The sequence below is a fragment of the Dama dama genome, chromosome 32 (genome assembly GCF_033118175.1).
Source record: "Dama dama isolate Ldn47 chromosome 32, ASM3311817v1, whole genome shotgun sequence".
NCBI lineage: Eukaryota > Metazoa > Chordata > Mammalia > Artiodactyla > Cervidae > Dama > Dama dama.
The window spans coordinates 18,800,657-18,944,835 of NC_083712.1; positions in this window are offsets into that span (position 1 = coordinate 18,800,657).

Here is a 144,179-nt window from a genome sequence, read left to right on the forward strand (position 1 = left end):
AAGCTTGGACTGATAATAGTCTGGGGTAAATCTGTAGCAATTAGAAGGGAAAGTAAAATACAAATATGAAAGATGTTTTATTATATTTATAGGTCACAGATACACATTCAGAGAGTTCCAATATTAAAATATTAGGTAGTTAAAAGGGAAATTGTTCTCCAGGATTTTATTATCTAAATATGCCAGTGAAATACATGCAAAATGCCTTTCCTTCTGCCTTTGTTTTAATATACACATCAGGATGAATTGGAGGTTATAAAATATTTATTTGCCATCAGAGTTATAGGAAAACCTTTATAAATTAGATGACCTAAAGAGCAGAATTTCAGAAATATTCAGATTATGTTACCACCTTATATTTTAGGTCACCAGAGTTAGAAAATTCAATTTGGTTTTTCATATGCCGCATCTTTTATATAATTATTTAAAAGCAATTATTTTACTTTGTCATACTGTGCCTCAAATGAGAGGCATATTTCTTATTTCCATTTTGTAGATATAAGATAGGTAAATGGACCCTTAAAAATCCTAAGCTTCATATTCTGGGCAAAATCTCCTAGATTTTCTATCTGCCTTTCTTATCTATGTATCAGATGACTACTGACTAAATCTTCAACAAGTTTAACTCATGAGTTTTTTTTTTTCCCTGAAGTTACTTTATGGACTTTTACTGCAGTGAGTTCAAAAACAAAGAAGTTAATTTTAAAAGCTCATTTTATTGAGTTAACAGTGAATTAAAAAACCAATGAAATTAATTTTAGAGCCATTTAATTTAGTTCAGAAAAGAGCGAGACTCTTTTTATTAACTTAATTATTTTGGAATTCACTGTTTAAAAGTCCAATAAGTGTTATGTATTTTATTTCCAATTAACTTCATCGTGCTACGAGTTGTATTTGCTTTCTCCATGCGGCGAAATCTCACCTCTCATTTTGCACAAAGGCTGATCCAAATGGGCTGGTGTCAGTATGTAGACCTGAGTCAATATAAGTAGGTGGCATCTTGAAAAATTTGGTATCTGTTTGTTGACTATTAATTCCAGAACTGACCTACTCCTTTGTAATATAAGGATAGCATATCAGCAAATTTTTTAACTGTGCCTCTTGCCAACAATGTTAACTGTTGTATGATCATTGTCTGTGATATCCTACGTGCCATATTCACCAATTCATAAAAATTTAAAGAGCTGGGTTGTACAAAGAGAACAACATGTCAGTAATTCAGTTTTTTCATCATATTTTGAGAAATATAAATCTGAAAAAGGTAAACATTGTATGTAAAAAAAAAGCATTTTACTTAAAATTGTATAGAATCCAGAGGGGAGTTTCTACCTTGACTTTTGGAGAATTCTGGAGTAGGTTATATGAAACTGCTAAGTGCATCAGAATCTGCAAATTTTAATTTTTACATTTCCCCCTCTCTATTTCTTAATTCATTATATGAAGGATGGAAAAATAAAATTATACTATGTCCAGTGAGAAAATTCATCCGTTAGCTGACATTTATTCAATAAGAACCTCAGAACCTCATTTTATGCGTTCATTCATTCATTTCATTTGGGGTGGGGTCATGGATTATGTTGTTTTTTTGAGTGAGCAGTTTTCAGAAAAAGTTCAGCATCTTTTACCTGCTGATTTTACTTCCGGGTGAAGTGGGGAAAAAAAATGGAATTAATAGAAAATCTTACCTCCCTGGTTGAGTTTGAAAATGGAGCTGTCAGACAGGAAAACCAGTTAGGGCAGAAGCCATGTAAAACTTCTTCACTAATTGGCTGACATTCAGAGCTGGAGGATCAGCAGCTGTGAAAGCAAATTCAGTCTGGATACAAGGCAGATTTTTCATTTATTTCAATTAATTATCACACACATCAAAAATTGCTGCTAAGAAAATTCTCCAATGAATACCTGTAAGGAAGAAAGAGTGCTTAGGTGTGCATAGACTTCTGCCTCTTTCCCAGCTTTCAATATACAGTCAACTGATTGTTATTTGTAAGGGAACTTGCTTGAGCTTTTGTAGAGTTATGGAAATAACATATGTACATTGAAAACAATCTCAGGTACATTCCATGGAGAAGTTGCTAATGGTAGAATACATATGGTGTAAAGCATATTGAGTATGTGGGTGATTATATGTATTTAGTATACATGTCTCTGCATGTGGAAATAATGCTACTATAAAACAATTGAAAATTGTCATTGCTGCTTGCTTATAATAGCTATAAAGTATACAGCAGCATATTGCAATATCTGTGCACTTTACCAAAAGTTCTTTATCTGGAAATAGTGTAATTCTGTATGATGCAGTACTCTAATTAGAAAAGGACTTTATTGGACAGAAAAGTAAATAGGCCACTCCAACCTACATAGTGTAATTGGTTACTATAGAATGTGTAATGTGTATAACACATTTTTAAAATGTATACGCTTGCTATTTTTACTGTAATTTTTCTTCATATATACGAATTGAGGGTAGTTGTTCATTTTCTGCCTAACAACTGCTTTAAAAGAATAGGAGAGGGACTCATTCACACAGTAAAATATCACATGTATACATTTTAGCTTTAAGAAGAAAGCATAAGTACATTGTTATTGCAATTAGGTCATTATTTATTATTACAGTTTCTGAAATCAAAATGTTTGTCATGTTTTAGTCCAGGCCACCCTTGTGAATTAAATACTTATGGATTTTTATTATGAAGGTATAAAGAAAATAGACTCCTTAATATATGTGTATATATAAAACTCCCATGCTAAGTATGTGTGTTCCCACTTATTTAGAACAGAGAAATAGAAAAATGAAACACTTATCATTTACCCATATAATCTAGCAAATCTTTGTTCTTTCTTTGAATTCCAGAAAAAGCAAAGTAACTGCAGTGAGAGAACAAATTAGAAAATAGATGATTAACTCTCTAGTACTGTCCGTCTGTAAAACTGTGGAAAAAGATAATTAAAATATTTTTAAAATTTTAATATAGTCATGCAGGGTTTTAGACATTCAGGAAAAAAAAATAGGATACAGTGATATATGTATATACCCACCACTCCACTTAAAACTAAAGCTTTGTCAATAATTAGACTCTCTTTTGAAACTTTTTGAGTCACTTCTCCTATCCTCCACCACTGAATTGGATTAGGTATTATAAAAATATATGTTTTAAGTGACTAACTGTAATTTTCTTTGAAAACAATCAGACAGTTAAATTCATTAATAAAATGGCTAAACACAGCCTAAGTATCTTCAAATACACTGAAGTCAAACCATCTTCATTTAGAATGCTTTGCTTATGTACCTACCACTCAATAGAGATCAAACAAAACTAAGCCTCTGGCAATTATTTCTCTCTTTATTTTGAGGCGGGTTGGGAGCCATATACGTATATAGACCCCAGGGATTGCCTGAACTACCTGGGAATGTGCTTTCAGATTATCCCTCCCTTTAGTCTTCACAGGGGTATTCTTGCCAGTGAAGCTCTTTGAAACAATGTTTAGCTAATGACTCAAGAGGACTACTCAGAACCATTGAAAAGAACCTCAGAAACAGATGCTAAATGGACTTCTGTCAGGTTCTGCTAGTTGAGCCATCAGTAGCACACCAAGTTGGAATAAATTGAATTGAAATCAACAAAGGCACATGCTGTTTATAGCATTACATCAACTGTCCCTTCCCTTTAGAATTCAGAGACAGTTTATCATAGGATAAACTGTGTCTCTGTCTCCTGGAAGTCCAGTGCATTCTCCAAGCCCAAAGGAGGATGTAAGAATTATGTGATTCAGATCTTAGTTCTTTTAAAATGTTATTGCATGAATATAACACATTATTGTGTTATTTTGGCTGATTAATCATTATCATGATGTCCCACTTCACATTGTCTGTATCAGTAATCCATATTATATTAAATAAATCTATGCAGAGAAATGTTTTTATTGGGGGATGCAGTGAGGAAATATGAGCATCTGGCAACCACACCTTGATTCATTTTAGCCCCTAGAGTCATTGTATGGTGCATTAATTTCTCAGTTTGTAATTTGCCAGCTGCATTTAATGGAACCAATTTTCATTACATCTGTTCTATGGTTCAAAGAGCTCTTTTAGTTGCCAAAGGGGGCCAGCTTCACACAGATTCTGAGAGGAGCTAACACACTGTTTCTTAAAGTATTCAATAACCAAGGATGATTCCTAGTTTTACAGCAAACACATTATTTTTACAGAGGCAAGTTTTATATTCATGACTTACCACTGGTAGACTTCAAATTAAAAATATAGCATGCCCTTTTCCCAGGCATTACATATTGATTTTCATGTCTTTCTTCATAATACCCACTGATCACTTGTCTTTGCAATCGGTGGTAGATTTATTGTTTACTAGTTAAAGGAAACATAATTATGCTTAAGCAGATCCTCTTTGTAAATTGCAGGTGGTTAGATGAATATTTCTTAGCCGATTATGGAATTTATGAATGGTTTTTAAATTTATTATAGTAAGCATTATTTATGGACAAGAGCAGGTTATAGCTCTTCATACTGTGTAGTGGGAGCATTTTTAATAGTAGAAATGGTTTTGCTTGGGCAACTTTACATTCTTGGTGTGTAATTTTAATCTCCATAAAAATATGTCGCTGTTGTGTAATACCAAATGTAGGATTCCAGTTGAAAGCAACTTTCAATGCAAAGGGTTTTCTCATGGGCAGAAGAGAAATTTAAAATGTTCTACAGTGCTTTGAAGTTTTAAAGCTTCAGCTGGGAGAATTATAAAGCATTAAACCTGAAAAGTTTCTACCTGATGGTCATGAAATAGCATGGCTATATGAAAACTGACTCTGCCTCACTTCCTCAGGCAATTTTTTTCCTTTTCAAGATTTTCAAAAATATCATGCATCATGTTATATTGAGAAGATCATCTTAGACTTTATTCTTCTGAAATCATTAAAGTGTATAGTATAATTGTATTTATATATGAAGGTTCAATGGAATAATAATCTGTACTGAAGAAGTCATGTTTGTACCCAAATTAGAGGTGATTTTGTATTTTGTACCTAGTTTCAAATGATCATTTTTGTACTTGCCTAGGAGTAGAAAAATTAGCAGTTTACTTTTAATTAGTTTCCAAATGTATCATTCTATTTTTACATTCACTTTCCTAATAGTTTCTTCACAAACAAGTGACATCACAACCTTTGGCCCAGGTCCCAGAGTGAGAAAGGAACAAAAATTAAACTCAATGCATATGACTCCAGATACCAAACATCTTCTGTCTAAATTACCCTATTTTTATCATATTATTAGGTCTTAATAATAGGTTTCTATTTCTAGTATTGGAAACATAGATAAGGAGATAAGAGTAACTTTGAAACATAGTGAATAACTTGACATTACAAGACTGTTTTCCTTCCATCAGGCTCAAAATATAATTTCAACAACTAGTATCCTTAAAAAAGGGTTTCCCTGGTGGTGCTAGTGGTCAAGAATCTGCCTGCCAGTTCAGGGGACGCGGGCTCAATCCCTGAGTCAGGAAGATTCCCTAGAGAAGGTAATGCAGTCCACTCCAGTATTCTTGCCTGGGAAATCCTGTTGACAGAGAAGCTTGGTGGTGTACAATCCATGGGGTAGCAGTGAGTCAGACACAACTGAGTGACTGAGCACCAATATCATTAAAAACTATTTACTGACCCCCTAAAAAACCCAGCAGGCATCGATAGGAGGGCTGTAAAACACAACAAGACAAAGCCTCTGCTCCCTAGGAAACCAGGTAAAACAAGAAAGCATCTGGAATTACTCAGTGCCATTATTCTAAATGCATGTTTCTCAAATTTTAGCATTTTTGGAATTTGAATTCATCTTCTAAATGATGGCATCTTAGTAACGCGTCTAACTTAGTTAACATTTTTCTCTTTTCCAGTGATACATAAAATAATGAATTTTATTATCAACAATAATTTAGATGTGATAAAATACAGAATATAATTTTTAAAATGCCCCAAGTTACTTACATGGTGTATATATTTACAATTTTAATTAACTTTTTAAAATTCCACATATAATATTAAAATACTCATCACTGGTAAATCAATGCTCTTGCCATTTTGCTAACTGCTTTAGAGATGCCATTTTACTCAATCTTTGAAAACTTCCTACAAAGCGTATTTTATTCGTGTTGCTTTATAGATGAATGAGCTGGGGGTAGGGAGCTTCAGTAGCTTGTCCAAGATTATAGTGGAGTCAGAATTCAGACTTGGATATGTCTAACTCATTTTTTTTTTCTATTTAAAATAGTGTTAAACAATCAACCATAATGAAGTAGTTAACTTAATAATTATTTGTTTTCCTTCTTAACATTTAAAATTTTTTAGAAAGAAAGTGAAGTTGCTCAGTCGGATCCAACTCTTTGCAACCCCATGGACTGTAGCCTACCACGCTCCTCCATCCTTGGAATTTTCCAGGCAAGAGTACCTGGAGTGAGTTGCCATTTCCTTCTCCAAGGGATCTTCCCAACCCAGGGATCGAACCCGGGTCTTCTGCATTGCAGACAGACACTTTACCATCTAAGCCACCAGGTAATTTTTTAGAGATGGCTTAAATGATGTGGGTCTCTTCACAAGGGTTTTTAAGTGAGTATGAAATGATACCCTCTCTTCCTTTTTCTCGATGAATTTCCTCTAGTAGTCTGGAGCAGTCAAAGTCATTTCACTGACTTTTTAAAAATTAATTTTTATTGGCATATAGATGCTTTAAAACATTGTGTTTTTTCCTGCTGTACAGGAAAATGAATCAACCATACATATACACACATGCCCTCCCTTTTGGATTTTCTTCCCACTCAACTCATCTCAGTGCATTGAACTCCCTGTGCTGTGGAGTAGGTTCTCACTGGTTATCTGTTTTATACATAGTATCAGTAGTGTATGTGTGTTTTCTGAATTCATAAACTTGGGTTGTATTAGAGCTGAAAGGCCCTGACACAGAATCCACTCAAGCGTCATTAACAGCTATTGCTCAGTGAGCTTCTGCCGGGGTGGATGGTCAGTTCCAGGCGAGGCCAGGACCCTGGAGGAGCTCTGGGTCTAGGTGTTACTCCATTTCTGTCTCTCCTTGGTCTCCATCTCAATGGATTGTTTGAACTGTCTTTCATGACAGATGTGCTCAGCCAGGACTTGTCATCAGCGATGAAAACCGTGTTGTTTCTCTTTGTCGTAGAAAATTACATTTACAGCTCTATACTGCCCCAGCATTTCTTTCATCTTTTCCCTTTCTCCTTAGTTCCTTCAAACCAGCAAAGCGGTCGAAGTCGCCTTCGTAAAAAATCACAGTAGGGAACAAGAATAGCTTTTGATTCTCCTTCATTTTGTCTGTCCGCAGCTGTGGTCTTATCAGTCACGATCCTCAGTCTGGCTTCCTATCCCAGAGGTTTGAGCATCTCCCAGTGGAATTTCTACACATGAGATGTTAAATCCTGTGACCCTCCTGGGAACCTAATTCTAAAACATCTCCCCTCCATCCCTCATTTTTTTCCCCCCTAACATATTCTTTAAAAAGGGAAATAATTTAGAACTGTTTTTCTCTACATCAGAATTGGCTCCCTCATCTATCCTTCTGTCCAATAGGCAAGATTCTTGTTCTGCAAAATCCAACAATGCAGAGACCCCAGAACACCGCATCTCAAGTTGCACTTGAGACTTCATTGATATGTAGGGAGTACTTCACTCATCATTGAAAAGTCAGAAGCATCATAAAGTCATTAGCACTCACAGTTGAACAGAAATGGGAAGAAATGCCCATGATGCAAAGACTATGCTGAGGGCACATGCTATTGCCTTTTTGATATAGAAGTTGCTTAAGGAATCAGGAGAATAAAATACATCATAGAAAATGAAAAGATGCTGACCTTTCCTTGGATGGATAGACAGAGTGAGCAGTCAAAGAGCAAGAGAGGAATCTGGGAAGTCCCTGCATGTCTTACACTGGCCAACATTCAGGGTGCCTTTTTCTTTTATTTTCTCATTTCCTCTAAGTTTTGTCTGGTTTCTCTGAGTATCAGACCTGTGATCTTTTACTAATTTGCTTTGCTAAAGTAAAGCTACGTATATGATTGGAGCCAGAACAGAAGGCCAGATGCTAGCTCACTGTTCGCACCTGTCTCCAGTCAGCCTCACACATTTATCTGTAAAGATGACATAGAAGTGTGTGCTCACCTGGACTCTGACCATATGTTTAAATCTGCACAAAGGGCTACAAAACATTTCTTCTCTTTTGTAAGAAGCTTCCTCAGGATTTGCTGAAGGACGAAAGAACACACATGTTGAGCTCTCTACTTCCATCTTCAAAAGACATATTTATTGTCCATAGTATTTAACATAAATCAGTGAGGACATTTTTCACTTGCTGGAAAATGATGCTGCAGCGCATATTTCTTTGCCACCTGTAAAGCAACAACAAAAACAACTTTCCCAGCCTAGTCTCCAGACACTTAGATTTGCCTCCTAAACAAAAACAAGCATGATTATTCATCTTACTCCTTTTCAGGTTCAAAGGCAGCATAGAACATTGCCATAAGTAATTGTGCAAATACTAATGTGGATAAGTTCTACTTATGCATTTCCAGTCCTATACTTAAAGTAGCCTGAGATGTTTTTCTTCCAATATGAGCTAAGATCAATCACAAGGTTGCAGGTTAGACTCCCTCTGGCTTTTAGATTGGATCACTTTATTTGGAATGAATCGGGATCCATATTGTCAGCTTTGGATGCTAAGAATACAGGTCTTTCTCTTAAAGGGGGGAGGGGGCGGGGAATCCAATCCTCTGAGACTTCTAATCTCTTGCCTTTTTCATTACACGGAATCAAAAGAAGAAAGGAAGCCCTAGCAGTTTCTGAACATTCTGGCAAACAGCAGGACAGTTGTGGGAGTAGATTGTTTTCAGGATTTTTTCTTTTGTATTATTTTATATAGTAAGTTAATGATCACCTTTACATTCTTTCGAATAAAAATGCATCTTGTTATGGGGGTGACAACGATTGTGGTAGGAACTGGAGGAGTGAATGTTCAACATTTGTACTCATAAGATAATGTCACAATAATTTCTACACCAATTAACAGGAGAAAAATCCTCCTAATTTATACTCTGGTGGTAATTTTAAACAAAATACACTAAAACAAACAGAAGCAAAGCCTCCAGACGAGTATTCAGACTTGATAATTCCCTGTGTTTTAGTGTCAGGCTCAGAAACACAAACCAGGGCATTGTAGGTTTTTCAGTTGGTTTTGAATGTAAAAGTGTCATTAGAGGAGCAACCTAAAAGTGTCATAAAAGGAGCAAATAGAAATAGCATAATAAACAACAAACTGTGGGAATCTGAAACAAAGAAAAAGTATCAGTTTCATGGTTAGTTGGGGAAAAGATGTTGCTATTCCCCAAAACAATGGAATCCTAGAACCTCGCTTTTGAGAGTTAACCCCATTATCTTGCTTAAAAAACTTTTCTTCTTAACATTTCATTTGCCTCAATGTGATATTCATTTCCAAGACAGTTTCTAAATTCTTTTTTTTTTTTTGAACTTTTTATTTTATATTGGAGTATAGACATTTAACAATGTTGTGATTGTTTCAGGTGGACAACAAAGGGACTTAGCCATGCGTATCCATGTATCCATTCTCCCCTAGACACTCGCCTCCATCCAGGTTACTATATAACATTGAGCACAGTTCTCTCTGCTGTAGAGTAGGTCCTTGCTGGTTATCCAATTTAAATATAGCAGAGTGTACATATCACGTATCTAAATTCTGATTCCCAGTTTCTTATAATAGTTAAATATTTGCTTATCTTTGGGTTTCCCTGGTGGCTTAATCTGTAAAGAATCTGCCTGCAATGCAGGAGACATAGATTTGATCCCTGGGTTGGGAAGATCCCCTGGAGAAGAGAATGGCAACTCACTCCAGGATTCTTGCCTGGAGAATTCCATGGACAGAGGTGCGTGGTGGGCATAGTCCATGTGGTTGCAAAAAGTCACATATGTCTGGGCAACTAGCATACTTATTGATATTTATACTTACTAATGTCCAATCTTGAGGTATACTGAATAAATGTTTGTATAAAAATTGGAGAATTTTTGCTACTATTCTAGATTAGTGGAGAAAATAAATTAGAATCTTCAGGATATAACTTAAGAGAATTTTGCCCCTGATGTCACTTTGCAATATGGAGTTGTTTTAGTTTATTCACCTTACTTCAATTAAACCTATCATAGTCAATATACATGATTCATAAGAATTGTAAAACCTGGTCCTTGCTGTCAAGTAATGTGTGATCTAGTCAGAAGAGAAAAATGATACATGTAGGAAAACTTTAATATCAACATAGTAAATCTTAGACTGCCTTTTATAAGAATTTAAAATAATAGGGATGGGAAGATAGAAATCGCAAGTTATAGCTGTACTGTCAATTCTGTTGTTGTTGTTCAGTCCTTAGGTTCTGTCCAACTCTTTGTGACCCTATGGACTGCAGCACAACAAGTTTCCCTGTCCTTCACCATCTCCCGGAGCTTGCTCAAACTCATGTCCATTGGGTGGGTGAGGCCATCGAACCATCTCATCCTCTGTCATCTCCTTCTCCTCCTGCTTGCAATCTTTCCCAACATCAGGGTCTTTTCAAATGATTCAGGCTCTTCACATCAGGTGGCCAAAGTATTGGAGCTTCTGATTCAGCATCAGTCCTTCTAATGAATATTCAGGATAGATTTCCTTTAGGATTTCATGGTTTGGTCTCCTTGTAGTCCAAGGGACTCTCAAGAGTTTTCTCCAACACTACAGTTCAAAAGCATCAATACTTCTGTGTTCAGACTTCTTTATAGTCCAACTCTTACATCCATACATGACTACTGGAAAAACCACAGCTTTGATTAGACAGACCTTTGTTGGCAAAGTAATGTCTCTGTTTTATAATTCACTGTCTAGGTTGGTCATAGCTTACCTTCCAAGGAGTAAGCATCTTTTAATTTCATGGCTGCTGTCACCATCTGCAGTGATTTTGGAGCCCAAGAAAATAAAGTCTGACACTGTTTCCACTGTCTCCCCATCTATCTCCCATGAGGTGATGGGACCAGATGCCATGATCTTAGTTTTCTGAATGTTGAGTTTCAAGCCAGCTTTTTCACTCTCCTCTTTCATCTTCATCAAGAGGTTCTTTGGTTCCTCTTTGCCTTCTGCCATAAGGGTGGTGTTATCTGCATATCTTAGGTTATTGATATTTCTCCTGGCAATCTTGATTCCAGCTTGTGCTTCATCCAGCCCAGCATTTCTCATGATGTACCCTGCATATAAGTTAAATAAGCAGGGGACAATATGCAGCCTTGCCGTATTCCTTTCCAAATTTGGAACGAGTCCATTGTTCCATGTCTGGTTCTAAGTGTTACTTCTTGACCTGCATACAGGTTTCACAGGAGGCAGGTGATGTACTCTGGTATTGCATCTCTTTAAGAATTTTCCACACTTTCTTGTGATCCACACAATGGATCTTGCAAAGATGAGGATATTTCAGGTGTGGGGATGGTCTTTAATATAGTTCTATCTGATTTTTCATATTTGTATGAATTTTTCATGAGTATTTTCATATTTTATTTATTAACTCTTGTATTCTATCAATTATCAATAACTAAAAAACTATGACTATGATCAATTTGAACATTTTCCTATCATTTTCCAAATTAAATTGTGAATTGAAAAAATCTTTTCCTTTGTTTTACCATTTATGGAGAACACTTAAATGTTTTGAGTCCTTTTATGTCCTCCTTTAGTTACCATCTTTTTGAACTTTGGCTCTCAATACTATTGTTCTGTAAAAATTTTGCTTTATGTTTTTATTAAGCATTCAGATTTATGCATTAAATGTATCTATCCATTCTTCCCCTTCATCTGGTGAGCTTAATATTCTTTGTTTTGGAATATTATGTTTAATTTAATTTTTATTTGGTGACCTGTATATCTATAAAATTATCCTGCTATATGCTATCAAAATTTTCAAAAACTTGTCTCCAAATTTTTTGCTTCTATTTTCTGGAGAAGTAATCCATTTTAATAACAATATATTTATTGAAAAGATGTCTAGATATTAAATACAGATGTCTGAAAAGCTCAATTTAAAGTGTCTAAATATTTAACAATGGACTCATTGCATGTAGGGGAAATTATCAAAAAGAGACAGTACAGTGATAAATGTGATAAAATTACAATCCCATTTTTTAGTAAAAGAGAGTCTAGTGTTGCATTTCTGCTTCTTCCCTTCAGGGTATGTAATTTGCTAGAAAACTTTAAAAGCAAATTTTCTAATATTCTATAAGGACAGTATATATGCTATATAAATAGCCATTTGATATATTTCAGTGATTCCTTCTGACAAGGTAGCATACCTAAGAGGAATCAATAGATCGTATCTTGTTCACAGTCATCTCATATTTGCTTTGTAAAATGAAAACTATAATCCTTGGAACAAATTTTTTTCTTTATCACTAAAATTTTAGAAAAATATAACATATCTTGAAGATAAATAGTTTCCCCTCACCTTCTTTTTCATTATAAATATCAAGCAGTATCTGTTTAGGGCAATAATCAGCATAAAGAAAACATTAGTCAAAAGAGGATGATACAAATGCCTAATATGTTTTCTTGGTTGAAAATAACAATACAGTAGAAAATACACTGAACCATATGTAGCTTGTATATTTCAACATCTTGCAAAATCAGCTACTCTTTCCATGCACAAATGTGCTCAAGCTGATTTTACAAAATAGGCAACAATGTTTGTCCAAGTACCTGATTCAGCAGCTGGCCCACATTTTTTATTATGAAAAATGAGGATTAATTGATGAGAAGGTTGACCTTCCCTCTGAAGAATCACACTTGAAATTTAGCATTTTTATTTGGGTTGGCAAATGAGTATTGTTAGACCTACATGTTGTATTTTTAATCTAAAGATACATGAATTTAAACAACAACAACCAAAAAAAAAAAAAAAAAACCAGTAAATGATGTAGTCAATTTTTTACTAGGTTTTGGAGCTGCTGTTCACTGCTCTAGTTTCAGTTACGAATTGCTAAATAAATTTGTCTAACTACAATGCTTGCTTTGAAAGTTTTTCATTTCTCTTCACTGATGCAAACTAGATACTTTGCATGTAAAATGATTTGAAATGCAGATGAAATTATTCTACAAGCAAACTATTGATGTACTGTAAACCCAATGGATGTATTCTGGGCACTGAACGGTGACAGAAATTACTTAGACATAAATCTCGTTTTCAAGGAAATACTGGTCATCTGGAGAAAAGGACATGTATTTAAGTTACTGTTGTTTCTGCAAATATTGATAACTTGCCTTGTTGCTTTAGGCAAGTCAGTTCAGTTTTGTGGGCCTCAATTTCTCTTCCCCAGAAGTTCAGATGGTAAAGAATCTGCCTGTAGTGCAGGAGACCAGGGTTCAATCCCTGGATCAGGAAGATCCCATGGAAAAGAGAATGGCAACCCAGTCCAGTATTCTTGCCTGGAGAATGGAGTATCCTGCCAGTTTGCAAATTCTATGATTATATTACTTTTTAACCTCAGAAATGAAAATAGATGTAAGAAATATTTTTTTAGATTTAAAATACAAGTCCAATAAGTTTTACTTCGGCCTATGTGATTTTTTTTTTTTACTTTTAAATATGCAGAAAATTAGAGGGGATATGTTAATAAATACCAATTACCTCATAAACTAGATTTAATCCTGATTGTTTCTTTTTCTGAAACATTTTAGTGTAGATTATAGACATCATGACATTTCGCTCTGAAATGCTTCATTATGTAACAGCATCACAAATCCCTTATGGTATCTCATGAAATTAACAAAAATTCCTTTGTATCAGCTGATCATGACTTCCTGATTGTCCCTGAATATCCCTTATGGAGGATCTAATCAGTGTCTATGCAATGAGCTATGGCGTCATCTCTCTTTTGGTCTAGACTTGTCCTTCTGCTTCTCACATCTTTCCTTGTCATGCTTTTTTTGGCCATGACATTGACATGTTTAAGGCACTCATCCATTGTTGTCCTGAAGAATGATTCACATCTGTGTTTGCCTTATGGTTTTTCCTTGGTGTGTTCTACTTCTCTAGGCTGTTCTAGTCCATAAATTTGAAGTTAGACTCACAAGCCTGATTAGATACAATTTAGACATTTTGAGTACTTCCTCAGTGAGGCTGTCTATTTCATATTGCCCCACAGAATCTGTTTTGCTATCAGTGATGATAGGATTGATTGATCACTAAGTTGAGTGGTAACTTGGATTTTCCACTGTAAAATCTCCCTTTGCATGTGTTCTTGCAGATGATAAAATACTTTTTTTTTTTTTTTTTAAGTTGATGTCTATGCTGGTTGATAGTTGTCTGAAAAGTCTAAGTAAATGTGTTCTCTCAGCAACCCTATTGTAACATTGAAGTAATATGTCTATAATCAGCACATTTACTCTCTGATAATATCTTATCTTTAAGGGGCAAATTCAGGAAGATAATAGGATAATCTTGTAATCTGAAATACCTTTTCTCCTTAGAGTCAAAATCTTTATTTCACTTTATTTCCTAGAGAATGTCATCCTCAGATCATTGTCATCATTGTTTTACAGAACCAACCTTTGGATATTTGCCAGGAAATAGTCTTTAACAAAATTTTAAAACTACATGAGGAAATACAATTATAGTTTATAATTAGCAATGGAGTACAGTTTTAACATTGATGTTCATAGGCTTTTACAAATAAATATTGGTTTATATAGTTGTTTAAATGTAAGATATATTTGAATCCCCTGATGGGCATACACTAAAATACTTCATATGTAACTATGATGACTCCAGTGGTAAATGATTGAAATTTGCACAGCCTCCTGTTTTAACTAACAGTGTTAGGATTTTACTGGTATCTTCAAGTGTATGGAGTCACAGCACTATGAAGCCAGTCTTCTTGGGTAGAGTCATCATCCATGTTACATTTCTACCCACTTCCACCACCTCCACATTGTAGCAGACCTTGTTGGTGCCTGGTCCCATCCCTTTGATCTGTCAGGACATCTTGCAAAGTTTTGAAGCATTTCCCAGGCCTCTGCCCCCCTTGCCTTATGATTAAGCTGTCATTATTCATTGTATCTGATTTAACAGAGCCTGTTTATTGTCCAGATTCATTCACATCCATGTGTCATAACCCCACATCTTTACCAGAATTCTCACTATTTCCCAAGTAAACTGTTTAGACTCAGATCTTTGTTTCAAGGTTTGCTTCTGGAAAAACCCAAGCCAGGACAGCCATTCTTGTTCCTAACATACTGAACTGTTGACCAAATTTCAAAGAATAGATCTATTTTATCTCCATATTTGTTTCTACAAGGAACACCAACCTTCCCTCCTCCTCTCTCTGGATAACAGGTATACATCTTCGTTTTCAACACTTAGGTTTATGTCTAATACATATATAGAAGAAAATGGTTCTATAAAGTCTGTTATTTTTAAAGACATATATTTTGGCTTTTTTCCTTTCTTTTTATTGTATTTAACGTGTTTCTCTAGTTCTCTACCTTTTCAATATTTCATTTCCTAAGGGCAAGTAACCATTTTCAACTTTTGCCCTGGATTCTTGTGGAATTTGCCTCCTAATCATACGGTAATGTTGTTTCTTGATTATTAGATTTTTGTCATTGACTCTGCATTTCCAAAATGGAAAAGAATGATTTCACTTTCTTCACTGTCACAGTACCACATAGATTCACAAACATTTCTGTCTCCCAATTCTCCTAATATACATGGTAATCTTGGTTAAATAAATATTCATTGTTTGCATTAGTTAGACTATATAAACATCATTGACAGAACTGTGCTATTATGATTTTTCTTTTTCATACAAATTTAGTTTCCTTTGCAAATTAATAATTATCCTAAATTTTGAAAATTCTGGTTAACTTAATTAGAATCTTCTGCTCGGTGAAAAAAAATTAAGAGAATAAAAAGACAAGCTTGAACTTGGACAGGGTTAAATATTTGCAAAATACATTATCTAATAGAAGAATGACCTCAAAAATATACCAAAAAATAATAATAAAAGCTCTTAAAACATCAGTGAAACAAACAAACAACTCAACTTAAATATGGGTAAAAGATGCCCAACTCGTATGTCATTAAGGAATTATAATTATACAGAGTGAAGTAAGCCAGAAAGATAAAGACCAATACAGTATACTAATGCATATATATGGAATTTAGAAAGATGGTAATGATAACCCTATATGCAAAACAGAAAAAGAGACACAGATGTACAGAACGGAATTTTGGACTCTGTGGGAGAAGGCGAGGGTGGGATGTTTCGAGAGAACAGCATCGAAACATGTATATTATCTAGGGTGAAACAGATCACCAGCCCAGGCTGGATGCATGAGACAAGTGCTCAGGCCTGGTGCACTGGGAAGACCCAGAGGGAGCGGGTAGAGAGGGAGGTGGGAGGGGGGATCGGGATGGGGAACACATGTAACTCCATGGCTGATTCATGTCAATGTATGACAAAAACCACTACAATATTGTAAAGTAATTAGCCTCCAACTAATACAAATAAATGAAAAAAAAAAAGGAATTATAAGTTGAAATAATGAGATACCATGGCACTCCTATTAGAATGGACAAAATCCATAACATTGATAATACCAAAGGCTGAGAAGAACATGGATCAATAGGAACACTCATTTGTTACTGGTGGGGATACAGAATGCTCCAGCCACTTTAGAAGAGAGTTTAGCAGTTGTTTTCAAAACTAAACATACTCTTAACATACAAAATTTTGGTTGATTTTCTATTTAGCATCATTAATTCAACCTCAAACTGTCTCTTTACACTTAAATATTTAGATATCCTGTCAGTTTCTTCATCTTGAAGAAGTTTATCTCTTCATATTCTTAGAGGCATGATTGATAGTTTGGTTAGGTGTACAATCTAGGTTATAAATAATTTTTTCATTAAAATTTTAAGACATGATTTCTCTCTCTTCCTCCTCTCTCTCTCTCTTTCTCCCTCCCCTGAAAGTTTATAGCATGATCTTATTTGCTACTGGTTTTCTGAAATTCTTGAAATTTCATAATAATAAGTATGATTATTGTGAATCTATGAGTACTTATAAAGTAATTTCAATGTATAAAAATCATATCCTGTGTTTTAGGGAAAATTGACCGACTTTGTTCTTTGAAAACCCATCGCACTCAACTTGTTCAGTTCTTCCTCCATGAATTTTGTATTACTTAAATGATGAAATTCCTAGACATATTCTCTAATTTTTTTTTGTCTGCATTTTCCATCTCTTTAGTTTTTGTTAATTTTCTCATAACATTCTGTTTTCCAAATCTCCTACCTCTATATACTGTTAGTTTCAAAAGATTTTATATCTGTATTTTTCCTCTTATAACATACTATTCATTTTATACTGGAAATAACTCCTCTCACATCTCTGAAGATGCTAATGATAATTGATGAGTCTTGTTTTTCTCTTTTCCTTGCATGATTCCCACTTCTCCCAATATGCATGCTTTCTTATTTCAATCTTTGTATTTCATGTCATATATTCTCTTCAAAATCTGGAAACCCTTTGCTAGGAACTTATATCTAAAAATACAAAAAAAAAAAAAAAAGAGAACTGTATGAAAAGCTTGGGCACTTTGCTGAGTTGGCTGTAGTTCCTACCATAGACTGACCTGTCTGGACAGTTTCATTGCAGAGCCCCCAAGGTCATTAATTCACCCCCCCCCCCCCCCCCAGAATTAGTCAGATCCCCTGGAGAAGGGTTTTTTAATGAAGTTTTATGTCTGACTTGGAGCATTCTTCAAGTCAGTATATGACATCTATCTTCCGTCATTCTCTTATCCCCAGTCTGTAATCCCTCTGTTTTACCATCTCTGGAGATTAAACATATATTCTGTGTGGGTGGAGGGGGTGGTTATGAAGCATAGTTCTCTGGTTATGGGAGAGAAACTGCAGATCTAATTGCTTCATTCAAACAACTTTCAAACAACTTTCAAACAACTCTGCAAGTACCAGTTACAGGGGTACTTGCACAGCCAATGCCTGTTGCTTTTGGTGATTCTCTGCTACAAATTAGGTGACATCACAGCTTCCTCTACTCCTGGCATAAGACCAAGTCTTTCAGGTCTCCTGAATCAATTACCAATTATCCATGTTTATATGAGTTTATGAAGAAAACACGGAAACAAAACATCAACTTTTGAGTTAGTTCAGTGCAAATACCCGTGGTTAGCTCTCCATCTTAAGCCAGAATTGATTTCAATTAACCTGTAAGAAGACTTAACTTCCAAAGTTTTCACTTGGGAGACCTCTCCTGCCATCACCTACCTTCACATCATCCTCCTCTGTGCTGCAGAGAATCCTGAGTATTCTGGAGTCTAAGGCAGCGCTTTCAGACTGCATGTCAACTATGGCCCAATCTGTCTTTATCCTCAGTCTATACAAAAACCTTGAGATGAAAGCCTGTTTTTTATCCCCGTGTCTTTTTGCTTAGTCAGTGTCCAGCTCATGGTAGGCTTTCTTTATTTTTATTGAACACATAGATGATTGAATGAAGTGTTAAGGAATCAAGAAAAAGCTAAGATAAGGGGAAGTGGAATTCAGCCATATTATAGCTCTTAACAAGTAATTAATAAAATCTGCTTTGCTGTCACATTTACGGGCAGTGTCACTGAAGGTGGATGAAAACAGGGTGAAAAGAAGAATAAAGAAATTAGGTGCTTGTTACCTGTTTATGGTAGTAAAAGTTCAACATGGGTCCTGAGCAGTTTCTGGGTTGTTTTGTGAGACTTTAGTTTTTGTATCAACATACCATTTTGCCAATTGTATTTTCTATTTTTTTTTTTTCTGTTCCCCTCTCATCTGAACAACAACAACAACAAAGTCCTGAACAAGTAGTTGCAAAACTATTATATATATTTGATAGTTCACTATGCCTCACCAAAAGTCCTATTTATTTGTTTTAACTAATGTTCCAAGGAAAATGTGCAGACCCTCTAACATATTGCTTGAAGGTTAAAGAGTGTGTTCATTTCATAACCCTAAATTAATGTTCTGTGTTCTGCATTCATTCTGACAGAGCCGTATCTATCTCCTGAACATCTATGAAAGGAAACTCCCCTAGGAAAAATAATTCATAAATATCTGTCCAGTCTCAACTGGATCTTTGATGTTACAACTTCACAGGGAACTGCTTTTGGTTATGGAGGTTTCAGAAAATTTGTACTCCAGGTTCTTAGATCATTCATTTCAGGTTTATTACTTCACCACTTTCGGGTCTTCATGTAACTGAAACATTCCACTTTGAGTATTGTCAACTGAAAGAAAAAATAAATGCACAACCTGAGAGTTAAGAATTATTTATTTATTTTATTTATTATTTTTTTTCCTTGCCTTTGCTGAGGACTGTAGCCCAGGCAGGCAGCCTCTCAGACAGTTCTGAGGCACTGTTCCAAAGAAATAAAGGAGGGGCCAGGATTTGTAGGAGTTTTTTTGCTGGGTGAAAAAAGTGTAACCTCAAAAATCACTGCTAACCACACACATACACACACACAACAGACATCTTAAGTTAATGAGTTTAGTGCTTTTCTATGTATGGGAAGAGGCAAGTGTCCGGGCTTCTTGAAATCATTTCTTTGACGTGCACATTAACTCTTGAAGGCCAGTATATTCTGTTCTCCAGTCTGAATTCACCTGGGGCTGCTACAATGGCAGATAGCTTTATGGCTTCTCATGGGGCTAAGCGGGTACAGAATCTGCCTGCCAGTGCAGGAGACCCAAGAGATACGTGTTCGATACCTGGGTCAGGAAGATAGATCCCCTGGAAGAGGAAACGGCAACCCACTCCAGTATCCTTGCCTGGGAAATCCCATAGACACAGAAGCCTGGCAGGCTACTATCCATGGGTTGCAAAATGTCGGGCATGACTGAGCACAAACACAGCTCAAACTTATGGCTGTAACATCCTATGTTTACTGAAATGGCAGGTGACATTCATTGTCCATAGTATTGAATCTGGGATGCAACCTTACCTGCTAAGCAGAGATGAGAAAAAAAATAGAGTCTTCCTCATGAGGACACCATTTTTCTACTTCATCCTATTCTGAAGCCTGGAGTCAGATGCCATTGGTGGAACACAGCCCAGGTAGCTCTGCCTGGGAGGTGAATTTGGCATCAACTATAGTGTTGGAGGGTAGTGACAGAGAATCAAGACCATGCTCTCTGTACCATACCTGAAAGGTCCTCTTGGTCTGAGGACTCCGGAAATAAACAAATTATCATGGAACAACCAACTGGATTGGGATAAATTAATATAAATTGGATAAAGATTTGCTTTACCATAAAGTGGCGTAGTAAATAATCTGCCTGCTAATGCAGGAGACATGAGTTCTGACCCTGGGGTGGAAAGATCCCCTAGAGAAGGGCATAGCAACCCACTGCAGTATTCTTGCCTGGAAAATCCCATGGCTAGAGGAGCCTGGTGGGCTACAGCCCATGGGGTCGCGAAAGATTCGGACATGACTTAGAGACTAAACAGCAACGACAGAATGATGTCTCAGCTAGTGCTCATCAAGAGGGCCTTGGTGTCTTTGTCCCCCAGGAGCACCTCAGGTCTTGGTTTTATATCTATACGTCTTGGTTTTCCCCTCTTTTAATATTTTCTTTCCTAGTTCCCTGATGCTTTGCATCTACTCAGAGTCTGATGGGATTTTAAGGGTAAAAAAAGTGCTGTGAAGTTGTTTGCTGCTCTCCTGTCCATTCTCCGGCCAGTGATCTCTGTAACTCCCCTTTCCTTTTCCAAAATCTGCCGGGTGGAACACTTCTGATACTGCACTGGGTCCCTACCCACACTGTGTTCTTATTCCATTGTTCATGCTATCATTTATTTGATTTTTAACAGACTTTTAAAAACTTCTAATTACAATGCAGATTTTCTGTAGGATGAATGATAACACCAATTAGCATTGAAAGATCTGCCAGACTCTGTGAAAGCACTTTACAAACATAATCTGAAATCACTTTCAAATAATCCTTTTGTCTGCAAAGGCTGTTGTTCCTCACTTTATACATGAGGAAGAAAGATGAGATTCAGCAAGCTTTGGTGTTTTTCCCGTAGGCACACAATTAGAAAGTTCTAGAGGTGGAACTTGAACCTAAGTCTACCTCGATCTTTATCATGGGAGATAGATCTCTGTCAAAAGGGAAAAGGCACTCATAATTCTATTATCTAAAAGAGAACTTTGTGATATTCTTTCTTGTTATTTTGCTTATGATAGCACATGCATAAATTTGTGTATGCACATACAAATTCATACATGACCACAAATATATTTGCATGAGTTTTAAATTACATATTTATTTAATGGAATAATTTTGTGTATATTTTTATTTATAACTATTCTGAAGCTTTTTTTGTGTTATTTTGTATACTTTATGAAAACAAAATAGTTTTGTGAAAATAATATCCACTACTTTAAATAATCTTATTTTAGCCACTCCTTTACTGGTGTTTATGTGGATCTTTTTATTTTTTATTTTCCTAATCTTTCATTATGAAAGAGGTGGTGGTGTTCAGGGTTTACAGTCCACCTTTTAAGGACACACCTCAGCCTAACTCTAAGGGGCCTCCTTTGCTGTATACATTCTCTCATCAACCACCCTCACTGTTCTAGCCAAAATGGCCAGTCTTCCAGCCTGTTGCTTTCATGGATCAGCTCCCAAGATAGTATATTCCACCTGTTCTAAATCTAATCAATCTTCATAAATGCGTGCAGAGAAAAAGGCTAGCTTCACAGCAGAGTGATGTTAGAAAGACTATTTCCCTAGAAATCAAACCCCAACCCCCTTTCCCTCCCCTGACCCCCTCCCCCTCCCTGCCCCCATTTATTTCCACATCCTCATTGCAGCTGGGCTGGCCAGGACTTGTCCAGCATTAATCAGGTCATCACTAACTAATGTGTACAATGGACCTGAGCAGTCCAGTCCTCAACTACGTGGCCCCTGAAATGACTTGCTTCCTTGTTTCCAGCTGCTTCCTGAAATACCACGTCTTAGGAGCAGATGCTACCTGCATACTTTTATGTAAATTTGGATTCTAACATTAAATCCAAAAAATATTCTTAAGTGTTGAAAGATTTGTCATGTCCAACCAGGATACCTGTAAACACTTTGCTGTCTTTAAGCTGTAGTCTTAGTTCAAAGAGTGGATTTTGTCACTTCTTAAAATTACCTATAAAAAAATAAAACAGACCTTTGTTTTGCTAACTAAGACTTACAGGGGGAAAAAACAAATTCTCCAGATCTGCACTTAACTCCTTATTTCTCATTTTTATGGCATTTAGGTCACTTACAAAACTTCAGAAGTTTGAACATGCCCACGCTTTTGTAAGCAGCCTGACTGCAGTTTTTCAAACAGAATTGTGTAGTGTTTTCTGTCTCCCAGAGCACCTGAGGAATCTTGTGGGTTCGAAGAACCTTTCTAAATTCTCTGCATATCACATATAACTGCTTTTTTCCTTATTTAGAATATTTGCATCAATATCATGAGCAGTGATGGAAAGATAATACTTGTACTCCAACACACAGAAGCTTTTTATTCCTTCTGTCTCTCTCTGTTTCACACACACACACACACACACACACACACACACACACACAAGAGAGAGAGAGTGAGAGAGAGAAATAAGTGAGGTGACATATGTTAATTAACTAGATGGGAGAAAATTTTTCACAATGCACATATATATGAAGTCACCACACTATATACTTTAAATATCTTGCTTGTAAATTTTAGCACAATAAAGCTTAAAAATATTCTTGTATTCATTTCCTGTTCAAATACATTTAAATAATGACAGTATCCCTACTAGTAGGCTCCCCTTCAGCTAGTTTATAACTCTATTAATTTATTTTTAGCCTTTGATCCTTATCAACCTCTTGCCTGATAAAAATGGAATCACCGTGTACAGCTCTTTTGAATGAAATGCCATTTGTCAATATAATAATGATACTAGTTGTGATTTGCTGATCACCACGTGCTGCTCAGAACACTTAACATACTCATTTAGGCCCCCTAACAGCTTTGCAGAAGTGATGTTATGACTTGATTTTGCAAATCAGAAAAAAGAGTCAGGGAAGTTGAATAAACTGTTCAGTGTCACCTGGTTAGTAAGAGACAAAACTATGATTTGAACCCTGAACTCTAAGAGTTTGTGCTCTTTCCACAGCCCTCCTCAGACTGTCTTAAATCATTACCTGATGGCTTAAATGCAGTATTAACCCAATGCATTTATCAACAACTCATCGTGGATTTCAGTGAAGTTCAAGTGCTATTGCACAGTTCAGATTGATTCATTGCACATATTACTACGTGAGCGTCAACTAAGAATCAGGCAAAGTGCTGGTTACTAAAAATGTCATGGGGAGAACAAAAAGGCATGGCCTCTAGCCTCATGATGGTAGCTATCTGGTGTATGGGTAACATTGCTCTTCCTGCATGGTTTCTTTCACCTGGGGCTTTATAACCTGAGATCATGTAAATAAAGAGAGTGTACTAATCAAAATCTGCTGTGGCCGCGTCGCCCCCACCAATTCCCGTAGTCTTGGCTTCAGCTAAGTCCTCCCATCGACCTTCTCTCCCAGTCATTCTCATTCCTGAATAATAAATAAATAAAATCTGACCTAACTGTAAATATCCTTAAAAATACTCACACTAAGCCCTGACCCATTTCTCTTCCCTACTCCATCTAGCTCATACTTAATTTTCCTGAAGTGAGACCCAGTCTTCAGTATTGTAAGAATACACCCGCTGATTCCCATGGGCAGCAGTGGTCAGGGTACTTTAGTTAACTACTATATCACTTAAAGCTTTGCATCATGAATCCATAAAGATTCTGTGGCTGCAACAGAAATCTGGCTCAGGGTCAAAGCTCTGTCCACTGCAGTGGCCCATTTCTAGTGCCTAGATTTTTCTCTGAGTTCCTGAGCCATTGTTGACATTTCCTTTTCTGAGTTTGGTGAATTGAGTTCTACTCTCAGGCTCTACCTAGACTGCTGGTCATTTCAGAGACTGGATGCCTTCTGTGTATTTGCATAGTCTAGGGAGGGGGTCTCCTGAAAAACAGAAAGGAGAATTAAGGGTATAAGGAAGTAGCAGAAACCTGTGACAATGACAGTTGCTGTTGGCTTCTTGCCTGGCACTAACCACTCAGTATAATACATGCACAATCAGTTGTGTGTGAACATTATCATGAGTATTCAATATTTAGGCACTCTTTAGTTCAGTTCAGTTCACTCGCTCAGTCGTGTCCAACTCTTTACGACCCCATAAATCGCAGCACACCAAGCCTCCCTGTCCATCACCAACTCCTGGAGTCCACTCAAACCCATGTCCATCGAGTCGGTGATGCCATCTAACCATCTCATCCTCTGTCGTCTCCTTCTCCTCCTGCCCCCAATCCCTCCCAGCATCAGGGTCTTTTCCAATGAGTCAACTCTTCGCATAGGTGGCCAAAGTACTGGAGTTTCAGCTTCAGCATCAGTCCTTCCAATGAACACCCAGGACTGATCTCCTTCAGGATGGACTGGTTGGATCTCCTTGCAGTCCAAGGGATTCTCAAGAGTCTTCTCCAACACCATAGTTCAAAAGAATCAATTTTTCGGCGCTCAGCTATCTTCACAGTCCAACTCTCATATCCATACATGACTACTGGAAAAACCATAGCCTTGACCAGATGGACCTTTGTTGGCAAAGTAATGTCTCTGCTTTTTAATATGCTATCTAGGTTGGTCATAACTTTCCTTCCAAGGAGTAAGCGTCTTTTAATTTCATGGCTGCAATCACCATCTGCAGTGATTTTGGAGCCCAAAACAATAAAGTCTGACACTGTTTCCACTGTCTCCCCATCTATTTGCCATGAAGTGATGGGACCAGATGCCATGATCTTAGTTTTCTGAATGTTGAGCTTTAAGCCAACTTTTTCACTCTCTTCTTTCACTGTCATCAAGAGGCCTTTTAGTTCCTCTTCACTCTCTGCCATAAGGGTGGTGTCATCTGCATATTTGAGGTTATTGATATTTCTCCCAGTAATCTTGATTCCAGCTTGTGCTTCTTCCAGCCCAGCGTTTCTCATGATGTACTCTGCATAGAAGTTAAATAAGCAGGGTGACAATATACAGCCTTGACGTACTCCTTTTCCTATTTGGAACCAGTCTGTTGTTCCATACCCAGTTTTAACTGTTCCTTCCTGACCTGCATACACGTTTTTCAAATGGCAGGTCAGGTGGTCTGGTATTCCCATCTCTTTCAGAATTTTCCACAGTTTATTGAGATCCACACAGTCGAAGGCTATGGCGTAGTCAATAAAGCAGAAATAGATGTTTTTCTGGAACTCTCTTGCTTTTTTGATGATCCAGCAGATGTTGGCAATTTCATCTCTGGTTCCTCTGCCTTTTCTAAAATAAGCTTGAACATCTGGAAGTTCACAGTTCAGGTATTGCTGAAGGCTGGCTTGGAGAATTTTGAGCATTACTTTACTAGCATGTGAGATGAGTGCAATTGTGCAGTAGTTTGAACATTCTTTGGGATTGCCTTTCTTAGGGATTGGAATGAAAACTGACCTTTTCCAGTCCTGTGGTCACTGCTGAGGATAAAGTTACAAGGCAATCCAATGGCAAATAAACTTATAATCAGGGAGACAATTTAAATGATGATAAATGATAATGAAAAATAAAACCATCATGTCATAGTTGTTAAATAAATATTTAACAAGTGTTAGAATTTTAAATGAGGGAAAGAGTTCTATAGAGTAATACTGTGCTTAGTAACTCAGTCGTGTCCAACTCTTTTGCAACTCCGTGGGCTATAGCCTACCAGGCTCTTCTGTCCATGGAAGTCTCCAGGCAAGAATACTGGAGTGGGTAGCCATGCCCTCCTCCAGGGGATCGTCCCAACCAAAGAATCAAACTCAGGTCTCCTGCATTGTAGGTGGATTCTTTATTGACTGAACCACCAGGTCAGCTCTATAGGCTAGTAATGTCTTGCTTAATGAAAGGGGGAGATGATGTATGTCTTGAAGGATGACTAGGATTATTAAGGTGATGAGAGCAAGAAAAATAATTCTAGTAGAAGAACTTCCTGTGAGCAAATAAGTGGAATGGATAAATCCAGCTCATGTAACGCTAAATAGAGGTGTTATATGGCACTAGTGGTAAAGAACCTGCCTGCTGATGCAGGAGACTTAAGAGACTTGAGTTCAGTCCCTAGGTCAGGAAGATTCCCTGGAGGAGGGCATGACAATTCATTGCAGTATTGTTGCCTGGAGAATTCATGGGCAGAGGAGCCTGGCAGCCTACAGTCCATAAAGTTGCAAAGGGTCAGGCACGACAAAAGCAACTTAGTATGCACAAACTGGGAAACATAGGGAAGATACAGAAAAGATGAAAGATAAAGCCCATTTCGTTTATATGATCTTCTCAAGAGGTTGGGTTTATATTGAAGAGAAGAGTGTTTGAAGCCCTTAGGGCAAGGAAGTAATGAGCAAGCATTGCTTTAAGAAATTCAGTCTTCCTTTGTTAACATTTAAATTAATTGGGGATAGATGAGAACTCAGAGATATGAATAATTTTTTAATAAAATGGATAAAAATAAATGTGAAGGACACTGTATACTAGCTAGGCTAAGGGAATCCAGAAAGAAAAAGGAGGCCATAAAATATTGGATGTCTCAGAAAAATGATGCTGTCATCAACAGAGCTAAATCCAAAGGAGGAGGCATTTGACAAGATCAGATGTGAGAATATGTATTTTAAAAGTCTTACTTATGGCCTGAGGATCTATGAAGGGCAAATCCGTGATGAAATACCTGTTATCACGTGAAACTAAACCATTTTAGAGAGTGACATATGAAACTGACATGAAAAAACCTGAAGGAAATCATCACAAAATTGTGTAGTGTGCAGAAAGTGGCAGATGAATGATATTATGGTCAGATAGGATAATGCATTCAGGTGAAAGAGATAAAAACTATAATTTTAGCATGATGAGCTCTCTTATAAAGCTGTCACTTCTGCAATATAAATTTGTAGTTTCAATATTCAAGGGGTTAATTGTACCAAGTCACTGTCACCACCTAAGCAAAGGTTGTAGGAATTATTGCAACCACTTCCTTAAGCCTACCTTAAGCCAGCATGACATTGAGTACCATAACCAAACAAATATTAAATGTTCTTAGGGAAAGTTTAAAGAGCTACATAATATAACATAGACATATAAAGTTGTGATAGCTGTAGAAGGTTTAAGTTACTTCTGGAAAAACATGCAAGTGATATGATAAAGATCTTTAAAAGAAATAATAATTCTTCTGCTGGAATAAAAATGAACAAATCAAAGCCTCAATCAGTGAGGAAATGACTGTTTTGTGAACAGAGAAAAAGTTTGGACAATTAAATTACTGTAAGCCATGATACAAAATATATCAGAGGGATGAAAAGATTGTTCTGATAGCACAGGGAGATAAGAAGGAGAGATAAGAAAGCCTTCCTCAGAGATCAATGCAAAGAAATAGAGGAAAACAATAGAATGGGAAAGACTGGAGATCTCTTCAAGAAAATTAGAGATACCAAGGGAACATTTCATGCAAAGATGGGCTCAATAAAGGACAGAAATGGTATGGACCTAACAGAAACAGAAGATATTAAGAAGAGGTGACAAGAATACACAGAAGAACTGCACAAAAAAAGATCTTCATGCCCCAGATAATCACAGTGGTGTGATCACTCACTAGAGCCAGGCATCCTGGAATGTGAAGTCAAGCGGGCCTTGGGAAGCATCACTACCAACAAAGCTAGTGGAGGTGATGGAATTCCAGTTAACTATTTCAAATCCTGAAAGATGATGCTGTGAAAGTGCTACACTCAATGTATCAGCAAATTTGGAAAACTCAGCAGTAGCCACAGGACTGGAAAAGTTCAGTTTTCATTCCAATCCCAAAGAAAGGCAATGCCAAAGAATGCTCAAACTATAGCACAATTGCACTCATCTCACACACTAGCAAAGTGATGCTCAAAATTCTCCAAGCCAGGCCTCAGCAATACATGAACCGTGAACTTCCAGATGTTCAAGCTGGTTTTAGAAAAGGCAGAGGAACCAGAGATCAAATTGCCAACATCCGCTGGATCATTGGAAAAGCAAGAGAGTTCCAGAAAAATATCTACTTTTGCTTTCTTGACTATGCCAAAGCCTTTGTGTGTGTGTGAATCATTACATACTGTGGAAAATTCTTAAAGAGATGGGAATACCAGACCACCAGATATGTCTCCCGAGAAATCTGTATGTAGGTTCAAGAAGCAACAGTTAGAACTAGACATGGAACAACAGACTGGTTCCAAATAGGAAAAGGAGTATGTCAAGGCTGTATATTGTCACCCTGCTTATTTAACTTCTATGCAGAGTACATCATGAGAAATGCTGGGCTGGATGAAGCACAAGCTGGAATCAAGATTGCCAGGAGAAATATCAGTAACCTCAGATATGCAGCTGACACCACCCTTATGGCAGAACGTGAAGAAGAATTAAAGAGCCTCTTGATGAAAGTGAAAGAAGAGAGTGAAAAGTTGGCTTAAAGCTCAACATTCAGAAAACTAAGATCATGGCATCTGGTCCCATCATTTCATGCGAATCGATGGGGAAACAATGGAAACAGTGTCAGACTTTATTGTTTTGGGCTCCAAAATCACTGCAGATGGTGACTGCAGCCATGAAATTAAAAGACCCTTGCTCCTTAGAAGAAAAGCTCTGACCAACCTAAAGAGCATATTAAAAAGCAGAGGCATTACTTTGCCAACAAAGTTCTGTCTAGTCAAAGCTATGGTTTTTCCAGTAGTCATGCGTGAATGTGAGAATTGGACTATAAAGAAAGCTGAGTGCCAAAGAATTGATGCTTTTGAACTGTGGTGTTGGAGAAGACTCTTGAGAGTCCCTTAGACAGCAAGGAGATCCAACCAGTCCATTCTAAAGGAAATCAGTCTTGAATATTCACTGGAAGGACTGATGCTGAAACTGAAACTCCAGTACTTTGGCCACCTGATGGGAAGAACTGATTCATTGGAAAAGACCCTGATGATGGGAAAGATTGAAGGTGGGAGAAGGGGCAACAGAGGATGAGATGGTTAGGAGGCATCACTGACATGATGGACATGATTTTGAGTAGGCTCTGGGCATTGATGATGGACAGGGAAGCCTGGAGTGCTGCAGTCCATTGGATCACAAAGAGTTAGATATGACTGAGTGATTGAACTGAACTAATATTGATTCCTGCATAAACTTTGTTGCAAATACTAGCCTAATCTTACAGGTAACCAGTGGAGGTTATCTATGGATGATAGCAGTGGACTTCTTAGATAGTAAACCATCTGGCCAGCGGAATAGAGATCAACTCAAATCAGTGATTCTCAGATTCAGCATTCATCAGAATCATGGGGAGAGCTTGTTAAAAACACAGACTGCTGGCCCTCACACCCAGAATTTCACACTCAGTAGGCCTGGAGGTGGGGTTTGGGCCTTGTCTTTCTGTCAAGTGTGATGTTCATACCTCATTTTTGGGAGTCACAGTCTGAGAACCATTGAACTGGCAGAATCAGATGTTGAAGTTACTGTGAAAATATGGGAAGATGACAGATAAAATGAAAGCAAGAGCAAAGTAACAAGAGAAGCAATAGTAGACCCAAGAGACATTTTTTTGTGGTTGCATTATGAGAATTTCATAATATTGGATGTTAGGGGTTAGAGAAGGTTTGAAAGTGACAATAGAATATCTTCTTTGTATGGATAACTGCCCCATTAACCACAATGGAGTCTACAGAGGATGGATCAGGGTTAGGCATGGATGGAGGAAGTTTTAAGGGAAGAGAAGGAATTTAGTTTATGACATTGCATCTCTCAAGTCCCTGAAAGTATGCAAATTTGATATGTCCAGTCAACAACTAAAATTCAGCTCTGGATCTTAGAAGAATGCTAATACCTGAAGATAGTGACTGAGAATTGGCAGAGTACTGATGGAATGGAAGCCGATGGATAAAGTGATCATCCAGGAAGTGTATTTTGTATGAAAAAGGCAAAGAAACAAAAGCAGAATCCTGAAATGCCCTAATAATTAGATACATGAAGAGGATGTTGAGAAGCCAGAATAGGACAATAAAAATGATTAAAGAGCAGAAGAACTAGTAGAAATCTGTGTCAGGAAATAAAAAAGGAGACAGATTTAAAAACCAGGGACTAATCAATGGTGTCAAATACTTTAAAGAGATCAAACATGACCAGAGCTTAACACAGGCCTGTAATAATTAAGTGAACCCATAACTTTATTTGGGGCTTCCCCTGATAGCTCAGTTGGTAAAGAATCCACCTGCAGTGCAGGAGACCCCAGTTCAATTTTGGGTCAGGAAGATCCGCTGGAGAAGGGATGGGCTACCCACTCCAGTATCTTGGGCTTCCCTTGTGGCTCAGCTGGTAAAGAATCTGTCTGCAATGTGGGAGACCTGGGTTCAATCCCTGGTTTGGGAAGATCCCCTGGAGAAGGGAATGGCAACCCACTCCAGTATTCTGGCCTGGAGAATTCCATGGACTGTATAGTCCATGCAGTCGCAAAGAGTCAGACCCAACTGAGTAACTTTCACTTCACTTCATCACTTTATTTAGCCAGGCCCTAAAACACCTGTTGAATACATTGTCGGCACAAGTCTTTTATCCTCATCCTTAAATTAATCATGGGAATCTTCTTAGCCACCAGGTTTATTTTTTAAAGCTGAAGTCACTCTTGAGGACTTGGCAAAGGGAGGGCTAGTGAAAAATGGGATGAGTCTAAAGCTTTACTTGACAGTACCTGAAAGATGGCTAGAAACTGGAACTGAATCATGCTGCCCTGAGATCCAGAGTTGCTTGTGTACAAAGGGTCATTGCACAGGCCACCCTCTGGCTCAAGTTTTAGAAATTCTTCCCAGCCACATGATAAAACATCTATATCCCTACTTCTATTCTTAGGCCTAATATGAACCCTAAATTCTAAGTTGAATCTGTGACTTTTGTTCAAATGTATATATGAATCTATGTGTGTGTGTGTGTGTGTATATATATGACTCTACATTCCCAGATGTGTTTATCTCCACTGGGACTACCACCTAGCCCAACCAGTCAACATGGTTTTTCAAGTCAGACTTCAGAGAATTGCTAAGGTCATCTCAGGTCATCTGCAAATTACATCTGACCTGCACTTTTCTTTTTCCAGATGATCCTATCTAAACCTAACCCCTTTCTGTTCCTTGCTCTCAGCAAATGATGCCCCTGTCTTGCCCAGGCAGTTGAAGCTACAAAGTATAGATGCTATGAGCACATAGTTTCATTAGTGAAAGAAGCCAAACAGATTTAAGCAGATGAAGCTAAGCCTTCATGACCATGAATGAGAGATGATGTGTCTTTTTTGCTTTTTTTTTTTTTTGAAAGGATCCATTTGGGAAATTTCTTTCACTTCATTATAATTAAAAGACAAAACTATTTTCCCTTGGGCCATTATCAACAAATTGTGATTTGAGTTATATGCATGTTTTCTTGATTTAAAAAAAAAGAAAAGGAAAAACAAATGATAAATAAATGAGAAGGTATAGACTGGTTTTTAGAAATCATCATAGTTTTTTATCATTTTCAATCAAAACTATGTAAATGTAACAGAAGCGCTCCCCAAATAGTCACTGATTACAAAAGAACAAATAAAGCATACATGATGCTAGGTTTAAGAAACTTGATCCAGTTATTGTAAAGAACCTAAACTGTGTATATCTTTATTTTCTCACATCCACAATGAAGAGAAATTCATGTCTGAGTAGTTCATGTCATTCTTCAGTTATATATTAATTTATAAATGTTCAGTAGTCATTTTATGGAAGTGTAGATGAAAAAAAAAATTCTGAACTTGATCTCTATTTTATCCTTGTCTCTGATATTAGAGACTGAATGTGAGCAACACCTGCTCCATAAATAACTCCCTGATTCATCTGAACAACAACAAAAAAAGTTCAGCAAAATAGTTGACTCCTTCTGGATACAGATGGCATCTGTCATTTAAATAAGTTATTTAAATTGAGTAGCAAAAATATCTGACAAATCTTTTTCAGACAAATATAGCAAAGAAATCTGGAATAACATCTAAGACATCAGAAGTTGTTTTTAAGCCTTCAAGATTTTCTTTTATTTAGGGGTAAACTATTGTGTCTGTCCCTCTCTCTCTCTCTTTTTTTTTTTCTTTCTCTCATGAATCCCATCTGCTTGTAAGTGTCATTGCTGGAGCTGCAAGGAAACACTTTTGATTAGCACTGAAAAGGTCTAATGTTTGAGACCCTGAATGCAAAACTTCTGATAAAAATAAACTTCAAGGTCTCCAAATACTCTGATCAGATCAACTGTATGATCCCAGAGTAGGTTGCTTAAATCTTCTTGGCTAAGCTTGAGAGTGCAAAGCTTAATACCCACAGGCTTGCAATCTTTTTGAATGTGATTATAATTCAGCACCAGCTTTGCATCCTGGATAAAGGTTCCCCTTGAACACAAAGTATGTCACATGCCTGTGTGCTAGTGATCAAAATACTCAGAGGATTATGGCACTTGCTGTTCTTAAAGCTCCAAAATGGTGTTAAAATGCTCCATCCAATCAGCTAAGCTGTAAATTAAATTTTTGTAGATTGAAGACATAATTTTATTTCATATGCCAGAAACTCATTTCAACCCTAGCATTTCTGTTAGCACGTTGCATCCAGCAGCATAACTCAAGAGGTTTAATGAAAGTTTAAAAACAATCTGTTGCAGATTTTGTGCCTAATTTATTTTTAATTGCAAATTGTACAACACATTATTGCCTGTGAAAATAGAAATTTAATTTTCTTCCTGTTTTTTTTTCTTTCTTTTTTTTTATAACTCTCATGCAACCTCAGATAGAAAACGAGTTTTAACATGCTGTTTTCTGGGTTTTATTTTTTTGTTTTTAGATCCTTGATGTGACGTCTTTGGAAAATATAGCTCAAGTCACTATCATTATCCTTCAAACACACTTCCATGGTTTCAGAATGCGCTATTTGAAATTTCTCTAAAAGTCTGCATTGACACAGTGATTGCAAGTGTTTAACATGCACTGTGGTTACAATGTCTCTCTTTTCCACATGAAAATCTGGTAGTTTATTCCTGCTAACAGTGTTCATCTTCATATGTAGAATTAATTTAGATCATGAAGCTTTATTTGTGATGGGGTAAAAGCACACACAAAATAGCTTTCATTGTAAGAATAGCTGGAGAGTTTGTGAAAATTAGATGTGCTATCGTAGTTTCTAATAGGAGTAGAAATACCCTATTACTGTGCAGCTTGCTTCTTCCCTATGACCTTTAATTTTTGTAATCAGTCTTCTTGGGAATGCAGCGAATGAAAAATCAACACAAGCGCTCATTCTGATCTTTGGGAAAGTTTTGTCACACTCTGCTGCATCTGGTAGCTTGACTTTGGACAGAATCTGAAATGAAGCTTAATGTGAGTGCTATCAAGTGATTCTAGGAAAATGTCAAAATACGAGAAGAAAACAAAGGTCTTCTGTGCTGGATTTGCATTCCCTTCTGAAATCTTTGGCACTTTACATCAGAGAGAGAGTTGTATTATTTTTTTTTCAATATCCTGCCTTTCTCTTCCTCCCTGTCCATAGAGAGGGGCCATCAGCTTGCTCCCCGCAGCTCTTCCCTCCCAGTGCTGGGGCATTGTGTCCACGCGGCCAGCTGCCTTCAGAGCTGGTGATGAGACAAGAGCTGTGTCTCGCTGGAGAGGGGTAGGTGGGGTGTCCTGACTAGGTCTCCCTGCCTGCCACAAACTTCTGGTTGCTTCTACGAGGCTCAGCTTCCAGGGATGGCCAGATCAGTGTGATACCCTGTCTCACGTGTACTCCTCTGAGCAGGGTCCCTGCAAGGAATACTTGTTGTGAGTGAGTACCTTGACCTTGACCTTGTATAAAACATCAGAGTTCAAGTTCAGGTAGGACTTGCACCTGGGTTGGTGGAGCTGGACTTATGGTGTAACATTTTGAGCACTTGAACGGCATTGCAGCCAAAAAAATTAACCTCAAATTAAGTAGGATAAAGGTCAGGACAACTATTTGTCAATAAACTTCAAGTATAAAGTATAATAATCCTTCTCAACTTGAGAATGTGTTAATCATTGTAAAATAGCATATTCCCATAGAACACATCTGATTCGTTTAAACTTAACTTACACGGCTGTTTCTTTGAGACATTTTATGTTTCTATTTTAATTTTTCAGAATAGTTAAGCCTGCAATATGATGGTAACATTTCTCCTTTCATGTACCACTTGCCCTTAAAGGAAAATAATATTGTTTAAATTATTATTTCTTAAAGTATCTGTTTCCTGCTCTGACATATTAGTTCTGATCAGAGCAAAATATTAATGTAAATTATTCTTAATGAAGTAAATAAATATAGAAATTCCAAATTAATTAGGTCTTTGTGATATGTAACAAAAACTGATCATCTGTTGTATTTGTGTAGCAGAAGTACAAGTATATTTGAAAGAGATTTGATGAAACAGCCTGCCTCTTAGAAAGCTGATTATGGAATGGGCCAGACACCCCAAAGAAAGTTTGGATGAGTGCTATTTATTGACCAAATCTATGGAAGAATGCATGATTTGATGGAATCAGTTGCAGTAAGTTTTTGGAATGTAGTGATGTACAGGTTAGGCTAATAAAACTGGTGTCTATATATATAGAAATCATTGTAGAGAAATACAGTGGTTATTACTAGGACATAAACTTGTACCTATTTTTATAAACTCATGTTGGAGAATGAAAGACAGGTTTCCAAAAGGAAAGTGCTTCACCCACCTTCTCTCCTTGCTATTTCCACAGGTCAGAGAGCTATGGATAAAAACAGTAAAGCCGAAAGATCCTTTGGTAGAAGTTTTGCTGATGGGTGTGAAGGCAGCTTGAATTTCCATTAGTCTCAGTTCTTTCCAGATAGATCTGTGCTAATTCTTAATTCTTTGCTTGTTAAAGGGACGCTTGTCTTTTTCTCTATATGTATAGATAAGCTCAGTGTAGCCTTGAAATATGTTCAATGCATGGTACTATGTGCATGCACATATGCATGCACACATAGATACACACACACACACACACTGACCCTTGCTGGGGTGGAGATTCCAAAAGTGCATTCATAAGCTTTGAAGTTTCAGCAATCTGCTGAAGACGAATGTCTTCCTTTTAATCAGAATCTTCAAAATGTGATCAATCTTTAACTCAGGTGAGGAGATGGACTTGAATATACTAACCTTTTTATTTATAACTTTACAAGTTTGATTTATTCCTGAAAACTATTCATTGAGTTAAAAAAAACTGTTAAATGAAAAATAATATTTTCCCTTAATTTTTATGTATGATCCATCTTTGCAATCCAAGACACTCCAAAATGGTTCAGTTTAAAATATATATCCATTGAAAATGAAAACAAGTTTTTACAAGTAAACAAATTTTAACATAAGTATAATTTGTATATGAAAGGTAGTGTCATGAAAGATTATTGTATTTTTAGCAAAATGTTCAACTATTTTAGAGCTTATGAATTTCTTAAATTCAAACTAAACTTAAAAAATACAGTTGTAGTCACAGAGTGGTTAGATGGTATTTTTTAATATAATTGACTTACAGTATTATGTTAGTTTCAGATACACAGCATAATGATTTGACATTTATACACATTATGAAACGATCGCCACTATAAGTCTGGTAACCTTTTGTCCCTGTGCAAGCTTATTGCAGTATTATTGACCACATTCCTTATGCTATATATTAAATCATTGTAACTTATTTATTATAAAACCAGAGGTTTGTACCTCTTAATCCCCTTCATCTGTTTCAGCACCACTCCCCTTCTCCTTCTTAGCCACAGCTCATTTATTTTCTACTATCTATGAGTCTGCTTTTATTTTGTTTTGTTTGTTTTCTTTTTGTTGATATGAAGTTAGTGAAATTTAAACCAAGCGATGCTCATTTGAAAATTTTCTATTTAAGCTGTGTGTGTTTCCATATTGAATATACTACCAATGTGCAATTCTAAGGAGAAGGCAATGGCACCCTACTCCAGTCCTCTTGCCTTGAAAATCCCATGGATGGAGGAGCCTGGTGGGCTGCAGCCCATGGGGTCGCTAAGAGTCGGACCCGACTGAGCGACTTCACTTTCACTTTTCACTTTCATGCATTGGAGAAGGCAATGGCAACCCACTCCAGTGTTCTTGCCTGGAGAATCCCAGGGATGGGGGAGCTTGGTGGGCTGCCGTCTCTGGGGTCGCACAGAGTCGGACACGGCTGAAGCGACTTAGCAGCAGCAGCAGCAATTCTAAGTTGTATCATTGTGTGTGTGTGTGTGTGTGTGTGTGTATAATATATGTACATACATCCATATATAAAATAAAACTATAGTTGAGAGAAACATATGAGAATGAAATAAAGGCAAATTATGAGAGCCCTTTGAAACACTTGGAAATAGAATATGCATGTGAACCTGAAACACTGAAAAACCTTACCATTTATCTCTCTCTAAAATGACCTGGGCAGCTGCTGCTATGCTTCTCAATGCCTTCAGTCATGTCTGACTCTTTGAGACCCCATGGATAGGGGCCCACCAGGCTCCTCTGTGCATAGGATTCTCCAAGCAAGAATACTGGAGTGGGTCGCCATGCCCTCCTCCAGGGGATCTTCCCAGCTCAAAGACTGAACTGTTGTCTCCCGTGTCTCCTCCACTGGCAGGCAGATTCTTTACCGCAGAGCCACCAGGACCTGTGCAGATCAAATCCTTCTGGGTTCATTCAAACACAGTGTATATGTGTGTGCCTCATAGATGAGTGCGTTATGGAAAAGACAAAGCTTCTGCCCAAGTATTTGTAACAGCCTGGCCATCCTTTTTAAATACTGAGGCCAGAAATGAGAAAGAGGGTGAAAAATACTTCCCACTTATCTACACTCCTGGATTATATACTACCTGTGAGCAGAGAGTGTTCATCAGTGAAACACATATACATTGAATATTTAACTTGGGTCGGGTACTCTTCCTGATGCTGGGTACAGAGATAAGAGATAACAGATTCAGACATATTCTATGATCTTATAGGGTATACTCTTATAGCTAAATATGTATATATATTCTTCATAATTCTTTTCACTGTGTTACTTTACATCAATCAGTGATCACTTCAACCAGTGTAATCAGATTACCTGGCCTATCCTCATTCATTCACTCAACATTTATTATTTTCCCATTATATACTATGTGGTATAATGCAGTGGGATTTCATAATATTTTCTCTTGATATTGTGTCTCACAAAAAGCAACAAGATAGGAGAGGCAGAGGGGAATAAAATAAAACCCATGAACAGAAAGCTGATTTGTATTAGCACTTTCACAATATAATCAGTATTTTATACATACATGTGTGTAGACAGACTAAACCAATAAGAAAAGCGTCATGTGTTTTTGAGTCCAGTTCTTTGATGTTAAGTTACATCAGCCTATAACTCTTTCTTTCTGTTCTAACTAATCAGCATCCTGATAACTTATTATTTCTTTAAGATTACTTTCTAAAGATTTCATTCATCATTATGATATTCTACTGGCAGCTTACTCAATAAAATGTGTCCTACAGATTTCATGATCTATACTTACAGATATGTGATAAAGATAACAAATACACTAGTTCTAGAGAGGCGCAGTGCCAAGACATGTCTAAAGATGTGACTTTAGGTTTGATATTGCCCCTAACTCATCAAAACTTTGGAGAAGTCATTTTAGACTTGTTGAGCCTTAGGGGACTTAGGATAATATCATTCAGTTGCTCAGCCATGTCCAACTCTTTGCAACCCCATGAACTGCATCACATAGACTTCCCTGTCCTTTACTGTCTCCCAAAATTTGCTCAAATCCATGTCCATTGCTTCGATGATGTCATCCAACCATCTCATCCTCTGTTGCCCCCATCTCCTGCTCTCAGTCTTTCCCAGCATCAGGGTCTTTTCCAATGAGTCAGCTCTTTGCATCAAGCAGCCCATGTATTGAAGCTTCAGCTTCAGTATCAGTTCTTCCTATGAATATTAATTGTTGACTTCCTTGCTGTCCAAGGGACTCTCAAGAGTTTTCTCCAGCACCATAGTTTGAAATCATCAATTCCTAAGCACTCAGTCTTCTTTATGGTCTGATTGTTTGTTACCCTGTGGACTGTAGCCAGGCTCCTCTGTCCATGGAATTCTCAAGGCAAGAATACTGGAGTGGATAGCCATCCTTTCTCCAGGGAATCTTTCTGACCCAGGGATTGATCCCGGATCTCCTGTCATTGCAGGCAGATTCTTTACTATCTGAGCCACCAGGGAAGCCTGGGGTAATATAAAGAGTTCAAATTGTGGCCTTCAACACAGCTTGCTTAACAAGGAATGACCAGGAATGCATATGGGTTTCCAAGACCACAGTTCCTTTCCGGAATTGCTTGAGGTACAGTTTCCGGGTTAATAGATAAAAGTACAACTGGGGGAAACTTTCTTTTATTTCCAGATCACGTTCGCATCACCAGTAATTTGAATTATACCTTGGCTTTTTAAACATAGCTTCAAAGGTATAGTCTGTGAGTTATGCAAAGAAAATAAAACATGGTTCTTTCCATTAACAAAGTAAAAACCTGAGTAGAGAAAATCTCAACCTGAGATGAGGAACAAGACCAGGCATTATGTAAGCAGTCAATGTGTACTGTCAACTGAACTTGAGTTATGAGGAAAAGAGGGTGGTCTTGGAGAGAGAGACACAACTTCTAATCCTAGAACTTGCCCTTTATAAGCTGTTCATTAAATGCTACATGAACCCCAATTCTGTCACCTATAAAATGTGTTGAAGAATATACACACTGAAGGAAGATATTGATCTTGGGTGTCCTCGGCATGCAGTGGCTTGGAGCAGGGTTCGGGTTCCCAGCCAGAAATTGAGTCCGGGTCATGGTGGTGAGAGCACCAAATCCAGCCACTAGGTCAGTTCAGTTCAATTCAGTCACTCAGTTGTGTCCGACTCTTTGCAACCCCATTGACTGTACCACTCCAGGCTTCCCTGTCCATCACCAACTCCTGGAGGACTCTGGCCCTTCGACTTTACAGAAAATAATTGCCACAAAGACAGAATGTAGTGAAGCAAGTGAAGTATTTATGTAGTGAAGCGAGTTAAGCATTTATTAGGAGGAAAAAGAGTCCAGTACCTGGACACATGGGTGGACTCGGATAGTCGCTGAGTTGCACCCTCATGGCAGTTTGAATTACTTTTATGGAGCATTTCTTCTGGGTTTTTTTGACCAATCAGTTTGATTTTCCTGGTTCATAGTCCATATATGGGCCTTCCCTTTTAGTTCAGTCGGTAAAGAATATGCCTGCAATGCAGGAGACCTGGGTTTGATTCCTGGGTCAGGAAGGTCCCCTGGGGAAGGAAATGGCAACCTACTCCAGTATTCTTGCCTGGAGAATCCCATGGACAGAGGAGCCTGGCAGGCTACATGGGGTCGCACAGAGTTGAGCAGAACTTAGAGATTCAATTCTTCTTCTAGTCCATATATGGTATATCTCAGGATCCTTCCATGTGTGGTCACATATCTCTTAGTCAAAATGGATTCAGTCAAAAAGGCCTACAGGTAGAGCATTCCTTGACATCACTCCCCTTTACCACCAAAGGGTCTTTATGTGCATGTCTGGTTGGAGGTCTCCTGACTTTGGGAAGGAGAAATATGTGGTTTGGGCAGGGCCTGACCTCCTGTCTTAATTGTTCGGCTATTCTCTTGGAGTTTCAGTCCATAGGGAATGAATCTCCAATCACTTTACCCTAGGAGTGGGGCATCTTCCTCCTGCCTCAGTATGTGAATTTGAAGGGAGAATTTTGGTAAAGTACTTACAATAGTCTCCCCAAATAGTTGATTCTAATCATTCATTTCTCTTCCATACTTTCTCTTTTATCATTTAAGTAAATGGGATGATCATAAATCAGCTATGTCTGACTTAAAGATCTATCTTGAGAATAAAATGTAATCATAGATGTGAAAACCTTGGATGTTGTTAAGATTTAAGTATTGGTGAGGTGTTATTTCTGGTAATAGATTTTCTGAACTCATGGTGTCAAAAGGCCTTACCAAGAAGCAGAACTGTAGTCCCAGAGACTTTATAAATAATCATAGAAATGACAGGCGTGTAACGAACTACCACTTGAACATGGGTTCCAGCTCATGTTCATCTCTATATTCAAGAGAACCACTTTTGCCTCAGATAGAGTCTGTGGATGGGATTTCTATTAGCAAAGATAACACCAGCCTGGATTCATGAGAGCATCAGAACCCTATCCCCCCTGACATAAGACACGTAATTCAGATGACGACGTGTTTAGAGACTAGAGTGTATGAAGGACGTGTGTGCCTAGTAGAGGCTCTGTTTATCATATACAGAGACCTGATTTTGAACCTGTACTTGCACCCAAGTTCTCTTTCCACCGCATATTATAAGATCTCAGTCATGGTACCCAGCTTCTCCAAGGGGTAGGTTCCCTCATTTGTAACATGGGACTAATCATCATGCTTCCTGCATGGATTGCTTGGAGGCTAAAGTGAACGTGTGGCACATGATAAGTGTACAGTGAAGCTGAGCCATTTTCCTTAGCTCTAAGTATGTGACTATATGATCGTCTTTTGTGCATTTATTAGAGAGATAAGTGAGTGACTCTAATAGAAAGGATAGAGGTGATGGGGTGTGCTTCATATCTCCTTATGCCCTTGGAAGGAGGTTGCTCTTTGGAGAGTCTGACTAGACTGTGAGAAAGGTTTGAGGTCATCCTCAAGAAGGAACTAAGAAGAAAGTGGAAGGAATACTTGGTGGACAAAGACAAAAATTTTAAAAAAAGCTGTGCAAGATTTAGGGAGGCCAGTAAGAGTAGTGAGCAGAAGAGGTAACACAGTAGTATGTATAGCATACAAATTCACATCAGGACTCATATTTCTCTCTCAGATTATCTGTCCTGTCTACTTGAAATAACTCTCTTATATTAAAACACATGACATAAAACAGTGACCAAACACTTGAGTCACTCTATCATTTTATCCACCATAACTTGGGGTTATGAATAACCCCAAGACCTGCTATCACCTCCTTACTTACTTTGCCAAAACATGTGAGACTATCTTATATTGACCTCTAAAAATTTGGTAGACAACAGGGACCAATTTAAATAAGATACTTATGTGAAGAATTTAGTCTCATCATCCCTTTTTTTCTTACTGGGTAAAATGAATGAAACAATAAAATCTATTCTGTAAGAAATGTGATATATGCATACCTATGATTTATTTAGATCACTTGGGCTAAGCACAAAAGGCTCTATTTCATAAAGATCCATTACAGAGACTGCTATAACAAAGTATGAAAGGAATGAAGGAGCAGGCAAATATTGAAGTTGGTATTTTAGAAAGAGTGTGTGTATATATATATACACATACATATATGTGTGTGTGTGTATATGTGTGTGTGTATATATATATATATATATATATATATATATATATATATATATATAGGTGGGGTGAGAGGATATTGGTTGTTGCTGAGAATTAAAAAGAAAGTGATCTGAAATGTGGTTTTGTAATCACTGACTTTAAGTGTTTATCTTTAATTAGGCCCAACCCAAACTAAATGATGACAGTGGGTTGATGGATTTCCCTGTTAGATTTCTAAGCTGTTTAAATATAGGTAGTTACTGTAATTATATATTTACTATCCCATTTTTGCAGCTTTCCGAGTGACAAAAAATTCAGCCCCCTGTCATGAGTCTGAGAAGTTAAACTGTCCTAAACATTGGCAGTGCCGTGATAGCTGAACACGAGCGGCACACGCTTCGTACATTGTCACACGAGGCTAATTTTGGCTTCTGTAAATGAGTGGTTTCTAGGAGAGAAGCCGACGTGGTGGAAGGAAGAGGTGTGAAACTGCCTGCTGACAGTCTCGGTCTGTGATAGGACGCTGTTTTATTAGTATCTTAAAGATCTAAAGCAGTTTTGCCTGGCTTTTGTGTCTGCGTTCATCATTTGACTGTGTAAGCTGGCCCAAGAGCAGTGCTATGAGCAAGACCCTACCTTTGCATAGTATTTGTTCTGAAAATATGGATTAGACACGAGCATTATGAACAGGACTTGTCAGAGGAGAAGCACAGAGACTTTTTGCTAAATCAAAGATCCATTCCTTTTCAAAATAGACTTATATTCTATAGTTAATGATTTGTCTCAAGATCTGATAAGTATCTTTCAAATATACAGCTGATATTAAAGGAGAGGCATTGGATATTTTGCTACACTAAGTCCTTTGTGAAATCTGTACATGGGATCTGCACAACTTACTGGAAAATTATATTTAAGTATTCAATTTGCTCTGTTTTTTTTTCCAAGCAGAATTAGTTTCAAGAAGTATTTTTGTTCATTTATTATTGGAAAAGACCTTACTCGCTTATTCAAGCGAGAAAATTACCCCCAAAGCTTGCAAGATTTATAATGCTTAAGGAAAAAAAAAAAGCAATTCAAAACCTAATGAGACATTTTAGGCCTCATTTACATCTCTAACCTGACCCATTTTCTGCAAAATGTTTTTGTTGGTAATTTACATACTAAAAGCTAGTTATTTATCCATCCCTAACCAAAAAGTTGATGAGATTACTAAAACCACAGTGAAGTTAGCATTACCCTAAAAGCTAACTATGGTTGTTTCTAGAAGGTTGACTACTGAGTCATTTATTTAGCTGTAATTTCCATTACTGGCTGGCAGTGCATCCAGATTCTGAAAGGATGGCATGAAAGCTCAAATATAGCATTGTCACACTCACTTTATTAGCAGAAGTCTTTCCAGGAACGCATACTCTGGAAATAAAATATATTAAAGTGCTCTGTGTGTGGACACACATGTATCTACCCAGGACAAAAAATAATGCCATGCAGTTCGTTCTCTAAAACAAATTCCAGTATTGTATTTTTCTTTGAATGCCAAAATCCTTTGTGTATGTTCAAAGTAGTTTTTATTTTTTAGCAATTTTAAATTCCTGATATTTGGAGAGAAAAAGACTACAAGGAGGAGGTGAAGTGTACAGTAGATGAGAGAGCTATTTCTCACTATCTTCAGGAATATTTATATTTTTTCATGGTGAAAAATAAGCATCTATAAATACATAGTATTAGTACTAAGTTGCTTTGGTTGTGTCTGACTCTATGGAGACCCTATGGACCATAGCCCAGCAGGCTACTCTGTCCAGCGGATTCTCCAGGCAAAAATATTGCAATAGGTTACTGTGTCCTTCTCCAGGGAATCTTCTTGACCCAGGGATCAAACCAATGTCTCTTATATCTATATAGTTTATATATATAATGTTTTTATTAAATATGGTGTTAGTTTAGTTGCTAAGTCATTTCCTTGCAACCCCATTGACTGTAGCCTGCCAAACTCCTCTGTGCATGGGATTCTCCTCTGTGTCATTTCCTTCTCCAAGGGATCTTCCCAACCTGGGAATCGAACCCTGGTCTCCTGCATTGTTGGAAGGTTCTTTTACCAACTGAGCTACAAGGGAAGTCCTGTATTAAATGTAGATTTGTCTTTTTATTAAAACATTTATATTTTCCATTTTATGTATTTGTATTTCAGTATTCAGCATTTGTATTATATATAAATGCTATATATTTTATTATGTTTATGTTATATATATTATATATATATATATATAGTAATATCACCATTTGTTGGTAACTGTTACCTTGATAACTTACTACACAAAGCACCAAGTTTAATAGTAACTTGGCCCATATTCATAATATAATCATCTATGAATATGAACTATTGATCAATCTATAATTTCAGTTCAGTTCTGTTGCTCAGTCATGTCCAACTCTTTGCAACCCCATGGGCTGCAGCACACCAGGTTTCCCTGTCCATCACCAACTTCCAGAGCTTGCTCAAACTCATGTCCATCGAGTCGGTGATGCCATCCAACCACCTCATCCTCTGTTGTCCCCTTCTGCTCCTGCCTTCAGTCTTTCCCAGCACCAGGGTTTTTACAATGGGTCAGTTCTTTGTATCAGGTGGCCAGAGTATTGGAGTTTCAGCTTCAGCATCAGTCCTTCCAGTGAATATTCAGGACTGATTTCCTTTAGGATGGACTGATTGGATCTCCTTGCAGTCCAACGGACTCTCAAGGGTCTTCTCCAATATCACAGTTCAAAAGCATCAATTCTTCGGTGCTCAGCTTTCTTTATAGTCCAACTCTCACATCCATACATGACTCCTGGAAAAACTATAGCTTTGACAAGACAGACCTTTGTTTGCAAAGTAATGTCTCTGCTTTTTAATATGCTGTCTAGGTTTGTCATAACTTTTCTTCTAGGGAGCAAGTGTCTTTTAATTTTATGGCTGCAGTCATCATCTGCAGTGATTTTTGGACCCCCCAAAAATAAAGTCTGACACTGTTTCCATTGTTTCCCCATCTATTTGCCATGAAATAATGGGACCAGATGTTGGATACTAGTTGGGCAAGTTCAAAGTCACATTCCAACAACTTCAAGACTATCCTCTGAGTTGTAACATGTCTCCCTCCTAGTTTGAACTTCCTGTCTACCTGGCATAAACCAAATCCCACCAGAATCCAGAGGTGAAGAGCACATATGCACAATGCAGTCATTGCTTATTGCTCAAGGACTTGCGTGTGTGTGTGTGTGTGTGTGTGTGTGTGTGTGTGTGTGTGTGCGTGTGTGCCTGCAGCATGCAGTTTGTGGAATCTTATATCCCAGATCAGGGACTGAACCTGAGCCCTCAAGTAGTGAGAGCACAGTCCTAACAACTGGACTGCCAGAGAATTCCCAGGAATTTTTAAACACACGGCATTGTGTGTTCCTTGGTGAAATCTGGCCCTTTGGGGGCAGTGTTCAATCTGATTTTAGTTTCACTCAGCATCTCCTGCAAACTTTCCTGCCTGGATCAGTGTAGCTTTTCATTGTGATCAGGACAAGTCTGGTACCAAAGAAAGTCCCAAATTAAACTCCTGCCGGTGACCTTGGAGCCCACAGTCCGCATCTGGGCTATCTGAGACAGCTGCGGGACTGTGTTCCCTGGACAAAGGTGGCTCTATTTCTTTCCTATTTAATTTTAGTTCACTCAGTAATGAGTATCATCAGATTGTGTTTGTTTTTAGAAATTCTGTTTGCTGTTGTATTCTTCCTGTTAGTAGAGGCTTTACAAGTGGATACACAATTGATTACAAGCAGGAAAAAAAAAATAATCCTTGGCAAATGTAACTACTAAAAATTCATCTTCAAAGTAAACTGCCATTTATCAAAACTTATCTTATGACACAGAAGAATTATGAATTTTGTTCCCTATTTTGAGGCTGTCAAGCCTTGTTGGTGCTAATCCACTGTCTTCGTGACTGTTGCCACCATCACAGTTTCAGCTACTGCTAAAGCTAGCTCTTGAGAAAAGCCATCTGAAAAGTTTGATTTCTCAGCTCTACTGAGTGGTCTGAAAACTTAGGCTCTTTTGGCCCTACCCTCTGCCTTTGGTCTTTCAAAGACCATGTGGCTACTGACTGTTCAATTTACTACTCAGCTACTTGGAATGTCTTTGAAAAATGTCTCTAGTGCTGAAATTTAATGGTAATGCTCAATGAATACTACATTTTCTATGAAAACATTTTATCTTATCAAAGATTCTCAGCTACATGCTGGTAAACAATAGACACCATCTCCAGAGGTACTATTATATGCTAACGTCAGGCAACTTAGCAATGTATTTCTTTTTGCATCATCTGAGGATTCTTGTGCTTGATCTGTGAAGACAGTGTTATTTAAATGCCACAATACCTATTCACTAATCTAAAAGATATTTCATGATGATCTGAAACTATTAAAGATACTGGTAGATATGGAATCAAAATATATTTAATTTGGGAGAAATATTATATGTCCTTCTTAACATTTCCCCCAAATTAAATGTATTTTAAGATTCCATGTCTACCAGTGTCTTTTCTGTTATTTATTCCAGAAATGTGAAGTGAATATTTACTATGTAATAGTTACGAATGAAACAACCATGATCCGTGACTTCATGAATCTTGCAGTCATGGGGAGGAAGTCAGACCAACCAAAAGACCATGGTATAATGACAAATTTAGTTAATTTAGAGGAACATAATGTTCAGTGATGGAGAGAAGGTTGTATTAATATTTAGACAGAGTGGTCAAGAAGGCTAGCTAGCAAGGGACATTCAAATCAGGACTGAAAGATGATACAGAGCCAGCCATAGGAAAATCAATGGGGAAAGCAGGCCAGGGAGAAGATGACTGTGCGGAAGACATTCCTGATGCAGTAAGAAGGTCACTGTAGCTAGGAATTGGGAGAAAGCGACTGTGGTTGGAGTGTGATGGTTTGTGTTGGAGAGATGCACAAAAACAAAATAGGAGAGGTGGGTGAGGAGAGACCACGGTGCCCCACACTGGGTACCACTGTAACCCGTGGACTGAATCTCCAGCCCGACTGCGGCCCCACCCCCACTAACACTAGTAGTACCGGTTCCTGAGTAAGCTTGTGGCATATGGGAAAACAGAAAGGAACATGCACTTTCGAAGGAGAGGCCGTCTCTGAAGAGAAAGGGAGGAGGAGCATCTGCCCTGAATTTGTTCACTTTTTTTTTCTTTCTTTTTTGTAAATTCACTAATGAGATAAGTCACTTCACGTTCCCTGTGGCAGAGAAATGAGTGGCGGAAGTTGCCTGGATTTGTATCCTAAAGGAGTGCCCGCAACACTCCTGTTGTCTGCCTCACTCTTCCGAGAGCAATCTATCATTTTATAAAGGAAAGTTCTTTTCTTTTCCATAAAGTTGAATTTCTTTCTGTGTGCTACCAACATGCATACTGTGTGTTGTTGTTGAAAGTGAAAGTGTTGGTCACTCAGTTGTGTCTGATCCTTTGTGACCCCATGGACTGTGTTCCACCAGACTTTTCTGTCCATGGAATTCTCCAGGCAAGAATACTGGAGTGGGTTGCCATTCCCTTCTCCAGGGATCTTTCTGACCTTGGACTGAACCCAGGTCTCCTGCTGCGCAGGCAGATTCTTTAATGTCTGAGCCAACAGGGTGGTTCATGTTGTTATTGGGTTAGCCCAAAAAAGTTTGTCCACATTTTTCCATAGTATGTTACTGAAAAACCCAAACGAGCTTTTTGGCTAACTCAATATAAAGTAAACATATTAGATATACCCAAGTATGATACATGGTCAGACTAGACTTGAATACTCTAACCTTTGAATACCCTAAGAAAATTAAATCTAGTGCCGAGAAGATCAGAACCAGAGTTTTGATAGATCTGCTAATTAACTATAGTCAGCCATATGCTTCAGTGTTTTATTTGTATCGTTAGTGAATGTTGTATACCTACAAATGCACAATTATATCATATTTATCCATGTATTCCTCTTTCTCGGAAAGAAGGGTTTTAAAGCTCATGTAATTAAAATAAATGTTTTTGCATAATAATTACCACTGGAAATTGAATTTGTATCCGGGAACTGTCCACCTGCAGTCACAGTGAGTCCTGGGTCCCTGTGTAAGGAATGCCTTCTCTCCACAGGCCAAGAACTGTTTCCTAAGACGAGCTGCTTCCAGGGAGGCGAGGCGGCCCCCGTCGCCCACGGGCAGAGCCGGGGCCCGGGCACAGACTCGGCTGTCAGCGGGTCTACCTGAGGACCCCACGGCCCCCCGGGAGGACACGGGAGTGGTGAGTACCCATGCGAGGCCGGGCGCTGTGATAGCCCTGTCTTCTGGAGAAACTTGTTTTCTGATTTTCTAGTCAATCCCGTCATTCTTTCAGACATAGCTTCTAAAGAACTGTCAAACATCTGCCTTTCCTTTTCACACTTTTTTCTGCACCCTGCCTATAGTTGTGGTAGTTCAGCAGATAAATGACATCTCACCTCCTCTTTGTGCATACATGTGCAGTGCTGCAAATGCCAATTCATGAAAAGAAAGAGAAAGAAAGAAAGAAGGAAGGAGGGAAAGAGAGGGAGGGAGGGAAGAAAGAAGGAAAGAAGGAGAGAGAGAGAGAGAAATAAATCAGGTTTTTTTTAAGTCTTTAAGTTCACGGTCATAGTTCTATTAACATCACTTAGAATTATACCAAATGTCCAGCTGCCAGGAGCCTTTGAAATCCAGTAATTATTTATGAGAATTTTATACAAAAAGGTGAAAACATAAAAGAGCTTTGGTTCATAAAACAGGAAAGACAAATATTGCCAGAAAAAAAAATCTGTAACAAATGTGGAGTAAACGCTGTGAATGAAAAGCTGTTATATGCTGGTGTGATCGTTAAATGCAAACCCAGAGTGTTTGCTTTGTTAATGAGCAGATCCTGCCCTTGTACATAAAGGCAAGTTTATTCCCAAAGATATGATACAGAAATATAACTTTTATTGTTAAAATATTGTTGGGCATCATGATTGTGAACATATTATAAAGTAAATGTACAGCTGCAGTTTTCTTTCTTTCTTTTAACCATGGTCTTTTGAAGTATTTTGATATGGAATTTCTGAGTTCTTCTAAGCTTAATTATAATTTCTGACCACTTTATGAACAAGAATTAGAAAATAGAAATCATAGAATTACTATTTGCTGCCTCGTATACCCTCTGAGTACTTGAATATTTTAAGGTTTCTGACTATATTTAGAGAGAAATAATACCAGCATGTGAAACAGGCAAAGATTGAAAGCAAGAATTCTATAGAACGTCTAAATGTCACCGGTGTTATTGGAATGCAAATGTACTTTTCTATACATTTTATAGGTGTTATATATAGCAAGTGTTCGACACCATATTTTTGCACTTTATTTTTTGACTTTTTCACCTATTACCTTTCCCCAAATTACTAGAAACTAAAAATACCTGCCTGAAATTAAGACTATGGATGCTTTGGCAAATAAAGACAGTGTGAGTTTTCTGCTGTCATTAAGATATATGCTATATATAAAAAAAAAAAAAAAAGATATATGCTATATATCATTTCTCAGTGGGCTGAACTAACTACTCGCTGTGAGAAATCTTCCTGAGATGAGATTTCTGTCTGTCAACATAGGATAAATTTGACTTTGGAGACAAGGAGTTTGCACAATCTCATTATTTAAAAAAAAAAAAAAAAAGGAGTAGAGAAAAGAGAAATAAGCGCATTATAAGAAAATTAGATTTCAATAAAAGTAGAGTCAAAAGTTAGAAAACACATTAATGAAAGGATTCATTTTATTTGCTATTTAAACCACAAAATTGAAGTCTTCACAGTCTTTCATGGACAAAACTTGGGTTTTGTGGATATTAAGTGAAATTAAGAAATGATTTCCTTTCAGAGCAAAATGAGATGGTACATTTTGAGTTAAACACATTGTATAAAAATGTAATGAAAAGAAAACCTGTCACTTATGTCATTCGGCATATTTTTAAGTCAAACTTCTCATCAATGAGCTACTAAGTAATATGTAAGAGAAATGCTCTGTTTAAATAAATAATATCATTTTCTTACTGGATATTACATCAACAGGTATAAAAATACGAATGCCTTAGCAGAAATGCCACTTAAACCTTTCAGAGTTGTCAATATCCAAACTGTGTCTTGTCTGATATCATCATAGCCTGATTTGTAGCCAAATGTGTGTTTTTATAAGTACTGTAAGTCATAAATGCAATGGGTTCTATTTTTTAGGATCACATTTTTGGAGTTAGTTACCTGAGTAATTTTCATTGCAAACACTTTCAGAGCAATTTTGCAGAAATAAAACAACTCTTGAAGGAACACAACTGCATTCTTACTAGGGACAGAAATATTTTAGAAAGAAAAGAGCATCTGTTCCTTTTCCTCACCAATGATTTTATTGTCTTCTGGATTGTGCGAATCTGCTCTGGGAAAATAAGAGAGGTGTGCTGCAATTCAGGATCATTTTGCCCACTTGGGAACCTGAGTTTCCAATTCAGAATATGACCTGGCTTATTCAGATGACACCAGTTCCTCATATTCTTCTATTATCATTTAAATTTCTGTTCATGTTTTGACAATCTTCTTTAGTAGAAAGTACAGAAAACATCCAGCTGCACCTCTTGAATCTTCATTCTTAAGCTGGGATCTATTATTCTATAACTAATATTTCCATAATATGTGATGTCACGAAGAATGAAAATCTCACTTTGGAGATGCCACTGTAATAATTCTCACTTATAGTATATAATTAATCTGAATAATGGCAACAAAAGAAACACTTGAGAAAAGTAATTCTAGGCTTTAGTTAAAGAAGCTTAATGAAAGCAGCATTCTTCCACTTAGCAAATATTTATACGCCAGAGACTTAGTTGCTAGGTGCTGGGGATCATGAAACTTATACCTATACTGTTCTATCATTACAAGTTTTTGTGATTGATGGAAAAAATAGAGCAAACAATTTTACTTGGATTTCCATGTAACAAACCAGACTGCCCTCATCATAGAGGGTGAAGGAAGGTGATAGAGGCGTTTCAGACTTGAAGGTAGAGGCAAGGAGGGGGCAGGATATTAGGCAGTAGAAAGAACACTTAAGATGAAGAACTACTTGGCATACTTGTTGCCCCTAAAGGGGCCCAGTGTGTCTAGATCAAGGAGAGCAGAGAGAGAGGAGAGAGGTCACACTGGAGCAGTCAGTGAAGGACAGGTTATTCAGGGCCTTGCAGACCCCATTAAAGAAATTTGATCTTAATTCTAGGTGCAATAAGAAACCACTGGGGAATTGGTAGGCCAAGGGTGTGATGAGGTCAGGTTTCTATTAAAATTCATCACTGATTAATGTGTGAAGAACAGAACAGACATGAGGAGAGGATATAGGAAGACCAATTTGGAAAATTTTACACCAGCTCAGGAAAGAGAAAGGGCTGATGTTGTAGGAGTCGCCTGGGAAGAGAGAGATATAAGTCCTCGGATGTCATGGCTGGTTAAGGAAGAGAATGGACCAGATGGGTCAGAGATCACAAGGACCACAATGACTCTCATGTTTCTGGTTGGAAAAACATGATGATGTTTTTGATTGTCATGTTCAGTTTGAAGTAGTCACAATGTATCAGAGGGGGGTTTCAAAAAGAAAGTTCTGAATGTAGTTCTGGAGCCCAGAAATCTGAACCAAAGTTTTGAATTTGGAGCCACTCGCTTTCCAATGTTAGCTGAAATCGTGATAGAGGATGAGGTTGCTGGAAGAGAGAACACAGGAAGATAAAGAAAAGTCCTAAATGGAAAGAATCTGAAGGACTCTGAATTCTAGTAATTATGTAGAGGAGGAGCAGTTGGCAAAAGAGGCTGATGAGGAAGAAGTATCATAGAAGCCAGGGGAAGGAGAGTATTTCCACAAATTGCTGTAATGTCAATGAAATGAAGATTATGACATATCCCCTTCAGTTAAACACCAAGAATATCACAGGTAAACTTTGCAACAGAGTTTTCATAGAGGAGTGAGGCAAAATCCAGATTAAAGAAGGTTAGTCTATGAAAGAGAGAGGAAGAAAAAAGATCAGCAAATGCAGACAGCTCTTTCCAAATTTAGCTGTGAAACTGAGAAGATGAATAGAAATGCATAACAGGAAAGATGTGAAATAAACAGAGTGTTTTTGTTTGTTTGTTTTTAGTGATAATATAAAATTCCTGAAAAAAATAGGCACAGATGGGATCTGGCAATTCAGTGTAGAAAATTTTTTTTTTGAACAAAAATATTTTTATTAATATCTCAATAATAAAATTCATGTTTTGATTTAACTCACATCTTCATCTTTTTTTGCTGAGAACATTTCCAAGTTAGCTTGAAGCCTCATCGTGTATTCAGGTCGTCCTCAGTGGTCTCCATCCATCTCCGTAGGACAATCACTTGGGATGCTGTATAAAATACAAATGCCTGGTTTCTGCTCCTGGAGAGACTGGTTTAATTGGACTGGGTTTTATCCAATGTACTGAGATTTTTAACAGTCCCAAATGATACTAAAGAGCAGACAAAAGAGAGAATTACCGATATAAGGGATTATTTTGTTCAACCTCTAAACATTTTCAGGATGTTTTAAACATGCAAGCCTATTATATTAGAAAATGATTTTTAAAAGAAAAAGGAGTATCTCTCCCACTCTATTAGGAGAAAAAGAGGAAAGGATGGCTACATGTGTTAAAAGGCTTTATTGGTTGGTGACAGGAGACTGGATTATTTGCTGTACCAAGGGAGACCATGTTGAGGGTGATGGGCAAAGACAGTCATGGATGAAGCAAGTAAACAGTATTTGAAATAATCATTGCATTGAGTGGAAAAGAATAACACCTAGAGAAATGCAGGGAGATTCACTGTTGCTGGGAGGTTATTAAGGTTTATGACTATGAATATTCAGAAGGCTGCTTGATTTTCTCCAGAAACTTCCCAGCAGGAAAACTCACAGATGGTATTAATCCAGGATGAAATTTTCCAAATAGTATGTAAAGAACAAACAACACGAGAATGCAAGAGGGAAGTTAGAGAATGATTCCTCCGTGGGGCCATAGGTAATAACCAGGATCAGCAAGGGAAGTGAAGACAGGAAATCCTGGGGTAATGGTCCTCCTGGAGTCAAATATAAATTCAAGGTGAGCAAACAGGTAGGTGGGGAGAGACTAGGGGTGAGAGCGAGGATATCTGATTTAACATTTCCGAGCAGGGTTTCGGGAAATGATACCCTGTTCCGTGACACAGAGACTGGGTGGCTGAGGTGGATAAGAAGGAAGAGGTCACTGAAAATGTGAATATCAAGAAACAGGGAGGCCAGATCGTGTCATCCTAGGCTGGCAATGGTTGGATGGGGAGAGACAGTAGACAAAGTCCTCAAGTAATGAAGAGCCATAGCCAGAGCTTTAGCAGTTGATAGGAGAGTATAGAGGGTAAGGGAGGCATCACTAGGACTCAAAGATAACGTGGACTCAAAGAGTGGTTCCCCGACATGAGGACAGAGAGGATGAGGTCCTGTGAATGGTGTGGATCAGGCAGGGTACTTGTCAGTACTATTCAGTCACGAATCCGTGCCCAACTCTTTGTGACCCCATGGACGGCAGCATGCCAGGCTTCCCAGTCTTCTGCTATCTCCCAGAGTTCACTCAGATTCATGTCCGTTGGGTCAATGGTCCTGTTTGCTATATTGTCTTTATTGCATATATATCTGCCTACGTTGCTATGGTTTGAGAGGAAACAGTAAAACCTTGGGTCCAACTAACTAACACGTTAGTCCGATAGTGATGCCTTAGTATTTTGTGAGAGTCGAGTCCTTCCCTATCTCTTCTGGGCCAGGAATGTTCAAAGTCTTAAGATTTGTACAAGAGACTCCTCTGGCACAGTGACTCTGAGGATCCTGGCTTTGAACTATGGCTGTTCCACTTTCTGCTTTCTAGCTTGCGGTCCTGGGTGTGTGGCTTAACCTCTATTTCTGCACTTCATCCATGAAATGGGAATAAGAATAATAAGTTCCAGTGTGGAATTGTGAAGATTAATGGAAGTAATATACACAGCTGGCATTATTTGTCACCTAGGAAGTATTTAAAAGGTAGAAGTCAATCACATTATTACTATTTTAATGTCTCACCCATTGCTTGTGCTACTGTTTAAGCTCAAATAATTGTAAAAGGCTTCTGAAAGCTCCCCCCAGCTCTCTGACATTACACATTTTGAAATGTTCCTCCTAGCACCCATGATCTACATCTAACTGGCACATTTATTTCAAACCGCTTCCAGTCCCAGATTTATTCTCACTTCAACTTCTAGATAGTGAACAGATAACCTTATCTAATAAATCCCATATCTATAACCCCTTAACAGAACTTGGATCAAAGTTAGGTGCTAAATATTATCTTAATGTAAAATGATAGGAAAAAGGAAGCTAGTATGCATTGGTAAAAGACGTGTTGTTATTTGTCTTCGAAAAGCAGTGTTGGGGTGGAAAGCAGGAGCAGGAGGGAGACAGCCTGTTAATCTAAACTGAGTGAGGAGAGAGAACACCCTTTGCTTCATCCATTGCAAGTGATGTGTTCCGGTGCACTTGGCTGGGAGAAAGGATAATTACGAATTACAAGCATCCGTCTTAGACATGATGAAAGTTCTAGCATCCCCACATCATGCCCGCTGAGCAGAGGTCTTAATCTGGCAATATTTCAAATATGATAAAAAGATGTTTGAATAACATTTTGGCAAAGGTTTATAAAACATTAAATCCCATAGAAACATATTTGAAAGACCTAGTTTTTCAAAGTTTAATGATTGAATTATTTTTTAAGTGAATCACTTTTTAAGATGTCATGCCCAACAGGAAGCCAACCATGTGAGCAGAACTTCAGTCTTATGAAATTATAATTAAATTAAATCATATCTGGTAGCTTACATGCAATATGGATTACAGTGGTGCTGATCATATGGAACAAAACATTATCAGCTACAAAGAGGTATAATTAGCTTATTCTTGCAATATATAGTCACTTCAATTAAAAAATATATAAATGGGGAAAACTAAAAAATCTGAAGTATCAAATTTAATTTAATTTTTTATATTAATGACCAGGTTGTCCTAACAACCTGGTTTGCTATTGAAATTAGCAAATGACTCTTCTTATATAACGATGGCCAGGAGAAAGGCAAGTGGCACTGACTAAGCACTTCTCTTCTGAAAAATCCTATAGACGCTGCATGTGTCATATCTCATTTAACTGTCATTCACTATTGTCCCCAATTTTCATACGGTTTAAAAATATGATACCAAGAAAGAATGACCTGGTGAAAAACAGCTTTTAAGTGGCAGATCTGAGGTCTGAAAGCTGTCAGATGCCAAAGCCAATATTTTGATCACTGACATACAAAGTGTCAATTCATCCTTGGATTGTCTAGAAAGTCCTGGATGAATTAGCTTATTCATTGCAAGTTCTTAACCGATTTGTTCTGATCTTGACATAACACAGATAAGCCAGTTAAGAGTTTAAAACCGAAGAGGGAACAAATAATTTACGAGGTCTTAGAAAATGCGGCAGAACTGCTTGAACAAGTTTTGTCAAAATTTGTCATTTTCCTTTGATAGTTTTTAGACTGACAAAACAGGAGTCAGAATTCTAAGCTAGAATAACAAAGCTTCTATCATAATAAACTCATGAGCAAGATGGAGAAATGGGAGCAAGATGGTGGAACAGATAGGATGCTGAGATTATATTATCATCAAATAATTATCTTGACAAATGAAGGCTATAGATTGTGTGAATGATAGATGTTAAAGTGGGACTTAAAATGCATTGTTCAAAATTTTCTGTTTAAAATATCTTGGAAAAAAAATAAAAAATAAAGTAAAATATCTTGGAAAATATTTTGAATAAATAATATATTGGGGATATTTAAGTCTGGAAAATAGATTAAAAGGCTTTAATCACAAGACTATTCTTTTTCTGAATAATTAAGAAATTTAATTTAGAATTCCTCACAGCATGGTATAGATGTTTTGCTAAGAATACACGTCTGTATAGCTCACTTCTTGCATAGGCATAATTTTTGTGGTTTAAATATTCACTGGAGCTTCCCCGGTGGCTCAGACGGTAAAGAATCTGCCTGCAATGCAGGAGACTTGGATTATATCCCTGGGTCAGGAAGGTCCCCTGGAGATGGGAATGGCAGCCCACTCCAGTATGCTTGCCTGGAGAATTCCATGGACAGAAAAGCCTAGCAGGCTACAGTCCCTGGGTTGCAAAGAGTTGGACACGACTGAGCGACTAACACTTCCACTTTTGAACATTCAGTAGAGAAATGCTATCATCCCATTTAATAGTCAACAGTATTAGTGCAGGCTGCCGCTCGGCCTTTTGGCTAAGAACAAGTATACCATGTGGACTTCGCAAGTGCCACCTTGGTAAGGAATCTGCCTGCCAATGCAGGAGGTGCAAGAGACGCGGGTTAGATTTCTGGGTTGGGAAGATCCCCTGGAGTAGGAAATGGCAACCCACTCCAGTATTCTTGCCTGGAGAATTCCACCGAGAGAGGAGCCTGGAGGGCTACATCCATGGGGTCGTAAAGAGTCAGACACGACTGAGCAACTCGGTACACACGCACACGTTAAAAGCGCTGGGAGTTGCTCCGTCACTTAATCGATGACGAATCAAAACAGAACAGGAGGAAATGAATTAAACCTAATAGGGAGAGTTTATTCAAGATTTACATAATATAATGTTATATAATAGAAAGATGATTTAAAATAGTAAAAGTGGCATTTTAAAATGATTTCTACTAGTTTTAAACTTCTTAATATTGAATAGCTGATAGAAAGGATGGTAAATGTTGATGGGCTTTATAGGAGCTTAAACTTGGTGAGGTAATAATCCCTCCGGTAAGCAGCTTATTATGAAAGATACAAGTCAAAAAAAGGCAGAGCAAACAGAGACATCGATATGTTTGCCTCAAGTTTAGAATTAGTATTTATTTTAGAAGTTTGAGTCAATTTCATTATTCTGTCTCCTTCTTGGTAGTCAATTTATTGTTTAGGGCTCTCTCAATTAAACCCTGTCACTTCAGGGGAAGTTCAAGAGAATAGCACATTATTGATATTACAGAAACAGTTGTCAGTAATCAATACATTTTGAACCACATACAAGGTATATCTTTAAGGACATAATTCATCAGAAACAGGCTTACTGGGGCTCTTCATGCTATTGTCATTGATTTTCCTGTTCTAGGAACACATGGTAGATACTCTATATGTGACTTGAGTTATATTCAAATAAAGAAGCCAGCTACTCAAAAAATGCTCAGTTACAGACAAAAAAAAAAAATTAAGGATAAGGATTCTAAAGAAGAAATAAAATTGAATTTGAGTTGTTATTTTCACATTTTAATATATCTTTCAGAAGAAGTTAATTAGATAACTTGCAATGTTTTAAAAGATTGCATGTAAGGAATACCAAATTCTAGGTGTGAATCCTGTTCTTTACTTACTGTGTAAAATAGAGGTAGAAAGTTACTTTTATTTAGTTATTTTATTGCTCCTGCATAACTTTATTTAAAATGAAGTGTAAATATGCATTGCTTTATGCTGTATGTATTCTACATATTGCCTGTTACTGTAAATTTTAAAGCAACTATTGGAGTTCACACTATGGAAGGATCCTAAATGAACCCCAGTGTACACCAAGTGATTGACAAAGGGAATAATAACCTTCTAATCTTGCAAATCTGTACTTTCCTTTATAATGCGAGCTTCAAAAATCAAGATAATATATTCTTTTCCATAATTACAAAGAATCTGAAATGAGGGATAGATGAAAGTAACATCTTAAATTATTTTGTAAGATAGAATATTACTGTTCTTCAGAGTAAGGAAGAAAGAGTTGATCTAAAAGTGAGGCTTTTTTACACTTAAAGCAGTGGCTTGCTTCCTGAAACGTTTTCGTTCAGTCCAACCTGAATCTAACCCCACTACCTTCTCAGGTAGCCTGTTATTCTCATTTTTGGATTAAAAGGGCATTGTTTCAAGCTATGAGTGAAATTGCCATGAAGGCATCCTATTTGTGAAAAAAACAAGCAGTCTATACACAACTGCGTGTGACAATTAATTCAAACGGCCAATGAGTGCCCAGACACTGTGTGTGTTGTCTCAATGCTGGTCCAACACTAATTTGGGACCTTACTTACAACTTGACCTCTCCACTCTTTCCACATAACACCTCACCAGTCCAACCCAAATGATGCATTGCTCTAGTTAATATTATCTTTTGAAAGATTCTCCTTTCTTTTTATACGTGTCAGTGATGCAATATGTTTGATTGCTGAGCAGTGTTGTCTATGAATCCACGAATGGAAGGGTATTTGAGCTGTAACCCACATGTATTTTAAATAATTTGACATGAGAACTGGAGAGTGAGTATTTGTGTGGATGTATATTTTTATTTCCCTTGGGTGAATAGCTAAAAATGGCACTTCTATATCTTATTGTATGTATATGTTTACTTTTAATTGCCAAAATTAATGTTGTTGAGTCACTCACTTGTGTCCGACTCTTTGTGACCCCATGGACTGCAGCACACCAGGCCTCCGTGTCCTTCACTATCTCCCGGAGCTTGTTCAAATTCATGTCCATTGAGTCAGTAATGCCATCTAACCATCTCATCCTCTGTTATCCCGCTCTCTTCCTGCCTTCAATCTTGGCCAGCATCAGAGTCTTTTCTAATGAGGCAGCTCTTTGCATCAGGTGACCAAAGTATTGGAGTTTCGGTCCTTCCAATGAATATTCAGGGTTGATGTCCTTAGGATTGATTGGTTTGATTTCCTTACTGTCCAAGGGACTCTCAAAAGTCTTCTCCAACACCACAGTTCAAAGCATCACTTCTTTGGCACTCAGTCTTCTTTATGGTCCAACTCTCACATTTGTACATGACTACTAGAAAAACCATAGATTTGACCAGATGGATGTTTGTTGGCAAAGTAATGTCTGTGTTTTTTAATACTCTGTTGGTCATTGCTTTTCTTTCAAAGAGGAAGTGTCTTTTAATTTCATGGCTGCAGCCACCATCCGCAGTGATTTGGGAGCCCAAGAAAATAAAGTCTGTCACTGTTTCCATTGTTTCCCCATCTATTTGCCATGAAGTGATGGAACTGGATGCCATGATCTTCATTTTTTGAATGCTGGGTTTTGAGTCAGCATTTTCACTCTCCTTTTTCACCTTCATCAAGAGTCTCTTTAATTCATCTTCACTTTCTGCCATAAAGGTGGTGTCATCTGCATATCTGAGGTTTTGATATTTCTCTCCACAATTTTGATTCCAGCTTGTGCTTCATCCAGCCCAGCATTTCATATGGGGTACTCTGTGTATAAGTTAAATAAACAGGGTGACAATTCATATACAGCCTTCATGTACTCCTTTTCCAATTTTGAACCAGTCTGTTCCATGTCTGATTCTAATTGTTGCTTCTTGACCTGCATACAGGTTTCTCAGGAAGCAGGTCAGGTGGTCTGGTATTCCCATCTCTTCAAGAATTTTCCACAGTTTGTTGTGATCCACACAGTCAAAGGCTTTAGAGCAGTCAGTGAAGCAGAAGTAGATGTTTTTCTGGAATTATCTTGCTTTTTCTATGGTCCAACAGATGTTGGCAATTTAATCTCTGGTTCCTCTCCCTTTTCTAAATCCAACTTGAACATCGAGAAGTTCACGGTTCATGTACTGTTGAAAACTGGCTTGGAGAATTTTGAGCATTACTTTGCTAGTGTGTGAGATGAGTGCAATTGTGCAGTAGTTTGGACATTCTTTGGCATTGCCTTTCTTTAGGATTGGAATGAAAACTGACTTTTCTAGTCGTGTGACCACTGCTGAATTTTCCAAATTTGCTGGCATATTGAGTGCAGCACTTGCCCAGCATCATCTTTTAGGATTTGAAATGGCTCAGTTGGAATTGCATCACCTCCACTAGCTTTGTTCATAGTAATGCTTCCTAAAGCCCACTTGACTTCTCAGTCCAGGATGGCTGGCTCTAGGTAACTGATCACATCATCATTGCTATCTAGGTTTTTAAGACCTTTTCTCTATAGTTCTTCTGTGTATTCTTGCCACCTCTTCTTAATATTTTCTGCTCTGTTAGGTCCATACTGTTTCTGTCCTTTATTGTGCCTATCTTTGCACAAAATGTTCCTTTGGTATCTCTAATATTCTTGAAGAGATCTCTAATCCGTCCCATTCTATTGTTTTCCTCTATTTCTCTGCATTGTTCACTTTGGAAGGCTTTCATATCTCTCCTTGCTATTCTATGGAACTCTATATTCAGATGAATATATCTTTTCTCCTTTGCCTTTTGCATCTTTTCTTTTCTCAGCTATTTGTAAGGCCTCAGACAACCATTTTGTCTTTTTGCATTTCTTTTTCTTGGAGATGGTTTTGATCACTGCCTCTTGTACAGTGTTATGAATCTCCATCCATAGTTCTCTAGGCACTCTGTTAGATCTAGTGGCCAAACAGTTTTTCAAATATTGCTGTTGTCCAGTCACTCATTTGTGTCTGACTCTTAAGTGACCCCATGGACTGTAGCCAGCCAGGCTGTTCTATCCACGGGATTTCCCGGGCACAAATACTGGAGTGGGCTGTCATTTCCTCTTCTAGGGGATCTTCCTGACCCAGGGATCGAATGAGCATCTCCTGCATTGGCATGTGGATCCTTTAGCACTGAGCCACCGGAGAAGCCCTTTCCAAATACAACACTTTGCATTTGCACAAGCAATACGAAAGACTTTCATCCACGCCACCTTTGCACCAAAACTTAGTATGCCCTTTCTCGTAACTTTAGCCACTCTCTAAAAATGAGTACTAATATCTCATGGTGATCTTAATTTGCATATTTCTAATGACTAATGACATGTAATATTTTTCTGTGCTTTATTGGTTATTGCAATATCTTATTTTGTCACCCACCAGAGTCCTTGGCCTTCCTTAATCAATAGGAATTGATGAAACCAGGCAAGAAATTCAGGCAAGACTTTATTGGGGTCCCTACTGCAGCATAGTAGGTGGTTCAGAAGGTAAAGTAACTTCCTGTGGTGCAGGAGACCTGGCTTTGATCCCTGGGTCTGAAGGATCCCCTGGAAAAGGGAATGGCACCTCACCCTAGTATTCCTGCCTGGAAAATCCCATGGATGAAAGGGTCTTGCAGGCTACAGGCTACAGTCCATGTGGTTGCAAATATTAGACATGACTGAGCAATAGCCACACAAAACTGAAGCAGGGGTGAGCAAAAACAAGTAACAGGTTCTCTTGCTTGCTCCCCAAGTTGGGAGGTGAACTGGCTCCTCATATGGGGTGATGGTAGGGGTGTGCCCAGGAGTCAGGCTAGAGGGGTGGCTGAGGTGCTTTGCCCACTTCTTTGGTGATAGTAAGTGCTGGGGAGGGCACAGTACCTTGCTTTTGCTTCTGACCCGTTGTTTTTGCTTCCAGCTCTTCAGAGGTGGCATTTGGGTTTTTGATCTTTTTGTGTTTTGTTATCTACAGTTTATGCCAACAGCACACACACACACACACACACAATTATCTTTATTTCTTTATTTGTTATTGTTCAGTCGCTCTGTCGTGTCCGATTCTTTGCAACCCCATGGACTGCAGTATGCCAGACTTCCCTGTCTTTCACCATCTCCCGGAGTTTACTCAAACTCTTGTCCATTGTGGAGAAGGAAATGGCAAGCCACTCCAGTATTCTTGCCTGGAGAATCCCATGGGCAGAGGAGCCTGGCAGGCTACAGTCTATGGGGTCTCAAAGAATTGCACATGACTGAGCGATTCTCACTCACACATTCACTCATTTATCATTTATCATTTTGTCTGTGTGTCCTGTTTAAGAAATCTTTGTCTAATCTAAGGTACAAATATTTTCACTTGTGCTTTCTTTTAGAAGTTACATAATTTGGGGGCTTTTATTCAGATTTCTGATTCAAGTTACTTGATTTATATAGTACAAGATAAGAGTCAGTGTTTTTACCTATGGATACCCAATTGTTCCTGTATCATGTATTGAGAAATACTTTCATTCCTCACTGAACTACCTGAGACTCCACCAAAAATCAATTGGCTATATAAGAATGGGTCTATTTGTAGACTATCTATTCTGTTCCATCAATCTCTGTATCTGTTTTTATGCCAATATTACATATTGTCTTAATTACTGTAGCTTTATAGTATGTCTTGAAGTCAGGTCATGTAGATCTTCCATATTTGTTTCTTTTTTTTTTTGGAAAATTATTTTGGTCATCTGTAATACCCTTCCAACTGCTCTATAAATTTTAGAATCAAACTTTAAACCTGAAAGCCTATTGGAATGTTGTTTGGAGTCACATCGTAAACATAAATCAATATGGACAGAATTGACTCCTCAACAATATGATGTCTCCTAATTCTGATTCATTTATTTGGGTCTTCTATTAGCAATGTTTTGTAGTTTCAGTATAAAGATCGTGGACATATTTTTAACAAATTTGTCTCTGCATATTACTTGATACTGATGTTATTTTAAATGGCACAATAATAAAGTTGCATTTATATTTGTTGCTAATACGTAGAAATACAAGTGATATTTGTATTCTGTGACATTGAAAACCTCATATATTAGTTTTGGGGACTATTTTGCATATTCCATGTGAGTCTGTGCTCAGTTGTGTCCAACTCTCTGCAACCCCATGGACTATAGCCCACCAGATTCTTCTCTACATGGAATTTTCTAGGCAAGAATACCAGAGGGGGTTGCCACTTCCTACTCCAGGGGATCTTCCTGATCCAGGGATCAAACCCACGACTCTTGTGTCTCCAGCATTGGCAGGCAGATTCTTTAGCAACTGCACTACTTGGGAAGTATATTCCATAGGATAATTAAATAGATAATCATTCCATCTGTGAGTTGAGTGAGTTTTAGTTCCTATTTCATATCTTGGCTGTTCAGTACAAATTTGATTAGAGATGGAGAAGTAGACAATGATGCCTTGTTACTGAACTTAGAAAACACTCTCTTATTCACCATTACAATAATTGATATGTAGGTTAATTATAAACAGCATATATTTGGGTGTTGCTTTTTTGTACAATCTGACAGCCACTGGCTTTTAATCAGTATAGGTATATACAGTTTGTGTATATATTGTATTTATATTTTTATGGTTTATAAAATATATATTTATATATTTAATATCATTGTTGAAATGATAGATGAAAAAGTCTCACTTTGCTATATTTTCCCAATTAGCCAGATGTTTTTGCTTCCTTTTATCTTTTCTCCCCTGCCTTACTTTAGTTTAAATGAGTATTTTTAGTATAATATTTTATCTCTGCCATTGGCTTATTAGCCATTAGTCCATTCTTATTCTGTTCTATTTTTCTTCTTTTTTTAGAAGTTGCTCTAGGGCTTACAATACACACCTCTACGTTGTCACAGACAGCTTTCAGCCACGTTCTACCAGTTCGCATATTATGTGAGAAACTTGCATCATTGCTCCTCATCCCCTCCCCCCTGTCCTTTGTGCTAACGCCGTCATACATTTTACTTCTGCATGTGTTATAAACCCTGCAATATATCATTACTATATTTATTTTGAAGAGGCAGCTATCTTAACTTTTTTTCCATGTGCCTTCACCTCTCTGTACATCCAAATTTCTGTCGTTTACCGTTTTCCATTTGTTTGATAAACATCCTTTACCATAATGTGTGGTGCATATCTGCTGGTGATGAGTCTTCTTGGGCTTTGCCTGGAGAGAAGGCTTTATTTCATCAATGCTTGAAAACTATTTTCACTAGATATAGAAGTCTATGCTGGCTTTTCCCCTACCCCTCTGTAATTTAAAAATAATGCTCTTTCTTTTTCTTTTATCATTTGTGTTACGATGTCTACTACTGTTCTTGTCTTTCTTACTCTACATCTAATGTGTCTTTTATTCTGAGTACTTTTAAGCTTTTTTTTTAAAATAATCATTGATATTCAGCAATTTGGTTATATTGTTCCTTAGTGTGGTTTTATTTACATTTATTTTGTTTGAAACTTATGGAATGATGATTTGAAGTTTTCTTATTTATTTAAAAATTTTCTTATTTTATTCTCTTTGTTATTTAGAACTTCATTACACTTACATTAAACAGCTTGTAGTCATTTTGCAGTTACTGGTCCTCTGTTGATTTTTTTTTTTCCTCTCAGTCTTTTTTCTCTGCTTTACTTTTTGGATTTTTTTTTTTCTTTTTGTCCCCATTTCTTTTTGGAATATTTCTATGTCTGGGTTTTCAGTTAATGATCTTTTTCTGTTCAACGTACTATAGTCTATTGATCTTGTCTATTTTATGTTTCACATCAACCTCTTATCTTTCACTTTTATAAGTTCCATTTTATATCTCATATTTTTCCTCATCATGTGTGCTTGTTTCTCAGCATCTTTAAGTATATGGAGCATATTCATTGCTGCTTCAATGCTTCTTCTGTCTAATCCTACCTTCTCACTTGTCTTTATCTGTTAATTCAATTGCTTGATTTTCTTTTAATCATGACTCACAATTTCCTGCTTCTTTGCTGCCAGCTAATCATGGATTGGATGCTAGACATGAAAATTACATTTTTGAATTCTGGATTTTGTTGTATTTCTTTATAGCAAAAGTATTAGATGGACTTTATTCTGGAACACAGTTATGTTACTTGGGGTCAGTTTGACCCTTTTCTGTATTTGCTTTTAAGGTTTGTTAGGGAGGGTCCAATGGAGAAGGCAATGGCACCCCACTCCAGTACTCTTGCCTGGAAAATCCCATGAATGGAGGAGCCTGGTAGGCTGTGGTCCATGGGGTCGCTAAGAGTCAGACACGACTGAGCAACTTCACTTTCTCTTTTCACTTTCACGCGTTGGAGGAGGAAATGGCAACCCACTCCAGTGTTCTTGCCTGGAGAATCCCAGGGATGGGGGAGCCTGGTGGGCTGACGTCTATGGGGTCGCACAGTCGGACATGACTGAAGTGACTTAGCAGCAGCAGCAGCAGCAGGGAGGGTCCAAAGCAACTTTAAATAGTTCAACAGCCACAGTATAAGAATGATGTCCCATTTGGGAAGTCTACAAAATTCTCCATGTATCATGATGTTTTTCCACTCTAGCTGATGTTAAACAAGCTCTTCTCAGCCCCAAGTGATCTAGGAGTTTCTGTTGCTGGCACTGCAGCTTTCCTGTGGGTCTTTCCCCACCTTTGTGTAGTTTTCTCTCATGGACAAATTAAAGATTCAAGGGGATGGGGCCCATCTGCGGTTGATTTTTTTTCCTTTTTTATTGTAACCTTTCAAGTGGGTTTGAAGTTGTAGCTAATCTAAGGTGATATCTAGTAGGCATCTGAAAAGTGAAGGGTTGGTCGCTCAGTTGTGTTTGATTCTTTGCTACCCCATGGTCTGTCCATGGAATTCTCCAGGCAAGAATACTGGAGCAGGTTGCCATTCCCTTCTCCCGGGGATCTTCCGGATCCAGGGATCGTATCTAGTGATGTTGATTTTTTGATTTGCTTGACTATAGACATTAAGTGTTTTCTCATGTGCTTGTTGGACATCTACATATATGCACACACTTATGTACACATATATGTGTGTATTTATATATATGCACACTTTTGAGAACAGTTTATTCAAATTATTTGCCAGTATTTACTTTTTTCCCCCATCATCAAGTTGTAAGAGTTCTTTCCAAACTAGATAAAATTCCCTTAACAGATAAGTAATTTGCAAATATTTAATCTTAATCTGGAGGTTGTCTTTTCATTTTCTTGATGGTTTTCTTTGAAATATAAATGTTTTTAATTTTGCCAAATCCAATCTATTTTTTAGTCACTTGTGGTTTTGGTGTCATATTTAAGAAATTATTGTCTAATCCAAGGCTAAGCAAATTTTCTCCTATGTTTACTCATGGAAGTTTTGTAGTCTTAACCCTTACATTAGTGACTAGTTTGTATAAATTTCCATATATGGTCTAAAGTAGGGGTCCAACTCTTTAAAGATACTTTTCTAAAAAATGATTTGCACTCATCTCTTTTAAACATTATTTTCCATTATCATATTCTTTAATCAAGTAACCACATAGATGTGTTGAGAGAAAAAGAAAACAAGAAAAGCTGGTTCAATTCATATACTTATTACAAATTATTTTTTTACTTAGATACACAAACTGACTAAGGCATTCCTCAGATGGTGATCAACTGAGCATTTTGTTGCGCAGGATTCTAAAATAGCAAAGAGCACCTCTACTTAGACATTTTGTTGCTCGTTTGCTAAGTTGTGTCCGACTGCAACCCATGGACTGCAGCACTCAGGTTTCCCTGTTCTTCACTATCTCCTGGGGTCTGCTCAGACTCGTGTCCATTGAGTCAGTGATGCCATCCAACCATCTCATCCTCTGTTGGCCCCTTCTCCTCCTGCCTTCAGTCTTCCCCAGCAACAGGGTCTTTTCCAATGAGTCAGTTCTTTGCATCTGGTGGCCAAAGTGTTGGAGCTTCAGCTTCAGCATCAGTCCTTCCAATGAATAATTAGGGTTGGTTTCCTTTTGGATTGACTGGTTTGATCATCTTGCAGTCCAAGGGACTCTCAAGGTCTTCTCCAGCACCACATTTCGAGTATCAATTCTTCAGCACTCAGCCTTCTTTATGATGCAAGTTAGACATTATCTTTTATCAACTTTTCTTAAGCTTCTCTTATCTAAAAATATCATTCCAAGTGGATAACACAGATGAATCCACATCCCCTCAAATAAATATTTTTTAAGGTGTATGAATACATACATTTATATATGCTATATTTATTTTCCAACAGAATTCTACATTCTGTAAAAATTATACTTTAAAATGTAAGATTTTATAGGCATGCATTTAAATGGTCAGCAAGATTGACATATCCAAGACCTCAGAATACTAAGAATAGTCCTGAAGCTTCACTTTCCTCTACCATGGGCATTTGCATTGGGCACCAAAAGGAGGCAGGTTTAGATGAGAAATAACTAGATGTACACATCACATCACAGAGGGGAAGACTGAGGCACAGAAGATGGACTTAAGTCCTCCTGTGACACTGGACCTCTTGCTTTTTGCGGGGAATGACGTTTTTCCCTTCTAAAATGCCTTGTTGTACACTCCTCGGTTGATCCCATACTTGACTTTTAAATGGTGAATCAGAGACAGCCTACATGTCATGACTTATTCCAAGCAGTCATGTTCTTGACATCCACTTAGCCAGTGGGAGGACCATGCCGTGTAAGAAGGCTGAGTCTCATGGAATTTAAGGGCACTGCTGTTCTAAGCAAACTGTTTGCTACAGTGTGATTTCATCATGCTGCAGGAGCCGCCTATAGCCGCCTATACTTTTCAGGAACTGATAGTGTGTATGCTATTTATTCCTTGAGAATCCATTATTATAGCACCAGAAAATCTTGGGAAGGTAGAAGAAAGAACACATTGCAGTCAGATTGCAATAACTATTTAAGCCGTTTAAAATCATTTCACTTGTTTTATATGAGAAAAACAAACCCTACAAAGGAAAACAAAACTTCAATTATGCAGTTTATGCATGTGATGTGGCTATCTGATTTCATGCTTGAGACTGAACATGATATTATACATTTTAACGTTGATGTTTAGGGAAACAACTGCTTGAAATGTGAAATAATAGCCCCCAAGTCTTACAGGTTGAAGTATAATATGCCTCTCAAATTTTTGTCTAGTTTTAACTCATGGAAAAATTGAGCATGTTAGCACAATACCTTTATTCTATGCAAGTCCTTTGTGATATCCTTACTCATGTGATAGGAGCTCCTTGCTGCATCTCTCTAAGTATTTAATTGGTGTTGTCTTAGGAAAAGATAATTTCCTGGTATCCGAATAAACTAGATACGGTCGGAGTTTTCCTCCAGCCTGCTCTAGTTAAAAATTGAGAACTTTATTCTACTTGACAATGGGCAACAAGGTAATATTTTTATTGGTATAGAGTTACATTTCCATCTTTTTGTTGCTATTGTTCAGCCACTCCGTCATGTCCGACTCTCTGAGACCCCATGAATAGAAGCTTGCCAGGTTTCCCTGTCCTTCACTATCTGAGTTTGCTCAATTCCATCTTACACAAGGTATTAAAAAAATTTTCTAGAGTCACAAATGTACTATGATAGATGTCTATTGCATTTATCATCTCCTTTAAATGGATAAAAAAATGTAATGGAGTATAAAAATAATTTAATTGGATTAAAAAACACTCCAAGTTGCAAAGTACCTTCCTACTAAAGAATATTTAAGAGTGGGTGAGTGAAGGATTGTGGGAATATTCTTCAGGTGACACTTGTAAGGGAAACTGTAAATCCAGGACCTGAATCAAAAGGAGCGGGGTGGTACAGCAAGAAATAAATAAGAGTTGAAGACTCATTGACATTGATCTTTATTTTTCAAATATTTGTGATACAAGTGAGATTTTTCTTTTAGAACAGAAAAAAAAGGAAAAGTTAGTAATATCTGTGTCACTGAATGATAATACATTTATTTTTGATACTGTCACCGTATTCAGGAAACAGGATCAATCTTATATTATGTACTTTAAAGATTTGCTGGAGTGAATAACTTGAAGTTTACAAACAATAACATTATTTGGTTCTATTCCATCATGCTTAGTTAACCAACTTTAATGTGAAAATAAGAAAAGAAAAAAAAAAAAAAAAAGACAAAGTACTTCCTTTGTAAATCCACTCGTTTTATCCCCTCCCTCCCTTGATTTCTTTTTTATGTCTTGTCTGTATTTATTGCATATGTGCTCAAATTTTCTGCATTTTATTTTACACGATCTAGGACACACAGAGCAATTTCTATTTCTGTATGAATCACCCCCATATGGGAATTCCAGTCAATTTAAACCACAGCTGATCTTGGATGTTTGGCCACCATCTGTGGACAGCTCTCTTCAACCTCTCCAGTTTTCAGTTCTTTTGCTTTAGCAACTACATTTGTGTACTTTGACACATTAGTGTAGAAACTAGAATTTTTCTCGGGCTACTCCGCCTAGGATCTATCGCAGACAAATGAAGTCTTAGATCTGTTTCTCACTCTATATTGCTGCCAAGCCCCTGATGTGAATGCCTATCTTTTTATCCTTCCAACCTAGATTTCAGCTTCTTATATGCATTTTATTTTTGCCAGCATTTTGCCTTTGCACTCGCTGATTTAACGTGCATTTCACATGGTATCCTCAGCTTTCCTTACAAATACAACTTTTGGAAATATTGCTGTTTTACTAACCTCTCTTGATTCTACTGCACCTATTTGCCCCCTATGTAAATTTGCCTTTTATTTCTTCTTGGTAGATCAGTTTTTAAGTCTCAGATGTTAAGTGGGATGCCAGGATTTGTTTCAGTCTGTACCTCAGTTGGTCACTATTTTTATAAAATTAATGAACGATAGATCTATGGGTTTTGGGTTCAAAGAGCTATTTTTTTAGTCAAATGGTTCTATTGTGATTCTAAACTGTCATGCAAACTTTTTTCATTGGTTTGCTCTGGGTGTATCATAAATGTAGGCTTGCAGTGATGTTATACTTACTTGCATAGTAGTATTATATGATTTTGCTCATATTTGAACTGAAATATGTAACATTCTAGCCTCATATATAGAATTACTCAATCCTCTTTTTTTCTCCATATATATATAATATAACTTATGATCACTTCTACATTTAAAATTTTTCATGACCATTAGGAAACAATGCTCTAACTTTGGCCCAAATATCTTGTAATGTTGTTACCTGGGAGGAAATGTAGTTTATTTATAATCAGTCAGTTTTCAACATATTTATTCATTGAAATTTTATTTTAAGAAATACTTGTATATCTTTATCCTCAGAAATTAGATCCAGATACAGTTTTGAATAACATTAGAGGTAAGAGTAGTAAGTCTCAATTCATGACTAGAACAGTAAAGCTGATAGAAAAATTGTAAGCCATTTCTAAATGTATGCTCTTACATGAATATCACTAAATACCAATTCGAGAATGCTGTTGTGAATAATTAAGTGAAAAACTAATTAGTCTGGTTCTTTTTCTGCTATTTAAAATTACAGCATTTTACATATTTTTTATTAATTGTATTAGCTCTCAGCCAAACATGAACAAGTTCTTAAAATTATACTTGGTTAAAATTTTATGCCTGGGACTTGCTATCTTTACAGTCATACCCTTAAAATAGTATTTAATCACAACCCCAGAGTCACAAGTGTAATACAAAAAACCTCCATGATATTTTATCGTTAAGTCTAATTATTGTGCATAGCACACTGTGTCACCCAAGGACGTCTGATTCATCTCAGAACGCAGTGCATGGGGTAGTGAAATGTTTCTCTTCTCAACACGTGACTGTGTTTTCTTTCTGCCAATTCATAGTGCCAGATTTACTAATTGATAAAAATGAAAAGTAGCTTACCCTGTGAAAGATTACAAAGTATTCAGGAGGAAGTATCTTATTTACTAATGCTTAAAATAAATTATTTCAAGATCAAGGCAGGAATTTGAAACTTATATAGAAGGAAACTATTTTAAAGTATGATTGGTCATTTTCAATTTGCAGGATCTTTCCAGAGGACGAATTTTGAGGAAGAGGTATTTTTAAACTTTTTTTCCCCTAAAGTTCTCTTTAAAAATTTTTTTCAACCTTTATAACAAACTAAAATATATAACTTGTGTATTTGTTTCATATCAGAAATTTGATGATAAGCTGCTTTTAATCTTGAAGCACAGTTTTTCTTGGTCACTATAAAAAGGGGTCCTAGGTGTTCAAATTGACCTTATAAATTTCCTCAATGGCAAGCTTCCCTCCCCACCTCAAATAATGTGTTCCCTAAATCCATTTTTTCCTAGAGCAATGGAAGCATATGAGCTCACAGTAATGGGAGTCTAGTGAAGCTCTCTGTCCCTCAATTTCCATTTTAAGGTTAAATACCAATTATTTCCTTTGTCAAAGATCTTGAATTTAAACTTCCTTTACCTTTATTTCTTTAGAAATACATCAAAATTAATCAGCCCAGAGCAATATTATTTGCTAAAAGTATTTGCTAGTACTTTTAACCTTCTTTAATTCCTTACAATGATTGGCTTAGAAAACCAAATTGTAGAACCAGAATAATTACCAAGTATCAACAGTACAGGTTAGATGGTGAAAAGTTTTATTAAATACTGCTAATTTTATATCTTGAAATAAAATAATGAATTTATTTTCATTTTCCCCAGTTCCAATCATACATTTTGACATAATTGAGTTTTTAATTTATTTGATAATTTGCTTAGTTAAAAACAAAGCAAAACTGTGTATAATCTTATAAAAATCCCATTAGCCCTGACTACTGAGAAATAAAGTAGAAGCATTGGATATTGATTTTTCAATATGTCTTCACCTTGACTGGCATGAGAAATTGTCTCATTAGCTTCTGTTGGTTAATATTAAGGTATGAAAAGCAATATATCTTTTTAAATTGTTTTTAAATTAGAGGATAATTACTTTACAATATTGTGATGGTTTTTGCCAAACATCAACATGAATCAGCATTAGGTATACATATATCCCCTTCCTTTTGAACCTCCCTCCCAGCTCCCTCCCTACCCCACTCCTCTGGGTTGTCAGAGTACTGGCTTTGGGTTCCCTGCATCATATATCAAACTCCCGCTGGCTATCTATTTTCCATATGGTGATGTATATGTTTCAATGCAGTTCTCTCATATCATCTCACCCTGTTCTTCCCCCACTGTGTCCAAAATGTCTGTGTCTCCTTTGCTGCCCTACAAGTAGAATTATCAGTACTGTCCTTCTAGATTCCATATATATGTATGTGTTTATATTTGTGCTAATATATAATATTTGTCTTTATCTTTCTTAGTATATTTACTTCACTCTGTATAATATGCTCAAGGTTGATTGACCTCATTAGAACTGACTCAAATGCATTCCTTTTTATAGCCAAGTAATATTCCATTATGTATAAATACCACAACCTCCTTATCCAATCATCTGTTGAATGACATCTAGGTTGTTTTCACATCCTACCCATTGTAAATAGTGCTACAATGAACATTGGGATATCTTTTTCAATTGTGATTTCCTCAGGGTATAAGCCCAGTAGTGGGATTACTAGGTCATATGGCAGTTTTATTCCTAGCTTTTTAAGGAATCTCCACACTGTTCTCCATAGTGACTGTATAAATTTATATTCCTACCAACAGTATATGAGGGTTCCCTTTTCCCCACACCCTCTCCAGCATTTATTGTTTGTAGACTTTTTGATGATGGCCATTCTGACTGGTGTGAATTGATACCTCATTATAGTTTAGATTTGCATTTCTCTCATAATGAGTGATGTTGAGCATCTTTTCATGTGTTTATTAGCCATCTGTATGTCTTCTTTGGAGAAATGTCTGTTTAGGTCTTCTGCCCACTTTTTGATTGGGTTGTTTGTTTTTCTGGTATTGAGCTGCATGAGCTGCTTTTATATTTTGGAGATTAATTCCTTGTCAGTTGTTTTCCTTGTTATTAATTTCTTCCATTCTGAGGGTTGTCTTTTCACCTTGCTTATAGTTTCTTTCATTGTGCAAAAGCTTTTAAATTAATTCAGTCATATTTGTTTATTTTTGTTTTTATTTCCATTATTCTAAGAAATGGGTCATAGAAGATCTTGCTGTGGTTTATGTCAGAGAGTGTTCTGCCTATGTTTTCCTCTAAGAGTTTTATAGTTTCTGGTCCTATATTTAGGTCTTTAATCAGTTTTGAGTCTACTTTTGTGTATGGTATTAGGAGGTGTTCTAATTTCATTCTTCTGATCAATGATAGTAAAGTCACAGGATAAAATTAATATACAGAAATCTGTTGCATTCCTTTACACTAACGATGAAAAATCAGAAAGAGAAAATAAGGGGAAAAAACCCATTCACCATTACAACAAAAAGAATAAAATACTTAAGAATAAATTTACTTAAAGAGACAAAACACCTGTATGCAGAAACCAAATCTTTGATGACACAAACTGATGGAGAGATATACCATGTTCTTGGATTGGAAGAATCAATATAGTGAAGGTGACCATACTACCCAAAGCAATCTAGAGATTCAATGCAATCCCTATCAAACTGACTATGGTATTTTTCCCAGAACTAGACCAAATAATTTCACAATTTGTATGGAATCACAGAAGACCCCAATTGCCAAAGCAATCTTGAGAAAGAAGAATAGAACTGAAGGAATCTACCTTCCTGACTTCAGACTACACTACAAAGCTACAGTCATTAAGATCGTATGGTATTGACACAAAATCAGAAATATAGGTCAATGGAACAAGATAGCTCAAAGATAAATTCATGACCTATGGTCACCTCATCTTTGACAAAGGAGGCAAAAACATACAATGGAGAAAAGACTGTCTCTTCAACAAGTTGTGCTGGGAAAACTGGTCAACTACGTGCAAAGGAATGAAATTAGAACACCTCCTAACACCATACACAGAAATAAACTCAAAATGTGTTAATGATCTAACTGTATCTTTTTAAATAGTTAATGAAAGTAGTATTTTAAAAGAAAGATAAGAATAACTAGAGTCTAGGTTTCTCATAGTTTAAGTACATAAATTCAAGCAATACAGGAAGCCACTATAGATAAATGGATAATTCAATTCAGAATTCAAATCATATATCTGCTATGTCTGAGAGTATCATATTGTTTATTTTTTATTTTATTATCTATTGATTTATTGACATTTATTAACATGACTCTTTTAGTATTTCCATTAGAGCGTTATGTTGTCACAATCTGTAGGAAGATTCAGGAACTGAAGGAATGCACCCTTCCCTTCAGCTGCAGAACTGATAGTTGTAAGGGCTGCTGGTGGCACTTCCGTGCAACTCTGGTGAAGTTAGGGCCTTCCCATGTGCTTCAGTGGTAAAGAATCTGCCTGCCAATGCAGGCATGGGTTCAGGAGGCATGGGTTCAATCCCTGGGTCAGGAAGATCCCCCAGAGGAGGAAATGGCAACCCACTTCAGTATTCTCCCATGGGAAATCCCATGGACAGAGGAACCTGGTGGACTACAGTCCACAGTTGAAAAGAGTCAGACTTGACTGAGAACACGCATCGCTGGTTAAGATAGACAAAGAACAAAGAAAGAAAGAATTTGGGTTCAAAGTTTGCAAAAGTGGGTTTGTGAAATCTTAGATGCTAGGGTTGTTTTTTTTTAAGCTCCTTAATCTCACTCCCCTTCAAACCTTTATAGGGAGAGGTATCCTCTAAACCCTAAAGGATTTTGGACATAGGAGGCCCTTGGCCACCTGCCCAGGCATCTATCTGAAATGTGATGTGCTCTAGGATTGGTTCATTTCCTTACATAGTCACTGAATCATAAGAGGAGGGAGAAGGCTATGGTACAAGTGCTTTAGACATGAAGGTGGAGTTGGCAACTGGTCACCTGATGGGGTAAGAGCATTATGGCAGAAGGTGGAAGGGATCACCTAACAAAGTCAACTGACTGGGGGTCCTGGTTTTCCAGTATGCAAAGAATGACACCCACAGCAGAAAGGATGTTCTCCTTTGTTCAACATGCAACACAGAGTCAGTTTAACAGAGAAGAGAGGGCAGGGTAGAGGGGCGCCAGAGGCTACCCTTGCCACAAAACCTATTTCCAGGCCCCTCCATAGATGAGAAGGCCACCACAGCTACTGATGAGTGTGTCGTTCCTGCACATAGAGGAGAGGTGACCCCTGGAGTCTGGGGGTGGGGGGCTGGGAATTCTCCATGTAGTGGATGTGAATAGGTAAGTGTAGGTATATTCTTGTTCTTGGATGTTTAGGCTTGGGGCAGTTATTTTGTTGTTTCTGTGGGTCGCTTCATTGTGTTTTGAATAGCAGTGCAACATAATGGCTAAGAGCATGGGCCCTGGAGTAGCCTGCCTGGGTTGAATCTGGGCGCTCAAGCTTGTTTATCATTACATCCTGAGAAGTTACCTACACTGAATGTGCCTCAGTTTCCCTGCAGAAAAATAGAGATAATAGCACCTCTTTCACAGACTTTTATGAGAATTCGATGAATTAATACGTTTTAGAATAGTGCCCACGCCAACCCTGGTCACTGGATTTTGATTTTGAATTTTGCCTATCTACACATAATTTTGCTTAATCCTGCTTATAATTGAGGCTCTTGTTCGGGCATGAAACATAAAGGGCAGGTGCCAAAGATTCAGGAATTGAGATCAACGGTATTTTATTGAAGTCATTTTTATAGTCAAAATTAATGCAGAAGAGCCTGTAATGAACAAAATTTCACATAAATGCAGAGATCCATCAGCTTATGAATATAGATGTTTCCCACAGCCACGAATCGGGCCTGCATACTTCAGTAACAAAAACAGTATTCCTGAATAGATTTGGACCATCGTGGCTGAGATTCACTAATGGGACAAGACATGCCTCCTCACTCATTTTCAACTTAACTTTCTTACCATTTAGGCATTATTGCAACTGTAATTATATAGTTATGTGTACCTATACAAACACTTAACCTACTGTCCCTTCGGTCATGTCCAACTCTTTGCGACGCTATGGACTGTAACCTGCCAGGCTCTTCTGTCCATGGGAGTTCTCCAGGCAAGAATACTAGAGTGGGCTGCCATGCCCTCCTCCAGGGGATCTTCCCCACCCAGGAATTGAACCTGAGTCTCTTATGTCACCTGAACTGGCAGAAGGGTTCTTTACCACTAGTGCCATCTGGGGAGCCCACATATGTGCATAAGTATATATAACAGCAGCATATTGATAGGTTCAACTTGCAATGTATGGCACATAAATACATTTTGCCAGTTAATACTCATATACTGTGAAAGACTAGAAGATGCTTCTATGACAAAGATCCCATAGACACACCACATAGTTTTATTTATCCATCCTATGCATATATGTTGAGTGGCTCATCCTTGCCAGACTCCAAATACAATCATGAAAGGTTCCATCTCTCTGTCTAGTGTTCTTCAGGTGTTTTTTGTTCTTACGTGGAACTCCAGGGTGCAAAGCAGATAGGTCTGGAATTACTCTATGTGGATCAGAAACAGCGTATCCTGTGGGCCCTGCCTGCCTTACTGTGAAATCTTCCACATGCAGCCCTGCCCATAGACTTCAAGTTTGAAAAACAGTTTCAAAACAAATGATTGTGTAATAAATTTCTTAAAATGAATACCAATGTAATCATCAAAGACAAGAAGTAATATACCTATCTATTTTTATATGAGATTTATATGATTTGTTTAGATGTAAATGTGTCTAGATACCAAAGCCTAATCTACTCTCTGGGAGTTTGGCAATGAAATGGGCACCTGAGCATTTCTGAATAAGCTCTAATATCAGTGAATGGCAGCCTCTATCCTGCTTGTTGTTAGAGCATTTAGAATTTTTGGTTGGTGTCTTTATTCGGTTTCTGTAGAACTCTAGGATCTAACAAGGTAACAAAGGCATGCAGATGAATTCTCTGTGTTTATTAGCTGATGCTCTTCCCCAAGAAAATGTGTGAAGAAAGGAACCAAGTTCCAGGGTTTTTTTTTTTTTTATTGAGCGATCGCTTTTAATTGGCTGAAAGGGTGAAAATCAGAAATTCCTAACCCTATTCTTTTGCTCTCGGAAAACACTGGAGATGTCTATGGAATATTTTTGCCTCTGTGGCATATTTGAGATGTGAGACACATTAACAATGAGAGGGGTTTTAGGTCAGAATCACTCTACATCAGAGATGCCATTATCTGCTGATTTAGCTGGGCTGAAAACTGCTGAAAAATAATCCTTTTTGTGCCCTTGTCTCTGGCTTCAGCCTAGAGTTATAGAAAATCGGCTCTACCTGAGTCAGATAATCATTACAAAATGAATTTTGTTCCTGACTCAATGGAAGTAATTGGGGGGACATATTTGATGGGTATGATGACAATTATCTTAAGTTAAAGCTTTCTAGTACATAAAAAAAGAGACTAAGTGCCACTAATAATCAAGCCAGTGGAGGCATCGGCAAATTATCCTTCACTCTGAATGTAGGTGATCACCTGAAATGTATTTCTACCCCCCAAAGCCTGATATTCTCCTTTTCCTGGGCTCTGGCATGGTGCACAGGTTTCATCCAGCTGAGGTCCCCCCCTGCAGCCCACGAAGCTGATTACCCAGCAGGCGTGCAGTTCCAGCGGGGAAGGCAAGATGGTGCAGCCTGTTCCCTGGGGAGGGACATCCTGTGAAAACACCAAGGTTGAGAACTGTCATATTCACAGCAGTAGGTGCATTTTCCTCAGAAATTAATGGAGCAAGCTGGGCAAAAATGTTTTTAAGCTACATCTTCCCTAGAGTAAGATGCAAATTCAAAGCTCTTTTGAAGCCCTGGAATGAAAGTTAAAGATAAGACTTTTTAGTTTTTTGACATTGATAATATAGGCAACCCTAGCACAACGAATATTAAATTGAAATGCTAGATAAGTGGGCTGGATGTTATCCAGGCTGGCTCAGAGTGCAGTCACAGCCCACTCTTGAGCCTGTTTTCCGGGGACACTTGGCGATAAAGGATTATTGGGAATTTCCTGTATATTTCTTCTTCCCGTGAGCTGTAGACAAGCAACTGCGATCAAATTATGACTGGTAAATTTTAGGATATGATAAATATATTCAGTGAGGGACTTTGACCCTGAAAGTAACATCTGGAAAAGAAATAGTCACAGCTTTTAGAAGTTCTCTGTTCCATGTTCTGCAGGGTTGAGGGCCTGGGGGGTGGAAAACTGTTCCTTTCCCCCTGCACAGCATATAATCTTAAAGTGTGCATCCTATTCAAGAGAGGTAAGAGAGAATCATGTGCTAAACTTAAAAGAATGTGCAATTCATTTTAGAGAACTATCTGTTACACTTTCTCAAAGAATGTACCTGTAAATGTTTTGAATGTGCTGGCTGTGGCCCCAGTCAAGGTTTCTGCCGCATCAAAATTACCGCTTCTCTTCACGTGGTTAAGTAGAAGAAAGCCCTTTCTATCTTAGATGTATGTGTCTCTGGAACTTTGATACTCATTTCCACAAAAAGGAACAATAATTATAAGAGCTAATATGTGTACAGTCATCATAATAGCTCATGTGTGTACAACACCTAAAAGGCACACACATGGGATTCCTGCCTTATCACATTGATCTGAAGAGCTGCAGAGCCTTCTGTATTATTTGCCTCATTTTACCAACCAGGAAACTGTGGCTGGCAGAGGTTTAGGTAATTTTCCCAAGAGAAAACACGAAGACCTAACTAATTTGGTAATTCATTCATTCATTCATCCATTGAATTACTTAAAGAATATTTCTTAAATTCTTTTATGTACCATTATATTTTCTTCCACCACTCACTAGCTCTGGGTCCTCAGCAAATCCCCAAATTCTTCAGTGATCTAGTTATTTCAAATAAGAACTTGATTAGAGAAAAAGGTCTGAAAATTGGGGATTTAAAGAAGTGATCTTTTGAGATGTCTTCCTGTTTCAATATTTATACTTCCATTATTATTTTTCTTTTCTTTAAATTTCTTTCTTCTCGCTGACTTACTAACAGACACTTTCAAGATCTGTTTCTATCTCACTTGTGTATTTTATACCTGAAAGTTCAGGAAACATTCAAAATAAACTGGGTGACTTTTTTGTGTGTATTTTTTATGATAAAATATTTGGGATACAAACAGAAAGACCCATATATATCATAGCTATCTAAAAAAATTTTACTGTCAAATATTCAAGACCACCCAAAATATGACATGAGTTTTGCTCCCAGCTAAAAATAAAGCCTTTGTTTTAAAAAGAGTTATCTTCTATATGTAAAATAATTTTCTTAGCACTTGAAACCTTCAGTCACCAAATTGCTGCCAGCAACAACAACAAAAAATTCGGATCCAACTAATTGGAAAGCATTGGAGCATGAGTATCTGGGTGTGATTCATTGTCGCTAATGATGTTTCCAATTACTCAAACGTATTTATTCATTCTGAATCCTGTGAATACATACAAGGAGGAAAACAGGAGTCCACAAGTTTGGTTTTACATATTTTGAGTGTCGGCTAAGGGATTTTTTTACCAGCCTCATCATTCCTCTGCCCTTCGCAGAAAAGAGGATAGTCTAAATCATTAATGATAGAAAAATATTTGCAATTCACTCTTGCACATGAGAAATGGACTGGATTATTTTAAAAGTTGTCTTCAAACATTCCATAAAAATGATAATCATATCAATTAAATGCTAGTGGCAAATATTTCAATTATCCTTAATGGAACAGAGCTTATAAATGAGCATATTGGGAGACTATAGGGACTTTATGTGTAGCCATTCTCTTCGAAAAGCAACAATAATAGTTTTGCTCATGAAAACCAGTCTATAAAATGCAAATGTGCTGCAAGCTTGGAGTTTATTCTAATGTAACATTATCATAGGGTATGATAATACCCTTACTAGTTCCTTCTGAAAAAGCTATAAACACCAAAATTTAAAGACACATATTAGCATGGTCTCTCATTAAAATGTCATCTTTAAGTGGACTCAGAATTTCTTTTGTAATTGTACTACTTCTCTTTGCTGGCTAACAGATATACAACATGATTACACCCCTACTGTTACATGCCGTTTGGGTAACAAAAAAGATCACAAATCCCCAAACTTCCATGCTGTCCGCCCCCATGCAAACTTCAGGTTATAATAGTGTTTTGGTTTTTTTTTTAATTTAATCATTGCTTTTAAATATGCACTAGCCATTTCCAGAAGACAGATGGGTTTATTCATTCTCGCCATAAAAGAGTATCCTTTCTCTTCCACATACTTTCCTTAAATATATCAAGAGATTTAAATTTAGATATCTGAAGCTCCCACTTGATGACACGTTATTAAAACATCTGCCTTTCCAGAAGCCATTCTGTTCCCTGCCATTCCACATGTCCTTTTCTACTTCACCAGACAAAATTGCCCAATCTAAATTTCAGCTCAAGTGTTTGATGGTTTTCACGCTGAGCTCAAACTGTTAATGCTTCCCTGAGAGAATAGAATTGAAACGGGATTTAATCTAAAATAACAAAATAGAATAAAGGTTTTACATATAAATAAGTAATGTCCTGTACATCCTTATGCAAGTTTTTCTTTTCTGGATTTTAGCATGTAGGAGAGGGAAATGACAAAATGACAGGGATTCAGAATCTGACCCCATGGCAGAGACAATTCTAAATAAATGAACACTGTGTTGTCTGCTATCCAATTAATGAAGTCAATTTTAAAATTGTTTTTAAAAACTATTCATAATATTAAAATATTAACTTTTAATTTCATGTGGTTATTTTCAACAGTGACATTTTCAAATATCATGTGAGATAACCATTATGAACACCTTGCAAAATGCTAATTGGAAAGGTAGATAATTCCCTCCATGGTAGAAGCATCACAGAAGGCTTAGACTTAAAACTGAGCGTTTCTTGCAGAACCTAATGCTTCAGTGGACTTCACATCACAAAGCAAATGACAAATTACTTGTACATTTTGGAGCTGGATTCTAGAGCAAAACCCTGTAGTCTTTGCCAGAAGGAATTAAAAAATCTTTCTTTCAACAAAATTAATTTAGTACCAGAGCTGTCTGTCTGTCTACCCCTCCTGTCTTCCTTTCTCTTATAAACATGGCCCTCAGAAATGTCATCTCTCTCAGTTATCAAACAGGGAGGCATTATAGTGCTGTGTGGAAAAATTTAAAAGGACTCATTTAACATAAAATCATGATTTGTCCAACTTTGTTGACACTGAGTACATAAATTCTGACCTGTTCTCTGTATAAACTATATCCATTTTTTCTTTTTCTGAACAGACTTAAAATGGTACCAAAAATTATCATTTCAGGGTATAAGTTCAGTTCCTTCCGCTCTAACCTGAGAATGATGAAACTTCTGTTATTTACCTCCTAACATAGGTGTGAGGTTAAAGGGGAGAGAGAATATTTTGAAAGTCCTGTGTAAGATGTTAACCTCTGTACCACTGCACATTCTCAACTATTACCTAGAAATCACAGTGACCAATAATATTTACTTACATTTCACCAACATCACTTTGTGATCATATAAATAAAATTAAGTTACAACTAATTCCAGTATTCTTACAGGGCTAATTATTTATCCATGATTATCCGACACAGAAACCCAGATCAATTTTTAATAATTGAATTGCTGAGAAAACCTAGAACATTTATTTAAAATGTTTTTGTTGCCCTCTCTAGTAGCTATACAAAATAAAAACACATAGCATGTTTTGTTTATTCAGATTGGGACCTGGAAAAGCTGTTTGTGTAGCAAGTCACAAAAAGTGTGAGGTTGGGAGCGCAAGGCTTATTATATATGTGTCTCTTTTTCAATGATGGAAACAATGTGTGTTTGATAAACTCTATTTAAATTGGGGAAGATTAAAATCAACCATTAAATTGAGAGGTAGATTCACATTTTATGGATACTTACTATCAATATTGAACATTAACCAAACATAAATTTCAGTGTTAATTTAAGTGTACATGGACATTTTCATGCAGGGCATATCATTATAATACACATACAGAGGACATTTTATTTGTGAATGAGTTGGTGATGTTATTCTAGAATAAATGTCCACTGTTAATGAATTGGTTGTCTGACTTAGATGGCTCCTACTTTTGTTTCTTTCTGCCAAAATTAATAAGTTCCCAAAATTTGGGGTTTAAAATGAGAGGTTTATGCAAATATTAATGACCAAGATTGATAAGTGTCAGCAACATTATAAAAAGGATAAAAGATAAGGGAAATAAGGATTCAAAACTGAGAGAAAATATTTAGTACTGGAGATTTTTCAAAGAAAAATAGCTATTTGTCATTAAACTAATGGAATGAAACCATCTCAACAATTCTCCATAAGAAATTAACATTAAATAGTTCAATGAAAGTATGACTAGTTCAGGATAAAGTTGAAGAATTTTGCAATTAAAAGTTTTATGAGAGAAAAATAAAAATCAAAGAATATTTTTACCTTTTTCTTCATTTAAAACATAAAGCAGTATGTATGCTTTAAATAAATTAGCGTAAGCATTGCTTTATTTATGTTAAAGCAATAAAGATGGCTTTTTAAACATCTTTATTGCTTTAACATAAATATCGGAAATTGCACAATCTGCCTAGAACACATTCACACAATACAGAAATGTACCAAGTAAAAAGTCAAACTTCCCGCCACCAGCATCTCCCCTCATCAGTTGATAACATCTATAAACAGCCAGTGCTCATCCTCCAGGCTCTTTTTCCTAGAAATATATTGCTTAATGCGACAGTCCATATAAATCTCTCTTTTTTTAAGGTTTCATACTTTCCATTCATATGGACATCCACACTGGAGGGTATTTGAGTTGTTTATAATCCCCTCTCCATCCCAGCTATGTTCGGATAAATATATTTTATGCATTGAGGGAAGGAACTGGTATGAATATTTGCTGACACCCGTTCTTATTTTGAACAAGCCCATGGAGTATTTATTATTATCTCAGTTTTTACAGAGATGAGACTAAAGGTACAGAGAGGTTAATTAACTTGACTAAAGTAACATAAGCAGAAAGCAGCAAATCCAGGCTATCTGGCTCTAGAATTTGCACTCGTAGTGACTAATTTATTCCAGCAGCCTACACAGAACCCCAGCTATACTCCCAACTCTCTGTGAGGTGTTGGGCACATTTCTTCTCTTTTAAACCTCAGTCTGTTCATGTACGAAAAGAGAGATCATCATTTTTTATGTCTAGTACAGTGGAAGTGCTCAATAAAGGTTAGCGATCATCATTCTTATAATGAATTTGATCTTTATGTTCATACCTTCTTCCCGAAATGTCTAAAATACAGATCTCTAGAAGCCATGCTGCTGGGTCACAGTGTTTCGGATTTGGTTCTTTATTAGGATGTTAGTTAGCAGTGAAAAGCCATCAGGCCTGCTCTGATAGAGTTGAACATCAAAGCAACTCAGAAGTATTGATTGATAATCAGTCCTCAGGAAAGTCAAGTTGACTGCCTTCTCATTAGAGGGAAAACTTGTAATGGATTCCTTTCAAAAAGCAAGCAAGTTTCTCCTTTCTACATCTAGCCTGAAAATTGCTCTACACGTGTTTCCTCCCTCCTGTCACTTAATTCACCAGCATTAAGCACTATTTGCTTTAACTTCCATATCCTGTATTTTGTCATTTATGCAAACATGGTTTCCACTGTTGTTTCACTGTGGTCCAAGTGCTTATTTTGTTCATCCTCATCATTAAACTCATAAAAAAGTGAGTACGTATGGTTGCAGTTTCCAAATGCATAGGTATTGGCAATAGACTTGCTGGGAAGAAAGTGTGTCTGTTTCATATTGTGCATTCATAAGTGTGAGGCGTTGGTCTGTTTTCTCTTTTTATACATTCACTGAAGATGAAGCATCAAATAGATACTTTGTTGATGACTGCAGAAAATTTTTCTTTAACTTTCCCTAAAAAAGGCTCTCTTAGGAACATGAAAGATAGTCTCTTTGTTTTTTTGTTACCTGAGCTTTTACCAAGTAGTTTCTGTCAGATCTGTTGGACGTTTTGTGTCTCTGGATTTCACCAACCTTTTATTTTATATGTTTGTAAATTTACCATTCTTTAATTATATTCCCATCTATTGACTAAAATCTCAAAGAAACAGACATAAATAAAATGGAAGAAAGGCAAAGGACATTCAAAAGCAATGATTCTTCCTGACATCTGATGTTCAAATACCTAGAATATAAACAATCCACTTTTTGTACCAAAGAGACAGAGTATTTTGGATGCTAAAAATAATTGTCACTATTTTGGGTGTATAAAATTGCCCTTTTCAGGCACAAAAACATAAGAATTTTATAAAATCACGACTGTGAGTGACTAAGTCTGAATTTCTTCTTTGACATAACATAAAGAGAATTTGAGGCTTATATTGGAAAGATGTAATATGAACCGTCAGGTTGAGTCTGGACAAATATTCCCTGCTAATTTCAGAGTGAATGGTCCAGAAACTGTATGTCTTGCCAGTTAATATTGCTTTCGGAAAGGTATTTTTTTTTTTTAATTACTATTTTTACAGCTTGAGACCACTGTGACACTTATGTGCAGAGAGAAGTATAATTTTACCATTTGTTGTCACAAATAGGACTTCATTCACACTATGATGCTAATTGAGTGAACCTCATCAGAAAGGAAAGCAGAAACAATCATAATCACTCTGTGGATTAAATCCTTAGCTGTAATAAGGTGGAACTCTTTCAAACCCACCTGCAGGTCTTAGAATTAATTCTGGGAGAAAGTCTTCCCAAAATAAATGTTAAGAATTAAAACAGAAGATGTGGAATATCCTGGGCTTTATCTCCACCACAGGTACTTTTTAAGAAGATTTTGACTTAAAGTTTAATTGCAAGTGAATTGTTTTTCTGGTTATAGATTGTTTTTTCTTAAATTTTCTTAGATGTGGGTTGTATGACATATGCCATGTTGATGTTTTGTATTTGATTGGCTTTTTCTACCCAAGTCAAGAGAAAGGTTGATACAAGTTGATCAGCGCCAGTCTGGGCTGTGTGATTCATCTGATTACAAAAATCTTTCCAACTTTTCTTTTAAAAGGCTGTGCAGAAATTGTTAGGTGTTTCAAGCAGTTCTTTATCAGCAAACTTACCCCTTCCTACCTCTGATTAGTACTGAGCTCTGCTTTCTGTGTTGTCAAAGCTGGCTTTGGTGCCTTGATTTTCTAGTTTATTTCCTGTGCATAGAATACTTATTTAAGGCAAAATGAAAGGTTCAGAAACTTTCAACTGTTTTCTTTTTTTTTTTTCCACTTAGAGCTTGGTGTCTGTACATTTTTAGTTTTGTGTTTTATTTTGACTTTAAAGGATCTGACTTAGGCTTAGAATACGGCTTGTTTTGTTACTTCCCAGGTCTTGTGTGCATTCCTGCGTGTGTGTATTTTATCCCAGCTAGTTATAACCTGATAACCTGATTTCATACTGTGCTTTAGCACAACAATACAGTCATCAAACTAAAGCAACACAGTAAGCGGTCACATTAACCATCATTTTGCTTGATCACTCGGGAGAGATTAAATTTATTCATTTTTACTATAGATAATCAAATATTAAAACATGTTAAAGGGAGGTAGAACTATTGAGCTGTGACATGCTCCTTGCCAAAACAATATCCTATATGCGATGTGTAATGCTTCTTGGCAAGATGTTTGGAAGAAATTTCATCAGGTCTTTTTTTTTTTCCCCTTCTCATTTGCATTTGGTTTATCTAAAGTGAAATCCATTCAATTTTATTGAACTGTAATTCTAGTAATTTACAATATTTATATGCTGTGGTTAGATTGAAATCAGTCCTTAATTCAAATTCAATCTAAATTTACTGCATAGTAATTAGGGCTTTGTAACTGACACGAGGGGCCTATTGATTTAATGAAAAACTTAACCTTACAGTAAGTGTTTAATTAGTTGCTGCAGTAGATTCTGTTCTGTCCTAAATTGTGGACTTTAGAGAATCAGGTACTAATTTAAATTACACAACTATATAAAGATCAGAACTAATTTTTTTTTTACATGTAGCCTAACAGATGAATTAATTTCTTCCTCTTTGAAAGGAGAGGGGAAAGAGGCAGTAATGAAAGTAATTTCCTACCCTGCCTAATTTTATGTGAGGCCGGGCTAGCTATCCTGGAAATGATTACCTACCTCTGTTAAATATTGATACAAAGAGTTATGAAAATTAAAAGTCAATGAGATTTCTTCCAGGATTATTTTGTAAATGGAAAGCTGACACAATATGCATACCTACTGAGAGCAGAAAGACTCTTGATACAGAAAGAAAAATAAAAGATTACCCAAAATAACACTGAAATTGTTTTTCTTTAGGTAATATGAATCGGCAGCCTCAAGCTTCCTTTTTAGCAGTTATATTAATTTATTTTCTAGATGAAAATTAAAAGCATAATTTGAGATGTACTGTAGTGATTTTAAACTGCAATCACTGATGATCTCCTTTGAAATAAACCCAAAGCAACACAAATTATTAATATTTAATTGTAGTCATTAATTTTTCCTAATTTATTTTGAGAATTACAATAGAGTATTGAAAAAAGGACACTTTTAAACTGAATTTTAACCTGTCTATAATCTGACAGGTCTATAATTCATTTCTCTTAGTACATATTTGTGTTCTCGAAGCTAGAAATAGCAATGCTTCTATCTAAAACTAAGAGATTAATGCCGAAGGAAAGAAGATTCCTGCTGGCACATTATTCATTACTTGTCTAATTTATATTAGATGTACTAAAGGTACAGTGAAAGGAGACTTAAAAAAATAAAAACAGTATTTCTTTGATTTTCTATTTCATGTGAAAAACATAGAGCAGTATTCGATGGCAAAAAATAATTTCTAAAGTGAAATCTTTAAGTATGTTGAAATATGTTTTCAAACAGTAAAGTTTTAAATGTGCCATGTAAAGAACATGAACAGTGTACTTAATATATGAAATTGGAAAGGGTTGATAATGATACGGCTAATTCATTAATGCTACACAGCTGCATAGTATCATAATGAGTGAACAAAGCATTTCAGTTTTGATCAACAAGCAGTTAGTCTTAAAACACATGAGCTATAACTCTATGTCAAATAAAACTGATGCCTAAAATGATTGGAACACCTGTTTCAAATGAATTCATTAATACTGAAATTTAAAATGTTTATTTCAAAGATATCTCATTTTAAACCCTTTAATTTTTATATTAAGTTATAAGTAAAAGAATATTATTATAAAATTTCAAACTCCTAACATAAATAGAGAAATTAGAATGACACTCAAAACTTTGGTGGGGGGAGGTGGGGAACCTGTAATATGTGTCTGTGTGTCTAAGACTGTATTTTGTGAAAGCACTTTGCGAAACTATCTTTCTTTCCTGGACAATACATCAGATCTAGACTTCGCCACCTTGACAATACACCAGCTTTCGCCCTCACTCCCCCAGTGCACCTCAGCGTGAAAGCAATATACACCAGGTACAGAAGGTTGAAAACCACACACTCTTCCTCTCCTTAGAGTGTGTGAGCTGATGAATGGCGCACACACGAGCCATATTGCCCATCTCTCAGAGTGGCCTTCGCTGCCAGCACAGCTGAAATCTGGAAGCTTGCCGCACTCACATTGTCAGCTTAAATACCCAGTAAGGACTCAAACTGGGAATAAGACAAAGTACCATTGCATGTTGATGCACTTCACTGGCCCCACCAATTAGCTGTGAAGAATATGGCTCATTTAGAAGTGCATATGATAATGCTGAAGCATAACTGAAAATTAGATATATAAAAAAGGAGGTCATTAGCTTGCACTTGTCTTATCTTCAGCTAAATGAATCGCAGATAAAATCAAATGGGGTAAGTTAAGTCTTCTTAAGCTTTTGAGCCCTTTCTTGTGTATTTACATTAGATGCCTCTCAATAAAGTTTATAGCACTGCTATTTACAACACCACAGTTAATGTTGTGTTGCAGTTTTCATTACCAACCTCTATTTTCTGAGGTGCAGAGCCTTAACATAAAAATGTGTTCCAGGTTAGAAAGAAAAGCGGTGTAGTAGATTACAACCAGAAAATAAACCTAAAGACAGTATCTTTGCAATTTTCAAAGTATTAGAATGCCAAGATAGCTCACAATTACATTAGCACCTGCTATGAGTTAACGAATTCTTATAGATTAAAAATATAATCTTCTAATAGAATATTAAATGCAATTTATCCAAAATATATACTCTAGAGACATGTTTGTTTGTGAGTGAGAAATTGAAATGTGACTCATTATTGATGGATTTCACTAAATAAAATAATGAAGTGTCTGAGACTGTTGAAAATCGTAAGTTGCCTTCAGTTCATGGATTATGTACTTACCATAAAAGCATTATTAGGAATATAAAAATGTGTAATATTATGTCTTTCTCCAGGAAAATGATTCTAATTTTAAATGTAAAAATTAGAGAGTGCAAAACATTTTCAATGAGAAGAGAGTAGAAGAGCTGTAATGGGATTCCAATATATAATCTTGGTTGGCGAGGTTCATAGATCAACAGGATGTGTTTGTTTTGTTACTGTTTAGTTTCTAATTCTTAATATTGATACCAATACAAGCACATCTGACAGTTGCCTGAAACAAAACATCTGGAGATATCTCACCTTCTAGCAATCTAGAGCTCATCATGTGAAAGGCCTAGGTCCAGAAGATCAAATCTGTGAGCCCTCTTTCAACATCTGTCTACCCCAGTTAGTTCTGGTCCCATTGAGTCCAGATCCTTCTATGTCCCTGAAGGATGCTAGAAATATGGTGTCTGAACTTTGATGAACACCTCTTGCCTCTGGAGAATAACATGGACATGAAACAATTCCCCACTCTGATAGTTTGGCTCCTGAAATTCTAAAGATAATATTGACTCCTAAAAATCATGCAAATTTCTGGCTTATGTCAAAGAGAATTGAACTGCATGCTGAAGCTGGTCTCCTTAAGATGGTCATGGAAGATCATCGCAGAGTGTGTGGAGGGGAGGCTGTGGAACAGACCTGAACTTTGCAGTCAGGCATCTAGGGGGATTTTTGGCTTCACATTGAGCTTCTCCGTGGCTTTTCTAAAGTCTGTTTCTTCTAAATGGAAAGATGATATTTAACTTGCATGGTGATTTGAGGGCCTGAATCAAATTTTATACACACACCACATACTTAGTATTGTAGAGGCAGACATGATGCTGGTTATCATTATGCCCACCATCAGTAGAACCGGCGAGTGTTGGACAGTAAGTCTTTATGTTTCCATTCGGTTTTCTTCTAGGTTCTTCATCTCTGAACCCCCTGAATGCCCACTCTGTGGGATTTTCAAGATTACTAGGTGGCAAAATCAGGACAAGCCACAGGGTAAACATCACCTCATTCTCTCTAAGAGTTTCATTTTTTCACTCAGCCAGCAAAATAAGAAATTTGATTTTAGGTAGGAAAACAAAACTGTAAGAAATGTTTATTAATTAACCATGCTATAGACCGAGCTCCAAAACTTTTCTTAACCTTTATTGACATTTAACCCTCTATGTAATCATTTAAAAATAACTGTGGGTTTTGGAAATCTTGAATATATGAGAGATTAAAATGGGTTTGTTACAAGTTTACCGGTATAGTGACAGAAAGCATTGGCTAGACCATTGTCTTGTTTGTGTGTGCATGATTTGTATAGATGTGTATTATAATAAATTTAAACAAATTGCAAAGTTCAATGTCCTTAACCCTCAGATTGAGTGTGCATAATAGACAGTGTTTGAGCCACCAGATCTCACTTAATGGTAAATTTGTCATAAGGAACCATTTGCCGAATTTCCAAAGGCAAGGGTGCTTGCCTTGTCAGAAACCGGGCAGAATTTCCAGTCTAGGATCACATACAAGGTGCAGATCACCCAGCAGTTATGACTTCTTTCTGTAGCTGCTGTTACCTAGATCAAGGTCCTCTAAGTCTTACAATACACAGTCTACACTTTTCTCAGTCGTGTCCGACTCTTTGCGACCCCATGGACTGTAGCCTACCAGGTTCCTCCATCCAAGGGATTTTCCAGGCAAGAATACTGGAGTGGGTTGCCATTTCCTTCTCGAGGAGATCTTCCCGACCCAGGGATTGAACTCAGGTCTCCTGCATTGTAGGCAGATGCCTTACCATCTGAGCTGTCAGGGAAGTCACACAGTAAGTCTTAAAATAATCTCCTCTAAAGGACACTGGGAGACCAAGTGGCATGTGAACAGAGGGTACCCTCACAGCAAATTGTTGGAGTGCTAAGAAGCCCATTCATTCATTTGCAGGCAACAGCCTTGAAATTCTGAAAAGGACCCATGTCCCTTCCCGAGGCAGTCGCTGGCCTGAAAGCTTGTCCTGTGCTCCGTGTTGGGTGTTAGGCCTCCACTGTCTCTCTCGAGAAGAATCACAATTGTCCACTTCATGTTTCCTCTCTTTAGACAGAACCTCCCTTAGCAGTGGCTTTTAGAAAATTCCAGAATAAGCTACTGAAGCAACTTCAAAAATAGTCAGTGAAATCAGAATGGGCTTAAAAAGTACTGCCATATGTGTGCCTCTGTGTGTGTATGTGTGTGGACAGAGAGATGAATCGATTCAGATAAGGCTGAGATTAAATAGTTTAAATTATGACCATGTGAGATTTTTTGTTGTTGTTTCTGTATGTTACTTTCAGTAATTTATTTACAGTCATAATCCTAATTCAGGAATTTCAACATTTGATCTAGACTCTCTTTATATCATCCAGGAGTCTCACTGTTTATTTTTAAAAGTTATATAAAATATTTGACTACACATATAGAATTGTACAGTAGGCAAAACAATCTTATATATATGTGTGCTTGAAGGTGTGTATCTAATTAGAAATTCCAGATATAGGAAGCTATCATTTGTTAAGTTTCTCCAGATAACTATTTCTACCTTCTTTCAATCCTGATTTTAAATAAAGTTGATGGAAAAGTTTATTTTCAGCTCACCATAGTACACATTTGTAATTATTGTCCAATTGTAAAGTATCCATCAGGGTACTCTTCTGGGTTCAGTAATGCCATTTGTAATATTTCAGAAACAATTGATCTAAGATGAGGTTCAATAAAATTCTCTGTCTTAATTTAGCTATTTGTACTGTAGCATGCTTGCTCCAAGTTAAGATTGTATTTTATTTTCAGATAACCTCTTTTTTGTTTGTACTTTGATGTGGGAATATTTTTAGTGTGTATCTGGGGATGAGTCAGCTCAGCAGATGGTAGGTTGCCCTCCACAGGTTGCACTTTGCCTGTTTTGCAAGTTTGTGACAGACTGCAGGGACGTGCTGAGTCATCCATCCAGTCAAGAATGTGTCTGGGACAACATTAATGCAGCAAACATCTTTATGAGTTCAAACGCATCCATTTGTCCCACTCCAATAAAATTGGTCAATACAGTAAGGCATGGCATTCCATTCAGAAAGAAGGCACTGTGTTAATTGCCCTCATCTGGGCAAGAGGAAAGAATTAATTGTGGTCGTTTTTATGGAGTTTTCAAATAGGACTACAGAAAATCTTCCTTTCTTTGTGCTGATACGTAGGAGGAGTACAGAAAATCATTTTTGGTCGAAACACCTTTCATATTGGTAAGCATTAGAATAACAACAATGGTGGGTATTGTTAGCAGCAGTGATCACCTCTGTTATTATCATCAGCCATGTTATTTTTAAAAATAAGAATCTATCGTGTGGTGTATGCTGTGTAGAACTTTCACCCGTTGATGAGTCTCTAGAGTCTTGTGCTATGGAGCAAATAATTTTCCATCTGTCTTCATTTTTCCAAGTATCGTGCTCTCTGATGACTTGAAACTGTCAAGGCATGCTTCCTCCCATCCCTCCCCCACAATATAATTTTACATTTTGCATATAAAACAAACCTGCCATTTAACATATTTTAAAATTAAAATTATTTGTTAATGTTTTGCAAATTAGTTTTGATTCTCTCTGTAAGTTTCTTTAAAATGCCTTCCAAGATTTTATGGTTTAGGAATGCAGTTTATGGTCTTTCTGACAAAAGTTGGATTTTTGAATTTTCTGATAAATCAGACACATATTTGTTCACTTCATCAAGATGGAGTGGAATGGTACATGCCCGGATGAACAGGAAAGGGTATATTAAGATTCAAGCTTTCAGTTTTATTTGTTTGTTGCTCTTAGGCTTTTCTTTTTTACACAATTGAAATTAAAGTTGAATTCACTATTAAAAAAACATACATTTCATGTTCACATTATGAAGTATAAAATCATTATAACATAAATATATGTGGATTATTCCAAATACAATAGGAATTTATTTTATCTTTTTTCTCATATTCTTTTACATATTTTCTGTCTGCTTCACTTACCCCAGTTCTCAGAAAAAAATAAAAGTTTTAAAAACCCTAAGAACAGATGATGATAGATGGGTTATTTCTCACATTTCAGAACTCTATTATATAAATATACATATATTTTAAGATTATGCCTTGATAAAGTAAGTAACAGGTAGAATTTCCCATTATGTGAGAGATATATTTCAGGACTTCTTTAAAAAATAGATACAGAGATAGTACTGCCAATTAATCATTTTTGAAGGCTGTTGAATGGTACTAAGTAATGATTCTCTTAAAACTCATTGTTGGAAGTTCACACAGATGAGTGCTATTAAAATATATTATTTTAGGTATGACTTTGCTTTTAAGTCAGAAAAGTGGACATTAATTTGTAGTTTTCTACATTAGTAATTTATCTACTTATGTAAATCAATTCATTCAATATATTCTGACAGTTTGGTCTTAACGAAGAAAAAGTGAATACCACTTCCTTAACATATTGTATGAATTTTTAAAAATTGAAAATCATATGATAATGTTTCTTTCATCATTTCTCCTAATCTAGTGAATGTCATTTTGGAAGCAAAAGCATATTTGGCTGAATAAACCTAGGTAATAGTTAGTCTTTCTCCTTTGTGATGCTAAAGTAACTTCCTTGTAGTTTTATTATTTGTCACTTACTATTACACAAACACAGCTGCATCTATAGTGTTTGGACAGTCATTAATAATATCTTTTAAGTGCTCATAGTCTGACAAACAGGTGTGTCTATGTGTAAGAAAATATGCCATAATTATTAAAAAAAAGATGTATTTAACTAGAGAATTCTTTAAAGGTGGTAAAATTAAGCTTGTACACAATTTTGGGAAAAATATAAATACTGCTTCTACTTTTTCACAAAATACCATGTGTTTTAACAAGTCCCAAAATAACAGTTTGTAGAAGTTCATTTCATCCCTTTTAAATAATAGAGACACTCTAAGAATGAAATGAGATAATATGTGTAGATGTATTGACAGTATAAAAGCAAACATAATATTGGATTGGCCAAAAAGTTTATTCAGGTTTTTCCGTAAGATGTTACAAAAACGTTCAAACAAACTTGTTGGCTAACCCAATGTATTAGTTGTCTTATTGATAAAGCTTTTTTAAGTGTAGATAATAACTCTGGGCACTAGTGGGATCTAGTTCTGACAAGTTTATCTGTCTTATATTAGCATAGAAGTGTCTTTTTTAAAAATATTAGTGAACAAAATGAGCTGTGATAAAAAGCATGACTTCCATTGTGAGTACTTTCAGTGACACACTTGGCACAGGGTCTATCTCTGTACTATAGATTTTGTATTCTAGCTAAATTGCATTGTAAAACTCAGGGTGCAGACAAATTCTTGTGTGATCATAGGTACATCAAATAATCTTTCTGGGTCCACTGTTCGATCTGTAATGTGAGAGGGCTAGATTAGACAATATTTTGTTCTCTTAAAACTATACATTTTCAAGAAACTTTGCATTTCACATATCTATTTAATGCTGCTTTATCTAGTCAGTTATAGAGATAATGCCTTTACTTCTTTTTAATTGTGTGTGTGTGTGTGTGAGAAAGATTAAATATACTGGCTATAATAACCAAAAAAAAAAAAAATGGTTTGTGTACATCTGTTTGATGACTTCTGAGTCCCCCTCCAAAAAATTCAAATATAAATAAAGGTAAGAATGCGTTTAGTGTATTGTCCAGAAAACGTTGAATGCTTGAACTCTTAATGAAGAACAGGCACCAGGGAGGTTTTGGTGTAAATGTGTAAAAAGCCTTTCCAAATCAGAACTCATACATCGTAGATGAGATCTGCAATTGCGAGCATCCCAGAAGAGGAAGGTCACCAAGAGAAGATGATGTTACTGGTTACCTGACACGTGGAGCTTTGCTATCCCTGGAGAGAAGAGGTGGGTTAGAGTTAAAGAGATAGGCTATTCTTTGCATGTTTTGATCTATTTCACCTCTAACCATTGATATGTGAAGTGGATGCTTCTAACCTGTGAAGTGGATGCTATTATTTTTCACATTTTGTGAATGAGACGGCTTAGACACAAAACAGTTAAGTAAGTCGTTCAAGCTTATACACATCACAAGTGTGGAATCAGTGTTTGAACCCAACAGTCCTGTGTGCTACTTATGACTGTGTTATATTCCTTCTCAGCTGCCCATAGGCCATCTCCACTTAAATGCCATGAACACCACCTAGAAGATCAACGATTGAAAATCCAAACCTGCCAAAGTCTGCTTCCATTTTTCTCATTGTTCTTACAATCGTGTTCTATTCATGGTCTTGTATATAAAGCTATTTTCATCTGTTTACTTTATCCTCAGTATTTATTTTTTTTTAATTTTTTTAATTTTTTTTTATTAGTTGGAGGCTAACCACTTCACAACATTCCAGTGGGCTCTGTCACACACTGACAAGAATCAGCCATGGATTTACACGTATTCCCCATCCCGATCCCCCCTCCCACCTCCCTCTCCACCCGATTCCTCTGGGTCTTCCCAGTGCACCAGGCCCGAGCACTTGTCTCATGCATCCCACCTGGGCTGGTGATCTGTTTCACCATAGATAGTATACATGCTGTTCTTTTGAAACATCCCACCCTCAACTTCTCCCACAGAGTTCAAAAGTCTGTTCTGTATTTCTGTGTCTCTTTTTCTGTTTTGCATATAGGGTTATCGTTACCATCTTTCTAGATTCCATATATATGTGTTAGTATGCTGTAATGTTCTTTATCTTTCTGGCTTACTTCACTCTGTATAATGGGCTCCAATTTCATCCATCTCATTAGGACTGATTCAAATGAATTCTTTTTAACAGCTGAGTAATATTCCATGGTGTATAAACTGCCATATGACCCAGCAATCCCACTTCTGGGCATACACACTGAGAAAACCAGATCTGAAAGAGACACGTGCACCCCAATGTTCATCGCAGCACTGTTTATAATAGCCAGGACATGGAAGCAACCTAGATGCCCATCAGCAGATGAATGGATAAGGAAGCTGTGGTACATATCCTCAGTATTTAATGAGACACTGAGGAGTTTCCCTCTGCCAAAATTTCTTTATCTGTCTCTTCTTCTTTTTGTCTTGCCTTTTCATTAAAAGTTTCATAATTTCTCACCTGAACGGGTAAAATAGACTTTGATTTGTCATCAGACTGTTACTCATTACATTCCAATCTATCTTCCAAGCCTGTGCTTAGAGGTATCTTTATAAAATACACATGTACTCCTGTCATTTCTCTATTAAAGTGCCCTAATGGTTCTTCTTAATATTCAAGATGCTGAAACTTCCTACATCTTGACCGAACTCATTGATAAGCTCTAGTATTTTTCTGGTAGATCTTTAGGATTTTCTATGTATAGTATCATGTCATCTGCAAATACTGACAGTTTTATCTTTTCTTTTCCAATTTGGATTCCTTTAATTTCTTTTTTTTTTTTTTTTCCTCTGATTGGTCTGTCTAGGACTTCCAAATCTATGTTGAATAAAAGTGGCAAGAGTGAATTAAAATGGTGAGTGTGGGCATCCTTGTCCTTGATCTTAGAGGAAATAATCAGAAACTCTCACTTGTTACACCTGTGCCATCTTTCCAGATTTATTCCCAACTCTCATCCCCTTCCTCAATGTCAACCTCACATAGCTTCTTGTTCTAAACAATTTTCTTCTGTCCCCCCCTGCCACCTTGGATGTTCAACTCAAATGCCATCTCTATTTTATTCATCCATTGAAAATGACTTGTTGAGAATGTGTGAAGTTTTCAGGCACTGAACTAAATATTAGAAACCCAAGGATAATCAACATGGGTATAGTTTGTTTCTTCCCTGAGCTTATGGTTTAGTTAACTATCAAGACAGACAAATCTGCAGAGAATCAGAACTACAAGATAGAGGAACTATGTTCTTTAAATATGGATTCAGGAGAAGAAATTGGAGACTTTCAGAAATAAGTTACATCTAGGTTGCAAACTCAAGGAGTAATAGAAATTCATCACAGAATTGTAAATATAGTTGTTCTGGCACCAGTAACAGTACCTATAATATCCTGGAGGTCTTTGGTATCTCAGAGGAAAAATAATGTGTTGAAAAGTGAAATTTGTCTAGGATTCCCTTGCACTCCCCTTTTCCCTGCTTCAGTGAGGTCTCAAAGCATCCATCCCTGTTTCACTCCATCATGATACAGGATCACTGGATATAGTGATCCTATATATATTGTTTATTTGCTCACTAGACTCAAAGTCCCTTCATGGCAGGTCCTTTGCAAACACTTAGCATATACTGCAGAGATATATGGATTGATTTTAAAAGATGCTAAGATCTCTGCACCATTGTATGATGATGAGGCTTTGTGTGTAAAGTTGATGTAGAACAAAAAAAAAAATCAAACTCTATAGATTTAAGGAGATTGAGGAGATACAAGAGATTGTGTGTTTTCCTTATGTGCATGTAAAATGAGAAAGAGGAAAGATCTGTGAAAAGGAGCAAGATCATCAGCAAAGAGGATTCTCATAAAAAAACAAGTGTAGTTGAGAGATTTTTAAAAACTAAATCCACGTAGCTATCACACAAGTGATGTGGAACTAGTGTAAAGCTAGGAAATGTCCAGCAATGCACCAAGCTCTATGGAAGGGTGCTGTGCTGTGTGTAATCACTCAGTCGTGTCCAACTCTCCGCGACCCCAGGGACTGTAGCCCACCAGGCTCCTCTGTCCATGGGATTCTCCAGGAAAGAATACTAGAGTGGGTTGCCATGCCCTCCTCCAGGGGAATCTTCCCAACCCAGGGACTGAACCCAGGTCTCCCGCATTGCATGCGGATTCTTTACCATCTAAGCTGCCAGGGAAGCATGGAAGGGTAGGACAAGACAAATAAAAGTATATATGAAACTTTGTTCATCTAGTTTATTTGAGGAACTTACTATTTACTTTTGAAGATATTATATCCCCCAAATAAGTGTAGTGACTAAAAATAAAATGTCAGCAAGCTGCCAGGTCAAATGACCAGATAATGACCAAACTTGGATGCTAAGTCCTGGCCATTAGCAAGCAGAAATTGATTTTTTCTTTTTTTTGATCACTTAGAACTATCACAAAAATGAACATCGAGCCTCAAAGAAATCTGAACGGGCCCAAGGGAAAAACATAACAGAGTAGAAGACTGTACACTTGGGGAAAAGAAAAAGAGTCTGGTGTTGGCAGATGTGGTATCTGTGTTCTGGAGCCAACATTCAGCCTTTGACTATGCAGTATTTGAAAACGAGTCAATACTCATACATCCCTTCAGTGTTGGCCATGCTCATGTCCTTATGATTAAAATTCCTCACTATTCATCCATGTATTCATGTTATTTTCCCCCTGAATGTTCTGGTGTACACTTTGGTGTTCTACTTAAGTGTTCTTCAGAGGCCACATGCCATTAAAGATTTAGTAAAATATATCTTTAAGATGAGACAAAGTTATTTCACTACTCTCCACGTACACTAATTCTTGCCATAAAAATACAATATCAATCTGTAGCTTTTCATTGTATGATTCTAAAGCCTCCTGGGTTTTTTTTTTAAGTATAAAAAGTCACAGTTTTTCTGTTTTCAACACATTTGTTAGTACTGATTTACAAAGGAGCACGTTAGAAAGTACAGATAATATGCACATGCCAAATGAATTCATTAAGACCAGTGTGATCGCAGTGAATGTCAAATGAATTAATAATAATGGGACCTCTATGTGTTACCATTATTTTCACAGTGTGTTACCATTTTTATACGTGAGTCCTGATGATAAGTGACATACACATATTACCCTTGTATATTAATTGTTTCTTGATAATCGGAGGTTGGTCTAATAATCTCATGGGCAGTAAAAGTTTCTACCCCCTATACATGGAGAAATTACTATTATTTATATGTTTCATTGAAGAGTAATTCAATATTTTAGATTCCAATTAGAAATGGCATTTATATCAGACTTCCTACACAGCCACTGAAATGTTACAGCCTTTTAGACATGTGTTTTCTGTGACTAATATTTAGAGAGAAGAATTTAAATTGCTCTAAACTTTTTCTAGGAGTTCGTATTTTATTTACTTGACAATTGACAGCTCATTATACATATACATAAGCATATATATTCATATTGATTCTCCATCCTGATGAACATATACAGAGGAACACAGAGTTATTTTGTCACCTACTTGATCTTGGAATAATTTTATCTGGAACAGTGGCTCCCTTGTCAGCAAAATTATGATGAAACTACCTATCATATAATTTTTTAGTGAATTTTGAAACGTATGGCTGTTAACACATAGTGCCACTGAGTCACCGGGAAAGCCTGGTGACTCAGCGGTAAGGAACCATGCCCGCAGTGCAGGAGATGTGGGTTTGATCCCTGGGTCAGGAAAATCCCCTGGAGGAGGAAATCGCAACCCACTCCAGTATACTTGCCTGGGAAATTCCATGGACAGAGGAACCTGGTAGGCTATACAGTCCATGGGGTTTCAAAAGAGTCAGACACGACTTCGCAATTAAACAACAGCAATGTAATGCATAATACTTCTCTTTCCTCCCATTCCTAACCCAGCTGTTATTTTTTCATTCTAGTGATGACTGGTTGGACTTGTAGGTATTAGGATGGATGAATAGGAAAGGGTTGAAATTTAAGGTTTCTATAGCTGCAGCAAGAAGTAATGGATAAATCTTACTTTAATTCCTAAAGAAATCATGAGCTACAGACCTTTATATACAAAGGAAGAAAAAAGTGAAGGCAAGGTCTTCAAATCGTATAAGATAGAAACCAGGAAACTGTAGTACTATCATGTTCTTCAGTGCCCTGAAGCATGGATATCTCATTTCTTTTCTGCTTCAATAAATAGCAGACTTGCTTGCAAATTTTAATGATCAGTCTTAGTAAATCTGCAAGTTCCCTCCCCACTTCTTGCTTTCTACTCTTACTCTTTCATACTTCTTGTTTCTGACCAAAAAGAAGTCCAGTAAGTGTTGTTTCTCTCTCAATGGTAGGTACTTCGCTAAAGAGAACTGAATGTTTTGGAAATCCATCATTTGGAATAGGTTTTCTAATAGAAAAAATATGAATTTCAAATAATCAACTCACAAGCATTCTTTAGCAATACAGCATTTCAAAAATGGATACTCTCCTTTCTGGTCAAGATTTCAGTTACTTCCTTCAATGTCATGAATGATATGCATCTCAGGTTTTTAGATAATAGGGAACTGTGACAAGCAACTTAAAAGAAGGGAGCATGTAGATTCAGAAAGATTTGCACAATCTTGAACAATAGGTATACACTTTAACAAGAATAGATGTAATCCTAAACCTACATTCCTTCTCTCCACCAAATATTTAAGCACATTTCAGTGAGGCTTGACAGAAAGAGCCATGGAAATTACATTTTAGTTGAGTATAGATTTGATAATAGTCAACTGTATGTTAATATTATTTTGGGCCAGATTAATAGAGGCATAATATCAAAATCAAGGAGTTGATAACTCCTAAATGCCCTGGTTTAGCAGGTCAAACATGAAGAACTGTACTCAACTCTAAATATCCTGTCTCAGGAAGACACTGACATACTTGATGCTTCCAGACAAGGGGTATGATATACTTAAGAGGCTTTTATAAGATGCCATAAGAGAAACTACTGAAGAAAATAGAACAAATCAGTGGGAAAATTATAGCATCATCAAATGCCAAAAGGACAGACATGTTGAAGGGGTAAAAAATTAGTCTGTGGTACTCCAAAGATTATAACCTCACCTAATCAGATACAGATTTTTGACTCACTGAAAGAAATAAATGTAACAATTAGAGCTGAACATAGAATCACCTATTATATAAGTAGATAAATTTGTCATCGCTGGTGGGATTCAAGTGGATATTTAAAAACCATGCTCTCAGGAGCAGGGAGGGGATCACCCAGAGGGATGGACTTGATTGTGACTTTCAGTTTTTTTTTTTTAAGCTGTAACTCACGGTAAGAAAGACATTTTACATTATGAGTATTCACACACATCAGTATGTATAACTTAAATAATATATTCTCAGAGTAATACTTACCCTTATTATACATAATTCACTCATACATTCTTTCTAGTGTGGCTGGACCACTTTCATTTTTTTTTTTTTTTAATACAGTTGCATCTTGCTAGATTGACCTCATATCTCAATAATGGAACGTGGTCCAAAATTTGAAAAACACTGAACTAAATGACCACTTTCATCTCCAAGAGTCTCTCATTCAGGTAGACGTGATGGAGAAGGCTGACCATCCCGATGGTCAGAAATAGATGTTCCCTCTGACAGTTAAAAGGAATCCCACTCCTGGGCATACACACCAAGGAAACCAGAACTGAAAGAGACACGTGTACCCCAATGTTCATCGCAGCACTGTTTATAATAGCCAGGACATGGAAGCAACCTAGATGCCCATCAGCAGATGAATGGATAAGAAAGCTATGGTACATATACACAATGGAATATTACTCAGCCATTAAAAAGAATACATTTGAATTAATTCTAATGAGATGGATGACACTGGAGCCCATTATACAGACTGAAGTAAGCCAGAAAGATACACACCAATAGAGTATACTAACGCATATATATGGAATTTAGAAAGATGGTAACGATAACCCTATATGCAAGACAGAAAAAGAGACACAGATGTACAGAACAGACTTTTGGACTCTATGGGAGAAGGCGAGGGTGGGATGATCTGAGAGAATAGCATCGAAACATGTATATTATCAAGTGTGAAACAGATCGCCAGCCCAGGTTGGATGCATGAGACAAGTGCTTGGGGCTGGTGCACTGGGAAGACCCAGAGAGATGGGATGGGGAGGGAGGTGGGAAGGGGGTTCAGAATGGGGAACACATGTAAATCCATGGCTGATTCATGTCAATGTATGGCAAAAACCACTACAATATTGTAAAGTAATTAGCCTCCAAATAATAAAAATAAAGGGAAAAAAAAAAAGAAAAAAAGGAAATGGACAACATGATGATGAATTTCTTGGGATTGGGATTCTCTCACAATTTTTACTTCATATACATAGAGAAATGCACTAATAAAGATAGTCATTTTGAGCCCTTTATTAGGTACACATACAGAACCTATTTTGATTTCATGATAATGTTCAGCAACAGAGCCTCAGAAGAGCCTCTAGAGAGGCATGCAACTGAGGTTCTTGCCTGCTTCTTGAAAATCCATGTAACTCTTCTTACCATTGATGAGGAAAATGTCCTGTAGTGAGAGAATGTGGCTAGGGGACAGGATGGGGCAGAGTTGGAAGAGGATTAGTGACTATGAACACCTATTACCAGAATGAGACAGGAAGTGGGGGAGAGAGAACTGGAAAGCAAGGCTTGACAATCTACCTGTGACCACTACTAGCTACCAGCAGGGTTCTGTGAATATATTTTATTCAGTTATAACAGTCCTCCAAGGAATATCTTATACAACAAATGGCTTAGTGAAGCAGAGGGACTTGCCCAGAACTTGGTATAATTTTTGTACCATTAAGAACATTAGTTTTTGAAAAAGAAAAAAAAAATAGTGGTTTGGTTGAAGTCTTTAAGTGCCTCAATTTTTTTTTCCTTGGGATATAGAATAAGTCATTTTTCAGATGGGAGATTTTTCAGGAGAGATATGAAAAAAAGAATTGCCAGAAGTGATGTGGTATAAAAAAAAAATCAGACCCATCTTATTACTTAAACACATCTTTCCAAATGCTTTCTATATTGGGGATTAGTGATTTTGACTTATGTTTCTTTTAAGAGATCATTTTTCACTGAAACTTCTGAAGAAACAAAATCCACTCCTTATAGGAAAAAATTATGCAGATTCTCTGAGGCAGATAGCTCTTAAAAAACAAACACACTCCCCAGTCACAGTCCCAAACTCCCAGGTGGTTTGTGGCATGGTTGAAAAGACTGCAAATCTGGACAGGTTGGTCTCTCTGTATCATCAATCAGATGTTCATACACTTGAGATGTTTATACCCCATAAATTTCAGTTGCTTCTATTTTGTAAATCAAATGTTTATTGTATATTACCAAGACATCTATGTAGACAGGAAGCATAAAAGAGTCTTCCTTGCCTGTTTACTTTGTATCATCAAATTTGAATGCACAAAGATCCTATCTGTGGTATATATCCCCGTTTGTCCTCACATGCATTTACCTTTATGTAGGATAGTCAAAGCTACTCTACTCCGAAGTGTGATAATTTTTATTCTCTCAGAGAAGGTTAGAACTCACTTGCTCTGAGAATCTTCCAGAGACTGCTGGTTTGTTCTGTTAAGCTCATACAAGCCTGGCAGGACCTGACCCTTCTTCAGTCATTGCAAGGTTTATTCTCAGAGACAGACCGAAACATGCAGGGCTGGCAGGACAGCCCGGACACGGGGAATCTCTACTCCACCTCTCAGCGACCCCTCATCTCTTCTTGGCGTTTGTTACCTGGGGGCGCTTCCCAGCCCATGACCTGACTGTCTATCTGCCCCTGCCTGGCTCCTGGCCCACCTCACAGAGTCGCCAGCTGCCCTCTCTGGGCCAATCAAAGGAAGGAAATGAGGACAGCGTCGAATGACTTAGGGACTTGGCTGCAAGTGGGGACTTAAAGATTTGGCACCATGTCTGGGCCTTGCTGGTGGTGGTGGGTGGTAAGAGAAGGCAGTTGTCAGACCTCCCTCAGCGATGGCTTTGGGACAGAGGCAGCCAAGATCTGGGAGATGTCCTAATCCTTTGAAGTCAATTTTCTTGCTCTGGCTCCAAGCCCTACAATGTTCTCTCGGTGATGGTACAGGTATTAATTATCCTGTCTATGCATGGGACCACTCATGACCATGAGCACCTCAAACTATTTCCCTGAAAATTGTGAATTCCAAGGGAAAAACAGCAGTTTAATGAATTGATCAGACAATCCAGTCAACTCAACATTGAAATAAATTGAGCCTGTGATGCTGAGCTCCGTCCCTGCAGGTCCGTGCTAGGGGATCTGAAGACACAGTGGAGTGGTTCGCTGTGTCCTCCTCCAGGGCATCTTCCTGACCCAGGGATTGAACCCACCTCTCCTTCCATCTCCTGTATTGGCAGGTGGATTCTTTACCACTAGTGCCACCTGGGAAGCCCAAATAAGTCAGAAGAGAAAGAAACCAAGATGAGCTGCAGGTTCCGCTGTAGGACTAGTCCTGAATAATTGCAGGCATCCAGAACAATAGACCTGCATCTGTTTCAAGCTCAAAACATTAAGTGGAATTCAAGACAGTGGGGCATAGCAGGCAGGGTCTCAGGACCAGTTGAGTCTCAGAGTCAGGGGCAACAGTATTGATATTCTGGGGGACTCAGCTTTTTCTTTAATTTTATTGGATATAGTTACTTTACAATGTGCTAGTTTCTTGTTGTTCAGTTGCTCAGTCACATTCTACTCTTCATGACCCCATGGACTACAGCACGCCAGGCTTCCCTATCCTTCACCATCTCCGGGAGCTTTCTGAAACTCACATCCATTAAGTCAGTGATGCCATCCGGCCATCTCATCCTCTGACATCCCCTTCTCCTCCTGTCTTCAATCTTTCCCAGCATCAGGATCGTTTCTAACAAGATGGCTTTTCACATCAGGTGGCCAAAGTATTGTAACTTCAGCATCAGTCCTTCCAATGAATATTCAGGATTGATTTCCTTTAGGATTGACTGGTTTGATCTTGCTATCCAAGGGCCTCTCAAGAGCCTTCTCGAACACCACAGTTTAAAAGCATCAATTCTTCAATGCTCAACCTCTTTATAGTCCAACTCTCACATCCATATATGACTACTGGAAAAACCATAGCTTTGACTAGATAGACTTTGTTGGCAAGGTAATGTCTCTGTTTTTTAATATGCTGACTAGGTTGGTCATAGCTTCCAAGGAGCAAATGTCTTTTAATTTCACGGCTGCAGTCACCATATGCAGTGATTTTGGAGCCCAGAAAATAAAGTCTGACACTGTTTCCATTGTGTTCTCATCTATTTGCTATGAAGTGATGGCACCAGATGCCATAATCTTTGTTTTTTGAATGTTGAGTTTTAAACCAGCATTTTTGACTCTCCTCTTTCACCTTTACCAAGAGGCTCTTTAATTACTCTTTGCTTTCTGCCATAAGGGTGGTGTCATCTGCATATCTGAGGTTATTGATGTTTCTCCCAGCAGTATTGATTCCAGCTTGTACTTCATCCAGCCTAGCATTTTGCATGATGTACTCTGCATATAAGTTAAATATGCAGGGTGAAAGTATACAGCCTTGATGTACTCTTTTCCCAATTTGGAACTCATCTGTTGTTCAACTTCTGGTTCTAACTGTTGCTTCTGGACCTGCATACAGGTTTCTCATGAGGCAGATAAGGTGGTCTATTATTTCCATATCTTTAAGAATTTTCCACACTTTGTTGTGATCCACACAGTGGAAGACTTTAGTGTAGTTAATGAAACAGAGATAGATGTTTCTCTAGATTTCTCTTGCTTTTTCTATGGTCCAATAGATGTTGATATTTTGATCTCTGATTCCTTAGCCTTTTCTAAATCCAGCTTAAACATCTGGAAGTTCTTGATTCATGTACTGTTGAAGCCTAGCTTGGAGAATTTTGAGCATTACTTTGTTAGTGTTAGTTTCTACTGGACAACAGAATGAATCAGCCATAACATATACAGATCTATTTTTTCTTTTTTGGATTTCCTTCCCATTTAGGTCACCACAGAGCACTGAGTAGAGTTCCCTGTGCTTGCAGTAGGTTCTCATTAGTAATTGGTTTTATACATAGTATCAATAGTAGATCTATACAGACATACACTCACTCACAGTGAACATTAGAGTGCGTGTGACTTTTTGAATTATAGTTTTCTCTGGGTATATGCCCAGGAGTGGGTCATGTGATAGTTCTATTTTTAGTTTCTTAAAGAACCTCCATACTTTTCTCCATAGTGACTATATCAATTGACTTTTCTACCAACAGTACAAGAAGGTTTCCTTCTCTGCACACCCTCTCCAGCATCTGCTGTTTGTAGAGTTTTTGATGATGTCTGTTCTGACTGGTATGAAGTAAGACCTCATTGTAGTTTCTATTTGCATTTCTCTCATACTTAATGATGCTGAGCATCTTTCATATGTTTTTGGTCATCTGTATTGGATAATTGTCAATTTAGGTCTTCTGCCCATTTTTTTTTTTTTTATTGGGTTGCTTGATTTCTTCTTTTTTTTTTTTCCTTTTGAGCTTCATGCACTGTCTTTGGGACTCAGTTTGAAGCAAAACCTCATTTAGTAGGTGGAGCACAGGGGATTTTTAGGGAGTGAAACTATTCTGTTTGATCCTAGAATGGTTGATACATGTCAGGATACATTTATCAAAACTCATTGAATATATAAGAGGAAGTAAACCCTATGGACTCTGGTTGACAACGATGTGTCAGTGTTGGCTCATCGATTGTAGTAGACTGCAGTGGTGCAGGATGTGGGTGGGGGAGAGGCTGTATGTGTGGCAAATGGTATAGGAGAGCCTTCTATAGTGACCGTCCTGAAACTGCTCTAAACGATAAAGTGTAATAATTTAAAAAGCTAAATTTCATCATCTAGCTCCAGGGAACAGACAGAAAGCTGTATGGATCACAGTCAATCTGGGCCCCTTTCCTAGTATGGGAGATTCTGAAGTAAAAGAAAAAAAAAAAGTCAAGAGAGTTAGGCAACTAAAGGGAATAGATGTTTAGGTCCCCAAGGACTCTGGGAACACTGAACCAGAGGTTGTGGGGATTCCCCACAACTGTGTCCTTGTTTGTGGGCCAATGGCCAGGATGAGCCCAGCTTGGTTTGGTGGTGGAGACTGGGTTTCATTGATTGCTGTAAATCTCAATCTGACTCTAACTTAAGAATGGGCTGGGATTCAGATTCAAGAAAGCTGTTTTTTCAGAAACTCCTCCAGGGTGGAGTCAGGGGGTAACATCTCAGGCGAGCTGCCCTGATAGAGGGGGCATCATTAGGGAACAGAGCCCCAGCGCCACTGATCTTCACAAAGCAGCGTGAGGAGTGTCTTCTTGGCGTCCACTATAATCAGTAGTGAACGCATATTACATTTGTGGAATGAGGTCTGAGGCCATCCTCTGGGTCTGGACCACTTATGGCCTGTGACCACTTACAGCTTCCCTTCTCTGACCTCCAGTGACGTCTTTAAAATGTCAGGGCACTGTGGGGACTCTAACACCAAGATGAAACATGATCGTTTGTATAATAATATATTTTTTACAGGTATACATTTTCTTTCTGCTTCTCTCCATTTTTATCTGCAGACAGCAAAAGGAAAGGACTCAAATTACCCTCAGAAAGAATTATCTGCCAAGATCAAAGGGATCAGGTACTGCCTTTCAAGCCGATCTAGTGAAAGGCAGATAATCAACCTGTTTTCTTTTTTCCAACAAATTCTTCTTGCCCAAAGGCAAAGTTGGGTTCCCCCCAGCTGAAGACAGAGGCCATCTGATGTTGGGGTCCCCCTGTTATCTTGTTTCATCCTGAACTTTCTCCACTCAGACTCCATGGCCCCCAATGATCTGTTTATCCCAGTGGGGACAGAAATGTCCTCTCTACCAGTTCTCAGCTGCTATTTTAGCATCTGATCTTTCCACCCCTTCCATTCTGAGGGTAGCATTTGCCTCGTTGCCCCTGCCTGAAAAAAAGCTGTCAGGCTCCTTAGAAACCAACCCTTCCTTGGCTGAAAATGTTCTCAAATGGAGCAGTACACTGTGTATATCCTCTTCTTCCTAAAGCGCCAGCAGCTTTCCCACTCATCCTGCTGTTTAATCCACGGCTTTAGCGACAAGGCGGGCTCCACTCCAGCACCGCGCCTTCGGCACGCTTCAGCTTCCTTACCCGGTTCACTCTTGAGCTGCACTTGAGCGAGGATGGAACTTGTTAACTAGGCGTTTTCACCGTGTGTCCTTGTGGCCTCAAGTGTCATGTCCAGTGAAACCCAGGCAGCTGTTCTGAGTGAAAGCAAGCCCTTGACTTGGAGGCACCCAAGTTTCGGATGAGCCTCACTGGCGGCCACCAGCTCCCAGCTGTAAATGCTAGGAAGTCCCTCCATGTTCGTGTTCAGGCTTGATTCCCCTTTCTTCCTTCTGCATTTTCTCCCATCCTCTTCTGCTTTCTCCTTTCCTCTCCTCCACTTCTTCCTTATCTTCCTCCTGTTCTTCCACTCCCACTACATGACCTTGTGACCACCCCGGCCCACCCCCCATTCTCAAGACCCAGAATTCAGGATAACTCTAGTAGTTTTAGAGTTCAGCCAATGGAATAAATCAGCTTCTGGGGGGGGAGATGAGGAATGAAGCCACCTTTTCTACACTTTACATTCCAAACAACCCACTGAACGTTAGGACCTCGACCCAACCTTAAATGGGGAATAGTCTGTGTATATTTGGGACCTCTGTGTCTTGGAGTTAAGAAATCAAAATAATCCCCAAGTATGAAAGTCACAAATAGTTGTATATTTTGCTAAATCCTGTTAATCCCTAATAACATCAAAAATTTGTTTATTTAGCCCTGCCAACCCAAGCGATAACATGCGATTGATCTTTGGCAGAGTCTGAAACACTGGCTCAAGACAGCACACTGATTCAACTCTGGAGAAAGCATTTGGGGTTAACTGCGCCAGATGTGGGCCGGGCAGATGGCTTAGCAGCGGTGCCTTGTGTTGTCATGCACATAATCTGATTTTCTGAAATGACCTCGAGACACCAATTTGCTCTGCTCGCTATCAGGTGTGTGGTGAGGAGCCCGGCCTCCGGGGACTGCCAGCACCACTTTTGAGCCCTTCTCATCTGTGTGCTAATGGACAGCACTCTCGTTGGAAATGGCACTGCTTGCTCTCCGAACAGAAAGAAATTGTTAAAATGCTAGTAGCATTAGCAGGCAGCAGGTGTGGCAGTAAATCCTGAATATAGATAATTGAAGAGTTTTTTTTTTTTTTGTAAGTTGCAACCCTGGCACCCAACAACAGATAAATAGTACCATTTGGAGCTCCCATAGTGTGCAAGGATTGAGCTTAATATTTACTCAAACTGTTGATACCCACTTTTCCTCCCTTCCTTTCATCTTCCCTCTCTTTCTTTTTTCTTTCTTTACTTTCAAAAAAAAAGCTGCTTATTTCTCACTGTTAAACCTTCAAAAAAAAACTTAAGTACATTTTGTACAGATATGCCACGCCATTATTATCTGATCAATGAATAATGATAAGAATTGCCTTTCCATTTATTTCTAGTGAAGCTTCTGTGACTTTTAGTAGGATAGGTTATATGGGAAAGTGTCTGCCTTTCTTTTAGTCAGAAAACTGGGGGAACCAGAGGCTTGAGCTTTCTAAGTTTAATGACCCAATGACAAGGTGTTTTGCAAAGTGCCAGACATTTACTTAGGAAACTATTCTAACTTTCTCAAGTTGATTTTAGTACATTTCTATATTTTGCCAAAAAAAAAAAAAAAAAATCAGATATTATCAGCCAAAATAACACTCATATACTAAACCTAACAAATGGAGAACCTCATTTCTCTGCTTGTATGTATAAGATATTAAAATCACACTTTCTGTGGTTGTTAAGCACTTCTTTAATGGGTCAAACAATTATTTCCAGTCTTGAGAACTGAATTGTTGATGGATTGATAATTTTTTTTCCTTTTAAATGACTTGGGTTGATAATATGAAGATAAGATTTTATCATCAGCAGAAAATTTACAGTCTTAAAGACAAATATTTTATGTAACTGAATAGGATAAAAAATTTGATCAGCTTTTTCCATAAGATGTTATGGAAAACCTGGACCAACATTGTGGCCAACCCAGTAAGTAATGACCTAACAACAATAGTTTTAAATTAATGGCAGGACCCATGGAGGGTAATATTTCTCCTACTAACTTTGAGTTCTGAGCATGCCATAAATGGTTAGGAACTTCTGGGTACAAAACACTGTTTTGATTTATCATAAGATTATTCTTATTTCCTATAAAAGTCCATTTTCAATCTTTGACACTTTGTTATTACTTGATAACAAGCACAGGGAAGCCCTGCTCTGCCCACATGTGAACCATGTGAATTTCTGTTCATTTCTGTCTCTTAATTTCTGTATCTTAGTTGGGAAATTGACACCCTGGGATGTATTGATGAAAAAGACTGGGGTCTTGAAAAAGCTGGGGAAAAAAATGTTACCTGAAGACTGCCTGCAGGAAGTAGGTGTTCAGCATGGAGAATTCAAGGGGCTGGGGCAGCAAAGACTTGCTTTCAGAACTGAAAGACCAGACAGGAAGGTTCTTATCGCAGACTGGGGCTCTGAAATTCACACTTCTCACCACAGATTAGAAGGAAGAGAAAGGCAGTCTTTAGTCTATTAAAGGAATGAAGTTTCTAATTCTTAGAACAGTTGCAAGTGGGTGTGTGTGCCAGCATTCCATAGTCATGATCACAGTTAGAGGAATTTCTGAAGTAGCAATGGGAACTGTTTGATGGTATAGAAGCAGGTGAGGACTTGGACCAGATCACCTTGAAGTTCCCTTCCAAAAGGCTGAGTTCTCCTTTTCTAGGTGATCTGTGCACATCCTTTCTCTCTGTGAACAAATACACTTCGGTCCCCACTCCTGATTCAGTGGCTTCCAGTCCAGCCTTACTTTCTTCCAAGATAGACTTACTCTTGAATCCTCTGCCTCCAACCTTGATTCTACATGCTGGTTCATCTACGTCCCACTGAAGCATTTTTTCTCACATCTCTAAAGTTTGGGGAGAGAACAAGCTAAAGTCAAGAAGTGGTCTGGGTGAGCATTTTCCTTTTGCAAAACTGAGACAGCTCTCAAGAGTAGAGAAGTTGCACGTGCGTCGTCTACAATTACATCACGACAGTCAATGGCACACTATTCAATGCATCTAAATTCCCTGCCTTCCCTTTCAGAATCTGTTTACGGAATGATTCCTAAACACAGATGGAGTCTTTTCTGCCTGCACATATTAATTTGTGTTTTTATTTATGCACTTCTGATCTTTGTGACGTTTTGTCCTATGGCCCAACACGAGTCAGTTTTTATACATGTCCTGTGGAAAGGTGGTGCTTGCCCTGCCGTCAGCCTCACAAATCCCTCACACACACACACGCACACACACACACACATACACATGCATTTTTTTATTGTTCTCACATGTTGCTTTACAGCCTACGTGATTACTGCTTACAGCACAGCAGATGGGGTTCTTGCATAGCGGTGAAACAGATGAGATGCTCAAATCGATTGTTTTATCAACAATCAGTTGCAGATAAAAATCATTTTAATGAGAGAAATTAATGGTGTTTGCAAACATGATGTTAATTAAAGAACATTGCTTACGCATTTTTTTTCCTCCTCTCCCCCTTTTTTTTCCCTCTGCACACAATTTTTTGTTACCTCTGACATCTTTCATTATTGACTCATGCCCCAAAGAAAAGGCGATTAAAATCTGCTTTTGTTTGATGTAGCTTTTATTGAAGAAAGAAATAGATCTTTCTGAAGCTTCCTGGTGAGATGAAAGTCTAATTATCTCCACAAATGAAAGGAAAAGCTTTAATTAGGCCTGTGCTGAATCCGCGCGCTGCAAATTTGTGCATTGTGATGGATGGAGCCGGCATCTCCTCCGTGACTGCCTCTGAAATAATGAAGGAAGCGCGCAGTAGCCCGCTCCCAGGATTCAGCTGGCAGAGTGGAGTAGGGGCTCACCTGGGTTGCAAGCCGGCGCCCGGAGCAGCTGCCACAGGCGGTGTTTCAGCGCCGGGCGTTCGGCTGTTTTACAGCCTCCCTCTGAGCTTTGATCTCCTTTCAGACAGCAGGGGTCCTAACAAATCAAGCTTTTCATGTTTCACTCACTTTCCCTCTCTTTCGCTTGCCCATTCACACTGGAACTCCAAAGAGGATGGGTAAAATATTGTCTTTTTCTGAAGCAATTAATGATCAGCAGCTGACATGATTGAAGTGGGTGTTATGCCTTACAAGCAGTATTTTAAGGCTGGCTGGCGGGAGGATGCTGGGGCAAGGGAGCAATTCTCGAGTTTTCCATTGTTTGCTGCGGTGTTGATGATGTGACCGGTTTCGCTAATTGTGCAGAAGGCTTCATCTGTGTGTCCACTTTTGAGAAAAAAAAAATGCTGATACATTCATCCGAGGATGAAGGGTGACATTGCGAATTATTTTAAACCGCTAATTGTCCCACAGCAGAAAGTTGAAAACACCAAGGATGGCCCAATCCCTTATCTGCCCCACTTTCCCCATGGTGCCGGCAGTTTGGACTAATTTTCGTGTTATTTGTCCCGTTGATGCCGGGAAGGTCAAATTTGTCTGGCACTCTCATTATGCCGCTAATCAACTCTTTTCAGTGACTCCAAAGCACTCTGGACATAAAGAGTGATGGTTGGGATTATTTCACTTCTTTTGCCCAGTGTTAAAAAAGGAGTCAGGAAGGGAGAAATGATAACAAAAAGTGGACAGCTTCTATAGGGACTCTCACCTCCCCCTGCCACTTGCCCTTCTTTGATTAGCAATTTCCTGTGATGGAAGAATGTTACATTTGTTTCAAAGGTAATAAAAGCAATAATAGTAATAGTTAATTAAGCTGTCCACCCAGAAACAGGGGAGAAGAGAAATTTTGCGAGGAACACAGAACTTTCACATACTCTTGAGTGAGGGGGTAAACTGAAAGGTGACTTTTGTGATTGAAAGAAATCCTAGCTCTTGACAACCTTCTGTTTTATAAAGGTCAAGACTGGGCAATAAAGTCGTGCAGTGAGTGTAATACACTGGAATTAACTGAGACAGTTACTGAGGAGGGGTCTGACTTGTTCTGTGGGATGGAAAATTTGAAATGAATGCCTTCTTGAATGGAGTTTGAAGTTTATGAAATTTAGCCTTTAGAGCTGAAGTATCATTCCTATGTTTTTTAAAAAAAGAAAAACATGTTTAGTAACTCTTAGATCTCTCGACAATGCTTTGGACCTCTCTACCACTTTGTTCTCTTCTTGTCTCTAAATGTTTCCCTCATTTAGAGAAAACTTAACAGCCTGTGCATTTCATTTTAGGGCAGTATCACTGCCATTTACAGATTTCACCCACAGGGCTGACCTTCTTGCAGGTGGTTGTCACCCAGCAGGAGAGTCTTATTAAGGTCACAATACAAAATCAGAAGGTCTGAAACAGAACTTGACAGCTGCCTGCTCTCAGTCCGTATGGAAATGATGTCAGTTTTGGTCAAAACAGTGCAGAGCGGGGGAAGGAATTTACCGAGGTGCTAAGGGTGAGCGATATCTAGATAAAGTTGACACAAATTAGGAAAGAGTGGGTGCAATCAAGCAGTTCATTCAGCAGCACATGTGCCTTCACAGGCCGTCCTTCTCCTGAAATCAGGAGTGTAGGGAAGGCTGGGGACTTTGGTAAGTCTATAATTTATTTCGTTGGAGTAGATCATCAGAGTGAGATGGGAAAATAAAACCAAATGCCAGTGAACAGATGCCAGCATACCCCCCAATTAAGTGCTCACTTTCCTCCTTTCAAGCTTTATCTACTTCAATAGTCAAGTTCACTCTTTGGAGCTCAACACCCTCTCCTCCAAATGCAAGTCCAGTCTTGGTATAAGTGTCTTATGTGGGAGTGTATACAACGCTCATTACAGGAAGTGGAAATCGTAACAAGGAGGCATCACTGTTTATTGGTAGTTAACTTTCACAGCTGAAAATACTTAAATTACATTGTGTCTCCTTTTAAACACTGGTATGATATTTAAGGTCACTTTATGCCAAAGTCAGGCTTAAAACCCTTTAAACATGCAGAAAAAATAATCTGACGTACAAACAGGAGGAGAAAAAGCCTTTGAGAGAGTCCCCTACTGCCCCCCAGAGCTTTGTACAACTTTCTGCTTCATCCACCTGCCAATTCTCCAGAGAACTGAAAGTATTTTGTGATGGTAACTTCAAAATATATAAACTTTTACTAAAGAAACAAGTAAAATCTATTAAAGATAGACAAATCACAGTTACTTGAAAATAATGTTATTTTTAAAATACTCATTGAGTATTCAAATGACTAATCAATAAACTCACATTTAAAGAAGCAAGTACATAAATAAGTAAATATATGTGTAAATAGCTTCAGAATGTAAAAAATAAAAAAATCTGAGTGAATAACCCAGAGTAAGATACATATAATAGTCTGGAAGTGAGGGGAGAGAATTTCTGGAATCAACCTGCCTGACTTCAGACTCTACTAAAAAGTTTTAAAAAGTATCTCTGATGAGAGGGTGAAGAGCAGACGTGGGGAAATGCATTCACAGTAGCTCCCAGTCTGTGTACAGTGACTGAAGCCCTTCCAGGCCAGGGAGGATGCTAAGACCTCAGAGACCAGCATGCCTGACCCTCAAATGGGCCACTTCTTTGTACCTTTATCATCTAGGAAGTGGACATTCCAAAACACCTCCGTTCATGGCTATTATTGCGATGCTTTAAAACCATTAACCACTTGTAATGGTTAAGTGTACATTTCTTGATTACATTGATCAAGATGGTTGTTGCTGTTATAACTGAAGCTGAGTTGGTGCCATAGGACCACCCCATCCCAGGAGATCGTCTCAACAAAGGGGTTATTTTCTTTCATTCTGGGATGAGGGGTAATGAGTGAGTACAAGCCATTTGCAGGGACTGCTGTGGGCATGGGGAGTCAAGGGGTTCTGAAATGGAGGACTTTGGGCAGCCTGTTGGTCAGAACATGAGGGGGTGGCGTCCAGCCATGGAGAGAAGCGCCAAGCAAGACTAGGATGCGGCAGAGACAAAATTGGCCTGAAGTCCATTATTGCCCAGACCTGCCTGAGCAGTGAGCCGCTGCCTCTGGGAGTCTGCTCTGGGTACCAAGGGGCCCGCCTGGGTTCATGGCTCTTAAGTGGACTCTCCATCGGCTTCAGGACAGAGCAGTCGCCCTGCAGCCCAGCCCCATAAAGTCCAGATGATGTACGGCTCACAGTCATCCTCTGAAGCCAGTTTCCCAACCATGCAAACCCCTTTTGGTACATGGTGGCCCCTGCTGGGTTCTGTTATGGAGGAAGACATTTTCATCCTTCCTTCTAGGTGCTTCTGCCCAGTCAAAGAATTGAACTGACAGGGGACAGATTAACAGGAGAAAAATCAAAAGGAAGTTTATGTGTGTGTAGGTGAGACCTAGGAAAACTGAGTAAATCACCAAAATGGCCTAAACTCTCACCTTAGAAACCACCCTCAGCTAAAGACAAAGGACGTTGAGGGTAGGGGTTTGGGACTTTGAAGGCGAAGAAGACGGTGGACACAGAGAAGGAAACGCATATGTTTGGTAAACACATATTTGCTGGGCCAGGCGGAGACAGTGAGACCCAGAGAAAAATTTTAACAGACTTTGAGGGGTTCCTACATGTTCACACACCCTGTTCCTACAGGTGTTGAGTGATCCATAGTGATGACTTCCTTTCTGAACAGGTCCTCTGTCTACATTCTTGAGGCAGTGGGCGAGTGTGTGTGCATGCTAAGTCATTTCAGTTGTGGCTGACTCTCTGCGACCCCAAGGACTGTAGCCTACCAGGCTCCTCTGTCCGTGGGATTCTACAGGCAAGAATACTGGAGTGGCAGTATACTGGCAGAATACTGCCTTTCTCCATAGGCAGCTGGGGGAAAGTCAAAGATTCTTCCAAGTCTTTGGGGCCTTGACTGTTTTCAGTTGGAAATAACCCACACGGCAGAGAGACCTTTTGGGGTGGTGACTTTTACTCCCCTACCTACACTTTCCTCCTTCAGACGGTCAGCCCGAGTCACTCTCTCCCCACCATTTCTACCGTGGCCACTGTTCTGTATTGCTGTCCTCTGTTTGCCTTAATGTTCCTCTTGGGGAGAACCTCCCACATTCCCTGAAGGCTGAGGACTATATTATTACCTCTGTGTCCCCAAGAGGAAGTGTGTGCAGGAGTTGAGAATTGCCAGCAGTGGAAACAGATGCCTTTTGGTTTTCTTAAAGAGCAAGTGGCACGCATGGTGAAGGAAGTGAAGGAAGTGAAGGAAGGCATGGAATTGATGTGCCTTTATAACATAAAGTGTGCATTTATGAATTTATTACGACTCAGACCTTTGTGCTGTCTGGCGGTTCAACCGTAGTTTCCTCCCTTATGTTTCAATAGGAAAGTTCATTTCTTTATAGGAAAACTTTAATGCTTATAAACATCTAAACTTGACTTCTTGGCTAAACCCTTTATCACACAGGCTCCTAGACTTCCACCTACATTTGAAACCAGGATGTATTTCTGCTGCAGAGTCTATGAGCCTGCTTATCTATGGCACTTAAAAGTGTTTTCATAGGAAACAACCAAACATAAATAATAAATAGTGAAGTACATTTTATTCCTCCATCACGGTGTTAATTTGCCCTCTGGTTCTATATAATGTATCAGGTGCCTGAGTCCAGACTCATTTAGATTAGAAATAGCCCAGAATGTGGATGATACACATATTTATCATGTTGATTTATTAACGAACAGCTGTAGAATGATGCTAATTAAGTGACTATGCTTTCTTTTTGAGACTATAATTGTTTTTGGAACAGGCAGAAATGGAAGGAAACAAGTAGGAGGGGTATTTGATTACATTAAATCTCTATTGTAAATGTAAAAAATTGTCCACTTAAACATTTTTTCCTGCAACTTACATATTTCAGGATGACGTTACCATGGTTTACAAAATGTTGCACAGTGTCAAGATTCTTCTTAAATATCTCTGTGGCACTTTTACCCCCCGTTTGAATCACTTAGTCAGTTGTTGCTGGGTGTCTTCAGCTTGCTGAGCTGAGCTTGGTTTGCAGGATCCCTATGGCCAAGGTGAGTGCCGAAAAATTGATGCTTTTGAACTGTGGTGTTGGAGAAGACTCTTGAGAGTCCCTTGGACTGCAAGGAGATCCAACCAGTCCATCCTAAAGGATATCAGTCCTGGGTGTTCATTGGAAGGACTGATGTTGAAGCTGAAACTCCCGTGCTTTGACCACCTCATGCAAAGAGTTGACTCATTGGAAAAGACCCTGATGCTGGGAGGGATTGAGGGCAGGAGGAGAAGGGGATGACAGGATGAGATGGCTGGATGGCATCACCGACTCGATGGGCATGAGTTTGAGTGAACTCCGGGAGTTGGTGATGGACAGGGAAGCCTGGCGTGCTGCGGTTCATGGGGTCACAAAGAGTCAGACATGACTGACAGACTGAACTGAACTGAACTGAACTGATGGCCAAATTCTCAATCATACATCATTTTTTTTTAACTGAGTGGGATAAAATTACATGCAAGGCAAATATAAGCATATACCATAGGCTTTAAAAATATTATTATTATTCAGACTTTCTTTAGAAACTACATATTCTACCCTAACTGTTGAGAAGCAGAGTAACTATAAGTACATTTTAGACAAAAACAGAAATTAGCCAGAGCCCTCCGAGTGCAAAGTCAGTTTCTTTACTAACACAACCTAGACAATTCAAATAAAAGCAAATGTTATTCCTTTGGATTGGTCATGATAAAAAAAATGTATCAGTGAAATAAAAGAAATAATTTCAAGAAGTTTTCAGTAGGTAAATCTCATAAACCTAATAAGAATAGGAGAGCTTTTCATGGGAAACTCTTGGCCTAATAAAAGAAAAATAAAATCAATAACCTGAAATCTCAGTTTCCACAGTACCTACAAAATGAAATACGGAGAAAAAAATAGCTTGCATACAAAGTAAAACTTCACATAAGCACAGAATAGACAGGTTTTAATAGAATATTCTCCCTGCATATTATTCATATAATCACATTGCATACTTTTTTGTTCCTATAATTGTTCCCACTTAAATTTCATCTTCTTTAAATGTAAGTCCAACAAACTTCAAACTGGCCATATGAGTGGGTATTTCAGAGCATAGCATTAAAAAAGTTTTTTTCCCCCCTTTCTTTTTAGAAAATTCTGCAAAAAAAAAAAAAAAATGACTTTTTAAAGTTTGCTAGAAAATCATTTTCAGAATCAGCTAGGAGATTTATAGAAACATTTAAAAACAAGTGTAATCAAGAAATACCACCAGTACACCAGCGGTAATCCTGTCAACCCTTAGTAAGTAATATGCCCTTCAGCTGCAACATGAAACAAGAAATCAGATTTTGGAAAACGGTAAACACTCTTACTACTTTAAAAACTTGACCCAGATAAGGTTCTTGAAAATGAAGGTTTGACTCTCATTTTCAACTCAGACCATTTCTGGAGCAGTGGTATATGTTCCTAGGAGGATATAGGATTTGTAATTCCATTTTTGAAATTGTAGTAACAGTTTTTTTAGAGCTCTGGTTCACTGACTTACTCTGTGCCCACCTTATTAGCATCATATTAAAAGTTCCAGATTTGGAGGCAAGGTCGCATATTCAAAGCTTTCACTTCCTTCCTCAGCTTAGTTGAATCTATACAGCAACTGAATTCTCTTACAGAAAAAATGAAACATACTTAGTTGCAAACAGTTATACTGTTCCCCTGAATTTAAAAAAAAAATTAAAAAGTAAGGCAAATTTCCTATCTATGAAATAGGTTTGCATTAGATTACTTAGCTTTGCAGAAATTTGTGAGAAGACAATGGCTTTGAAGTTGCACAAAGTGTAATATTTTAGATGGCAGTGAGTCTTGTTGGGTGGCACGTGTACTTGTGTTGGGGGCAAGGTGGGGCTTCCGGCCAGATCTGTCTCCTCTGGATTGTCAGGCATGACTGCCATTGATGACTCAGTTCTGTCACTGTATCAAAATCTAAGAAAGCAATAAGATAGTCTACTTAGAAAGGCTAAAACACACTTCAGAGTATAAACTAAAGGGATTGACTATACATTCTCACATTTACTCATGCAAAGCCCATTGCCTGGTAGACACTATGGAGATAAGGATTGGATACTGAATAAAAGTTCCAGGCAACCTAATTTCCTACATATCATGACACTATTTGGAACAGATTTGGGAGACAGATCTTGGTTATTCCCATTTCATAGATCAGGTAAAGTTGCACTAATGATAAAGAACCTTCCTACCAATGCAGGAGACATAAGAGAGGCAGGTTCGATCCCAGGGTTGGGAAGGTCCCCTGGAGGAGGAAATGTCAACCCACTCCAGTATTCTTGCCTAGCGAATCCCATGAACACAGGAGCCTGGCAGGCTATGGTCCATATGGTCACAAAGAGTGCACAAGACTTCACACGCATGCACAACTGAAGCCAAGAGGTAAAATGAACTCCCCAAGGACACAGACCATTAATAAGTGGTGGAGCCAAGGCCGAAATCCCAGTCAGCTTTTCATTAAAACCAGCACTTGTTTAATGGTCTGACCCTTTCATAAGCATTACTATATACAAGCAACTCCATATAATATGCACTGGGGCTGAGACGTAAAGTCCCAGTGCATGAGAATTCTTAATTTTTATTTTACATTACAGTTGATTTATAATGTTTTGTTAGTTTCCGGTGTATAGCAAAGTGATTTGATATGTTTATATTGAAAAATGATGACCACATAACGTTAGTTAACACCCAACGCCTAATGACAAAGTTTTATTATCTTATGATGAGAACTTTTAAGATCTTCTATACAGTATTATGAACTTTAGTCACCCAGCTGTATATCACAGTCCCTTAACCGTTGTTTTATACCTGAAAGTTTGTGCCTTTTGACTGCCTTCATCCATTTTGTCTACCTTCTTATCTCCTAAATCTGGCAACCAATGATCAGTGTTCATGAGCTTGGTTTTTTAGATTCCACATAAAAGTGAGAATATATTGAATTTGGTATTTGTCTTTTTCTGTTTGGTTTGTATTATTTAGAATAATGCACCCAAGTTTCATTGATGTCTTTGCAAATGGCAGGATTTCCTTTTTATGGCTGAATAGTATTCCAGTATGGAGGTATTTATATAATATTTTCTTTAATCCATTGAAGGACATTTAGGTTATCTCCATGTCTTGGCTGTCATAAACAATGCTGCAACAAACAAGAGGATGCAGATCTTACTTTGAGATGATGATTTTATTTCTTTCAGATAAATGCCCAGAAAAAGAAATGCTGGGTCATACGGTAGTTATATTTTTAATATTTTGAGAAAACTTCACTTTGCTTTCTGTAGTGGTTGCACCAGTTTACATTTCCACTAATAATGCACGAGGATTCCCTTATCTCCACACCCTCACCAGCACTTGTTATCTCTTGTCTTTTTGGTGATAGCCATTCTGACAGGAGTGAGGTGATATATCTCTGGGTGGTTTTTGATTTGCATTTCCCTAATGATGACTGACTAAATTCCCTCATAGCTCAGTTGGTAAAGAATCTGCCTGCAATGCAGGAGACCTGAGTTCGATTCCTGAGTTGGGAGGATCCCCTGGAGAAGGAAATGGCAATTCACTCCAGTATTCTTGCCTGGAAAATCCCCTGGACAGAGAAACCTGGCAGGCTACAATCCATGGGGTCACAAGAGTTGGACACGACCTAGTGACTAAACCACTAATGATGAGTGATATTGAGCGTCTCTTCATATGCTTCTTGACAATCTCTTTTCTGGAAAAATGTCTGTTCAATTTCTCTGCCCTAAAAGGGGACTTTAAAATGTACTCACAGATTGTGGTTGAGGTTGAAAATAGATATCTCCAATTACCCTTTAAATACACATGGCATGGTGCTCCTTCTATAACACTGCCCAGTACCCCCTTTTTCTGCAGTGAATCAGTGGTTTTAGACATCTCCATGTCCTTATCATGGTCTGTTAGCATAAATGGTGATGAGAAATTATTCTCAACCCTGTAAAGAAAGAGTAAAGTTTAAGGCAATCATTACACAGTTACAAAGAGCCTTTCCAGATCTTTCTCTACAATGCTGAAGGCTCCATCTCTCCTCGGTCAGTGTTCACAGATCTTAAGGAGATCTGAAACTCTGAAAGTTGATCAATTCTACAGCATTCTGAGGACAATTTATCAGGTCCCAGGCCAAACAAAGCAGGCTGGGAACCAGGCAACATGAGCCTCAGGGTCTCTGCTTATAGCTTAGAGAAATCTTACTTGCTCCTTGGTGCCAAGTATAACCAACTGTCCTTAAACTGGAAATGCCATATCCCCTGCTATCTCTGAGTGTGTGCAGCCTCTCCAGGTTTCTTCAGGGCTTCTCAGATTGCACTAGTGGTAAAGAATTCACCTGCTGATGCAGGACATGCAGGTTAGATCCCTGGGTGACGAAGATCCCCTGGAGAAGGAAATGACAACCCACTCCAGTATTCTTGCTTGGGAAGTCCCATGGACAGAAGAGACTGGTGGGCTGCATCCATGGGGTCTCAAAAGAGTCAGACATGACTAAGCACGTGTGCACACATGTGCACGTGTGCGCACACACACACACACACATACACACAGGTTTCTTCAAGCTCATAAAGCTCTCTTAAAAGCATATGCTTGGGGCCTCCACATGCACTTTTAAGGACTAGGGTGAAGCGAGTAAGGCATTCATTCCAGGCAAAAATTTAAGAGGTACCCCACAAAGTCATCAAACTATATATTAAAGCAGTGTTTTGGTTTTTTTTTTTTTTTTGTAAATCAAAATTAATGCCCAAAATGTCTAGTAAACAGAATTCAAAGATTTTAAGCACAAAATCAGTATTACTGATTTTTTTTCCTAAGGAGGACTTTAGCACAGCGCAGCTCCAGATCAACGCAGGCCTGGAATCCGATCTCACCTGGGAACAAGGACATTGGCTGGGCAGGTAGTTGATCAGTCCCATAAAAATTAATATGATTTATGAGGTTCTAACTATGGACCACTTTATGTGGATTATTTAAAGTAGATCATTTCCTTATCTTCAAAACAGATAACATAAGACCCAGAGATAATATAAGACAGAGACCCACTTAATAAGTGACAGCATAGGGATTCCAGCCCCACAACTGAGGCCCTGCACTCAACCACCTGTTTTGTACTGAGTCCCTATGCAGTCATTTTAATCATCCTTAAAATCCGGGGCACATCCTCGGCTTAGTATGCGCCAATGTATTCAGCAGCCACAGAACTACAATTATAGTCTTAACAAGTGTAACTGGACGGAAACTAGGAAATTGGAGAGAACTAGAAAATAAAATTATCTTAGGGTCAGTACAAGATAGAGGGGAAGATTGTTCTCAAACCAGAGGATGAGGCATTTCAACTCGTGACCCACTTTCGAGTTGAGGAATTTGTATTCTCTTACTTAGTTCTCAGCACCTGAAATTGTAGATACACTATCTATGTATTTCTGAGTCATTAATCTTTTCTAACGTCAAAGAAAACTCCTATCACGGAAGGAGTTGCCCCCAGAGTATGGAGAATAGGAACCCATCTACCCACATCTACAGCAGGCACACACAGATTGTGTCAGGCATGAAAGGAGAGCATAAATGTTAGCATCGGCCCCGCAGAGCAAGGCTGCCTCTCTGCAAAATGCTTTTGTTACCTATTATCACAGAAATGCTACCGGACCCAGGATATTAACCAAAAAGGCCTTCTTTGTACACACATGTCTATGGTAGGGTTTCATCCCCTAGTATCTTCCCATTGTTTTACAATCAGCTTGTTCATTTGTTTTCTGGTAACCAGAATGCTTTTTTCCACTTCACAACTATTTCATAATAATGCTGATGTTTGAACCATAGGGAGAACTCTGAATGGTTTACATACACTATCCCGGGTACATTTTCTACCTCATGGAGCTTTGCAAGTGATGTAGAATAATTCCCTGTTTTTATAAAACACACCCTTTCATTTTGATTTCTTTTGTCCAGTTTGAGTATTATTTTGGTGTAGATTTCATATGTTACCTAAGGAACAGGCGTTGATGATTTTGCTGGTTTTAATTAAGCCCTTTCCAGCACGCTCAGGTGCTCTCATTCAAAGCTATCCATCACATCCAAGTGAATCGGGAGGCGAGCTTAACATGTGTTGAGTAGTGATCTTGTATTTGTGTTCATCTGCTCATCAAGGAGAAAAAAAAGTCAATTTAAAGCAACAAGAGAGTGGCGATCTTTGTCTTTAAGGCAACAGTTGTGTAATTGACCTCTTTTAGCATTTAATTTCTCAAGGCTCTAGGAAGCTTAATTTTGAACATCAAAGAGGTACCTGTGGAAAAAAAAAAATACAGTTCCAGGCTAGTGAGTAAATAAATTACAGTTAATAGGGTTGTTAACTTTCATGGTAAAAATTTAGACCGGGTATTCCTTACTAACAGATATGGAAACTGTCAGGATGTGGGGTTTTTTGAAGCCTCTGAAAAATAAAATTAGACTTGAGAATTTGACAAAACATTCTATATTCTTTGCTGATGGCATTTCCTAGGTTTAGACAGGGCTCGGGTTTTATAATGCTGAAGTGTTTATGAAAATCCCTTCCGAGCCACAAATAATCCACAGTGATAAATGCATTCCTGTACATCCATGAATTACAGTGCTCTGTGGTCTTGCCACACAGTAGCATCTCTCTCTCCCATCCAGGGTGCCGGCTGTGTAACAAAGTGCCGGGCTTCTAATTGCCCACAGCACAGTGTCCAAAGCAATCTGCTTAAACACGTGGAGTAATTCATGAAGATACAATGCGGGGGGTGGCAGGGAGAATTAATAAAAGAGTTTGTTTTGCATTAAACCTCAGGACGGGTGAGCAAAAAAAGATGTTTAACATGGAGGGAAAGCAAATATTTGCTAGCATTGACAAAGGAGATTTGCGGCAGCAATTGAGACTTGAAATCTGCAGCTGGGCAAGCACATCGGTGGTAAACCAGCTTCTGACTGTGAGAACTTATTGTACCAGCAGGATGCGGGAAGAGAGAACAACAATGAAAGCAAAAGCTCAAAGTCAAAGGAAAACTGAGTGAGGCAGAGACCGTGCAGTGCTTGGGTTTTTAAAACGTGTGCTTGCTTGCAGGGGTTGGGGAGGGGGGGCACTGCACCTTGTAACTTAATTATGAATGCATTTTTAAATGTATACTTACTTTCTTCTCTGAAAATGAAGCATATTAAGGTGCCATTGTAGCTTTGCTTATAATTGGTACCCATCAGTTTTGCACTAGCATTCGTCTCCTGCAATCCCTTTGTTCATCTCGTTGCCTTTAGTAGAAGCAAAATGTCTTATTTCCATCTTACTACTTGCTCCAAAACAAAGGACACAAATATACGTAAAAACAAAACATCAATAGTTACTATTTAAACTTTTTACAGAGACGTAATTATTGTGCTAGTTTAGATCAGCAGTTCTTTTTCATGACTTTATGCCTACAGGTGATTGTCACATCATTTTTCTTCAGTGCTTGATTGTTTCTGTATTCATGGAAATTAAGATCAAGTAATGTGTATTAATATATTAACAGCTTTCCTGAATAGTTTGAATAGTTTTGTTTTGTTTCTGCAAAAAGGAGGAAATATTATCCATTGAACTCCCTGGATCCATACCTCTTTGTCATCATGGTATAAAAACTAGAAATATCACAAGGAGCAGAGGCTGCTGGAGCTCCTCTCTCCTTGGTGAGAGGAGTTTAGCAAAACTTCCAGGATTCAAACCCAGAGAGCACCTGCCTGACTCCTTTGGCACACGGAAGCATTAGAATTGCTCAGGTCAGAATTTATGTCTTCGTTCCTAATACATGTGGTAATAAATACTCACCTGGAACTCGGGTCCATGAGGTTTGCCTGATTTCTGAAGTTCTTTGTAAGTCTGGGTCAGCAAATGAAGCTGTAAGCTTTTCTACAATATGCTGGCAAAACCCTCAACCTCCATTCCCTTCAAGCTCTGCCATCCTTAGGGAGATAAACTCTGAGGAACCATAAGTGCCTTACGTTTGCCACTTGTAAACAGCCTTATCATTGAATGTGGTACGGACACACCGCTTCTGCACAATGCAGCAAGGACTGGCGTCCGGAGATGCTGTGCTGTGCTGGCAAAAGGGAGAAAATGCTGATGTGTGTTCTGCTGCTGGATTTATGGCCTGGATTTTGGAATATTTCTGCCCACCCGATCCTGTGTCACTTTCTTCACTTTTGCCACTGTCGAAGGGTACTTGCTTGTGTGATATCTCAAGAGTTGTGAGAAAGATTATTTTGTAATAGCAGCAAATAACTACACGTAAACACAAAAAACAGCCATACTTTTCTAAGAAAACAAAAAGCGATAGTTGCTTAAGGAGCTTTGTCCAAGAAAGCAGCAAAGACTTTCAGCAAAGAGTGGCAGAGATTTAAAAATAAAGAAATAAATCCAGGAAAAGAAGGGAAAGTATTTCTCTAACAGATGGAGCTTTCTCTTTCAATATTCACCCAATGAAACTTACTTTATGGATAATACCCCTCCCCCCGCCCCCAAGCCCCCAGTGCAGGTGGAGACTTCCATGGTCCATGTTGAACGCTAAACAATTTCACGACCCCAGAAGTTTCAAGCATCTGTGTGCTTTACCTGAATTAATGGTGGGGCTTAAATTAAAAGTAAATCATCAATCATCATTAATTATCCGTTCCACTGATGTCTGCCCTTTCTTACACTTTAATCTTCATTAACGTGGAGGAAACGGAAAAATCCCAGAGGGCGTGCCCCATGTGTTTCTGCGCTGTGCGTCTGTCTCTCCAGCACACTCAGCCGCTTCGGAGAAAGAGCGCTGCGAAATGGGAAGCCAATACCACCAGGGCTTTTTCTCTGAATGCTTCAGATGAAATCAAAGGGCTCCACCTGAGCAGCCCGGGGCCCAAAGCAAGGTTCGGCGCTTACGTCTGAGACCCTGGCGTTCTGTCACCGGAACATCTCGGGTTGCACTTGAACTTGTCCTGTAAGACCCGTGCCTCCTGGATGGGGCCGCACGAGAGCGTCTCCATGCCAGACGTGCCTCTCTCACGCTTTGTTATGAGCTGTTCTGAGCAAAAATAACTCTTAAGAATGCCACGAGCTTCTTTCCGGTCTCGTTAAATATATAAGCTGTGTAAGTGTTGCCTGGTGTATAAAAATTGCTTGCAGTTAGGTTACCTGAAATAGTTTTCCTCACACAGGGAAAGGGAAAGGGAAAATGTGAAGCTCTCTTGATGAGTCCTGTAATGAACGGTGGATTTGGTACAGAAGCTTCCCGCGTTGCATTGTGTGATATTCCCTCTGCTGCAGGATGCAGGTGCTTGGCATGTGTGATCCTAACTCAATAGCAAATGATTTTGCCGTATCCAGCAGCATCCTTAAACACTGGAGACACTTGGAGTCAGCCTGTCCCGGTGGCGAAACGAATCTCCAGCTAAATGGGAAACTGCACTCTCTGTTGCTCAACATTTGACCGCTTCACTTGCTGTTTTCCTCCGCTTATACCATCAGCTATTATCAAGCAAGTATGAAAGGGGCCGTCCGACCCCAGGTGTGCTGAAAGTAACATAAGAAACGAATATGAGGAGAGTATAGTGCTTGGCTCGATGCTATTTCCAAGGGGAAAGAATACATCATTATACGTAACATAGCAGTGTGCCACGGTGGACATGCCCTTACCTCACTGAGAGGGTCTTGCAAAAATCCTTAATAGTATTCCTTGAAGCCCAAAGACGTTCTGTGCTTCCGCACATAGCCCAAGAACGGGATTACTTTTATTATCCATTCTTGAGCTTTTTAAACGTTCTGACGTGATTAGAGTAATCTGAGGAAAATTATTCTGTTGCACTCTGATTAGTGGAGCTAATCTTCCAGAAAAAGCCTCCAACCTTTCTGCTCAACATCTTTCTTTTAAAAATGGTAATTATTAGGAGAACAGTTTCAGTTTATCTTTCATTAGTAACAGAAAGGAGGAGACCCGATGTTCTCAAAACACTGAGCTTATACATAAGAATACCCGTACCTTTGAAGAAATGGATAAACAAGTTTGGTGTCTGTTCTTCTGTCCAGTCTGTGGTCATCTCAGACTATGTCAGAGGGAGTGGTTTTCAGAACTGTTTTCCCGAAGCAAGAGGGAGACAGAGGGGAAGGACCAGAAATCAGAAGTGTCTCTGATGCGGTCGTCAGTGCTATCCTAGTGATAAATAAGCCAGCATCCCTGGGAGATGGGATTGTACATTCTCTGCATATTCTTCTTCGGTTAATTCTGGAACTTGATTCACCTGCTCCCAAATGTCCTGGCCCCGCCATGTCTATGATAAATGGATAAATTGGCATCCAATGTGTGTGTGTAAAGCAAGCTCTAACTGTGAGGAGAGTATGGTGCTCTTCTCCCAAGGACCGGGTGTCTTCACAGACATCCCTGGAACCCCACAAAGTAGTTTCAACCTTCAAAAGTAGCAGATGCTTTGGTGTACTTAGAGCAAAGCCACATGGAGTAACATTCTACAGGATTCAAACGGTGACAGACAAGAGCCCAGTCATCTCTGAAGAGCTTTCATTTGACAAAAGGGGAAAGGAAACAGGTCTTTGCTGGTGTCCCTCTTTTTTTCTTTAAGAAACAAAAGAAGGTTCGATTTTTCTCTTTCTTTTTTCCCTCTCCATTCTACACTCCCAGAATTCCACATGGTTTGGCTGCAGCAGAAGACAAAGACTGCTAGGTCCCTTGTCACCTACAACATAGGTCTTCTTAAAACCAGGCACAGTTTTCTTTGTAAAGAGTCACCTGGGACAGTATGAGGGGATAGTATGGGAAGGCATTTCCACAGTGTTATTCGTTTTACGAGTATGGACCCTTTTCATTCCTAACTTTACAAGTATGTATCTTAATCTCAAATATGGGTCAGTGAGTCACCAGTTTATCACAGGCCAAGTAGAAAATATGTCAAATAAATCGGTGACTCATTTCCTATTGTGTTTACTAAGAAACACTTCCATACCAAGCACACCTCTTTAACAAATACATATATTATTGGAAAGATTTAAAAGGAGCAAGAACAAACTCACAGTTCCTTTCCTCTTCTTTGGGACGAAACCACAGGTCTGTAGGCAGCTGTAGTCTATGCCTTGCTTTAACTAGGAGTGAAAAGAGGCTATGTGATTAATCAGTTCCTAGCAGGTTTTATGCATTAAATTTACTTTTACAAAATCCAAAAGTTATTCTTATCCATATCTCTCAGTTTGACTGATTAATTATCTATGGTTCCCCAGCACATAGCATGATCACAGTAATGTTCTTTGGAGATATAATCATCAAAGAGCATCCTTTGGTTACTGTGGTACATGAGAAGGGCATAAATAATGAAACAGAACAGGGGCCATTAATTCGTTCTGTTTTGTTTTCAGTGCTTGGAGGTTGGTTTACCAGGTAGGGGGTATGGAGTAGTTGGGAAGTGAATGGGAGGAGGGGAGGGTTGGAACTGTGTATCAGGATTTTGCACTGTTCCCTTCAGCCAGCCCTGCTCTTTGGACCAGGAGCCCTGAAGCTCTGGCAAGCCTGGAGGGCTTAGAAGTTCTCATTTTGACTTGCCAAGCTTTGGGTATTCCCGGGGCATAGAACTCTCATTTGGAGCTGACTACGTGTTTCTCCAACATCAGATGACTGGAAGAAACTGCTTGGCTGTGACTTAGATGGTTTTCATTTTAACCCATTGTTTAAGGCAGCTCTTTAAGCAGTTTTCCTTTTAATTGAAAAGTCTGACATGCTGGATTGCCAATCAAGAATGCAGAAAAACAGAGGGCATAGAGCAAAGCTTGCAAAACCTCTGTGCATGCCCCTGACTTTTGTCGAGCTTGGAGAGTTACTAGCTGAGTTTACTGGGCCTGCTTCTGTTGTGTCTCATTCTTGGGAAGCCCTCACTCACATTCTGCAGCATTTCTGTCAAGAAACTGGCAGGTTGAGTCTTTGTAATATCCCTCTGTCTGTTTACCTCCTCCCCTGTGTTTCCATTTTTCGAAGACGTGAGTGTTTCCATTGTAGAGACATTTTTAGAACCAAATTGCTGTTGACCAGCTTGTTGAATAGGGCTCTCCTTGTCCCCAGTGCAGCAGTCAAAGGCCGGGGCCTGGCAGGTCGTTTCTGCCGCGTACTCGCAGGAGCAGCTGGGTTAGGGCCCTCAGGCAGAGCTGAACTGTGCATAGGACCTCTCCTCACATCTCCCCGTGGGTAATTAAGTGCTACACTGCTCCAGCCTGCTAAGGAAATGTCAGCCTTACTCCTGGATTGATTTTTTTATTTTTCTCTAGTGGAAGAGAGAATAGCACAATAGGTCTTAACCAAACAATGTAAAGTCCAGGACACTTGAGAGCAAGTCTGTTTTCCAGGACCTCTGAATTTAGCCTTCCCAAACAGTCCTAAACCAAAATCCTCAATGGGAGCATTACTATAACAAGCTCAAGGAAACCCAGGTCAGAGAGTGGAGTTACTATTTACCTTTGGGATAGTCTTGAATTTACAGGATTGGTCCCTTTCCCTGGTTGCAGGAAATCATTCTTTGAACCTTTGGAGAAAATGATTTCTGTGGAATCTAATCCATTTGGCTTGATAATTTTAAAGCCACCTAAAAGCAAGGAGGAAAAGAGAAAAATCACTTAAACAAGAAACCAAATAGAAAATTGGTGAATCCGTCTTAAGGCCCCATAGGGCTCCGCATGTGAAATCTACCAGCTCTACATCTTTTGACCCTGTCACAGGTTTATTCGACAGGTAAAGCAACATGGCTTTTCTTTTTCCTTCAGATGTAAATTCCACCTCACTGGATGTGCTCAACCTGTAGCCTGAAGAGGTTAGGAAGTTTTGCGATGTGATTCAGAAGTAAAGCTCAGCCAGGTTTTGTCTGATCGCCATGTATTTAAAGGGCTTTTCTTTCCCATCCGTTGCATGCTGTCTTAGTGGCCACACAGCTTCTTTCTCTGTGTGAGGACTTCCAACCGACAGCACCGTGAGACTCTCTGTGTTGTTATGGTGGTGGTGAGCAGTTGTTCTTTGTATTGTTGCAGTCGCGGTGGTGTGTAGCTGTAAAGTCCCAGTGACAGTTAGTTGCAAGGAACTGAACGAGTACAGTGGAGAAAGCTCTCTGAGTGTAAGTCCTGTTCCTCCGCTTTCCTTTGGATGTTCTTCCTCACCGTCTCTCCTGTGTGTCTCTCTCTCAGGTTCAGAGTCAGTTTGTTCATCTCTGTCTTTCCAGTAGTAGTAAAAGCATGCCACTCTGATGACAGTCTGCTTCTGCAATGAGCACCGAAGTTAAGTCCGCGGCCAAGTGCTGCTTCTGTCGTGGTCCCGGGACCCTCTCCTTGGTCATCCTGGCTCAAGGACTGAGCCCCGAGATTTCCTTTCCGAGACCACCTTTGCCAAAACTTCCCCTTGGCCCCTTTCTACAACCAGCTCTCCTGTGTTTGCAGAGAAAGCTTTTGTGTTTGGGAAGTGTTAAATGTGATTTTCCAAATGAAAATTTTAGAAGTATCTGACCAACTCTGCTGATGGCTTACTGCGAATGGATTCCCAAGTAAGCGCTTTATCTGTCTCAACATGTAATGGGCTAAAACGTTGAAATATACTTTTAAAATTAAGAAAAAAAAATTGCTGTAAAATAACAAATTGAGAAGTTGGAAGACATAAATATATATGTTTGTTTATACATATTCAGAATAAAATACAAACATTCAGAATTCTCCCACCAGGAATATTACATTTTATATGGTATGTGACATGTGAAGTCACTCAGTTGTGTCCAACTCTTTGTGACCCCATGGACTGTAGCCCACCAAGGTCGTCCGTTCATGGAATTCTCCAGGCAAGAACACTGGAGTGGGTTGGTATATTTGCTTGCAATATTTTTAATGTGATATATGTACATACACTTGACATTTTCAACTATAATGTAATTTGTAGGTTACCTTACTTTTTATTTAGCCTTATATTAAGCCTTATGCTTCTGAGTTATGCTCTTCAAAAATATGATTTTAAAAGCTGAATAATATTCTATTGTGTAACTGCACTGTAATGTATTGAAAAAATCATTTTTGTATAGAGAGGTAGGTTTAAAATGAAGAACCTAATACTTAATCTTTATACATATCTTTGATTACTTTTTTAGGAAAAAAATAAAGATAGAATCCTGTCAAATGAAAACAACCTGTGATTTCAAATCTAATTTCACAATATAGATATATAACATATGCTCTGTTATGTCAAACTTTCCTTTTTCGATATCTTGCCTAATACAGTAATTAAAAATAAAGTCATTTAATTTCTGAAAAGTATGGCATTTTTTAACAATAGAATCTCATTTATGTTTATTGAATTTAGAAGAAAATATGGGAGAATATAAAGCAAACTGCTAATAATTATTAGGGTAATGAGGTAACTATAAACTTTAAATTTCTATTTTATGCAGTTTATATTATTGGAGTTTTATTGGGATAAGCTTTACCAATTAAAAAAGATATTTTTACTTTGAACAATAAAATCTGTAAGCCTACTTCCTTTTGAAATATTTACTTTTTTTTAATTTTGGAAGTTATATATAAATACATATTTTGTGTTAAAGTTTCAAAACATATGGACAAAGTTTTTCTTCTTAACCAACCCAAGATAACTACTGCTATGAGTTGATAAGTTTACCTCCAGGCTTATTTCCATGCATTTATCCTCATTTACAAAGGATTTATTATAATAAACAGCTTTCAGTTCAAGTATTGGTTTAAAATCATTCCTCTTAATCCTGAAGAAATAACAGTCTTGTCTTTACTAAAAATTAGTGCTACTTTGATAACTAGAAAAGGTAACGTTTAGCATAGTGCTAGACTTTTGACAAAAAATTTAAAACATTTACAGGAGAGACTCATGACTTTTTTGTATAAATGTGCTCATGAGGCACAGAAAAGCCCAAGACCTGGATTTTTCACTGTGTAACACTAATAACAGCTAATATTTATTGAATTCTTATGCACATCAGCTACTGTCTGAAGTGTTGCAAATGCATTAAGCCATCAGATCCTCATAATCCAATGAGGAAGATTAAATTACAGAGCCCATTTTGCAAATAAGGAAGCTGGGACTCAGGGAGGTTAAGTAACTTTCACAAGGACACCCAACAGTGTTTGAAGGAGTGGTTTTCAACCCCAGAAAGTCTAGGTTCACAGTGTTGCCCCCCAGTGTAAGTCGGTGTGTGTGTGTGTGTGTGTGTGTGTGTGTAACAAATGTGCATAGGATCAGAGGCTGCTCTTTCTGAAAGATGTGAAAGGGTCTTATATTTTATAATATATGCAGCCAAACACACATGCACACACACACATATATAGGTATGTGTGTATATAACATACATATCATTATATGTAATATAGGTGTACATTTGATTACATGTAAGTAGTATAACATGTAGGAACTATTTTACATCTATCATCATCCCTTTGATAGTTTAAGGAGTTGTACTGGCATTACCCCATCTGTGAGGAAGGCACAGTAGAGAGCTTTGAATCCATTGTACAGGCGAGAAAAATGGGCTGGTGGGCAGTAAACTGCCTCACCCAACACTCGAGACGGGGGAGGCGGGGTGGGAATTAAGCCCGTTTCTTTTGACTTTAAATCCCTAGCTGCTTCTATCCACCTTACACATCACCAATAGCACCTCTTCTAAACTATCCAAAGACATGATTAGGAACTAATGAGCAGCAGGAAGGAAAAAGGATCTGCCTCTGTTTAGATCTAGACACTTTTAGAAAACAGGAGGGAATGGCAGAACTGCTTCTCTGAAGATAAAGAGAAAACACAGGAGGAAGAACTACTCACTTCAAGTTTTGCTTGATTCTCTCCCGTAAGAAGGCTTAACTTCACACAAAAAAAGTGAGAGAAAATTGAAGTGGGAAGGTAAATATCAAAGTCTGAAGTCCTTTTGAGAAACAAGAGAACTTACAACGGACAGCCTAAGATAAACACAGTCACATTTGGTGGTGATGGGGTAATTATGATTAATCACAGTATAATACAAGATTATTTCTAATGACACTAGATAAACAGATGCTGTGACAATACCTCACCTGGAAATGAAGATACTGATGACTGCTAAGTCGCTTCAGCCGTGTCCGACTCTGTGTGACCCCATAGACGGCAGCCCACCAGGCTCCCCCGTCCCTGGGATTCTCCAGGCAAGAACACTGGAGTGGGTTGCCATTTCCTTCTCCAATGCATGAAAGTGAAAAGGGAAGTGAAGTCACTCAGTTGTGTCCAACTGTTAGCGACCCCATGGACTGCAGCCTACCAGGCTCCTCCGTCCATGGGATTTTCCAAGCAAGAGGAATGGAGTCGGGTGCCATTGCCTTTTCCGGAAGACACTGCTTAGTGATCAGATAACACCAGGCCTCAAGCACTGCATTTACACTGAGTGGTTCCTTGGCCCATTTACCCACCCCTGTGGCCAGAGGCAAAACATTGGTAAGCCCAACACTTGGGACCAAGCTCAACTGTCACAGTGCTGTGGACATAGGAGGAAAAATGTTTGCTGAATTAAGTTCAATTGGACTGAAACTTTCATGAGGTTGTCCATGCCCAGAAATTCTCTTCCTCCAAAATGCAACCTTTCTACACAGCCTTTAGACCAAAGTTCCCACAAATTTGTCTTGAAACAAACAACAAAAAACAAACAAACAAATAATAATTAGAAATAGAACACACACACAAAAACAGATTTATACCATAAAATGTGCTTTTCTCTTAATACTGTGATCTTCATAAACTAGAAGAACAACTGTGTACAATTACATTTTAATTTATGCTGCAAATGAAAAAGTACTTTTTTAAAAGCATTTTAAGTGTCAGAGGAAAGGCATATTAAACTATTATTTCTTTCTCGATGATCATAAAAACATGCATTCTGAAATCAGGACAGCTAGATGCTTAAAAGTCCTACATATAGGGTAATAAATAAGATAAATGAATAATTGAAGTTTTGCATTATGTGGCACCAGTAGATTAATTTTTACAAGGGAACTTATTTCCAGTAATGATCTTAGGAAGTGATCCCTCATTAGTAGCTGTCAGTAAAGAAAGGTGGCCAGCCTTTACTACATACATAAAGTGGCAAAGCTGAATTCTCACTAATTTCTCCTAAGACTATTTTACAGATAATTCATCCACTTTAACAAACCAAGCTGATCCTAAGGTAGATCTTGCTGACAGAACATAAAAAGCCGTTTTTTTTCCCTCATTGCTACCAAGCGTAGAAGTTATTAATTCAAACAACTGATAATGAGTTTTAAGGAGACACTTAATGTGCAACATGGAAAATAATGCATCATTTTTGTTAAATTCTCTGAAAAATTTAATCTACAAAACAGACATAACCATTAAAGCAAAACTGATCATTAATGCATGCTGATTTAACAACAAAGTTATTGCCTATTCACATGTTATGTCCTTTGGAGGGGTGACTGTGTGTGTGTCCCCATATGCATGTGTTACACATTTATAAAAATTCAACTAGTCTCAAAAGTTATTTCTCCTAAGGCCTATAGTCACCATGCCAGTTCTGTGTTTCACAAATTAGTCGTTTTTAAAAGTAGCTTTTGCTAACTTTCTTTTTTTTTTATGGCCACCCTAATTGTTCAGGTCTTATGCTGATACCATCCTGATGACTTCTAGAGTGTATCATGTCTTTTTATCCGTAATGAATGACTATTAGCATCAATTTTGATTACATTCAAAATAACCATCAATTTCTCCTTCAATTACATGTTTAAATGTCATGTGGTTATGTACTGCCTCATGAATTAGACAGCAATCAGAACCAGAGTGACTTTAAATTGAACTGACCCATAAAAGATAAGTGGCCTGAATTATAAAGTAAAGAAAGAAGGGAGACAGATTAACAGGGATCATCTGAGAAGGGAAAGAAAAGGTGGGTACGGGAGGGACTTCCAAAGACAAGTGCCAGGAGAAATTCTGCCTTCCTCAATTTTGGGCTTAGCCTTGGCGCTAATACATGTGATGCACGCATACACATCCCCGAGTTCATCTCTGCTGATGTGGCTGGCTCTCTGCTCTTCCTGTCGCACGCACAATGTCTTTTAGAGGCAACACATGAAAGGCCATATGACATTACATTTTAAACCATGAGTTTACACGTAGGGTGTGAACTTTAGCCAGTTATTTACTGAGCACCCACCAGTTTCAGATATTGTTGTCAGCTCTGGGAATCCAGCAAACAAGACGTCTGGGATTCTGACTTTATGGGGCTTTCAGTATAATGAGGAAGAAAGGCATTAAACAAATAATTGCGGATGTTAAGTGCTACAGAGGAGAAGGCAGGCTGCTGTGGAGAAGTGAAACCAACAGGTGAGCATGAACGGGACTGGGGAGAAAGCTTCTGCAGATACTGCCGCTGCGGCAGAAACCTGAAGGATGAAGCAGAGTTCTCGGTAATGGCTCCACCGCTATTTAGCTCTCAACTCCAAAAGGTGCCATTGACTTAAACCATGATACAAATACATGGATCCCCATCTGCAATTGCACCCTGACTGTCCACTGCTGCCTCTGAGGATGAGTAGGAGATAGTTAGCTGATTAACAGAAGAGATGGGGATAAAATTGTTATAGAAAAGAGCATTACATCCCCAGGGTAAGAAGAAGAAGAGTGGCTGCAAAAGAAAGTAGGAAACCCAAAGGTTGAGTTTTGCATACAATGTTATGGATTCATCCTTTTGTTCTAAGAGAAATTCAAAGTCCATTTGCATGAAGTGCACTGAAAATGTTACTTAGAATTAAGATCTAATTTCAGGAGGACAAAATCAGATGTGGGGACTAAGGTTTAGACTTTTCTAGCAGTTATGCTAAGAACTGGTTGTTGACCAGGATTATTACCATAACAAAATTCTAGCCAAAAGTAGAATGTATACTACTTAGGTGTGGGAAGTAAGAAATAGCAATGAATCAAGAATGATGCTGAGCACCTATGATCAATTAATCTTTGACAAGAGATGCCAGAATACATAAAATGAGGAAAACACAGTACCTTCGGCAAGTTATGTTGGGAAAGCTGGGTAGCCACATGTATGTACATTAAAAGAGTCAGAACACAGCCTCATACCATATACAAAAATAAATTTGAAATGGCATAAAAGCTTAAATATAAGACATTATAAAACTCCTAGAAGAGAGCATAGGCAAAATATTCTCTGGCATAAATTGTACTAATGTTTTCTAAGGTCAGTCTGCCAGGCAATAAAAGTAAAAGCAAAAATAAACAAATGAGACTTAATCAAACTAATACGCTTTTGCACAGCAAAGGAAACCATACACAAAAGAAAAAGACAGCCTACAGAACAAGAGGAGATATTTGCAAATGATGCGACCAACAAAGGTTTAATACCCAAAATATACAAATGGGGACTTTCCTGGTGGTCTAGCAGTTAAGACTTTGCCTTTCAACTCAGGGAGTGTGACTGACCCCTGGTTGGGGAGCTAAGATCCTATATGCCTTATAACCAAACCCACAAAACACAAAACAGAAACCATACTATAACAAGTTCAATAAAGAATTTAAAGAAAATGGTAAACATAAACAAAGTCCTTTAAATATATATATTAACAGCTCATAAACACTAATGAAAAAAAAGTGAAAAAAATAGGCAGAATACCTAAATAGATATTTCTCAAGAGACAACATAAAGATGACCAATAGATGAATGAGAAGATGCCTTCCTCTAATAATTAGCTAATTAATGATGTTGGACAAGTCAAAGCTACAATGAGGAACCACTTCACACTAGTCAGAATGGCCATCACGTAAAAGTCTACAAACAACAAATACTGGAGAGCATGTAGAGAAAAGGAAACCTTCCTATACTGTCGGTGGGAACATAAATTGATGCAGTCACTGTGAAAAATGGTATAGAGATTCCTCAAAAAACTAAAAATAGAGTTGCCATATGATACAGCAATCCCACCTCTGGGAGTAAACCTGGAGAAAATTCTAATTTGAAAAGATGCATGCACCCCTATATTCAAAGTACACTGTTCACAGTAGCCAAACATGGTAGCAGCCTAAGTGTCCTTCCATAGATGAAAAGATAAAGAAGGCATATGTATAATATACATATTATATGGTGTATCTCATATATACATACATAGACTATTAGCCTTAAAAAAGAATGAAATGAAGTCATTTGCAAAAACACGGGTAGACCTAGAGATTATCATACTAAGGAATGTGAGTCAGAAATACAAAGACCAATGTCATACGATATCATTTATATGTGGAATCTACAATATAAACTTATTTACGTAATAGAAATAAACTCATGCATAGAAACAGAGGGATGGAATGGGGATTTGGGACTAGCAGATGTGAACTATTATATATAGAACGGATAAACATCAAGGGTTTATTGTTTAGCATAGGAAACTATGTTCCATATCCTATAAAAATCATAGTAGGATATATACATAAATAAATGCGGAGGTTCCTGTCTTGAAAGTGAATGATTGTACTGTATCTGAAATAAAGCATAATGGTGGTCAGTTTTTAATACATACAGTTATAGTTGTGGATGGAAAGTACAAATTGAAATATTAAATAGGAAGTGATATGTGGTTTTGGAGGGAAGAAGTGGAATTGTGGTTAGAGATATAAACTTTGGAATAAAATACCCTATTTCAGTATATTTAAATCAACTTATTTGCAAAAGTAAAGAGATTACAAATTGATACTATTAAAATACTTCATGAAACCACCTTAGTGAACAAGAAACTTTTATTTTAGATTCAGGTAATCGTTTCCCCCCACAGATAACTATGAATAGCTATAAAGTTTCTTGAATGCTACAGTTTTTAAATCTAACATGCTATCATTTAATTCATAGCATATACTTTCTTTTCATATTGAAAATACTGTATACCAATCTCTGAATTTTGATTATTTCTATTATATTATTTTTAGGCATTAGAAGCATTTTTTAAAGACATTTATATTTCCAAAGTTCTCTCCATAGCTACTAGCTAAAAGTACCAATGACATTTTGCAATTGGCTGAAGCAAAGACTTTTTAGTCCAGGATATTAGAGGAGAGGAACTGTGACCAGATTTTAGACTAGAGATCATTTCTACTGGTAAAATTCCTGAAGAACTCACAGTGATCAGAGTAGGATCCCAGGGAGAAGAAGCAAGTATATGGCTATTCAAAACCTGTTCTGGATCCTAAAGGGACAGAATGAATGTGGCACTTGAGGTTTAGTACAGAACACTGGGTCAGAAAGCATACTGGACTGGCTAAGATGTTTGTTGAGGTTTTCCATAAGATGCTATAGAAAAATCAGAATATTTTGGCCAACCCATAACCCAGGATTCAAATGCCAGGAAACCTGCTCAGGATGAAAGAATATTCATGCCACTGGTTTATTTGGTAGCGGTACTCCTCACCCCACCACCTCCCAAATATACTATGGACACAAGACTCTGATTTCTAAAAACTATGTATCACAAACAATACACAAAGTTCACTCACTCATGCACAAATGCTTTCTCATGGGCACAGTGGGAAATCAGTTCCCTCTGGGAAAGACAGGTGGACAGAAGTTTCACGTTCTCCCTCACGTTTTCAATACAAACACTTGATTCTAACCCTACCTCGGTCCTTTACAGATTCTCTGGTTTTCTAGTTAATAGACCCCAAGAAGAGAAGGACCTGCTCCCACTGCTCATTCTCTAGTATATAACATTCAGAAAACTAAAAAAAAAAAAAAAAAAAATTTCTTTGAGGGGTCCCCTCCTTCCTCATATCCTTTATCTCTTCTCCAAGTAGCCCCTCAACATTAAGCACTCATTTAGTTCAGTTCAGTCACTCAGTCGTGTCTGACTCTTTGCGACCCCATGGACCACAGCATGCCAAGCCTCCCTGTCCATCAGCAGCTCCCAGAGTTTACTCAAACTCATGTCCATCGAGTCGGTGATGCCATCCAACCATCTCATCCTCTGTTGTCCCCTTCTCCTCCCGCCTTCAATCTTTCCCAGCACCAGGGTTTTTCCAATGGGTCAGTTCTTCGCAACAGATGGCCAAAAATATTGGACTTTCAGCTTCCACATCAGTCCTTCCAGTGAATATTCAGGACTGATTTCCTTTAGGATGGACTGGTTTGATCTTCTTGCTGTCCAAAGGATTCTCAAGAGTCTTCTCCAACACCACAGTTCAAAAGCATCAACTCTTTGGCGCTTAGCTTTGTTTATAGTCCAACTCTCACATCCATACATGACTACTGGAAAAACCATAGCTTTGACTAGATGGACCTTTGTTGGCAAAGTAACGTCTGACAGCCTTAAACCACTGCCAAATCTGAAATATTGCCCGAACATATTGTTAATCTTTCTGCAATTAATCTTCTTAAAATCTTCTCTAAACTTTCTGGGGATAGGCAGACCTTTATTCAAGCACATTCTTTCTTGGTTTTTCCTATACACTTTCCTGTTGCACTCACTGGCATAAACTCCCATCTCCTTAAGTTCACCATCACCACTAACAACTTTAAGCACCATTACAATCAACAGAGGTAAAACCAGTGTTAAATTCAAAACATAACCTAGACCCCTGGAACATAATTCAAGTAGATCAAAGTGGATTTAGTGACTACTCTAAATTATGCTGAGATTCATGCCAATATAGAGAACTAAAAGGTTAACTTAGAAACAACATTATATACATGCAACAGTTTTCAAGGGTTATGTTCTTCCTGAAGAAGATGTTCTCTGAATTGGTATAAAATTTTAAACAAGGAGTCTTGAACTTCTTGTGTAAAGAGGTCGAAATATTTACCAGCCTCTTTTTAAGCCCTAAAAGGAAAATGACTTTTAAAAAAATTTTTAACACTAACCCTCATCATCTTTTCATTTAACTTTCTAAACATCACAATGGCTAAGATTTTACTTGAAAATTAAACAAGTATTTGAAGAGTGAACTGACACCAAGTCAAGTTACAGCACATTAGAGGGTGAAAAGCACAATTTAGCTCTTGTAAGACAGGCTCCAACTTAAGCTAAACCAGAAAAGGGGATCCCAATGTCCTAGCGCACCCTGGCTTCTACTGCAAAACCATTGGGAATCAGGAGGGGGGCTTTTTGAAAATTATAAACAAATTCAACTTTTTACTTCTTTAAGACAAAGACTCTTTTCATGGTTTTTGAGGCTTAGACATGTGAAATCAAGGTGTTGGCAGGGTCATGCTCTCTTGGAAGACTGACCCTATCCCACTTCTGCTGGTTGCTGAGAGTCTTCATTTTTTTTGGGTTGTATCTGCATCACTCTGTCCTCTTCCTCTGTCGTGTCAGCCTCCTTCACTCTGGTGTGTCCTTGTGTACCCAAATCTCTCTCTTCATAAGGACACCAGTCACTGGAGTTAGTGCTCAGCTAATCCAGTATGGTCTCATCTAAATATAGTCACATAACAAAGACCATATTTCCACAAGGTCACATTCATAAGTATTGGGAGATTAGGACTTAAATACATCTTTTGTGGAGACAAAATTCAACTCACAACTTTGGAAATTTACATGGGTCAGAAACTCTGGTCTATATAAAGAAAAGGAGAGATTTGATAAGGTATAAATGAAATACACCAGGAGACACACTCACACAGAAGATGCAGAGGACCACGAGGACAAAGTCACCTGCCAATCAGAGCTCTGTGAATGCAGGTCACACTCTGCCACAGTGTTTTCTGGACCTGCTCAACCTCAAAATCTTCATCAGAAGTAGAAAAAAAAGAAAAAAAAAAAAAAAAAAGGAACTGACTAAAGAGAGGAGAGGCCTCTCAGTCATGTGTAAATAACTAAAAAAGTCTCCCTTTGGCTACTTAGACTAAATCTCACAATGATTAAACTTCCATATAATAAAAATAGAAGCAATTTCATACATCCACTTCCTGCTTGCAATTATTGCAATTAAGATGAAGGTATCCTAACCCCCTTCCTAAAAACAGAAGATGTAAAATCCTATCCATTACCACATCCACATCTGGGAGATATTAATTCCCCTTCCAGTTTGGCCACAATGCCACCTGGATATTTTGTAATCTAATGATTAAATTGCAAAACTAACAAACCAACAAAACTGACAGACATGTAGCCAAACTGACCAATAAAGAGAGAGAGAGTTAGAAAGGAGGGAAGAAGAGAAAGAGATGACTCTAACAACCACCCACATTCCTTATATAAAATAGGAGAATAAGAAAGAAGGAAGATGACTTTTTAAAATAAGATTATTTAAAATATTACTTAGAATTAAGATCTAATTTCAGAAGAGCAAAATTGGATGTGGGGACTAAGGTTTAGACTTTTCTAGCAGTAATGCTGAAAACTGGTTCTTGGCCGAGATTATGACCGTAGCAAAATTCTAGCCAAAAGTAGAATGTACACTACTTCGGTGTGGGTAGTAAGAAAGACCAGTGAATCAAAAATGACAGGAACACTTATGGTTAACTGATCTTTGACAAGGAAAGCAAGAATATATAAAACAAGGAAAACACAGTCCCTTCATCAGGCGGTGTTGGAAAAGATGGATAGCTACATGGAAATCAGTAAAGTTAGAACACACCCTCACCACACACAAAAATAAACTCAAAATAGCTTAAAGACTTCAATATAAGACACGACATCATGAAACTCATAGAAGAGAACATGGGCAAAACCTTCTCTGACATGTAACTTACATGTTTTTCTTACATGTTTTCTAAGGTCAGTCTACCAAGTCAATAGAAATAAAAGAAAAAATATACAAATGAGACCTGATCAAGCTAATAAGATTTTGTACAGCAAATGAAAACATGAATACACCAGAGAGACAATCTACACAATGAGAGAAAATATTTGAAAAATGTGAGACCAACAAGGGCTTATTATCCAAAATATATAACTGGCTTCTACAAATCAATAACAACAATAACAAAACAACCCTATCAAAAAATAGGTAGAATGCCTAAATAGACTTTGTTTCAAAAGAAGACATACAAATGGCCGTTAAGCGCATGAAAAGATGTTCAACATCTCTAATTTTTAGACACATGCAAGTAAAAACTAAAATGAGGTAACACCTCACACCGATCAGAATGGCCATCATTAAAAACTCTATAAATAACACATGGTGGGGAGGGTTTGGACTAAAGAGAACCCTCCAAAACTGTTGATGGGAATGTAAATTTGTGTAGACACTATAAAAAAATAGAATGGAGTTTCCTCAAAAAACTAAAAATAGACATGCCATACGATCCAGCAATCCCACACTTGGGCATATATCCAGAGAAAACTCTTAATTCCAAAAGACCCATGAGGAATCAGATCTCTTGTTTGGGACCTCATCCTACATATCACTTTATCTGGCTGTTTATATGTATCTTTTGATAGCCTTTTATATAGAATAAATTGGTAAACTAACCTGGGAAAAAGACTAAAAACAAACCAAAAAGATTCAAAAAGGTTCATGCACCCCTATGTTCATAGCAGCACTTGGCTATTTTAATAGCCAAGACATGGAAACAAACTAAGTGTCCATTAACAGATGAATGCATAAAGACACACACAATAAAAAGAGAATAGTGCTGTTTGCAGCAATCAGATGGACCTATAGATATATCATACTAAGTGAAGTATGTCAGAAATAGACAAATATCATATAATATCACTGATATGTGTAATCTAAAATATGACACAAATGAACTTATCTACAAAGAGAAAAAAAAATCATATACTTAGAGAACAGACTTGTGCTTGTCAAGGGGGAGGGAAAACAGAGGAGGAATGTATTAGGAATTTGGGACTGACAGATATGAAGTGTCATACTATCATATATGCTTAGTTGCTCAGTCATTTCTGACTGTTTGTGACCTCATGAACTGTAGCCCGTCAGGCTCCTCCATACATGAGATTCTCTAGGCAAAATACTGGAGTGGTTGCCATTTCCTTCTCCAGGGAATCTTCCCAAGCCAGATATCAAACCTATGTCTCCGGCATTGCAGAAGGACTCTTTACACGCTGAGCCATCAGTAATATAGAATGGCTCAACAACGAGGTCCTATCTTATAGCACAGGAAACTACATTAAGTATTCTGCAATACATCACTAGGAAAAATAAATAAGAACATAAATGAAGAAAGAATAAATAAATTGAGATTCCTGTCTTGAAAGTGAAGGATTATACTATCTTAAAGCATAATCGTGGTCAGTTTTTAAATTGCATGTTAGATGTGGATGTGACATAGCAACTGAAATATTGAATAGGAAGTGGCATGTGGTTTTGTAGGGAAGAAGAGAGATCATGTGTAAATTTTGGAATAAAATAACCAGTTGGAGTATATTTAAGTCTACATATTAGCAAAAGTAAAGGGATTAGACAGCAATAATATTGAAATACTTCAGTGCTTTATAAAGTCACCTACATGATGAACAAACCTCTATTTTACATTCTAGTAGTTTTTCCCCCCACAAAAAAGACTATGTGTAACTGTAGAGTTTCCTGAGTGTTGCAATTTTGATATCTATATGCTTTGTTTTCATTTTGAAAATGCTGTGTATAAATCTCTACATCTTTGATTTTTTCCATTAAATAATTTTGTTGTATTTGATAAAGACATATATATACATATATATGTATATATATATGCAATTCCAAAGCTCTCTCCATAACTACTTTACTGACCAAAACTACCAGTGGCATTTCACAAACACACACAGCAAATACTATTCAGCCCAAGATTTCAGAGAAGACCACCCATGACAAATGTTTTAGATGAGTGGTCACCTCCGCTTATAAAGTTCTTTTGTTCCTGGAGAATTCACAGTGATCAGAATAGAAACACAGAGATAAGGAGTGAGTGTATGGCCACTCAAAACCTGTTCTGGCTTCTAAAGGGATGAAATGAACGTGTTACTTCAGGTTTAGTCCAGAACAGTGGGTCAGAAAAGAATTGACCAGAAAGTTCCTTTGAGGTTTTTCATAAAATTCTGCAGCAAACATGAATATACTTATTGGCCGACCCATATCTCAAAGCCAGGAACCCTGCTCAGGATTGAAGAATGTTCATGCCTCTGGCTTATTTTGTGACAGTACCAATCCTTCCTCCACCTCCCAGATGTGCTGTGGACACAGGACTCAGGTTTTGTGAAAACACATGTCACAAACTGTAATATACAAAGTACACTCACCCACCCATGCACAGATGCTTTCTCATGGGCACAATGGGTGATCAGTCCCCGCTGGGGAAAGACAGGTGGACAGAAGGCTCACATTCTCCCTCAAGTCCTCAGTACCGACACTTGATTCCAACCTTGCCTTGATCCCTAGAGACTGTCTGGTATTCTAGTTAATAGGCCCCCAGAATAGAGCTGCTGTCCCCAGCATTCACTCTCTGGTATAAAAGTCCTTTGGAGCCCCCTCCATCCTCACATCCTTTCTCTCTTCTCCACACAGACCCTAGACAGTAGGACAAGACAACTTAAAATCCTGCCAAGTCCACAGTGTTCTCTTTTTAAAAAATTGTCAAAACATTAATTCTAATCCTTCTGCATTTAACCTTTTTACAAACGTCCCTTTGTTTTCCTGGGATAGGCAGACCTTTCTTCAGAGCCATTCTTTCTTATTGTTCGCCTGCACACTCTTACTTGTTGCACACACTGGTGTAAATTCCCGTCTTAAGTTCACCATCAGCACTGATATGTTTATCTACCAATGACACAGGTGACACTAGTGTTAAATCGAAAACTTAACCCAGAAGCCTGGAACACAATCCAACTGGATCAAAGTGGATTTAGTAAATACTACAAATCATTCTGAGATTCATGCATATATAGGGAACTAGGTGGTTAATTTTAACTTAGAAACCACAGTATACATATATGTAAAAGACTTTTTAAAAAGGAGTATCTTAAAGGTTTTTGGAGCCATAAGGAAGATTCACTCAGAATGGCTGCAAAATTTAAACAAGGAGGTTGAAATTCTTGTCTGAAATGGTCAAATATATTTACCAGCCAATTGTGAAGCCTGATAATGAAGATGACTTTCTTTTTTTTTTTTTTTTAACTCTTGACTATCGTAGTCTTTTTATTTAAATTTCTAAACACCACATGGGCTAAGCATTTATTTGAAAATGAAACACATATTTGGTGAGTGATCTGATACCAAGTCTCATTACAGCTCGTTAGGGGGTGAAAAGCACAATTCATTTCCTATAAAACAGGCTCAACTTGCACTAAACCAGATAAGGGGATCCAAATGTCTGAGTGCAATTTGACTTCTACTTCAAAACCACTTGGGGATCAGGAGGGGGACGTCTTAAAAATTATAAAGTCAATTCAACTTTTATTCTAAGATAGAAATTACATCTTTCTACAGGTTTTAGAGCTATGAATGTAAAATCAAGGTGTTAGCAGGAGCATGCTTTCTTTAAAAGCTCTAGTCTTGTCTATCACCTACCGATGACCTGCAGTCCAGCTTTCCTTA